Here is a 121896-nt window from a genome sequence, read left to right on the forward strand (position 1 = left end):
CACTGGCCCTGCCTGGGGCACAGGACTGGCTGAAAAAGAGAAACTTTCCTTTCTGAACAATGAAACTGCGTTCTGTTGTTTGTTCCTACCGTGTCCAGGGAAACAGCACTTTGTTTACATGTTTTGTAAATAAAACAGTGTTGCACAACAGAAATACCTGATTATCATCAATTTCTCCTCCTAACAGAGATAGCCTGGCAAAGCAACAGATAGTGCCTAATCACTCAGGCCAAGGGTCAACAATGTAGCCTGGATTTGCATGGATCCTACTGTCACAAGATTACTTGCTCCTCCAGGCCCTCTGAGGCAAGAGGGGCTTTTGGCAGTTCAGGGAGGGAGTTCATTTCTTTCTTAATTATTTTCACTCATATCTTAGGCAATTGTTCCCATGGTCACAGTGCTCCTTCCTACGGATAGAGCTCTCAGGCTTCCTGCTCTGGCTAGCTATGTTCATGGAATCACTTATATGTACCGCTAACATTTTGTATTATACATTGCACCATGTATTCATTTTGCTGTTGTTACGAATTACACCTGGTAGGACAAAAAGAAAAGGAGTACTTATGGCACCTTAGAGACTAACCAATTTATTTGAGCATGAGCTTTCGTGAGCTACAGCTCACTTCATCGGATGCATACCGTGGAAACTGCAGCAGACATTATATACACACAGAGATCATGAAACAATACCTCCTCCCACCCCACTGTCCTGCTGGTAATAGCTTATCGAAAGTGATCACCAAGTTGGGCCATTTCCAGCACAAATCCAGGTTTTCTCACCCTCCGCCCCCCCCCCCCCCAAACTCACTCTCCTGCTGGTAATAGCCCATCCAAAGTGACAACTCTCTTCACAATGTGTATGATAATCAAGGTGGGCCATTTTCTGCACAAATCCAGGTTCTCTCACCCCCCTCCAAAAACCACACACACAAACTCACTCTCCTGTAACCAGCAGGAGAGTGAGTTTGTGTGTGTGGTTTTTGGAGGGGGGTGAGAGAACCTGGATTTGTGCAGGAAATGGCCCACCTTGATTATCATACACATTGTAAAGAGAGTTGTCACTTTGGATGGGCTATTACCAGCAGGAGAGTGAGTTTGTGGGGGCGGGGGGCGGAGGGTGAGAAAACCTGGATTTGTGCTGGAAATGGCCCAACTTGATGATCACTTTAGATAAGCTATTACCAGCAGGACAGTGAGGTGGGAGGAGGTATTGTTTCATGATCTCTGTGTGTATATAATGTCTGCTGCAGTTTCCACGGTATGCATCCGATGAAGTGAGCTGTAGCTCACGAAAGCTCATGCTCAAATAAATTGGTTAGTCTCTAAGGTGCCACAAGTACTCCTTTTCTTTTTGCGAATACAGACTAACACGGCTGTTACTCTGAAACCTGGTAGGACACGCACACAACTGCTGCGAATTACACCTGGTAGGACACACACACAACTGCTGTGAATTACACCTGGTAGGACACGCACACAACTGCTGCGAATTACACCTGGTAGGACACGCACACCAATGCTGCGAATTATTCCTGATAGGTCACGCACAGTTTGAATCTAGGCTGAGGCACAGAAACAAAGTCCACAACTGCAGAGTTCCCAAAAGACACTAAGTTTATTACGCTCAAGCGTGGTGCCCCCCTGCTAGCTGGGGGGGACCCTGAATACAAATTATACAAAGGTTATATACTTTTTAGCAAAGCATGTTGCCCTCGTGCATCGGAAACCTTAGTCAATAAACAAACCCTTGTCTTATCTACCACCTATCCCTGCTTGGTGCATTCCTCGTGCTATACCAGTATGTTAATTACACAGCACGGTCCTAAAGCCATGCATCAGTAACTTTTATTATCAGAATGGGAGGCCTCACATCAAGGCCAAGAGACAGGGAGTTAGAAACTGACAAAAACCAGATACTGGGAGTCAAGGCAGGCTGGAGACCAGGAGGAGGATTTTCACAAGGATTCAGTATCTAAGGATCACTCCTCCTGGTGTATGATGTGCTGGCATTTAAACAATGGTGGGCCCCAAACCAAAATGGAGTCACATGTACTAACTTTTCCTTAACACTGTATTGATCTGAGGGGAAAGTAATTATATATTTAAAAAATGGTGAGATTGGCAAGGCCCAGAGAAGGCCAAGGAAGCTGGCTAGAGGTATAATGTGGTTTGCATACAAGGAGAAATTGTAAACTCAGGATTTATTTAGTCTTATAAAGGGAAGAATCATAAAGGAGTCAACTGAGAGATTTTTAGATCCTGAAGGGTACAACAAAACCAGATCATCTTTACACTGCTCCATACTACTACAGCAAGGAGACGTTGAATGCAGCTAATGGCAAGTGGGTTTAAAAGACATAAAAGACTATCCAGCTTCATGCTGTGGTGTGTCTCATGCTGTAGACGAATCATGATTCCAGTTGAGTCTTCATTGAAACTGCTGGACACTCACAAACACTAGCTCACAGACCCTGAAACCCAGCTTGCACTGCCCACAATTTCCACACAAGATCCATCTAAATCTCAGCCTGGATTAACAATCATGGAACAAGAAAAGGAGTACTTGTGGCACCTTAGAGACTAACCAATTTATTTGAGCATAAGCTTTCATGAGTCTCTAAGGTGCCACAAGTACTCCTTTTCTTTTTGCGAATTCAGACCAACACGGTTGCTACTCTGAAACCAATCATGGAACAGACTGCTGATTGCATTGCACCCTCAGGGCTGGATCCTCAGTTTAAGTACATCGGCACAGTTCCGATCGCTTCAGAGAAGCAACACCCATTGACACCAGCTGAGTGTATGGTCCATTGCCTTAAACTTGCGGAAGTCTGTGAGGCAGGAGACCAGATTCCAGAATACAGGGGAGCCAGATCTTAAAAGAGATTGGATAATTTTATAACCAACGAACATTTATAATATAGTTGTACAGGGCAAGAAGTCATGGGCTCAAATTGCAGGAAGGGAGATTTAGGTTAGACTTGAGGAAAACATTGGTTAGTCTCTAAGGTGCCACAAGTCCTCCTTTTCTTTTTGCGAATACAGACTAACACAGCTGCTACTCTGACACCTAATTTTAAGGGTAGTTAAACACTGGAACAAATTACCTAGAGGGTTGTGGAATCTGTCATTGGAGGTTTTTAAGAACAAGTCAGTCAAACATTTGCCACGGATGGTCTAGATCAGGGTTTCTCAACGATTGGTCAGAGGACTGCCTCCAGTCTCTGAGATCTCCCTGAGTTTAGGAAGGCAGCAAGCCAGTCCCTGGTATCAAAAAGGTTGAGCAACACTGGTCTAGAGAGATAATACTAAGGGCTTGTCTACACTGGCAATTTACAGCGCTGCAACTTTCTCGCTCAGGGGTGTGAAAACACACACACTGAGCGCAGCAAGTTTCAGCGCTGTAAAGTGCCGGTGTAGACAGTGCACCAGCGCTGGGAGCTACGCCCCTTGTGGAGGTGGCTTTTTAGAGTCCTGGGAGAGCTCTCTCCCAGCGCTGTGCCGTGACCACACAAGCCATGTTAAAGTGCTGCCATGGCAGCGCTTTAGCGTTGCCAGTGTAGACTAGCCCTTAGTCCTGCCTCAGTGTGGAGGACATTTCTATGACTCTGTGCTAAAGGCCTGATCCAACTCCCATAAAATCAATGGAAAGGTTTGCACTGACTTCAGTAGAGATGCACTGGGTTTTACAAAAAGAAATATTAAAATTGCATACTTCAAGTTATCAACTGAACTATTCAGGGGGCACAAAAAATCAGCTCTTTCCTAGATACTACACAGCTGTCCAGAGGAATTCTGAAACATCACGCCTAAGCCACCACCAGCGACCATTGGTCCGATTAGGGACAACAGAAATGTAGGTACAAATCCTACATAGAACTCAAAGTATTTTTTGTAGAGAACATTTTGCAAAGGGAATTTTGATTAATAGATTCAAAAGGCACAAAAATAGACTGGTTCTGCTTCATACATACCAATAACTAGCTACCTACACAAAAGGAATTAAAAGACAACAGCAATTAAAAAATAGCTGTAACCCTTCTGCCCGTCAGAATTGGCAGCAACAAGGGCCGGGTTCAGTATCTAGGGGGTTCAGTCCAATAACACAATGCAAAGCTGGCTCAAGCCCCCACCCAGTGACCTGGGACAAATATATATGGCCCCCGCTGGGCGCCTCCAAGGGGCAATACTTCCCATCTCACAAGCACATAGTCTGAGTGTAGCAAAAGCCTTTTAATAACAGAGAGAAACAATGTGGCATTATGTTGGGGAAACACCACTAACAGGATTCATAACACAACCCATGAGCAAAAAACCCACCCCAAGCAAATTGGGGTGTGCCCTTTCGCTTTGGTTCTTGAGTCCAGCAACCCAAAGTCACTCAAAGTCCCAAAAGTCCAACAACCCAAAAGTCTCTGTCCCTGGTCAGTGCAGCGCCAGAGTTTGAAAGTTTATCTGCAGAGTTTTACCTCCCAACCTGGGTGGAGATAGGGTGGGGGGGGGCACAAGTGTTAAGGGGCACCTTCTGTGGTCCAAAACAGATTGCTCCACCTCTCCATGGGGCTCCGCTCCACCAGCCATCCCACAAATCACTCTGCCCTGCCAGCCGCCCCCATGAGCCACTCCACAAACTGCTCCACCAGCTGTCCCGCAAACTGCTCCGCAACATATCTTCAGCCCCCCCAACACAATACTCAGTGATTTCAGCTCTTAGTAAGCTCAGCTCTTTTGTGATTTCAGCTTGTAGGAGGGGAGCCTCAGTGCTGGTACACCATTGGCCCAAAGTGAATTGAGCTCAGCAGTCTGTAACTAGACTCCTAATAGAATCAAAATTAACTCTGATATTTCAGTGGAGAGAGAAGGAAGTGCAATTAACATGTAAGGCCCTCACCAGGGGGGCCCATACCATCAGGTATTAATATCTATCCCCAGCCTCTCTCAACTCACTGAGTTTTAGAACCCATGTCCCTTGCCTAGCAAATGCTACTTAGTTGATGGCGAGTCCCTCCATCATAACAAAAGGCGAAGTACAGTTCCACTGTCCTTGATTCACATAATCAGGATAATAACAATTTATTCTTCCTGCCCCAATAACCGAAAAACTGGGGATCCCACAGCAGCCAAAGTGACCATTTGGGCAGCTATGGGCTCATGCTAGGTGGGGTGGGTGTGCCGATGCAAATGAGATCAGCCCCTGAAGTTCTTTTCCACAACTTGTCACAACTCACTACCAGATATCAGGGTGGAGCTCATCCTGACTCTGCTTACATAAAATTTAGCAATCACATTGCATTATTTACAGCCATTAGAAAAGCAATAGGAGTGACTAAGCCAGTTTTCCCTACCAGATGTATTATTTCCGCTCATTTGAGTTTGGAGTTCTCGCACATCGTCCAAATTTTTAGATCCTCACTCCGTCATTAAAGGTTTCTATTGGGCATGTTACACATGCATTGTAGTTAAACCTTCAACCCAGACAGCATGAAGGACGTTTGAAGTGTGTTTGCACTGACTTATCTGAATAAAGGGAGAACTGTTGCTTTAAATTATGTTTGCAGTGACTCTAGAAACTAAAGCAAACAAAGTCCTAGGGAAAACTTTTGCTTTCCAACATGCTGTGATTGGTTACAGAAAGTGCTGGGGCTGAAGGTCATAGATATTGCCAGCAGGGATTTCCCACTCCAAGAATCAGATCTTTGCCGTAAGTCCCTTTAAAAACTTTTGGGAATATAGTACAGAGTCAGTGGATAAACGTCCACTAGTAAATGGATGGTAAATGACCACATGGAGACAATGGACCAGCCATGACAGATTCTCATTAGCAGGTGAGTGAAATTCTATTGGGGGGAGGAGGGGTGTTGATTGATGATGTTGACGGAGCACAATTGTGAGGAAGGAATTTCAGCCAACAAACAAGGACATAAATGAAGAGTCCCAACTGGCACAGGCAGGGTGCCATTGTGTATAGCTTATACTGTTGGAATGATAGTGGACAGAGAGGAAGGAAACACACAATTGGCACAGCACAGCACAGCACAGCAGTCACAAACAGGTCACACAGGGCATGACTTACTCTGCTGTGGGGCCCTTTGCACAAAACAGGCATTAACAATTTAGAAGAGAAAATGTAAAGATATAAGCAGCAAACATTCCAGGCACCACCCACCCAATTGACATCTCTTCTTCCAGGCCCATGACACAGGCTGTGATTTTGTTCCTGACAGCTATTCATCTGCAATCTCTTGCTAAAAAACTATTTTCCTTCTATTATCACCAGAACAAGCTTTCCCATTAGACTGCCAATAGTTCAGCAGCCAAATCCTTGTGAAATTGCTCAGCACACAATACAGTAATCCAGCAGTTCTCAAACATCATTGCACCGCAACCCCCTTCTGACAACAAAAATTACTTCATGACCCCAGGAGGGGGGCACCAAAGCCTGAGCCCCACCACTCTAGGCGGGAGGACCAATGTTGAAGCCCCCGGGCTTCAGCCCCAGGCAGGGGGGCCTGTAACCTGAGCCCTGCCGCCTAGGGCTGAAGCTGAAGCCTAAGCCCCACTGCCCAGGGCTGAAACCTGTGGGCTTGGGCTTTGGCCCCAGCAAGTCTAATACCAGCCCTGGTAACCCCATTAAAACTGGGTCATGACCCACTTTGGTGTCCCAACCCACAGTCTGAGAACCTCTGATTTAATCTACTCTTTCCCATCAGTGAAAAGTTTTGTTTGTCTGTTTTGTTTAAAATGCAAAGTCCACAGGAGCTCAAAATCCCATAAGAACAAGCTTTTTCCTGAGATTTCAAGCTATTGATGGGCTCAGCTGTGTCAGAGGCGCTATGATATATTATCTCCTCGACTGTCTCGTCCAGTCCTGGCTAAAAGCAGGAAATTGCACTAAAATTAAAAAAAAAGATTAAAAAATTACAGGAGCCTAACACTTTTGAACCTGCAAAAAGGCCAGGTTCACTTTGAGAGATGGGTGAAGGTTCAAGTCAGTTCTGATTTTCTCCAGACTGAGAAGTATTGATAAGTCCAGTTAAGACTGAATGTAAATATAGGAGCATATGCAGAACAATACTGTCAGTGAGCAGAAAAGTCCTGCCCAGAGATACACAGAGTACATATTGCTATCCGCTGCCATGGTTAGGGGGACATTTTCAGTGCTGGTGAAGGGATTAGCTATACAACCTCCATAAACTTTCACAGAATTACTCGGCTCCAGCAGTTCTGTACTGAAAATTTACATTTTGAAATTACTTATTCAAAAATTTCTACAAGCAGTTGTTACCCATTGTGTGTATTACGGTAGTGCCTAGCAGCAATATTTTCAGACTTCGGAGTGACTCTAATCCTTTCACAGGGCAACGGCCCTCTGAGGCCTGAAGTAATGAAAATTGACAGAAGCCATGTCATAAACATAAAGGGAAGGGTAAACACCTTTAAAATCCCTCCTGGCCAGAGGGAAAACCCTTTCACCTGTAAAGGGTTAAGAAGCTAGGATAACCTCGCTGGCACCTGACCAAAATGATCAATGAGGAGACAATATACTTTAAAAGCTGGAGGGGGGAGAAACAAAGGTTCTCTCTGTCTGTGTGTTGTTCTTGCTGGGAACAGAAAAGGAATGTAGTCTTAGAACTTAGTAAGTAATCTAGCTAGATATGCGTTAGATTCTGTTTTGTTTAAATGGCTGATAAAATAAGCTGTGCTGAATGGAATGTATGTTTCTGTTTTTGTGTCTTTTTGTAACTTAAGGTTTTGCCTAGAGGGATTCTCTATGTTTTGTATCTGATTACTCTGTAAGGTATTTACCATCCTGATTTTACAGAGGTGATTCTTTTACTTTTTCTTCTATTAAAATTCTTTGTTTAAGAACCTGATTGCTTTTTCATTGTTCTTAAGATCGAAGGGTTTGGGTCTGTGTTCACCTATGCAAATTGGTGAGGATTTTTATCAAGCCTTCCCCAGGAAAGGGGGTGTAGGGTTTGGGGAGGATTTTGGGGGGAAAGACGTTTCCAAGCGGGCTCTTTCTCTGTTATGTATTTGTTAGATGCTTGGTGGTGGCAGCAATAAAGTCCAAGGGAAAAAGGTAAAATAGTTTATACCTTGGGGAAGTTTTAACCTAAGCTGGTAAAAATAAGCTTAGGGGGTTTTCAGGCAGGTCCCCACATCTGTACCCTAGAGTTCAGAGTGGGGAAGGAACCTTGACATGGTGGCAGAGTGGTGGGATTAACCTGAAATCATTTTGAGATCAATTTGAGATTTTTTTTTTGAACAAGAAGCATAGATTTTAAAAAGGGAATTTTTTTTTTCCTTTGGGCTGCTGGAAAGCAGGTTTTCAGCTGAAAGCAGTTAAAGGGTTTTTTGTCTCTGCTTGGGGGCCAGAGCAGAGACAAAAGGAAATTGTCTTTTGTGAGCTAGAGTTTTCTCTACGTAAAGGCAGGGTAGTTAACCTCCTGCAGGGAACTTCGCAAGTCTTCACACACCGGAAGAAGTTTTTTTGTTTTTTTTTTGTTGTTTTTTACCTAAGAGCAACTAGAGGGGTTTTCTGTCTATTTGCCTGGAGACAAAGGTGTTAGGTGTTTTTTTGTTTATATTTTTTTAAGGATTTTTCTGTAGGTTGACCATCACTATCAGAGAACATAGGTATCTGATTACAGCACAGCAAAATTTTACAAGCCAAGTTTTTTGTTTGTTTTATTTCTAACTCTCGGGTGTAAAGTTAGTTAAAAACAGAGAGGCAAACATGACAGAGCCCAAAACAGAAACAGCCAAAGAGGCTGCCAACAGGAGAGCTATGGAGGCAAGGGGGGAAAAAAATGAAGCATACACTGGAGATGGAGAAGGCAAAGGCTCAGCAAAATAGCAATCCTTCTCCAGGTACTACTTCACATCCCAGGAAGTTCCCCACCTACAAGGCAGGCGGTGATACTGAGGCCTTCTTAGAAAACTTCAAAAGGGTCTGCCTTGGGTACAGCATCTCTACAGACCAATACATGGTAGAGCTGAGGCCGCAGCTCAATGGACCCTTAGCTGAGGTGGTGGCTGAAATGCCTAAGGAACACATGAACAAGTATGAACTGTTTAAAACCAAGGTGAGAGTCAGAATGGGGCTAACACCCAAGCATTCCCGTTGGCAGTTCAGAGCCCTAAGGTGAAAACCAGACGTGTCATTTACCCGACATGCCTACCACATTATAAAACATTGGGATGCCTGGATATCAGGAGCAAGTGTTAAATCTCCAAAAGATTTGCCCTTCCTAATGCAAATGGAGCCGTTCTTAAAGGGTGTTCCTGAGGAAATAGAAAGATTCTTCCTAGATGGGAAGCCCAAAACTGTAATTGAGGTGGGGGAGATTGGAGCCAAATGGGTAGAGGTGGCAGAAAAGAAAAAAACTGCTCGCAGTTGGAGCAAATACCAGAAGGGACAACCTCAGACCACACCCTACTACCAGGGGCAGCCCAAGGCCCCAACTACCCCTAAGGAACCCTCCAGACAGCTTATCGTCCCACCACACCATTCTCCAGCAACCCACCTCACCCCAGTGATCCATCAGCTGGACGATGTTTTAAATGTAACGAGCTGGGGCATGTGAAGGCCAGCTGCCCCAAGAACCCCAACAGATTACAGTTCATTGCACCGGAATCACACCAGAGGTCTTCAGGCCCAGATACCCTTGGAGCAGAGGGAAACTGTGAGTTGTGGGTGGGAAGAAGGTCACCGCGTGGAGGGACACTGGCGCACAAGTGTCTGCTATCCATGCTTCCTTAGTAGACCCAAATTTAATCGACCCAGAGATCCAAGTGACAATTCAACCCTTCAAGTCCAACTCTTTCAATTTGTCCACAGCCAAGTTGCCTGTCCAGTACAAGGGCTGGTAAGGAAAGTGGACTTTTGCAGTCTATGATGATTATCCCATCCCCATGCTGTTGTGGGAAGACTTGGCCAATCATGTGAAGCTAGCCAAGAGGTTGGGAATGGTCACCCACAGCCAGGCTAAACAAGCCGTCATGCCTAGCTCTGTTCTGAAAACTTCTACCAGGACCCGGTCAGAGGTGATGGATCCAGACCCCAGGCCAATGTTTGCAACAGCAGTAGTGGATCCAGTCCCAGAGACCCAGACAGAGCCAGTCCCAGAACTGGAACCGGCGGAACAACCAGCACCAGATCCATTGCCAGCACTGAATCCAGTACTTGCAACCCCAACACCAGAGGGCCCCACCAAACCTGAACCGGCAGCAGCCGATAACCCTACACCAGAGACTCAGCTGGAGCCTGAACCCCAACATAGTGCACCAGCGGAGAGCGGTTCACAGTCAACGGAAACAGCCCCATCCCCTACATTGCTTCCAGAGGGACCGAGCCTAGGTCCACAATCCAATAGGAACTGATGTCTCCAGCATCAAGGGAACAGTTCCAGACCGAACAGGAAGCAGATGAAAGCCTCCAAAGTGCTTGGACGGCGGCATGGAGCAACCCACTGCATCTCAGCTCTTCTAATTGATCCAGGTTTGTTGTAGAAAGAGGACTTTTATACAAGAAAACTCTTTCTGGTGGACACCAGGAAAACTGGCATCCTCAGAGACAGTTGGTAGTTCCAACTAAGTACTGGGTCAAGCTCTTGAGCTTAGCCCATGATCATCCTAGTGGCCATGCTGGGGTGAACAGGACCAAAGACCATTTGGGGAAGTCATTCCACTGAGAGGGAATGGGCAAGGGTGTTTCTACCTATGTCCGGTCTTGTGAAGTATGTCAAAGAGTGGGAAAACCCGAAGACCAGGTCAAAGCCCCTCTCCAGCCACCCCCCATCATTAAAGTTCCATTTCAGCGAGTAGCTGTGGATATTCTGGTCCTTTTCCGAAAAAGACACCCGGAGGGAAGCAGTACATACTGACTTTCATGGATTTTGCCACCCGATGGCCGGAAGCAGTAGCTCTAAGCAACACCAGGGCTAAAAGTGTGTGCCAGGCACTAGCAGACATTTTTGCCAAGGTAGGTTGCCCCTCTGACATCCTCACAGATGCAGAAACTAATTTCCTGGCAGGAACTATGGAAAGCCTTTGGGAAGCTCATGGGGTAAATCACTTGGTTGCCACTCCTTACCACCATCAAACAAATGGCATGGTGGAGAAGTTAATGGAACTTTGGGGGCCATGATACGTAAATTCACAAATAAGCACTCCAATGATTGGGACCTAGTGTTGCAGCAGTTGATCTTTGCCTACAGAGCTGTACCACATCCCAGTTTAGGGTTTTCACCATTTGAACTTGTATATGGCCACAAGGTTAAGGGGCCATTACAGTTGGTGAAGCAGCAATGGGAGGGGTTTACACCTTCTCCAGGAACTAACAGTCTGGACTTTGTAACCAACCTACAAAACACCCTCTGAGCCTCTTTAGCCCTTGCTAAAAAACCTAAAGGATGCTCAAAAAGAGCAAAAAGCCTGGTATGATAAACATGCCAGAGAGCGTTCCTTCAAAGTAGAAGACCAAGTCATGGTCTTAAAGGTGCTCCACGCCCATAAAATGGAAGCGTTGTGGGAAGGGCCATTCACGGTCCAGGAGCGCCTAGGAGCTGTTAATTATCTCATAGCATTCCCCACCTCCAACCAAAAGCCTAAGGTGTACCATATTAATTCTCTAAAGCCCTTTTATTCCAAAGAATTAAAGGTTTGTCAGTTTACAGCCCAGGGAGGAGATGACACTGAGTGGCCTGAAGGTGTCTACTACGAAGGGAAAAGTGCTGGTGGCGAGAAAGAGGTAAACCTCTCCATGACCCTTGGGCATATGCAGCGCCAGCAGATCAAGAAGCTGTGCACTAGCTATGCGCCGACATTCTCAGCCACCCCAGGACTGACTGAACGGGCATACCACCCCATTGACACAGGTAGTGCTCACCCAATTAAAGTCCAACCTTACCGGGTGTCTCCTCAAGCTAAAACTGCTATAGAACGGGAGATCCAGGATATGCTACAGATGGGGCTAATCCGCCCCTCTGGCAGTGCATGGGCATCTCCAGTGGTTCTAGTTTCCAAACCAGATGGGGAGATACCTTTTTGTGTGGACTACCATAAGCTAAATGCTGTAACTCGCCCAGACAACTATTCAATGCCAAGCATAGATGAACTATTAGAGAAACTGGGACGGGTCCAGTTCATCTCTACCTTGGACTTAACCAAGGGTACTGGCAGGTACCGCTAGATGAATCCGCCAAGAAAAAGTCAGCTTTCACCACACATGTCGGGCTATATAAATTTAATGTATTCCCTATCAGGCTGCGGAATGCACCCGCCACCTTCCAAAGACTTGTAGATGGTCTCCTAGCGGGATTAGGAGAATATTCAGTCACCTACCTTGACGATGTGGCCATATTTTTGGATTCCTGCGCAGAACACCTGGAACATCTACAAAAAGTCTTCAAGCACATAAGGGAGGCAGAACTAACTGTTAAGGCTAAGATGTGTCAAATAGGCCTAAACAGAGTGACTTACCTTGGACATCAGGTGTGTCAAGGAACTATCAACCCCCTACAGGCCAAAGTGGATGCTATCCAAAAGTGGTCCGTCCCAAAGTCAAAGAAACAGGTCCAATCCTTCTTAGGCTTGGCCGGATATTACAGGCGATTTGTACCGCAATACAGCCAAATCGCCGCCCCACTGACAGACCTAACCAAAAAGAAACAGCCAAATGCCGTTCAGTGGACCAAAAAGGTTCAGAAGGCCTTTAACCAGCTTAAAGCGACACTCATGTCTGACCCTGTGCTAAGGGCCCCCGAACTTTAACAAACCGTTCCCAGTAACCACAGATGCGTCCGAGCATGGTGTGGGAGCAGTTTTAATGCAGGAAGGACCGGATCAAGAATTCCACCCTGTAGTGTTTCTCAGCAAGAAGCTGTCTGAGAGGGAAAGCAACTGGTCAGTCAGTGAAAAAGAATGTTACGCCATTGTCTACACTCTGGAAAAGCTATGCCCATATGTTTGGGGACGACGTTTCCACCTGCAAACCGACCATGCTGCGCTACAGTGGCTTCATACTGCCATGGGAAATAACAAAAAACTTATTTGGTGGAGTTTAGCTCTCCAAGATTTTGATTTAGACATCCAACATATCTCAGAAGCTTCTAACAAAGTGGCTGATGCACTCTCCCGTGAAAGTTTCCCAGAATCAACTGATTAAAATCGTCCTTGAGATGTGGAAAATATTGTTAGTCTTTATATACTTGGTAGTATATTTAGAGGTGCATGTGTCTTTTCTCCTAGAGCTCCAGGAAGAAATCACAGCCAGCATTTCACCCGATCTGTGATCTGGGGGGCGTGTCATAAATATAAAGGGAAGGGTAAACACCTTTAAAATCCCTCCTGGCCAGAGGGAAAACCCTTTCACCTGTAAAGGGTTAAGAAGCTAGGATAACCTCGCTGGCACCTGACCAAAATGATCAATGAGGAGACAATATACTTTAAAAGCTGGAGGGGGGAGAAACAAAGGTTCTCTCTGTCTGTGTGTTGTTCTTGCTGGGAACAGAAAAGGAATGTAGTCTTAGAACTTAGTAAGTAATCTAGCTAGATATGCGTTAGATTCTGTTTTGTTTAAATGGCTGATAAAATAAGCTGTGCTGAATGGAATGTATGTTTCTGTTTTTGTGTCTTTTTGTAACTTAAGGTTTTGTCTAGAGGGATTCTCTGTGTTTTGTATCTGATTACCCTGTAAGGTATTTACCATCCTGATTTTACAGAGGTGATTCTTTTACTTTTTCTTCTATTAAAATTCTTCATTTAAGAACCTGATTGCTTTTTCATTGTTCTTAAGATCCAAGGGTTTGGGTCTGTGTTCACCTATGCAAATTAGTGAGGATTTTTATCAATCCTTCCCCAGGAAAGGGGGTGTAGGGTTTGGGGAGGATTTTGGGGGGAAAGATGTTTCCAAGCGGGCTCTTTCTCTGTTATGTATTTGTTAGATGCTTGGTGGTAGCAGCAATAAAGTCCAAGGGAAAAAGGTAAAATAGTTTGTACCTTGGGGAAGTTTTAACCTAAGCTAGTAAAAATAAGCTTAGGGGGTTTTCAGGCAGGTCCCCACATCTGTACCCTAGAGTTCAGAGTGGGGAAGGAACCTTGACAAGCCAGTAAAAAATGAAACTGGACTCAGCTCATAGAAGAAACTCCCCCCACTGAAGCCATCCACCAAGGAAATGCATGAGTACAAATAGGCCTAGGAGTGCACCCAGAAGATCAACAAACTTGGGCTTTGCCTATCCAATAGGGAAGCAAATTCCAGAATCAAGGTCATGCTCCAAGAGCTTATCTGTACAAACACTTAGTGTGCAGCAGGCTAGGGTGTCAATCCACCCTGCACTGGCCTGTGGCACACTGAACGTCCATGTGGGCCCTGCTGCTGTGCACTAAACATTCCCCGGGTCGCTTTAATCTACTCCTGGTTCAATGCAGAGTGGATCAAAGTGCACCGCAGAACTTTTAGTGCACAGCAGCAGAGGCCACGTGGCTAGTTAGCATGCAGCAGGCTAGCACAGGATAGATTCACACCTCAGCTTGCAGGGACTCAGTTCTTATAGACAAGCCCTAAGAACATTCTGCAACTGGCCCAGAGTAAAAGTCATGAAGACCAACAGGAACAGTGAAAAGCTAGAATTCCATCAAAAAGACCTGGCAACCGGCATTGTGTGAAGTGCACAGGGATCTAACCCCTGCTCTTTCAGGCTATTACAGTAGCGTCTAGAGGCCGCAGCCCGGATCGGGACCCCCATCAAGTTATGTGCTGTGCATACACATAGCTGTTGAGGGACAGTCTCCTGCTAACAATCTAAACAGACCAGACAAAGGGTAGGAAAAAATAAGGGTTCATTACTGAGGTCCCGGAAGATTAACTGACTTGCCCAAGGTTCCACAGGGAGTCTGTAGCAGAGCTGGGAACTGAACCCACATCTCTTGCCTCCCAGTCCATTGCTTGAAACAAAACTCTCTAGGGTCATCCTACCATTGCCCAGTTCACCCACACGCTTCCTAAAACAAGGCATTAGGGGAGTTGTTAGAAGAGCCCTGTGCCATCCTCTGCAAGCAGAGGCCATTACTGCTACTGTATTAGGCTGGAAGGATAAAAAAAAAATAAGTCAAAGGGAGAGAGCTGTGGAGTCAGTTTCATGTCATGCTGCTGTCAGCGGAAAAGGTTTGAACCTAGGACACATCAGCCAACTATTCATGGCAGTCTGTCAAATTAATGCTTTGCTCCAGTTCCATTTCAACCATGTCTGCTTGCACTGTCAGTGCGAGCAAGCAGATTCCCCTCCTAGCCTCATTAAGCAATGGAGCAGGGATCAGGCATGAGGCTGGTGAGCCTTCAATCTGCAATACGCTTGGACAGGACACTGGCTGACAAGCTGGCGAAGGAGGATTTGACTGTGCTGTCTTTTTATTTGTCAGACTAATACAGACAAGTGTTGTGCTCTGAGCCAATAATAGAAGTAGCCTTCTGATAAGGTACAGGCTAAATGTTGACGCATACAGGTCAAGTCAAATTTACTTTGGACTGTTACGCTTGGAAGGGAAAAATTCTCCTGCCTGTAACTATACAGCTCTGGTTTTAAGCCCATGTCTGGGAGTGAGGGGAAGTGCATGTGCACAGGATACTAGATGATTGGAGGGTAACATCCAACCTTATGAGTTAGCCCCTTGAGGTAGGGTCTGTGACTGACCCCCCAGCCTTGCTTAGGGGGTGGCGCCGTGTCACGCCCATGGAGGGCTGGTTGTATCTCAGGCTGCACTCTCGGTCCCAGAGCAGCCTGGCACACACACTGGGCCAGCGAGGAAGACAGTGCAAGATTGATCTTCAGGCCCCTCTCCACAAGTCTGCACTTGGCCCTGCCTCCTCCTTCCCTTCTCCCTAATCACACGACTAATCATAATCTAGCCCTTCATATGACTTTTGGGCTTGGCATGGAGGAGACTGCCTAAAGAAGAGTCTGGTTCTCATGACAGTTCTTTGATGTGGAGAAAGCACGAGCTGCAGTGACAAGTAAGGAGAGATTTATAAAACTCCATTAGGAGTAAGCAGTATGGCAAAGCCCTGCAGCAGGACTGGGCTCCCACAGGACCCACTGCCATAATAGGGTAGTGGTAAAATGTACTTTGTTGTGGGCGGGATGGGTTGGGCAAAAAAAACTGGTGGTAATTTGCCCACTAAAACACTAAATTTCTCGTCAGTTTGTCATAAATAGAATTTCAGCAATGTAAAGTTCGGATTTTTTTTAAATAAAGGTTTTAATACTTCAATTTATTCAAGGAGTAGAAAGATTTGATGTCTATTATAACAGGAGTTAAAGTATTTTTACATGGTTTAAAACTATATATTAACTGACCAGGTTTTTTGTTTTTAGTAGCATGGTGGGAGGAGGGGGAAATCTGTCTCTCTTATGGGATTTGCAGGATCTAAAGTTTTTGCAGGTGGGAGCGGGACAAAAATGCAAGAGGCAGTGTGGGAGTGGGCATGGGAATTGCAGCCCGGGACGAGAGTGGGATTAAAAAAAACAGTCCCACACAGGGCTCTACAGTACGGGTTCCTTTTCATACCCACCTCATATAGTTTACTGCCAGAAGCAAGCCTACAGTTCAGGGGGGAAAGCCACAGTACACAGCTTAGACTTTGCCCATAAATGTTTCAGCCTTCAAGAATCAAAGGTGACTGATTTAGAAGCGACAGTTTAGGGCCATGATGACGTGACCTGGGTTTTAATCAGGAACAAAGACATGAGATGTGAGAGTTAATGGCAGGCTGGCTTGTCAGGGTCCATGAAAACACTGCAGTAGGAGGTGTATCTGGTTTGGAGGTTTTTAACCAGGCTACTTAGTAGACAGTCAGGCCTATTGCCCTTGGGACAGACAGCACTTGCATTGCCCAGGAAGAAAACTATAGCTGTGCCCATTTCTATTTCTAGATTTGCCCTGGTTACATGAGAGACACTCATTATGGAAAAAACAAGCACTGAAGGTTATTTCAACTACAGAGGAATAAGAACTCACTGGAAGTTGTACTGGAAACTATCCAGACTGTAGCAGTGAAAGAAGAGAGCTATAGTTGACCGAGCACTGAATAACTGAGGCCACGTCTACACTATGTGGACTACGGTGGCATAGCTATGGCATAATCCCATAGCATGCAGCCTGCAGTGACAGAACAGGAGTTCTTCTGTCCACCTCCAGGAGCGACGACAGTTAGGCCAATGGAAGCATTCTTCTGGTGACCTAGCTGCATCTAACCTGGGATTTGTGGAGGCAAAACTATGGCACTCAGGGGCATAGATTTTTCACATCCCTGAGCGCTGTAGCTATGTCAACCTAAGTTTTAAGTGTAGACAGAGCTGGAGAACTCTGCGGTCACTGAGTGGAGTATGCAGGCGAACACACTGGCAGAAAAGGTGCTAGGAAAGACGCTAAGAATCTTATTGGGCTGGATTCTACTTAAACTGGGTTTTGAATGACAGGGAGATCTGGACTGCTATTACTGCTATGGTGGGCTAATCTCGTAAAAGCATTGGGCTACATTCAGTCCTGGTATAAACTGATACAATTCTCTTGCTGACCTGTTTTCTGTGCATGTGTCTTTAGTGCTCATGAAAGGTACCAGACTGACAGCTCTGGACAATGAAATCCTTACATTTATGCACATAAAGAGTAGGGATATGCAACTCCCATGCAAGCAACCCGGCCAATTTACCTCTGCCCACATGAGTCACCCTGTGGAGGGCCCAGGGGGCACGTTGTATGCAGAAGCCTTACAGCATTCCTTTGGAATGTGTAACGCTGACTTGCTGTTTCTGCTCTCTATGGTTAACAATGCCATGTGGACTGTTATGGGGGAGAACCTTACAAGAGTTGAGGCCTTGGGTGTTGCTCTTCCCAGAAGCAGTGAAGTATTGTCTACCCTTTTTGTATATCACCAGCATATGGTAGTAGTTGTGCTCTGATACCTGTGTTACCAATGAATTCACACTCAGGGGCCCTGCACGCACATATCCCGCTGGCCAGCTATAGCACAACACCCTATTTATTACACTTTATAACACGGCTCCTGCCCATGCGCATTCACTACCAACAGCAATTGAAACCGATTGCCAATCGACTTCTCACAGGTAAGTTAACACCACCATCCCTTTGCCCAAGGAAGAGCAGGGGACCTTGAATCCTGCTTTCTCTAGTGACTTCTAAGTGGAGATGGGCAGCACCGGAGGCAAAAAGCAGGAGGAGAAAGAGAAGGGGGTGACTGAGAGGCAGAAAGTGGCTAGGAAGTTGTCAATATGCAGAGGTAAGGCAACAGGGCAGGAGGGAGCAGGACAGGGTTTGCACAGAGTTTCACAGAAACACCGAACCCAGGAATGTACTTTTGCTATGACATATGCAATAATTTAAGGAAATTAATAAAATAAAGTTAGGCTTTTGTTTAATTAATTTTAAAGTCTTATAATGAAAACCAGAAAGGCCTGTAAATTTCCACTCATGCTTCTCAATATACTTTAAGAATTAGGTTGACTCTCCCTACATAGTCGCAGTGTATATGGCATGGCCCCACAGGGGGAATGCTTTCATGTCTAAGAGAGAGCTCTCAGCTACTTCCACGCAGTGAGACCCAGGGGATGAAGCATAGATATCTGTTGGACAGGATTGGAGACCTGGGAAGTTAACAAATGTGTCTTTGAAGCACTGACTACGTTTGTAAGCTGTATTATGAGCTTGATATGCGATTTTAGTCTTTGTTTTTGCCATATAAAGAATCAACGAACAAAGTATAAACAAAAATAAAAGATGAGTCATTCTACTGGCAAGAAATATATCATGGGTGGCCAAACTGTGGGGCCCGAGCCACATGCAACTCTTTTACCATTAAAGTGCAGCTCATGGAGCCCCACTCCCCCCGTCCTCCCCATTCTCCACCTACTAGACTGGGGTAGGGGGAGCTCAGGACCTCTGCCTTGCACTGGGGTGGTGCGGTAGGGGCTTCTGCCCAGTGGGGAGGGGGGGTCTCGGGGCTTCTGGCTGAAGTCCAGAGTCCCATCAAGCACTTCTCATGGGGCCGAAGCCCTGAGCCCCGGCAGGTGTGCCCTGCCTCTCGAACTTCTGAAGATTGTCGTATGCAGCTCTGAGGGCCTGTAAGTTTGGCCACCCTGAAATATACATATTTATTAATGTTATTCATACACACATTCTGCATATATGTCAATATAGGAGTTGCTACAACTACCCCTATAATTATCTATGGATCCCCCTTTGCTAGGGCACTTAGGGGTGGTGAGCAGGGGTGGCAGGTTTGTATAATTTTTGGTGGTGTCCAGAACGGGTACAAGTCCTGTCCCCCGACACCTGCCTAAGGCTCTGGGAGGGAGTTTGGGTGTGGCTCTGGGCTGGGGCAGAGGGTTGGGATTCAGGGTGTGTGTGGGAGGAGTCAGGCTCTGGGAGGGAGTTTGAGTGCAGGGTGTGGGCTCTGGGTTGGGGCACAGGAGGGGGTGCGGGGTGTAGGCTCTGGGAGGGAGTTTGGGTGCAGGAGGGGTGAGGAATTGGACTCTGGGAAGGAGTTTGGGTGCAGGGTGCAGGCTCTGGGCTGGGGCAGGGGGTTGGGGTACAGGAGTGGGAGAGGGGTGCAGGTGCTGGGAGGGATTTTGGGTGCAGCAGGAGAGGGATACATTAAACAGAGGGGCAGGGAACAGGCAAAGCTCTCAGGGATGATCGCTAAATGAGGCCCCATCCCGTAACGGCCCACAACTAAATCAATGTCATAAGAAAACCCGCATGCCACCCCAGCATCCCCCACAGGCCTAATCAGGCCAGTGGGGCTGGAGTTCAACAAATAGGGTTGGTATCCTTCTCTGCGCAGCTGATTGCCCTACTTGTGGATGGATGGTGTCCAGCCCTGGCTGGCTCCGGGTATGGTGGTGGGGGAGGGGTGGTTATGGAGTTATGGTCACTGCTTGTTTTCAGCCCCCATGTGTGCCACAGCTTTTTGGGCTTGACTCTCTGCTGTGCAATGATGAATGGGGGGCTCCAGGCTTTCCAACTGCGAGAGTCGGAACAGCTGGTCCTCCAGATGCTGTGGGGAGCAACAACCAGCCTCTTTCCCTGCTCATGCTGTCAGTCTCTCTGACTCGACTCACGGGGGCCAGGTCACTTGGGTCATCTGAGCAAGCCAGTCAAAGCCCTGGTCCCGCTGTCACTGCCAAGGCAGGCAGCTGCCTCTGTGCTGCTCTCTGTGCCCTGAAGTCCCCATGCTGGCAGAGGCTGCATCTATAGATAAAATTAGGGAGACACTTTTTATGTGATCTATACCTTAGGGGGGTGTGTGTGTATAGTTGTATGAGTGTATGCAAATACAAATACACACACACACATCACTTGCTTCTAGCCCTGAAAGATCCCGAGAGACCAGACTTTAAAGTTAGGACATTTTTATATCTAGAGAATCCATTTTAGGTCATTTTTTGAAGGGCTTTCAACGAATGAGTTTTACTCTCTCCCCCTCCAAGCTGCGTATAGTTGGTCTCATGGTGACTACAGCATATGGCTTTGCAGAATGCATAAAATGGTGCCAATCCCCAAACATTTTTTAAATCTCTAAAGTGTTTCTAGAACAGGTTCTCTGTTCCACTGTGTGGCCCACACAGAATAGTGGGGCAAGATAAAAAGGCTTTGTTAGCACTAGTTTGCAGTGAGCTGCACAGCGCACTAAAGGCTTTGCCTCCTGTAAATAAGGCACCAGCCCAAAAGTCGCTCCAATAAAACTGTTCTGTACCACACTGTTATGTAGTCCACAAAACCACCAATATCTTTCTATAAAATCACAAGCAGTAACTATCTTTTTACTTAGATTCCTGCACCTGGGCAGAGCCCCACTGACTTCAGTAGGGGCCCACCTGCCTGTGGAGCTCTTTAAAGGATCGGGGCCCATCTGAGTAACAGCTACAGCTGAATGAGTGAGGGCTGCAGCTGGATTTTGACCCATATTTGCCAAGCAGTCTTAGGGTGCATATTAAGCAGACAGTTTACAGCATGAGCTGTATTAGCTTCAATTCTGTGAAACACGAGGGAGGAAATCAATGTTTACTAAATGAAGGCTGTAAAGAAGGGGTGAGGCTTGTTTTCAGGTGCAAGTACCAGAGTTACAAAATAATTGAAACCATTAACAAAGAAGCTGAGAGGGTCTAGCAAACATGCATTTGTTTGTGTATTCAGATCATGCTATAAAAAAAAAAAGCCACACACTCTCTGAAAGGTTGTTAGGTCAAAATATTGTCCGAACAATGGCCTCATCTGGTTTATTTTGTTTATTTTTAGAATGACAGAAATGCACAAGGCATGGTTTTTATGTTGGTGTTTTACATTTTCAGATAGAACATGAGAACTCATTGCTTTCAGATGGGTAAAACCTTCCAGATGAGGCCACTGCTAAGAGGCTAATACTTTTTAAAAGCAAATTAATAGATTTTTAAGGCCAGAAGGGACCATAATGATCATCTAGTCTGACCCATGGCATAACAAAGGCCACAGAGCCTCACCCAGTAATTTGTGCATTAAACCCACCACTTCTAATTGAGCTACACCATTTCTTTTAGAAAGACGTTCAGTCTTGATTTAAAGGCTTCAAGTGACAGAGAATTCACTATGGCCCTAGGTAATTTATTCCAATAAGCTCACGAAGGTTTATGCTCAAATAAATTTGTTAGTCTCTAAGGTGCCACAAGTACTCCTTTTCTTTTTGCGAATACAGACTAACACGGCTGTTACTCTGAAATCTAACAAAACAGAGTCCCTGCAGAAAGTGGTGTTGGTGGTTACGGCGGGGGGAGGGGGGCACTCTTTCCCAAATGTCAGTACTAAACTAATGGTCCAGCATGGTGTTAGGCCAGAGGGACCGTAGTCTTAGAGGTGACATCTTTTGGGTGAGAGACAGAGGCAAGATCCTCACCATCTACAGACACTGAAACATGCTGTGTGATTTGCAAGAGTATCAAAGGAAGGAGGGAGTTAGAATTTCCCCAGGAGATTGTGGCCAACTGGTAAATTCATTCACAACAGGTCTAGACACACACTACAGCAGTGAAAAGGCTGGCAGCTACCAGCACTTGGTTTACACTAGCACTCCCATCTGCTCCCCACCATTGTTATCACCAGCGGTAGAATATAAAAGTAAAATCCCCTTATAATGTAGCTGCCACTACCTAAGATGACTGATCGTTCATGGGATAACACAAATGCCCGAGCAAACGGGGTGAAGTGATCCACCATCACTGAAATACTCCTGCTGCCTCAGGTTTGAGGATCAAAAAGTCCACGCAGACTATTTCAATTGAAAATATACACAAAAACTGCTCAGGCCAGCTGCAGTTTCACGTTTCATGTCCTGATGCTGGTATTATGCTTATTTCTTGTATATAGCTTCAACATCTTTGGCTTGATGTAGCAGATAAAAAAGTACTATGCTTGGAACAAATCCAATTCCCATAACGAGTCTGATCATGCAGCCCCACAGTCTGCTCCCATTGTGCACTGAGTACTAGCTGTTAATTACATTCACCACCACAGAGGGTCCTGGCTTTCAAATATAAACAGTTCCATTCCCTTAGAAGCAAACGCAGCTTCCTCCTTCCCACACACATCCATACGACTGACTTTTCTTCCAGGAATCTTAGCAATTTTTAAGGTTACGACCAGTTTCTGGAGCTCTGTCTAACACACCAAGTTCAGCCAACTCTCGTACAACAGCATCTCCATCACAGAATTAAGCTTCTGCCCAAGCAAATTCTTCACGCTCTAAATTTTCTCTCGAGTCACAAGGAAAATCTTTAGTACTGCTTTACAAGCAGCGTTTGGCATCATCATCTTTATTTGCTCTGCCTTTTTTTTTTTTTTTTTTAAATATCCTCCTATTCTCCCAGAGCTTGCCATTTGGGCCTGTAAACCAGCATATCTGTCTATAAGATAAACTCAAGTATTTCAGCAAAAACAACAAGGAGTCCTTGTGGCACCTTAGAGAATAACACATTTATTTGGGCATAAGCTTTCGTGGGCTAGAACCCACTTCATCAGATGCATGGAGTGAAAAATACAGTAGGCAGGTATAAATATACAGCACATGAAAAGATGGGAGTTGTCTTACCAAGTGGTCAGTGCTAATGAGGTCTAGGGTGACCAGATGTCCTGTTTTTATAGTGACAGTCCCGTTTTTGGGGACTTTTTCTTATATAGGCGCCTATTACCTCCCACCCCGTCCTGTTTTTTCACAGTTGCTATCTGGTCACCCTAACAAGGCCAATTCAATCAGGGTGGATGTGGCCCATTCCCAACAGTTGACAAGAAGACGTGAGTATCAACAGAGGGAAAATTACTTTTTGTAGTGACCCATCCACTCTCAGTCTTTATTCAGGCCTAATTTGATGGTGTCAAGTTTGTAAATTAATTCCAGCTTTGCAGTTTCTCATTTCATCATCTGTTTTTGAAGTTTTTTTGTTGAAGAATGGCCACTTTTAAATCTGTTATTGAGTGTCCAAGGAGATTGAAGTGCTCTCCTACTGGTTTTTGAATGTTACAATTCTTGATGTCTGATTTGTGTCCATCTATTCTTTTGCGTAGAGACCGTCCAGTTTGGCCAATGTACATGGCAGAGGGGCATCACTGGCACATGATGGCATATAGCACATTGGTAGATATGCAGGTGAACTAGTCCCTGATGGTGTGGCTGGTGTGGTTAGGTCCTATGATGGTGTCCCTTGAATAGATATGTGGACAGAGTTCGTAATGGGGTTTGTTGCTGGGATTGGTTCCTGGGTTAAGTGTTTCTGTTTCCTTGTTGTTTTTGCTGATACAGACTAACACAGCTACCCCTCTGAAACCTGCCAAGTATTTCAGTGACAATGCACCTAGGTAGTGATTTGTACTGGCACCCAATTTCAGTATGGTCCATAGTTGGGTGGGTAATGGATCTTAAGAACAGACCCTCAATATATTGCTTTTCAGGGATGAATCACCAGAGTCTAAGACAAATTCTTGAATTCGCTGGAGACATTCAGAGTTTGCCTTGGTTCACAGCATTAGCTTGACTGCTCTACTAGCAATAAGGTTGTTGGATGGCAAGCCAATACCATGTTTAAACATATTATTTAAGCTATTCCTCTTTATCAAATGAGGAAAATATTGTTGCAAATTGAGTACACACTGTTTATACTCCAGCAAATAACATCTGTTAATGCTCTTTGGGTTAGAATATCTACATGGGAATTGAAAGTATCACCTCCATATTTAATGGCCCTTCTTGAACTCATCACAGGAGACTGTTATAAAACTCTACTAGAATTTTCTGAGGGTATTAACAAACATGTGGACAAGGGGGAATCCAGGGGATATAATGTACTTGGACTTTCAAAAAGTCTTTTACAAGGTCCTTCACCAAAGGCTCTTAAGCAAAGTAGGCACTTATGAGATAAGAGGGAAGGTCCTTTCATGGACCAGTAACTGGTTAAAAGATAGAAAAAAAAGGGTAGGAATAAATGGTCAGTTTTCACAGTGCAGAGAGGTAAATAGGGTGTCCCCCAAGGATCTGTACTGGGATCACTGCTGTTCAACATATTCATAAACGATCTGGAAAAGCGGGTAAGCAGTGAGGTCACAAAGTTTGCAGATGATACAAAATTACTCAAGATACTTAAGTCCAAAACTGACTGTGAAGATTTACAAAGGGATATCACAAAACTGGGTGACTGGGCAACAAAATGGCAGATTAAATGGAATATTGATAAATGCAAAGTAATGCATATTGGAAAACATAATACCAACTATACATACAAAGTGATGAGGTTTAAATTAGCTGTTACCACTCAAGAAAGAGATCTTAGAGTCATTGTGGATAGTTCTCCAAAAACATCTGTTCAGCATGCAGCAGCAGTCAAAAAAGGTAACAGAATTTTAGGATCCATTAAGAAAAGGATAAATAAGACAGAAAACATCATAACGCAACTATATAAATCCATGATACACGCATACCTCAACATAGCATACAATCCTGTCACCCCATCTCAAAAAAGATATACTGAATTGGAAAAGGTACGGAGAAAGGCAACAGAAATGATGACAGGTCTGGACCAGCTTCTGTATGAGGAGAGATTAAAGAGACTGGGACTGTTCAGCCTGGAAGAGAGACAACTAAGGGGGGATAAAATTAAGGTCAATAAAACCATGAATGACATGGAGAAAATGCATAAGGAACGGTGATTTACCCTTTCACATAAAACACAAAAACCAGGGATCACAAAATGGAAAAAATAGGCAGCAGGTTTAAAACAAGCATAAGGAAGTACTTCTTCATACAACGCACAGTCAATCGGTGGAACTCGTTGCCAGGGGATGTTGTGAAGGCCAAAAGTATAAATAGGTTAAAAATAATTAGATAAGTTCATGGAGGACAAGTCCATCAGTGACTATTAGCCAAGACAGTCAGAGACAAAACCCCATGTTTTGGGGGGCCCTAAACCTCTGGCTGCCAGAAGCTGGGAATGGATGATAGTAGATGGATCAGTGGGCACCAACCACTGTCAGAAGATAGGATATTGTGCTAGATGGACCATTGGTCTGACCCAGTATGGCCATACTTATGTTCTAATGGTTACAGCTATCCAGATGGTTAAATTTTCCCCAGTCATGAAAATCCTACTCTCCTCCACTGTGCTTATTTCTGTTCAGACACCATTGGTGGGTAAGGGCAGCTGTTAGCCTATCAGTGACTCATCTGTTCAGTCTGGACACCATTAACTTCCATGGAGGGGGAGGGGGGAAAGAGTGTCTCTTGCAGAAATAACATTAATCATTTTGTTTCTTTTTTCCAACATCGCACACGTTTAATAAGAACGTAGCTGCATCTTTGAACAATCTATGTCAGTAAGATTCACCTTGTCATGCAACATCTTATTCTGTACAAGGCTTCTTTCTTTAAGCTCAAGAAGGACATTTGTGTGCTTTCACAGTCATTCGGCAGGTAACTGAAAGGAATGAGAAATCACACACACGAAGGCTTCAGTTCTGTAAGTGTTTCCTCTGGAGACTTGGATGCAGTGGAAATTATCCCACTGTGGCTAATGACTCCTCTGAAGACCTCAACCCATTGTTTATGAAGAAACAATCCAGTTATCATTTGTTACACACTGACAATGATTTCAGCACCGGTATAGGACACGAGAGATTCTCTGCCCCAAGGTGCTCACAATCTAGGCAGGAGAGACAAAGGGCAAAGCACAGAGGGATTTTGGTTTAAATGATATTGTTACTCACTTACTTGTGGGACATTGTGGCAAAAGCAAGTCGATGGGGGGAGATGCGAATGAGGAGTGGGTGGCAGTTTGGAGAGCACGGTTGTGAGGGCAGGCTAAGCTTGATCCGTCTCCCATTCAAGTCAATGAAAAAAAATTTCCAGTAACTTTAATAATGCAGGATCAAGCCCTCTGTACTGGTTTGGGGAGGAAACATGGGAAAAGGGGGCAGTTATAGCATCTCCCTTCTTTGTGCTCTCCCCCTTGACAGCAGCTCTTCCTCCTATTTCGTTCTACTGAGCCATGGAAAGTCATACACTCAGTGAGTCTCTTTACCTCAGAGTCATTTAAATACCCTCAAATTAACATAATAATCAACATATTTATCTTCAATACATTTTCTATTTAAATGTTAACACCCCAGAACAGTCCAAACCACATCCCAGCTCCAAATGCCCCTGAACTTCAGGGAAGTTTGGATCAGAATCAAACTTTGTCACTGGCCCGTATATCTGTAATGGGCTGAACACTTTTTCTGCTCCTGATCCAAACCTTATGGCTCACAGTAAGAGAGCAAAAGTGAACCTTCTCACCTGCACACACTAACAAAACCCTGCGAGAACTGTCCCAGAAGCCAGCTGTTAAGTATTTATAGTTCAGTGGTACAGAACTTAACCTGACCTTTTGGGGTCACAAGTTGTTGTGCCTATTTCTGAGTAAGCCCACAGTTATGCCACCTGTCTCTTTCCCTTGGCAGCAGCTCATAAAGGGAACAGCTCTTCCTAATATCCTTATTAGCTCCACTGGGCCACAGAAAACTGCATGTGCTTAGAGAGCCCCTGTCAGCAGTAAGGAGGATTTAGAGAGACAGGGACACAACACTGAACAGTTAAACAGTCCACTCAATCTTGACCCAATTTTTGCTGGGGAAAATGGAAGAGCTGACCCGGCCTCTCCTCCTGTCACCGTGCCTCAGTGGGTCACAGCTGAGGATGCCAGATTCAGGACAAACTGCTGAGAAATAGGACAGACTCACCCCAAACTGATGGTTATTCTGCCATTAGATATACTGAGCCAGCAACAAAAGTAAACTTCTGTCTCATCACACTGGTTAACTGGAAGTAAAAAATGCAGTCTCCTTAGGCATTCCAGCCCTTGGCTCACCATGCAGACACTAGACTTGATGATGAGTGGTTGCTGAAAATGAATTTAATCAAACAAAGGGTTCTTCTGATCTCAAAAGATCAGCCACATAGGCAGGTCACTATATAACTCAGATCTTACCCAATAATCAGCCTATTGTCAATCCTTTAGTAGCTAAAATCTAAAGGTTTATTTTTAAGAGGAAAGAAGCAGAAAAGAGTTAAAATGGTTAATTGATTATATACATACAATCACAGCAAGGTATGTAGCAGTGATGGAATAAACTGCTGGTTTGCAAATGTCTCTCTGGAAATTACCCAAACAGCTTGGGGGTCATCAGTCCTTGTTGATAGCTTCCTTGTTAGAATCTAGTCCAGAGAAATGAAGCAGGATATGAAGACAAAATGGAGATGTTTCCAGGGTCTTGTATACCCTCTCCCATGTGGTATACCCTCTCCCCCTCTCACAGCTCACGAAAGCTCATGCTCAAATAAATTGGTTAGTCTCTAAGGTGCCACAAGTACTCCTTTTCTTTTTGCGAATACAGACTAACAGGGCTGTTACTCTGATACTTTGTATAAGATTTGTTGCAATTGTATAACAGTGGTAGCAACATTGATATACATGGTCATAGTTCAATCATACAGCGTCACACTCCCAAATAATCCATAGCCCTTCCTCCTCTCCAGCAAAGCACCCCTGAAACCCATAGGAATCATTTAGAGCAGAAGGCTTAAAAGCTGTTCAGGATCAGCCAGCCTCCTAAGAGTTACAGAGCCCAAGGCACCTTTTGCAAGAGTAGGGGTTGCGCCCCATTTCTGTGGCCCAGCAAATTATCAGAGTGATGAGGGGTAAGAACTACCTGTGATGCTCCATGACTTATCTATGTGATGCTCCATGACTTGACAGTCATCCTGGGCAATCCCTAGATAGTACCAGGTGTTTGGCTGCTAGAGAGGCTGGTCTGCTTGAGATGCTTCAGAATACTGTCATGTCCATATACAAATACCATAGCACAGGGTTGCCAGAGTCCTCTGTGGCAGAATGCTCATGTTTCACTAAAGGAGCATATAAGGAAGCCTTTGGGAAATAAAATCATATTGCATTTGCAATCCCAGTTGTCAAATAAGCTTGGCTAGTAATTTCTCCTCAACACAAGTAGTTAGGGACTCTGCGCGTGTCTGCATCACAGGAAGGTATGTGTTGTGAGTAAGCGATTGGGAAATAACATGTCTCACAGGACACAAGAAAGGGATCAATTTCTTACATTAAAGGAACCCTATAGAGAGGTAAACAGTTATTATAAAGAGGAGGGTGATAAATTTTTCTCCTTAACCACCAAGGACAGGACAAGAAGTAATGGGCTTAAATTACAGCAAGGGAGACTTAGGGCATGGCTACACCTGCAGATGTGGAGTGCTGTGAGTTAAACCAGCCCTCAGAGACCGCAGCAGGGAAAGCGCTGCAGTGTGTTCACACTGTCAGCTGCAAGCGCACTGGCGTGGCCACATTTGTGGTACTTGCAGCGGCATTGGGAGCGGTGCATTATGAGCAGCTATCCCACAGAGCACCTCTTCCCATTCTGGCGCTGTGGCTTGTGGGAAGGGGTGGGGAGTGCAGGGCATTCTGGATCCTGCCCCAATGTCCCGTGATGCATCAGTTCGCATCCCAGCAATCCCTATGCTTCCCTCCACATTTGGTGACATCTTTCAATGTTTTTTGTCCTGCACACTCTGTCTTCTCTTTCGGTCTGCGGGAATGGATTCTGAACTGCTGAGGACTATGCTGATGGGTCTTGCCAGCACGTCATGAATTGCAATTGAGTTACTCCTTAAGCTACAAACTGACAGTGAGGAGTCCGATGATGATGTCGACTCACATAACGCATATGACATGAGTTTGCTTGTGGCATTCACGGACATGCTCACCATTGTGGAGCGCCGCTTTTGGGCTCGGGAAACAAGCAGTGAGTGGTGGGATCACATCGTCATGCAAATCTGGGATGACAAGCAGTGGCAGCAGAACTTTCAGATGAGAAAAGCCACTTTCATGGGACTGTGTGAGGAGCTCGCCCCAACCCTGTGGCGCAAGGACACAAGATTGAGAGCTGCCCTGCCAGTGAGAAGCAGGTGGCTATTGCAATCTGGAAAGTGGCAACTCCAGACAGCTACCGATCGATTGCTAACTAGTTTGGAGTGGGAAAGTCGACCGTTGGAATCGTGTTGATGCAAGTTTGCAGGGCCATTAATCGCATCCTGCTCAGAAGAATCGTGACTCTGGGTAACGTGCATGACATTGTGGCTGGCTTTGCACAAATGGGTTTCCCTAACTGCGGAGGGGTGATAGATTGCACGCATATTCCAATTCTGACACCAGCCCACCTAGCCTCCGAGTACATTAATCGGAAGGGGTATTTCTCTATGGTTCTTCAGGCGCTTGTGGGTCACTGTGGGCATTTCATTGACATTAACGCAGGCTGGCCGGGAAAGGTGCATGATGCATGCATCTTTCGGAACACTGACCTGTTCAGGAAGCTGCAAGCTGGGACTTTTTTCCCAGACCAGAAGATCATGGTAGGGGAAGTCGAAATGCCCATTGTGATCCTTAGAGACACCGCTTTCCCTTTAATGCTGTGGATCATGAAACCCTACACAGGGAGCTTTGACAGCAGCAAAGAGCAGTTCAACAGGCTGAGTCGGTGCAGAATGACTGTGGAGTGTGCTTTTGACCGTTTAAAGGGCCGCTGGCGCTCTCTGTATGGGAAGCTGGACCTGGCCGATGACAACATCCCCATGGTTATATCCGCGTGCTGTACCCTCCATAACATTTGTGAAGGAAAGGGTGAAAGATCCACTTAGGCATGGACCTCAGAGGTTCAACAGCTGGAGGCTGAATTTGAACAGCCAGAGAGCAGAGCTATTAGAGGGGCCCAGCGTGGGGCTGCAAGGATTAGGGTTGCCTTGAGGGACCAATTTGAGGCTGAAAGCCACCACTAATGTTTGGTGCCCTGCACGGGAGTGAAGTGCAGTGGTTCCAATGTTAGTAGGAATCTCTGTTTGCTACGTGTGATGCACTGACTTGCAGTGCCTGTTGCTTTCCTGGGCTATGGTATCTTTTACTTAATGCAATAATAAAGAATGTTTTCAAAGCCAAAAAATTCATTTATTGAAAAGAAACAGAACTGCTTGGGAAACAGAAAGGGCATGAGACATCTCTGCAGTGTGGGATGAGGGAAGTGGGTGGGGTGGGGTGGGGAATGGGACAATCACAGATTTGAGTATGTCCTGTTATCATACTCAGCCTTCCTGTCTGGAGTGCTGTGCAATGAGTGCTGCACTTCAGACTGGCTAAAATGCATGGTGATGGGGGTTGAGTGCAGTGAGTAAGGGTCGTAGTTTGCAGGGCTGGGTGGTGAAGCTACAAGTGTTGGAGGCAACTGGTGGCAATAAGAACCCAGATGTTGGGGAAAGTGGGTTGGCGGTGACATGGGGGCACAAGGGAAAGAGTTTTGGGACACGGGCTGCAAGCAGGGGTGGGCATGGAGGTGCTCCGCCTGCATTGCTACGAGCACCTGTATCGAGTCTGCTTGGCGCTCCATGATGCTTAGCAGCTGCTCTGTGCTTTGGTGCCGGCCATCCACATTCTGCTGGCAGACCCTCCTTTCACTCTCCCGCCACTCCTGCGCTTTTTGATTTTCATTAAGGGTCTGGTGCATGACCTCATGCAGCATGTCCTCTTTGCTTCTCTTTGTGGATGCTTACTGATTCTTTGGAGTCTTTCAGCCATTAATAACAAGGATGGCTGGGATCTCAAGGTTGCATCTATAAAGCCAAAATGCAACACTTACCAGAGGCAGCATTGTTTACACCAGACAGAGCAATGATTCCCCCGTACTTAAAGACAAGCACAGTGTACACAGTAGAAGAAATTGCCCATTCCAAAACGAGCACACATAACCCACAGGAGCCCCAAAATGGTGAGTAAGCATAGGGTCAAACGTAACTGATTGTTTCACAGCCATATTGTCCTCTGGGGTTCTGTGCCTTGGGGATAGCCAACAGCAGCAGGGGGCCCCTATACTGAACACTGTCCCCACATTTTCCACAGGAGTTTGTCCTGGAAGATATCTCGCTGCTGAGGGTGACCTGGGAAGCAAGGGAGGGTCTTTTACTGCAATGTGGCTTCTGCCCTGGCCCACATACAGCTTGCCTGTGTGCAGCAATGGTCTCCCCGCCCCTCACGGCACAGTGGCGCGGACATGTTAGCCTTACTGGGACAAGGAGCACAGTAGCTCTGCCAAGGAACCAGTACAAGCGGATTGCCTAGCTTCTGCATGAGACCTTTGAAGAGATCACTGAGGCCGATTACAGTGATGTGAGATAGTCCGCATCTAGGCATGCATGCAGCCCTAACCCTGCTTGCCCCAAGAGTCCACACCGAACAACTTCCTTCCCAAAATAAAAGCTGCTTACTGGGCCCCTCCTCTGGTGTTTGTTCTTCCCCAAGCACCGTCTGCTACAACTGGCTACCTTCCTCCTGGCTTGAAATCAGCTTCTGGCTGCATGCATCTAGGGATACCCGGCTGTCCCCCTCCTCCTCAGCACCCTCTCTACTGCTTTCCTCCTCCTTCTGCCTTGTTGAACTGGGCTCTGAAGTGTCCATGGTGGTACTCGGAGTGGAGGTGGGGTTGCCCCCAAGTATTGCATCCAGCTCTTTGTGGAATCGGCAGCTCATGGGGGAAGCGCCGGAGTGGCGGTTTGCCTCACGGGCTTTGCGGTAGGCATTCTGCAGCTCCTTCACTTTACTCCGGCACTGTAGTGCGTCCCGGTCATGGCCCCTTTCCATCATGTCCCTTGATATCTGCCCAAGGTATTGTAATTCCTACGGCTGGAGCACAGCTGGGACTGGACAGCTTCCTCCTCCCAAACACTGATGAGGTCTAGCACCTCGCCATTGCTCCATAGTGGGGATCGCCTGGCACGTGGAGGCATGGTCACCTGGAAAGATTCGCTGAGAGCTCTCCACGCCTGGCTGAGCAAACAGGAAGGGGATTTTCAAAATTCCCAGAGAATTTAAAAGGCGGGTCTGATGGTTGGTCACCTCAGGGAAGGGCAGTAGAGTTCAAAGTGATGACCAGAGTGACTAGAACAGGCATTGTGGGACACCTCTGGAGGCTGATCAGAGGGTATTAATAGACTAGGGCATCCACACTGGTGCTGCAGCACTCCATCCAGGGTGTGTCAAGTGTTATGCTTCTCATGGAGGTAGATTACCAGGAGCGGAGTCCGGGCGCTCTACGTGTCTTGCCAGTGTGGACCCATCATGAGTTAGGGCGCCCGGGGCTGCTTTAATGTGCGCTAGACATTTCCTAACGATCAGGGTAGTTAAGCACCGGAATAAGTTCCCTAGGGAGGTTGTGGAATCCCTGTCATTGGAGGTTTTTAAGAACAGGTTAGACAGACACCTGTCAGGGATGGGCTAGATCAGTGGTTCTCAAACTTATTTGATCGTGCCCCCTTCTTTGTGTTTGTAGTTATTTATGCTCCCTTCCCTACCCACCAGGCACCCAGTCAACAGCGACTGCTCTCTGGCCACCCAGCTCTGAAGGCAGAGCAGAAAGCAGCAGCTGCTGGCTGGGCAATACCGTGCCACCCTTACTTCTCCGCTGCTGCTGGTGGCAGTACTGCCTTCAGAGCTGGGCACCTGGCCAGCAGCTGCTGCTCTCCGGCCAGCTCTGAATGTGCACAGTAAGTTTCCCCTAAAGCTTCTCACACACACCCCAGAATATACTCCATGACCCTCCAAGGGGGTGCGTCCCCCAGTTTGAGAGCCTCTGGTCTAACTAATACTTAGTCCTGACTCAGTGCAGGGGACTGGACTACATGACCTACTGAGGTCCGTTCCAGTTCTACATTTATATTATTCTAGGACACTACCCAGTAGAGTTCCCATTTTTAAATAATTTGTTCTGAATAACAAACTCATCATTGTTGTGATGTTTGTTTCATATGGGATGATGATGTGCTAGTCCAAATTAATGTTCAAGACACATCAATAAGGCTTGGAAGATGTGGGATGGCCCCCATAATCACAATGAACCAAAAAAATCAAGGCAGGTGGCAAATTCTGTATCATTGTAGATGGATGGCGCACTCTGATTTCTGAATTAAGTGGAACTTTCTCTGTTTTTTTTGTTTTGTTTCTGATTCTAAAGCAGAGAGATCTGATGAAGTCTATGGAGGTTACAGGTCTGAAGCCGTTCTGTTCCTAAACAATCATATCTGTTGTCATGGAGACAGAAGAACTGGAAGAGGTGGAAAGGCATTGCAGAAAAGCAGCCAGTGGTGTCAAGAAGGGCAGTTCTCAGCAGACAGCCTCACAGCCAGGTGTGAATTCTGAGGATGAGGAGAAGGCAGAGAGTACTGATCATGTGACCCAGGATAGTGAGTCACAGACTCACTACATTGCCATTCAAAGAAATTCCAAGTATTATCAGTCCATGAGGCTACGGAGCAGGCAGAAAGAGAGGAATAACAGAGAGGGGATGAATGCTAGGCATGCTGTAGGTGAGTACCAGACCCAGAAGTCACTTCTCTTCCTTTTTCCACTGCAATTGGGAATGATGGGAAAAGAGGGAGCAGGCCAGTGCAGAGGGAGCTCCTGGCAGATCAACACTAGAGAAAGTGGGGGATTCCAGAACTCTTGTTTGAGGACCAGTCCTTGCCCTTCTTCCACAACAGGAATTTTAGTGCCAATAGATTACTAGTAGTTAGACTGGAACTGCCAAATAGCCGATTCTTTAAACACGTTCTCATTGCAGAGAACCTGAGCAGATTTGGAACCTATGTTCTGCCTCTCTCTGAGAGAAAAAATAGTGTAAGCAGGGAAAGCCATGCGGCAAGCAAGGAGGGAGCCAGTTTGCAGGAGCACACAGCGAGGATGGAGTGGAGAAAGCGAGACCTGTACAAAAGAAGAAGAACTGCGCAGAGCGTTGGGGAAATCAACAGAGAGAACAGAAAGGCAGAGTTGCCAGGGATACGTGCTCCAACATATACATTATATTATAGATGGGCTGAGTGTGAGACAGGCCACAGAAGCCTTCTACTCTGTCATCCAGCTGAAGAGCACACTCCCCCATCCCCAGCAAATGAGCCATGCTTCTCCTGCCAGCATAACGGGCATTTCCCACACCCCCAAACAGAGGCCTGGGAGATTCTCTCCAGAAAGTGGGCATTCAGTATCAAGTGGAGTGCCCCAGGGGTTGGTCCTGGGCTGGTTTTGTTCAACATCTTTATCAATGATCTGGACGATGGGATAGATTGCACCCTCAACAAGTTTGCAGATGACACTAAACTGAGGGGAGAGGTAGATATGCTGGAGGGTAGGGATAGGGTCCAGAGGGACCTAGACAAATTGGAGGATTGGGCCAAAAGAAATCTGATGAGGTTCAACAAGGACAAGTGCAGAGTTCTGCACTTAAGAAGGAAGAATCCCATGCACTGCTATAGGCTGGGGATCAACTGGCTAAGCAGCAGTTCTGCAAAAAAGGACCTGGGGATTACAGTGGACAAGAAGCTGGATATGAGTCAGCAGTGTGCCCTTGTTTCCAAGAAGGCCAATGGCATATTGGGCTGTATTAATAGGAGCATTGCCAGCAGATCGAGGGAAGTGTTTATTCACCTCTATTTGGCACTGGTGAGGCCACACCTGGAGTATTGCGTCCAGTTTTGGGCCCACCACTACAGAAGGGATGTGGACAAACTGGAGACAGTCCAACGGAGGGCAATGAAAATGATTAGGGGGCTGGGGCACATGACTTACGAGGAGAGGCTGAGGGAACTGGGGTTATTTAATCTGCAGAAGAGAAGAGTGAGGGGGGATTTGATAGCTGCTTTCAACTACCTGAGAGGTGGTTCCAGAGAGGATGGTTCTAGACTATTCTCAGTGGTGGAAGAGGACAGAACAAGAAGCAATGGTCTCAAGTTGCAGTGGGAGAGATCTAGACTGGATACTAGGAAACAGTATTTCAGTAGGAGGGGGTGAAGCACTGGAATGGGTTACCTAGGGAAGTGGTGGAATCTCCATCCTTAGAGGTTTTTAAGGCCTGGCTTGAAAAAGCCTTGGCTGGGATGATTTAGTTGGTGTTGGTCCTGCTTTGAGCAGGGGATTGGACTAAATGACCTCCTGAGGTCTCTTCCAACCCTAATATTATATGATTCTATGATCTTCTGCTTTCCCAGCCAAGGGGCTCACCTGACTCCATCAGTGAAAGGGCTCATTTTGCCCTGCGGACTGTGTTCAAGGAAAGTTCCTTCCCTTCTCCAAGCCAGCTTATGAGCAGACAGTGCAAGAGCAAGGAGCTGCTGCTTAATATTCTGCTACTGTTCTCAGTGAGGTTCCTGGACAGACTGTCTGTATCCAACGCAGACCTCACCTCCACCCTGTCAGCACAGCAGCATAACGAGCTCAGAGCAGTTCTCTCTGCATCTCCTGCTTACCCACCACCACAACGCTGCAGCAGAACCAGCTCAGAGGAGGACATTGCTCCTGCACACCCATAACATCATTGCACCGGACCAGTGTATAGAATGGCATCTCTTCTGTTTCGCCACAGCACCACTGCAGAAGGACCAGCTTAGAGCAATGCTGCTGCATTACATGCCCACTACAGCATCAGTGCAGTCTGATCTGCTCAGAGCACTGCTTCTCTCCTGCATGCCCACTCTGTCATTCCATTGCTGCAGTAGGATCCGCTTAGAACGGGGCTTTTCTCTTGCACATCTGCAGCAATAGTTCAAGAGGGTCATTCAGAGCAATGTCTCTCTCCACCAGGCAACGCAGCAGGATTCACTAGGAGCAATACTTCTCTGCCCTGCATCACTGTAGCAAGCCCAGCCCTGAGCTATAGTTTCTCCTACTTCTCCCTCACCAAGACGGATCTGCTATTCTCTCTCACAGCAACAGGGCAGCGTATGCTTTGACACAAGTCTTAGTCTCATAACAGGAACCTCTTCTCACAGCATTTGCTGAAGTACCTGGAAACAAGGAATGGGTGAGCTCTTTTGTCTTAACTTCAAACCCGTTTGAATATCATGAGTCCAAAAGTTTGACTCAAATGTTAATCTGTTCACATTCCACTAAGGAAAGACTCTGGAACAAAGAAGAAGAGAAAGGAAGAAAAAACCAGTGAAAACAGTGGGATGGAATACAGAACAGGAAGAAAAATCCAAATTGAAAAGCAAGAAGTGAGAGCAGAGAATGGGAATGAGAGAAAAACAAACCTAAAGGAAACTATACCCAGCATAAACAAGGGTCTAGTTTTGGGGGTGGAGAAAGATTTCCTTTAGCTAGCAAAAGAGGTTGGATTTTGTAACCAAGCTCCTCTGGCAGAGAAAGAGCATTTAAATGAGAGGAAAGAAAGGTATGAGAACTCAAGCTAGTTTTGTGAACCCTCAGAAACTGTCCCACAGGTTAGCAAAACCTTGGACTTCAGCCATTCCTTATGGAGACCCCGTGGCATCAACCAGGAGGGCATCTCTGAAACATGCTTCATTTAGGGCCTGGACCTGCACTCACTGAAGAGTGAGAGTTTTGCTACTGATTTAAAGTGGGAGCAGAGTTAGGATTTAGTGCAGAGTAAATCTAATAGAAAACATCCAGCCCCCAAAAGTGAGATGCACCCTTCCATTTCTGTGATTGCTATAGCGAGCCATGAACTTGATTGGGATTTCTACCACAGCTTTCGTTCGCTGTAAAAGCCACTCCAGCTCCTTTGAGGGAAAGAGGAGGAGCAATTAAAAGTAAAGCTCCTCCTCCTCCTCCTACTGAAAGTTTACTTCATTTATCTTTCTATAAACTGAACTCTTTTACTGTGTGCCTGGAAGGGAGAGAGCTACTAAAGTCCTGGCATGGCAAAACAGATACCAGCACACGAGAGAAGTCCACAGGTAACCCTATCTCCCTAAATAGTGGAGATGAAAGTCACTGGCTGCTGGGGGCCAAGTTTTCAGCAGTTAGAAGTCCATTTACATGCACAAAAATGCATTTGTATGTCTACATTCATTTTCTCATTTGATTGCATATGTAATTGGAGTAAATGCACGCGTAATCATCTGCAGGCAAGTGTATGCATATGGACCTCAAGCCTGCTTGTTTGAAAAGTTGAGTCTTAGGAATCAAAATGCAGCCCAGTCTGTGTAAGTCCCTGCTTTCTCCCACCTCCTTCAGTGCAAACCAGTTGTTACCCGAAGTACATGTAAAGATTGTCCCTCTTTTCTGTCATAGCTTCACTCAAAAATCGAGACAGCAGAAGCAAACCTCTGAATGTGAATGTATTATCTCGCAAGGGACCCCCAGTATCAGTAAAATCTGAAGTGAAAACCTTGGAAGAACAATGGATACAAAGGTAAGGAGGAAAAGCAAGAGGGTGGTGAGGATTGCCTAAGCTGAACAACAGGGAAGCAATGTCAGAGCTACCAGGCAGAGAGAATACTGAGCAAAATTATATCCACTAATTCATCTCATCTCACCTTAAACTGCAATGCTGTTTTCATCTCTAAAAATTATACCCATCTAGCACCTAAAACTTTTATGCCAAAACTTTATCAGTATGAGTTTGGAGGCAAAGGGTGAAGGACAGGAGGGGCAGAGAGAGAGAGGAAGGGAGTGAGGAAGATGGAAAGGAAGAAGGGGAGAGCTCCTGTCGAGTGGCATTAATTTTGCCTTTGAAGAAGCTGGAAAGCTATTTTTAAGCGTTGCAGTTTTCTTTTGAGGTACAACATGGTATCATCAGGAGCTGGTAATAGAGGTTTGTACTAAGGTACACCTATTTGCCCTAAATCCCTCACCTATGGAGGTAACATAAAGGTCTTGATCCTGCAAATCTTTCTTCAGTGCACTGTAGAGAGGTGAAGGTTGACAGATTCTGTAGATAGTGTGAGCAGACACTATGTGTGGGCACAAGTAAGGCTGAAGAATAGGTGCAAGTCCTCTACAGAGAGTGAAACCTCCACTCCGAGTCCACTCCCTTACTGTGTGTGCGTGTGTGTTGACTTAAGTGGGATCCTTAGCACGCAGATGAAGAGCTTAGCTGTGCATACTCCTCTTTTGCCTCAGTTCTGCTGCTAGGCAGGAAGAAGGGGTGGTTGCAGAGCAGGACACTCTCAAATACAGGATCATGTCCCCTGCAGCTTTTACATTATGTTTATATGCACGATACTGAGTCCAAGCCTACACTGTCAAGAATCAAGCCCTGAGACTTAAATACCAGGTGCATTACACCGGGTTGTGTGGTGCCACTTATGGGCAAATGAGTATCAATGAAAGATGTTTTCCAACAACATTACCTAGGACAAGGACTCCAATAGAGAGTTTTAATGCCTAACAAATAAATCAGTGAAATCATATTTAAATAAAGTAAAATGTCCTGGCTGGCACTGGGTGTTCTTTGGTATTAAACTGAGCACTTGAAATCAGACAGCTGCAGTATGCTGGAGTGTTAAACCCATCTGCCTTCCTTTTCCTTTCCCACTGGCGTAATCCTGGCTGTCAGCCTCTGACGTCCTGACACTGCCAGTTATGCAACTATAAAGCATGCAAATTATGATCCTAACTCGGGAGTCAAGAACAATGAGCTGCTTGCTGTGAACCATATTTCATATGCTGAGGCTTGCAGAACCTGACAGGTCAGTACAGGTTACAAGTCATGTGTCTACAGAAAGCAGGCAGTGTGACGGTGCTGAGGAAGGATCATATCTACTGCAATTGGGCAGAGAGATTTGGCATAGAGAATAAGACCAGAGTTTAAGCTCCTAAACTGAGCCCCTGTCCTTAGCTTCCCTTCCATAAAAACAGGTGTAATTTACAGGAGCACCACTGGAAATATTCATGGTGGAATAACTACAAGAATCTGGGGCTATCATTGTTATCTCCAAGCATCACTATTCTTACCATTTTACTTTGGAAAAGAGCTAGCTAAGAAGCCTAATATCATGTACAGTCTAGGGAAGTGTAGGACATCTCATACCTAATATGAAGTTGGTGCCCGTCAGCTAAGGTTTATCTGAGAGAAGGAGGCTGTGGGCCTGGATAGCAGGGACGCTTCCCACTGGAGCAGTTACATAGCCCCATAAGGTGCCTCTGGGGATGCAGCACCAGATGCAGGGGGCTGCTTTCTTGTCACTTTAAGCAGTGACATCAACACTGCAGCATCTGTGTCAGCAGTGAGGCTGGGCAGGCACAAGGGTGGGGTTTTTTTTAAACATAGATTAAAATAACCAAAGTCTGCAGATTTATCAAGGAATGTGTGTGGAATTTACAACCATGGCAGCTATTTCACAGCACACAGAAACACAACATTATTATTTGGGAAAGGACGTGAGCAGGAATCCTATAGCCAATTGAAATCACAGGGGAAAATTTGATACAGGTACAGTACAAAGAACCTATTTATCTGACCTTATTTGGACAGGACATTGGCCTTAACACCCTGTTCTGGGATTCTTAATAACCACAAGTAGCAAAGACCTTGCTATTATATCTCATTCAAAGCATAGCAAATTGTGCTACAAAAATGGTTAATAAAAAGTAAAATAATAAGAATGGTTTACTGTTCACAAACACTGACAGTGATGGTTTGCGGGGTACCCAGAACTGAGAGTTACCTTGTTACCCCCTACCTCCAGCATGAGGGAGTCTTGCTTGTGCTCAGCTGGGTATCAGCTCCCTTATATCACCAGTCTGTTAGCCACTCAAACACTCCTCCGGGCTATGCTAGCGCTTTGCCTTGCAGTTTAATAATAGGTGCACCCCAATCCCTTTGAAGCATTCCCTTGTGATATGCAGCCCCGACACTGACTGCTTACAGAAATACCAGGCCTTCTGTCCCCAAAGGAACAGTATGCACACCAACTTGTAAGATTCAAATCAGGATCAGCACTGTACTTAACTCCACGGCACTGAAATATATTTATAGTGAAAACCAGAGTAAGTTTATTGTCAAAGATTCAAGTGATAGTGACTAAGAATATTAGAAACAAACAAAAAAAATGGTTACATACAAAACAAAACCATAACATGCTTTCTAAACACTAAACTAACAGGTTAACCTCAAAGTTCTCTGCAGCTTTCAAGCAAGGTTGGCTGAGATCCTGTTTTCATGAATCAAATATACTGTCCATTGACTCCGTAAGTGCAGGATGAGGGGGTGTCTTATTTCCCCTCTTAGATATACCCCCAAAGTTTATTGTCTTTGTACACAGCCAGAATACCTCCCTCCACCCCTCTAGCTTGTTTTTTCCTGTGTGCTCCTTTCTTGTTGAATATGTATGTAACTAGGCATCCATTTTGTTAGCTTACAATGCTTAATTTACATCCCGACACAGAGCTACACATTCCTTCCCATCTATTTTTCATCTTTGCTGGTGACTACTACCTTGATACAGACTTTAAAATATATTTTCAGTTTACATACATAACTCCTTACATAGTATCCGTATATACATTTCACAAGGATATTAAGGTCCAGTTTGACATTGGCTTTCATTTAAGAGCCCATATGACATTCTTTGGTGAACTCGAATGTACATACCAGAACCTGGATATTCCTGTAACCCCTTTGCCAGTCAGCATTCAGGGGTTCTTGTGTCACGCTGACTTTTGGAAACATTAAATTACATAAATCCTACGATGTTTCAAGTTTCCTCAGATATATTTAGTGTTACACTGAGGTAGGGTGACCATATAGCAAGTGTGAAAAATCAGGGTAAGGGGTAATAGGAGCCTATATAAGAAAAATCCCCAAATATTGGGACTGTCCCTATAAAATCGGGACATCTGGTCACCCTACACTGGGGGTTTCTTCTATTCCAGTGTACTTAACACATAGAGGAGGGAGACTACACAGAAACATGAGTTACCATACTGAACTAGAAGAGGCTCACAAAACAAGAGCAGTCCTCACAGAAGGACCAAGGTTTGCCATCTGGCCCTCCCATTCGGATCATTAACCTCCTCAGCTACCCCATTCTGCGCCCTTCTCAAGTGCTCAGGAAGAATTATAGGTAGACGAGAGCTTACTAGCTCCCCCTAGTTCTCCCCAGCCTCCCCTCAGTACTCTCCTACCCACAGTCCCTGCCAAACTCTCTTTGCTTCCTCTCAATCACTAGCCTTGTAAGGAGTAGAACTTCAGGCCCTTTTGCTATAAGCCCCATACTATCCACTCTTTTGGCTTTCCCCTGGACATTACAGAGCTCAGCTCCTTCTGGTACTGCTTCCTGTTCTCTTTGGTACCCACTGCCATGGTACCAGAGGGAGCTGTACTAAACAAAAGCACCAGATGCTTCTCTCCTCCCCATAGTTTGCTGTTGTGGACACTAGCACAGCTCTTTAGCTGGAGATAGTTGTGGTGCTGATCAAACAGCATTGCCTGAAGCTACCTCCATCTGGGTTCCCCTTCACACAATCTTTTCAAATATCAGCCTCTACATGAGCATCCCATAAGTAGACTGGCAGATAGAGCAGTTATTTGAAGATGAGAGCCATCTAGTTTGCATCTTTCCTTTATCATCAGCTAATAAGATGCTGACCAGATACTAAACAGAATTAATAGTAACAACAAGGGGGAAGGAACACAAAGCAAAATAGGGAAAGAATTGGTTAATGAATATTTAGATAACTTAGATGTATTCAAGTCAGCAGGACCTAATGAAATTCATCCTAGGGTTCTTAAGGAACTAGCTGAAGCAATATTGGAATAGTTAGCTCTTAGCTTTGAGAACTCCTGGAGGACAATTGAGGTCCCAGAGGACTGGAGAAGGATAAACATAGCATCTATCTTTAAAAGGGGGAACTAAGAGGATCCAGGGAATTATAGACTAGTCAACCTAGTCTTTCAATACCTTTCAATACCTGGAAAGACACTAGACCAAATTAAACAATCAGTTCAAAAGCATCTAGAGGATAATAGGGTTATACGGAATAGCCATTATTGATTTGTCAAGAACAAACAAATCATGCCAGACCAACCTAATTTCCTTCTTTCACAGTGTTACTGGCCTAGTGGATGGGGGGAAACTGTAAACATGATCTGTCTTGATTTTAGTAAGTGTTTTGACAGTGTCCCACATGACAGTCTCATAAGCAAATTAGGGAAATGTGGTCTATATGAAATTACTATAAGGTGGGTGCACGACTGTTTGAAAGACTGTACTCAAAAAGTAGTTATCAATGGTCTACTGTAAAACTGGGAAAATGTATCTGGTGGGCTCCAACAGAAGTCAGTCCTGGGTCTATTACTATCCAATATTTTCATTAATGACTTGGATAATGGAGTGGAGAAAGTGCTTATAAAATTTGTAGATGACACCAAGCTGGAAAGGGTTGCAAGAACTTTGGAGGACAGGATTAGAATTCAAAATGACTGTAACTGCCCTCCCTCTTGGGGTTAAGGCATCCTCTCTTAGCAGCATCAGGGAGTTATGTCTGTCAGCCATTCTACCTTGAGGCCACACAATCACCCAGATATCAGTTCAGGTCTGCAAAAAAGAGGAATCGACACACCATCAGTCAGCTTGTAACCCCAGCCTCCTGGCTAGGGTACACAGCAGAGACTAGGGCTCCAGCCCTCTGGGTGCAGGCAAAGCACTTCATCACTCTATGGCCCTCTGCCTCCTGGCTGGGGCAGACAGCAAGAATTAGACAGGTTTCAGAGTAACAGCCGTGTTAGTCTGTATTCGCAAAAAGAAAAGGAGTACTTGTGGCACCTTAGAGACTAACCAATTTATTTGAGCATGAGCTTTCGTGAGCTACAGATCACTTCATCAGATGCATACCGTGGAAACTGCAGCAGACTTTATATATACACAGAGAATATGAAACAATACCTCCTCCCACCCCACTGTTACCAGGACAGTGGGGTGGGAGGAGGTATTGTTTCATATTCTCTGTGTATATATAAAGTCTGCTGCAGTTTCCACGGTATGCATCTGATGAAGTGAGCTGTAGCTCACGAAAGCTCATGCTCAAATAAATTGGTTAGTCTCTAAGGTGCCACAAGTACTCCTTTTCTTTTTAAGAATTAGACAGTCAATGTCGCTGGCCTACTGACCTAAACGTTAGTGTGCTGCCAGCCCCGTGCATGCGGCTGGGGTTAGGAGGATCCAGGCTCCAGCGGGTCTCAGCCCAGGGACCTAGCAGTGGCAGGTGATCACGCCACTGGGCTGGTGGGGAAACATGTGGTTGTTGCCTCATGTCCCAGCAGCACAACTGGACCAAAATCTGGTTTTGCTGAGCTACTTCTTACCAGTTCCTGCTGTCACTGCTCTGTCACTGCTGGGATCTGGCTCTCAGTCTCTTAGTCAGGCAGTGGTCTGGTCTCTCCCCAGGTTCTGCTGTCTCCTGGGGCAGTGGGTTTCCTTTTCTCCACATGGCAAGTCGTGAGCTTTGTTGAGGGCTCAGCTCCCTGGATGGCTTTCTGCCTCCTTCCCTGGTCTGGGCTCAACTGAGCTGCAGGGCCCTATTCTTATACTTCCTGTCCCGCCCCCGCACTTGGTTGGCAGCACTCAGTAATACCCCACTCTGCCTCACTACACAGTCCTTAACAAGTTGGAGAATTGGGTCTGAAATCAACAAGGTAAAATTCAGTAAAAACAAATGGAAAGTACTACACTTAGGTGGAAAAATCAAATACACAAATGCAAAATGGCAATAACTGGTTAGGCGGCAGTACTGCTGAAAAGGATCCAGGAGTTACAGTGGATCACAAATTGACTAGGAGTCAAAAATGTAATGCAGTTATGAAAAAAGCTAATATAATTCTGGGGTGTATTAACAACAGTGTTGTATGTGAGACACGGGAGGTAATTGTCCTGCTCCTATTTAGCACTGGTGAGGCCTCAGATGGAGTACTGTCCAGTTCTGGGCACCACACTTTAAGAAAGACGTGGACAACCTGGAGTGAGTCCAGAGGATAGCTACAAAAATTATAAGAGGTTTAGGAAACTTGACCTCTGAGGAAAGGATAAAAAATAACTGGGCATATATATTCTTAAGAAAAGAAGACTGAGCGGGGACCTGATAGACTTCAAATATGTTAAGGGCTGCTATACAGAGGATGATGATCAATGGACATGGAGAACAATTGAAGGTAGGATAAGAAGCAATGGGCTTAATCTGCAGTAAAGGAGTTTTAAGTTAGATATTAGGAAAAGCTTTCCAGTTATAAGCACTAGAATAGGCTTCCAAGGGAGGTTGTGAAATCCCTGTCATTGGAGGTTTTCAAGAACACGTTAAACACCTGTCAAGGGTGGTCTAGACTCTAGGTACACTTGGTCCTTCCTCAGCACAGGAGGCTGAACTAGTTGACTTCCTGAGGTCCCTTCCAGCCCTAGATATCAATAGAATCATAAAAATGTAATTTAATAGATTCTTGTAATGGTGTAATGATACTACTACCTTCCATTTTCCCATTGAGCTTGAATCTAGAAATTTGATACACATTAGGAGCCACCAACTACATGGGAAAAGTAACAAAATGTGAAATTTCACCTTGATATATCTCATCACAAGGTTACCAGTCTAACAAGATACTTAAACTAGATTATTTCTTTGTTCATGCTGGATATGAAGCCTCCAATTTGGAGAGAGAAAGGTTAGCTGAGGTAATCAGTTATGTTTGTTGGTCCTCAGCCAACAGAATAGTCAAAGGCACTGCAGTAGCTAACGAGGAGAGAGCCACCTCTGTCTGAAAGATGGAGTACTATCAGCTCATTTGTTTGTGTGCACAGGCACACACACAACAAAGAATATATATGATAATGTAGATGATATAAAGTGTGTTGGGGCGTGATTCTGGGTGGGCCACATCGCTCACGCATGGTGACTCTATGAGAGACTGACGCAAGTCATCCCAAACACATGTTGCTAAAACATTTATAACTGCACCACCCTGATTTATGTATGTATCCCATATTTTTACAGAAAAAATATACAATTTTTTAAAAATGTTTTAAAACATATATTTTTCATATCCCTCCATCTGTACATCCTCAGTGCCTAGCAAGTTTAACTGGACATACTTGCAGGGAATGGAAAATTAAAACTAATAAATTTTAAATATCTAAAAGTAGCTTTTCTAGACATAAAAAGGCCATAACTTTAAAATCTAATATTTCAGGATCTGACAGAGCTAGAAGCAAGTGGAAAGCTTCCTTTGAATAGAATAAAACTCCTGTTTGTAGCACGCTGCATAATCACACAATATCGGACCTTAAACTTACAACTGGGGAAGGACTGAATATTGCCCATACTCAACCTTGGGCCAATGTAACTTTTGTAGAAGCTGCAGGGAGGACGGAGGAAGGGAATTCCTTATTTGGGGGAAAAGGAGGAAACATTTCTGAGGCATTTTTTTTAAATGGTGTGACTTTGAGCTTGATAAGTTTATGGAGGGGATGGTATGGTGAGGTTGCCTACAATGACATGATAGGGGCATTAGATGGGGAGGGCTCTGAGCTACTACAGAGAATTCTTTCCCAGGTGTTTGGCTGGTGAGTCTTGCTGACATGGTCAGGGTTCAACTGACAGCCATATTTGGTGTCGGGAAGGAATTTTCCCCCAGGTCAGATTGGCAGAGACCCTGGGGTTGGTTTTTTTTGCCTTCCTCTGCAGCATGGGGCACGGGTCACTTGCTGGTTTAAACTAAAGTAAATGGTGGATTCTCTGTAACTTGAAGTCTTTAAATCATAATTTGAGGACGTCAGTAACTCAGCCAGAGGTTATGGGTCAATTACAGGAGAAGGTGGGTGAGATTCTGAGGCCTGCAAGTGTGCAGGAGGTCAGACTAGATGATCACAATGGTCCCTTCTGGCCTGAAAGTCTATGAGTCTATTTAGCTGCTCAGAAATGTGGGATGCTACATGCTAGATCAATCCTTGGAGAAACTGGTTACTCGACAGAGTGCAGGCGAGTCAAAGGAACATTATAAGCAATGTTCCCTCTAATTTTTTATATCCATGTACGGAATGAATTTTGTTATGTGCACCAATATGGAGGTGATGTGCAGTGGGGGTGGAGCCAAGGGGTTCGGAGTGTGGGAGAGAGCTCAGGGCTGGGGCAGAGGGTTAGGGTGCAGGGGGTGAGGGCTGTGGCTGAGGATGCAGGCTCTGGGGTGGCGCCGGGGATGAGGGGTTCAGGGTGTGAGGGCTCCAGCTGGGGATGTGGGTTTTGGGGTGGGGCTGGGGATGAGAAGTTTGGGGTGCAGACTGCCCTGGAACTGGGGCCAGAGGACTCCCCCCAGCCCTTTCCCCACCAGCAGCAGCTCTGGGAGAGAGGTGCTTCTCTCCGCTGGCAGCAGCTCCAGGGCCTGAGGAGAGGCGCGCAGTAGCCCTTCATGCCCCCAACTTGCTCCCCTCCTCAGGCCCCTGTGGCTGTGTGCCTGCGCAGCTCTTTGTATCCTACTGGCAGCTTAGAGGGAACTTAGATTATAAGTATAGTTCATCACATGGTTATGTCTATATGGCAGATGTAGAACTTGTCTAGACAAGCAGTGAGTTTGTGGTAAGCTGGGGTGTAAATCTACCCTGCACTAGACTATCACAGACTAACTGTCCACATGGACCATGCTGCCATGAACTAAGAGTTACCCAGCGCACTTTAATCTACTCTTGTTTCGAAGCAGGGTAGATCAAAGTGCACTATGGAACTTTTAGTATGGACTAGCAGGCTCCACATGGACACTGAGTGGCCAGCAGGCTAGTGCTAGGTGGATTTTCGCACTAAGTGTTCATAGAAACAAGCCCAGACTGACTAGACAAAGAAACCTATATAAACAGAATCATTTCACCTGCTACTGACATGTGGCCATCTCCGAGTGCACAACAACAATTTTTAAAGCACTTTAAAATCATAGGGACACAGATCTGGAAAGGACCTTGTGGCTTATTGAGTCCGTTGCCCTGCTAACACAAGCGACCCTGTCATATAATCGCATTCATAACTATATCAAGCTCCATCTTAAAATTAGTTCAATTTTTGACCCCACTACTCCTACTGAGAGGCGCTCTCCCTCCCAGAGTCATGAGGCTGCCCTTGTCCTCAGAGTGGCGAGGCCTAGCAGCCAGAGTCCTTGGTCTCAGGCAGTAGTGCCTAACGTTCACAGTCTCAGGCAATGGTGCCTAGTATCTTGGGCAGTTGCTACACCCCGCAGCAGGCACAGCAGCAGGTAAGGAGATCTGGGTCCACCCTATTCCACTGAGTCCCACCTCCGGGGCCCTATGCAAACAGTAGTTCTGGTCATAGGTGCTGGAACTAGGGGTGCTGGGGATGCTCCCGCACTCTTTGGCTTGAAGTGATTTTAATCATATACAGGCTTTAGAGTTTGGTTCAATGGCTCTCAGCATCCCCACTATACAAATTGTTTCAGCATCCAAGTCCTGGTTTCAGGTTCAGTTTCCAACCTCCACAAACAAGTTCCCTGGGCCACTTCCTGTGATTCCAGTTCCAGCAGCTCTGCCATCTTTCTCCCTCTGTCTCTGCGGCCAACTGCGGGTCCTCAGTGGACTCGGCATCTTTAGCCTCCGCAGTCTGGTGCTCAAGTAGCTTCCTGGCTGGAACCTGCAGCGTGTGTCTGCTTTCTTCCTCAGTCAGTCCAGATTGAGCTGAGCTGCTTCCTTTTATATCCTGGTTTCAGCTGGAGCATTCCCAGCAAGGGTGAGAAGGCGTGACCCCCTGAGCCCACAGTGAATGCTTAACCCTTGCTGAGCTAGTGAAGGGTAGATACAACCCATCACAGTAAGATTTGCTGGATCAACAGAGAAAATTAGGTTCAGAAATGAGGGCTCACAACAGAAAATGTCCTGTGTTACCATGCCCCCACAATACCCAGTATCCACATCTGAGGGCTGCTGGCAAAAGTATTCCTGCTAATCTCGATTTTTAGGATAACATGTAAAGAGGGAGGACTATCACAAAGATAACTGCAACCCAGATCATATAGCAGCTATCAAACTGATGAAGCGCCCAAGATTATTGAAAATGATAGTATATTTGAGTTTGGCAAGAGCAAAGAAAGTAGAACCCATTTCAGTAAATAAAGAAAAAACTAGATTGTGAGAGCAAGACATTTTGGCAGGATAATGTGCAGTTATGGCTATTCAGAGCAATGGGAATGTCAGTGTTGCATATGGATACAGTCCAAAATCTCCCCAGAGAAAACTTTTGTGGAATTTGTTTTCTTAACTTGCAGGCCCCTATTCCATTTTTTCTGGGTGCCTTGAGTAGAGCAGAATGCCTGGAGTAAATCTAAGTGGGAGTTCCTTGTTCCTGTAGTCTTCTGGTCTCTGATTTGGTTATTTCACTAGGTTCAGACAATGGACAGAGAGCCTATGATGCCCATTACTATAGTAGCTGACTGCTCATGAATATTAAAAAGAAAAGGAGTACTTATGGTACCTTAGAGACTAACCAATTTATTTGAGCATAAGCTTTCGTGAGCTACAGCTCACTTCATCGGATGTAGCTCACGAAAGCTTATGCTCAAATAAATTGGTTAGTCTCTAAGGTGCCACAAGTACTCCTTTTCTTTTTGCGAATACAGACTAACACGGCTGTTACTCTGAAACCTGTCATAAATATTAATTAATTTGTTTTCACAACACCCCGTGAGATGAGAGGATATTATTATCCCAATGTCACAGGTGGGAAACATACACAAAGAAATTCAGGTCAAAGTATCCACTTCTTTTAGATTCCCGATTTGGGTGCCTAGCACCTGATTTATCAGAGTAGTTAGAATTTTATAGGTTCAAAGCACAGCTCCCATTGACTTCAGTTGTGGCTGTGAGTGAGCAGCACTTCTGTAAATCAGGCCCCAGGGCATCCAGTCAGTCACCCAGAAAATGAGGACGATGCAATCAGTGAAAAGTTTGGTTTAAGTGACTTGCCCAACATCAGATAGGAACTGTGGCACAGGCAAGTACAGAAACCAATTCTCCATGGCAGAATTCAATGGCAGTAACCTTGACATCATCCCTTCTCTTCCTGCTATATTCACTACACACCTTCCAACTTCAGCAGCAAATGAAGCAGGGGTCCTACAGACAAGTCTCCTTTACTACTCAACCCTGCCTCATCCCCAGGGCAGGTCCAGGGGGTATGGAAAAATTAGCATGTGATCATGTTATTTAAACACTATCAGAATGCATATGCACAAACGGGCCAAATTAAAGTTGCACAGGCAACCTTAATTCTGGCATTTCCTAACTGTTGAGTGCTTGACTTTTGCATCCTTAATACTGTTCTTATTGTTTGCAGGTAATTTCCAAGGTTTTAAAGAAAGCAAACTGAAAAGTCAGAAATTCTATGACTAGAGCTGTGTAAATAACCTATTTTCAGATTTGGCAACTGAACTGAAATTTTTTTGTTTTGGAATGACCCAAAACAAATTTTTTTAAAAATTTTCCTCAAATGATTCATTTCAAGGTTTTGTTTTTGTTTTTTAAATCTTTTAAATAAAATGTAGTAAAATTCAAAACAAAATGTCATTTCAAATAAAAAAGTTGAAATGTTTTAACTTTTTTGGAAATTTTTTCCGCTGACAAACAATTTGGCGAATTTGACGCAAATTTGCAGAAGGTTGTTGTTGACCCAAATCTGCATTTTTTTGGCAACAAAAGTTTCATCCAAAAAATTTCTTCCAGGTCTATATTATTGCATCACAGAGACATGTCCTACCCCCACCTGGCTCTTTCTCTTACTCCCATTCACTTCACCTAGCCAGTCCCAGTATCTACCTTTCAGGCTTCTCATCCCAGTCTCCTTCCTCAGCAATTCATAGTCTGACCTCTTGGGACTCCCCATCCCAGTTTCTGCCACCCCCCTTAACTATCACTCTCGTTGCCAGGCAACTCCCAATCCCCTTCTCCGCATAACCCTGTAGCTGTTTGTCCCCAGTTTCCTTGCTTAGCCAGTTCCAGTCCCACCCCCTGGCTCCTCATCCAATCTCTCTCTCTTCTCCACCTTGGTTTCCAGTCACATCCCACACCCACTCACATTCCCAGGGCTTGGCTACACTTGCGAGTTAGAGCACATTAAAGGCACGTAGAGCTCTCTAACTCCGCAGCTAGAGTGCTCCTGGAACTCCACCTCGGCAAGTGGAATAACGTTTTGTGCACCCCCGCTGGAGCGCCGCGGCACCAGTGTGGACGCCCTGGTCTGTTAGTGTGCTCTGATCGGCCTCTAGAAGTGTCCCTCAATGCCTGTTCTAGCCACTCTGGTCATCACTTTGAACTCTACTGCCCTGCCCTCAGGTGACCAACCATCAGACCCACCCTTAAAATTTTCTGGGAATTTTGAAAATCCCCTTCCTGTTTGCTCAGCCAGGCGTGGAGTGCTCTCAGCAAACCTTTCCAGGTGACCATGCCTCCACGTGCCAGGCAATCCCCGGTATGGAGCAATGGCGAGGTGCTGGACCTCATTAGTGTTTGGGAGGAGGAAGCTGTCCAGTCCCAGCTGCGCTCCAGCCGTAGGAATTACGATACCTTCGGGCAGATATCAAGGGACATGATGGAAAGGGGCCATGACCGGAACGCACTGCAGTGCAGGAGTAATGTGAAGAAGCTGCAGAATGCCTACCGCAAAGCCCGTGAGGCAAACCGCCACTCCGGTGCTGCCCCCACGAGCTGCCAGTTCTACAAAGAGCTGGATGCAATACTTGGGGGAGACCCCACCTCCATTCCGAGGATCACCATGGACACTTCAGAGCCCAGTGCAACAAGGCAGGAGGACCAAAGCAGGAGCAAGGGTGCTGAGGCGGAGGAAGACACCCCGGCATCCCTAGATGCATGCAGCCAGGAGCTGTTCTCAAGCCAGGAGGAAGGTAGCCAGTCACGGCAGCTGGTTCTTGGAGAAGGACAAACACCAGAGGAGGTTCCCAGTAAGCAGCTTTTATTTTGGGAAGGAAGTTGTTCGGTGTGGGCTCTTGGGGCGAGGAGGGTTAGGGCTGCATGCATGCCTAGATGCGGAATAGGGCGTTGATGTGCTCTCTCACATAGCGGTAATTGGCCTCAGTTATCTCTTCAAAAGTCTCATCCAGAACTTGGGCAATGTGCTTGCGCAGGTTTTTTGGGAGAGCCACTGTGGTCCTTGTTCCACTAAGGCTAACTTGTCCACGTCACTGTGTGTGAGGGGCGGGAGGACCATTGCTGCACACAGGGAAGCTGCATATGGGCCAGGGCGGAAGCCGCATTGCAGCAGAAGACCCTCCCTTGCTTCCCAGGTCACCCGCAGCAGCGAGATATCTTCCAGGATGAACTCCTGTGGAAAATGTGGGGACAGTGTTCAGTACATGGGCCCCCTGCCACTGTTGGCTCTTCCCACGGCACAGAAACCCAGAGGACAGTACAGCCGTGAAACAATCAGTTACGTTTGACCCTGTGCTTACTCACCATTTTGGGGCTCCTGTGGGTTATGTGCGCTTGCTTTGGGACAGGCAAATTATCCTATTGTGTAGACTGTGCTTGCCCTTAAGTACGGGGAAATCATTGCTCTGTCTGATGTGAACAATGCTGCCTCTGTTAAGTGTTGCATTTTGCCTTTACAGATGCAACCTTGAGATCTCAGCCATCTGTGTTATCACTGACTGAAAGACTCCAAAGAATCAGAAAGAAGTAATGCAGCATTCAGGTAATGAAAATCAAAAAGTGCAGGAGCGGCGGGACAGCGAAAGAAGGGTCCGCTAGCAGAATGAGGAGCACCGGCACAAAAGCGCAGTGCTCCAGCAGCAAAGCATGGATCGGCTGATAAGCATAATGGAGAACCAAGTGGACTCTATCCAGGCGCTCATAGCCATGAGGCGGAGCATTACCAAGCCCGCACCCCCTGCAGCCCTTTTCCAAAAACTCTTTCCCTTGTGCCCCCATGTTACCTCCAATCCACTTTCCCCAACATCCGGGTTCTTACCGCCACCAGCTGTCTCCAACACCTGTAGTTTCACCACCCAGCCCTGAAAACTACGACCCTTACCCACTGCACTCAAACCCCATCACCATGCAGTATAGCCATCCTGAAGTGCAGCACTCAATGCACAGCACTCCAGACAGGAAGGCCGAGTATGATAACAGGACATAGACAAATCTGTGATTGTACCGTTCTCCACCCCACGCCCTTGCCCTTTCTGTTTCCCAAGCAGTTGTGTTTCTTTTCAATAAATGAATTTTTTGGCTTTTAAAACATTCTTTATTATTGCATAAAGTAAAAGATACCTTAGCCCAGGAAAGAAACAGGCACTGCAAGTCAGCGTAGCAAACACAGATTCCTACTAACATTAGAACCCCTGCACTTCACTCCCGTGCAGGGCACCAGACATTACTGGTGGCTTTCAGTCTCAAATTGCTCCCTCAAGGCATCTCTAATCCTTGCAGCCCTGCGCTGGGCCCCTCTAATAGTCCTGCTCTCTGGCTGTTCAAATTCAGCCTCCAGGTGTTGTTGACCCTCAGAGTTCCATGCCTGAGTGAATCGTTCACCCTTCCCTTCACAAATGTTATGGAGGGTACAGCACGCGGATATAACCACGGGGATACTGTCATCAGCCAGGTCCAGCTTCCCATACAGAGAGCGCCAGCAACCCTTTAAATGGCCAAAAGCACACTCCAGTATCATTCTGCACCAGCTCAGCCTCTTGTTGAACCGCTCCTTGCTGCTGTCAAGGCTCCCTCTGTAGGGTTTCATGATCCACAGCATTAAAGGGTAAGCGATGTCTCCAAGGATCACAATGGGCATTTCGACTTCCCCTACCATGATCTTCTGGTCTGGGAAAAAAGTCCCAGCTTGCAGCTTCCTGAACAGGTCAGTGTTCCGAAAGATGCGTGCATCATGCACCTTTCAGGGGCAGCCTGCGTTAATGTCAATGAAACACCTACAGTGATCCACAAGCGCCTGGAGAACCATAGAGAAATACCCCTTCTGATTAACGCACTCGGAGGCTAGGTGTGCTGATGCCAGAATTGGAATATGCGTGCCATCTATCGCCCCTCCGCAGTTAGGGAAACCCATTTGTGCAAAACCAGTCACAATGTCATGCACGTTACCCAGAGTCACGGTTCTTCTGAGCAGGATGTGATTAATAGCCCTGCAAACTTGCATCAACACGATTCCAGTGATAGACTTTCCCACTCCAAACTGATTAGCGACCGATCAGCAGCTGTCTGGAGTTGCCAGCTTCCAGATTCCAATAGCCACCCGCTTCTCCATTGTCAGGGCAACTCTCGATCTCATGTCCTTGTGCTGCAGGGTGGGGGCAAGTACATCACACAGTCCCATGAAAGTGGCTTTTCTCATCCGAAAGTTCTGCAGCCACTGCTTGTCATTCCAGATTTACATGACGATGTGATCCTACCACTCAGTGCTTGTTTCCCGAGCCCAAAAGCGGCGCTCCATGATGGTGAGCATGTCCGAATATGCGTTACTCGAGTCGATATCGTCGGAGCCCTCACTGTCACTTCGGATTATAAGGAATAACTCGACTGCCAAAGATGATGTGCTGGTGAGACTCGTCAGCATACTCCTGAGCAATTTGGGCTCCATTCCCGCAGACTGAAAGGGAAGACAGAGCGCGCAGTACAAAAAAATGTTGAAAGATGGTACCAAATGTGGACGGAAGCACAGGGATTGCTGGGATGCGAACTGATGCATCACGGGGCGTTGGGACAGGACCCAGAATGTCCCATCTCCCCCACCCCCTTCCCACAAGCCACAGCGCCATAATGGGAAGAGGTGCTCTGTGGTATAGCTGCCCATAATGCACTGCTCCCAATGCCGCTGCAAGTGCTGCAAATGTGGCCACGCCAGTGCGCTTGCAGCTGTCAGTGTGGACAGACTGCAGTGCTTTCCCTACTGCACTCTCCGAAGGCGGGTTTAACTCAAAGCTCTCTACATCTGTAAATGTAGCCATGCCCCCAATCTCGCTCCTCATTCAATCTGTGTCCTCTATTATCCCCTGCTCCTGGTCCCAGTCTCTTTGCCCAGCCAATCCCAATTCTCGCCCTGGACACTGGATCCTTGTCATTTCTATCTCTCCTTTCCTCACCTCCTTCCCCCCACCTCACTGGTTCTCAGTCCCAGCTCCCACACAGCTTCTCATCCAATCTCAATCTCCCCCCGACCTACTAGCTCCCAGTCCCTGTGTCCATCGAGTCCCGGTCTCTGTCCCCGTTCCCAATCCCAGTCTATTTCCCTTCCCAACCATCTGACCAACATCCAAGTCCCCAGTCTCCACCCCCATAAACTCTTGCCCCAATCTTCTTCCCCTGCCAATCCAGTTCTTGTCCCCTCTGCATTCTTATTAGGCAACTCTCTCCTCCAAATTCCCTGGGTCTGGCAGGGGTGTAATTGAGAACAAAGGACAGAACAATCTCCTTATTCTCAGTCAGATGCCTATAGGCAGCACAGCCCACAACCCCAGACAGCTGCAATTACAGGGGAAATCCTGCTCTGCCCTGGGCTGGAACCTGCTCGCTGTGGACCACGTTATCAGGGAGTTTAGCTATCAGGCTTGAACAAGTCTCTACTGAGCATGTACAAAATGGATTTTTCAAAGGGTTATAAATTGGCCAAAGTTGGGTGGATTTTCAGGGGACAGCAAAAGGCACATCACTGACACAAAGGTATATCTCCCTGCCAAATTTCAAATCCCTGCTCGAAAGCATGGGGGCACAAGGATTTTTCAAAGAAAAGGTAACCAGAATTTTTTAACATGGGCAAAACAATTCTTTTTTCCCCTAGACTCATCCTGAGAAACAGCTGAAACATTTTGGCTGAAATTTGCCACAAAAATTCAGCCCAAGGCAGACAACAGAATGGAAAATTTCAGCCCAAATGGTTAAAGTTTGGAAAAGTTATTATAAGCAACTGAAAACAGCATTTTATAAAAGGAAATGTCAGACAACCTTAATAATGGGTGGTGCAAAGGACACACAGAATCAAAGATTGCTAATTTTAAAATAATAATCAGACCTAACTGGAAGACAGAGACACCATACAAAGGATACCCGAGGCAATACAGAACTGAAATGGGACAGTCCTGGGGGCTTGGCATGTCGAGTGGGGGGCCGCCCCTATTTGTCCAGTGCAGGGTTGGTAAACCCGTCACACGTTTGTCAGGATTCCCTGTTGCAATCATGATCAAGGGGCTCAGGACCCCTGGCGGTCAGAGCAAACAAGTAGTCTGTAGCCTTTGGGCCTACTGGCCAGAGCAAACAATGGCAGTTGGGGCTCTGACCCTCAGGGCAGGGCAGGGTAGAGCAAACAATCAGTCTGCAGCCCCTGTGGCGGGACAGAGCAAACACTCAGTCTATATCCAGAGTCCCCAGTAGTCACACCTAGTGGCAATTGCAGACAAGGGTGGGAAGGTTGGGGAACCTGGGCCCACCCTACCACACCAGGTTCTTAAACTGCCTATTAAGGGTTCAGGCATTGGCTCCTAACGCATTCCCTGGGTCACTTACTACCGTAAAGCCCATCTCGGGCGTCTCCTCAGCTGACAGTGGCTCGGCATCTCCATCAGTCTCTGTGGTTTGCTAGTCATCCACAGCGTAGTCAGGGTCCACAGTCCCAACAGCCTAGAGAGTCAATGGTTCCGCTGCAGGAGCCTGCAGCACACATCCTTCCTCCACCAGCCCTGACTGAGCTGGGATGCCTCCTTTTATCTGTCCCCTCCATCTGGAGTACGCACAGCAGGGGAAAGGGGGTATGGTCTCCTGGGCTCATGAGTGGTCACCCCCGTTGACCCAGTGCAGGGTTGGTACCTCACAGGGACACAGAGCCAAAGCAGAGTCAGAAGAGATAGAACTCCTTTGGTGAAGAATGAACCAAAGGACTCAATGTTCAAAGAATAGTGGTTGGAAGTGGCGGCCAAAAAACTTCAGGGACTGGGGAGTTCCATTGATCCCACACTAGAAAGACAAGGCCCAGGAGTGAAAATTGTTCACAGATGGTATCTTTAGAGACTGTGATTAACAAAGTGAAAAATAGAAACTGATGCCTGAATTCCTGTGCAAAAATAACATATAGGACCTGATGTAACACCCAAAACACTCTACCAAAATATAGAAGTTATGCTTGTACTACTCATCATTGCAGAAAACACTGCTCAGCAGACGCATGCTGTCTAACTGAATCATGAAACATACTTGACTAGGTATAGCCTTAGTGGAAGTTATAACTGACCCCACATTTCTCCTGTGAGTCAGCTGGCCTTGGTTGAACAGGGCTGTTTGTGTGAACCCCATTTGTACCCTTTACCTATGCAATACTCCCATTGACTGGAAATCAGTGGGGGGGGGGTCCCCCCCGCCAAGTAAGGTCTGCTGGTCTGGGTGCTCTGTGTTTCTTCTTTTTAGTTTCTGTAGGAGGAAGATTAATGCAAAAAAATTAATACAAATACATATAAAAACCTCTTTTTTCCATCTTCAGGAACAGCCAAGTGAGGTTTTTGTCAAGCTTTCCAATAAAATTCACCTTTGTGCTTAAAATATACATGAGCAATGTTAGTCCAATGGGTTAATTACTTTGAAAAACTATTAGCACCTCAAAATAGGGGTTTAGAATAAAAATCCAGCCATAACTATACTATTGAAATAGGCAAATTATGAACTCCAGTAAACTATCACATTTTTAATATAGCCATGGGCCAGGTCAGCCAAATTTAAAATCTTCTCTATGCTAAAGCTAAGGACACTATGCTAAAGCTAAGGACATTTGGCAACCACTCCACTCCCTACATCCTTGAAGAAATACACACAAACTCACGTTCCCTCTCCTTAGCACAGCCACACTGAACATTCCCAGTGCCAAGAGGGCTAATGAAAGGAGGAGAGGCACACATGGAGATAATTCCCAGTGTCTGGGTGCTTCAGAAAACCCTATAATTCCTAAAGAGAAACTGTGTTGGTTTTTTTAAATTTAGAGCCCAGTCTTCAAGTTGCTTTGTGTCCGCTGTGACATCAGTGAGAGCAGAAAGCACCCAGCACCTAACAGGAGGTGCTCACCAGCTTGCAGGATTGATGCATCATTTTTAAAATGCACGTCATGCCAGTAGTTAGATTCTCTTTTTCCCACTCCTCTCCCCTGCTGGGTGTGAGGAGCCCTTTCTTCTGGTGTGCTTCTTAAGCACTTGTGCTGATTACAAGGAGCTCTTCAGTTATAGATCTAGAGACTGAAGTAGGAGTAGGTGGTGTGTATTTGGCAAGGAAGAAAGGGCAACACTTTTCAAAGATTAAAGTTTAAAAATAAAAATATTCTTCCTAGGGGAAGAAAAATGAGCCTGTCACTGCTTAAAAATGGAACAGGTTTATATGGGACTAAAATGTGGGATGTTCCTTATTATCACAGTAGTGACCTCCCATGGTCACAGAAAGCATTCCATTCTCTAAACTCCTGTTTTCACCTCCTCATAGCTTTCAATTAAAAAAAATTTTGGATGCATATTTTTCATGCTTTCATCTCAGCCCAAAGGTGAGTTTTTTGTGGAAAGTTTGAAGAAAAAACATGCAGGCTGTCTTAATTAACAGGCAGTTATAGGATTATGCAAAAAAATATGTTTTCTATTTTTGCATATAACCCAAAATGCTTACGTTTCTAAAAAGTTCAGATTTGTCTTAGACTTACCCCCTGAGAGGGTGGCCCAGCAAAATAGGGGTCAGGATATCTAGGTTCTTCTCCTGACTCTGCCACTGACTTGCTGCAATTTTGAGCATTTTATATTATACTTCTCAGTAGTAACTCAATCTCCTCATCTGTAAAATGGAGATAATACTTTCCAACCTTTGTACAAAGTTTTCAGATCTACAGAGAAAAAATGCAATATAAGAACTAACTGTTAAAATATTTGGTTTAGAAATACTAGCACAAAAGTTATTAAAGTTAAATTCATTAACCTTTTAACATGCATCAGTTTCTTGTGAGATGTATCTAAATAGGTGCCCATGAAAGTTATATTTCATATATTTTCAAAGTGGCACTGAATGCATCCGATGAAGTGAGCTGTAGCTCACGAAAGCTTATGCTCGAATAAATTTATTAGTTTCTAAGGTGCCACAAGTACTCCTTTTCTTTTTGCAAATACAGACTAACACGGCTGCTACTCTGAAACCCATATTTAAAACTGTGTTCATTTTAGCACAATTGGTAAAACTTCATGCATTTTGCTGCTCTGGTAGATAGCAGATAGCTGCTCTGGTAGATAGATTGGTAGATATGGGTTTAGGAAGAACTACCTCACTCTTGGCCCTTCTCTTGAGGCAGGAGTGAAGAATAGGCAGCCCCTCTATGTGCCCCTCTACCAGGAACAGGCTCATTAAAGTGATTGCCCTCCCATGTAAGTATCAATTCTCTGACTCCTCCCCCCCCCCCCCCCCACACAGCTATCAACTCTTCCAATACTCTTACCTCGATGACAAGGGCTCAGCTTTCAATCACTATCCACTGATCAGATAAACAAGCCTCATTGCAACCAGTGCTCTTGACCACTTTACCCCATTTCCAAGCCTTTGGCCCTCCTCACAGTTGTCTGTCCCCCAGATCCCTCTATGACTGGTAAGTGCTGTATCACCCAGCTTTCCTATCATATTGACCCTCTAACTCGTAACAAATGCCTGACCCCCACTTCTGGTCTCAAACACTCCTCACTCCATCATATTCACAGATGTGACAAAACACAGACCCCCCTTCCAATTCTCAAACTTCCCATTGTGATAAGCCCCGGACTTTTCCTTTTAGCTGTCAAATGCAATGACTACCCCATGATCCCCGTTCGAGTTATCAAAACCCTCTGTGACCACTAGCAGCTGTTAACCTCTCCCAGCAAACCCTCACAAAAGGCCAAATTCTTCAGTAACACTGATTGTGATGATTTAGGAAATCCGTGTATGTACAATTTATGAGTTCTGACTGGTATTATGAAATTGCTGTATCATGGATGTGGAGTTAGCCAGGTGCTGTCAGGTCTGTGTTACATAAGGCCCAGACTAGGGACAAAGGAGAGCAGTTAACTTTAACCACTGAGCTCTGCCCAAACAATGTGTATGCTAAGAAAGGTTACCTGAGGGAGGATTGGAAACCAGTTCAACCAAGTTTGCCTACAGAGCTAGGATTTTCTGGGTGGAATATTTCACCCAAACAGGAGGAAAAAGAACTAGCCTTTAAAACTACAGAGACTGGGTAAGTAGGGTGACGCCCTGAGTCACACAGAAAGCTTGCGCAGGAGAGAAACATGCTTAAGGCTTTCATAGCAGTGTGGGCTTGTTTAATTGAGGGATCAGCCAGAAAGAAAGAAACTGGGGCACAGGTGAGAGAGACACCATGGTTGAGAGAAACTGTGTGCAAGAAGGGGGCATCCTGAAGCCCAAAGAATGCTCAAGACTGGTGAGGAAACTGGGGTAGGGAAATACACATAGGTGTTTTATTGTTTGTCTACATCTTTACTTAAATATTGCAAGAGAGATAAAGAGTAATTGTGTTTGGAAAACTTTCTGAAGTCTATCTGTGTGTTGATTTGCTTCACCAATATGTGCCCCTCAAGAGTTAAACTAAACATAGAGCGACCATGGATGGAACTCTGGGAAAGGGTGTACTTAAGCTACTCGGGAGTCTGGGAGTGGGTCACTGTTGGTCCTGGGGGCTGAGGGCAGCTAGGCTTTGTAATCCCATTTCCATAAAGTGGTAACAGCCCACCTGTGCTCAGGAAATGTGCTAAAAATGCCAAGGGCTATAACCTTTTCTGCCCAAGGGAAGTTTAAGAGCACATGAATCTAGTGTTTTGGGTCCCCTCCTCAACACAGCAGCCTGGAGTTTCCAGCCAAAAGGGGCTCTACCAGGGATGTGTGTGACAACCATTGTAAACCCAGATGGTGTCCATTAAAATCAGTTGAGTTTCTCTGGATTTATACCAGTGTAACTGAAAGAGGTTGGGCCAAATTATCCTGTTGCATTATTTAGCAAATAATACAGTATAATAGAGAAAAAAAAGCTGCTTTTGTCTATACCTTGAGACCCACATACGGATTTCATTATTATTGCCTAAATTGTATGATTATATATTGAAAAAAGCCATATTTATATATGCAAAAGGGTAAATTAAGGTTTGTCTGGGAAATTTAGCTGAGAATTTCCTGTTTAAATCCTCAGATTTTATTTGGCATGAATTACCTTTTTTTCCTGGGAGTTAGCAAATTGTAGCAGAGCAGCACCCAGCCTGTCCACAAGTTTTCAGACTGATCAGAGGGGTGTGACTGGATGCCAAAGTTCAAGCGGAGTCATCCCTGAGGCAGCATAAAGATTACCTGAATGAAGACAGATTTTAGAGTGCTGAAAATATTGATATTTATTGTATGAGCACAAAAAAAAAAAATCCCTGTAGAGCTGACAATTCTTAGGTAGAGAGGGGGGTGGAAGGATGAAGGTGCAAAATCCCCTGTATTGGGGAGGAAGGTAATTGTTCTGTCTGTGTAGTAATTTGGATTTGAGAGAAAGTCCCTCTGAGGGGAGACTGGAGGAGGGAATTATTCCGAGTCCCAGTTGTCCTCCATCTCAGAATTTGCTTTCAGTAGAAGAAATGCACAATATGCACCAAATCCGGGAGTAATCCAAAAACGCCACACTTCCCCTCCAAAACACACACTCTGCTCCAGGGCAGTGACGTGCAGACGAAGTGGGAGAGGGGGGTTCTGTGCCCCAAACTGAAGGAGGCAAGGGGTAGGGGACACCTCTGTGTGTGTGGGGGGGGGGGGGGGGGAGAAGACCTGTGCTCTGGGTTTAAGGGGCTAGGGAGAGGTCCTCTGTGTGTGTGCTGGGCTGGAGGCAGTAAGGGGTGGCTGGGTGCACATGTCTCTGAGCTCTGGCTGGGGATAGGGGTGGTGGCTGCTGGAATGTGTGTGTGTGGCGGGGGGGCATGTCTGCCTCTGGGTGATGTACCCAGGGCAGTGGGCTCTGAGGAGAGCTCTCTCAAGGGTGCTTCTGTGAAAGGGGTGCAGCTGTGGGAGTCTCTATCTGGACAGGTGCCACCTATCAGGGGGGTGTAGGTCTCTAGCTGGGGAGGGGCTGTTGGGGGAGTGTAGCTCTCTCCTGGATGGTCCATCTCCTGGGGGCTCTAGTTAGGCCATGGGGCATCTGGGGGCCCAGTCCATCTCCCGGGGTTTCTAGCCAGACCGTGGGGTGAGGGGCTCTGGGGAGAGCCAGGTTATCTTCCGGTGGCTCAGGACGGGCCGGTCCATCTCCCGGGGACTCTAGCTAGGCCAGGGAGCTCTGGGGGGCTGGTTGGTCTCCCAGGGTCTCTGGGGTTGGTGTCCAGGAGGCTCAGGGGGAGGGGGGCGGTCTGTCTCCTGGGGGTTCGGGGAGGGCAGTCGGTGTCCTGGGGGTCTGAGGGGGGCGGTCGGTGTCCCGGGGGCTCTAGCCGGGCCGGGGGTCCCTCCCCCGCGCACGCTGCAGGTCTCTATCACCCTCCCGCGCAGGCTGCTGCCTTCCTACCCCCGTTGCCGTGGCAACCGCCCGGCCTCCCCCAGCCCCGCTCCGCCTGCGGAGTCGCTCGGCAGCCGCCGCTCGGAGCCGGACTCGCCGCCGCTGTCACAGCCTCACATGGAGCTGCTGGCTGCGGCGCTCAGCGCCGCCTGCGCCCTGGACCGCGACGGCTCGGCGGAGAGCGCGGCCGGAGCCCGCCCGGCCGGCAGGTGAGGGGCGAGGGTTGACGGCGAGCCGGGGAGGGGACGCCCCGCCGCAGGACCCGCTCACCCCTTCCCACCTGCAGGCGGACCCACCGCCGGGCTCGCGTCCCTCCTCTGCCCCCTGACTCTGAGCCAGAGCGCGGTGACCCGCAGGCTCGGACCCTGCCCCGCCAGGGGCTGCTCTCCACCCCCCGACCCCCAATCCCCCGGCCCCGCCCGGGGTTGCTCTCCTACCCCACCCCTCATCGTCCTGCCCTGCTGGGGGCTACAATCCCCCCTCCCCCCCAACACGCCAATCCCCCTCCCCGGCCGGGGCTGCTCTCCAACCCCCCCGCCCCCAACACGCCAACCCTCCTGCCCCGCCCGGGGTTGTTCTCCAACCTCCCCCCCATCGTCCTGCCCTGCTGGGGGCTACAATGCCCCCTCCCCCCCAACACGCCAATCCCTCTCCCCGGCCGGGGCTGCTCTCCAGCCCCTCCGCCCCCAACACGCCAACCCTCCTGCCCCGCCAGGGGTTGCTCTCCAACCCCCCCCCATCCTCCTGCCCTGCTGGGGGCTACAATTCCCCCTCCCCCCCAACACGCCAATCCCTCTGCCCCACCCAGGGCTGCTCTGCACCCCCCCCCCCACAACACACCAATCCCCCTGTCCTGCCTGGGGCTGTTCTCCAAACCTCCCCTGCCCCAACCTGGACTGATCTCCACTCTCCACACCTTTTCCCCTCCAACACCCCCCCGTATAACCCTCCTCCACCCCCTTACTGACATGGTGTTGACCTCCATTCCAACACACACACACCCCACAACCAGAACTCATCTCCGTCACATTCCCCCACCCCATACCTATGTATCAACCGGGGCTGTTTTTCATCACACTCCTTTCTCCCCCCGCCACCATCTCTCTCACCAACGAGGCTGATCCCCATTTCTCTCCACTTTCAGTCCTCCCCATCTCCCTGTTCCAATCCAGGCTGAACTCCAGCAAGAACCTAGATTCAAGTTCCCTCTCCCTAAACCAGGGTATGTGACTGAACTCTCAGCATCCCTTCCCCCTGCCCCCTTCCATGTACTGGAACTGAGATGCATTCATCCTCTTTTCTCCCTACTCTATACGGACCTGAGCCCCAGCCAGAATCCCTTGGTTACACACACAAACACACACCTACTCTGAGCCTGGCTCTATCACCTCCTTGCACAGGGCTATGCTCGATCCGTGATGGGATCCCATACCCCAGCTCCGGGTGGAATCAGGAGAGGTTACTGCTCTCCTGCAGGGCCAAAGCCTCCACTCCCAGTGCTCAAAGACAGCCCCTGTGGCACATAGGGGTTTTTTGGAGAGGAAGGAGTGTGCTTGCCCTATGGTGGTGAATCATAGGGTAGTTCTGAAAGATACACACTCAGGGTCCCTAAATAGTGTGTCTTGCTGGCCACTGATGCTGGTAAGTGCCAGAGCCCATTGGTGTATGTGGAAGCTGGGGTTGTCAAATGCTTGGGCTGAGGGCAGCTCGATTGACAATGCCTGACTGTATATTTCTCTCCCAAAGAGAATCCCCTTCCACGGCTGGACCAGTGCTTATCCCTGATGAGAGCCCCGTGCTCCCAGAGTGCCCAGCTGCTCTCCCTGAAACTCTGCAAATGATTCACCCTATGACAACTGACTCCTGGAAAACGCTCATTGAACAAATAGGTAAGGGCCATGTTTGTTGTGCCATAAACTTATGGGCTGCCCAAGGCATTGTGCCGTCTGACAGAAATACTGCCCCTGTTAACCCAGGCAGTGTTCCTAGATTTCTAGAGTGCGAAGACTTCACTCGTGCATTTCTGATGAGTGAAGACGCTGAATATACATGAGAGAGAAAATAGTTCAAACATTTACATATAACCCATTAGAACTAAACTTGGCCTGAAATTTGTAAGAAGTGGTTCAAGTAGGTTACTTTCTAGCCTTTTAATCTTGGGGCAGAATTTATATTAGTTAAAGATACCATCTATATAAGATTCTCCTGGATTTTAGCTCCTTAGTGTGAAATTGGTAGTTCTTAAGGTTGCTTGAACCTTGAAAGCAGCAATAATTGGAGAGCAAGAACTAACCCCCCTAATAGCAGGCATGTGCCACCTTCCACTGCTCTCAAGGTGTGAGGACACGGGAAGTGGAAAAAGCTCCCCACAAGAGAGCTCCTCCTCAGCCATCAATCCAGATCTTCACTGGTCTATTATCATCAATCATTTATGATACAGTAGCACCAAGAGGCCTTATTAGGACCCTGCTGTGCAGGGAGAGCAAGAAACAGTCCCTGCCCCAAAGAGCTTACATTTAAATAAATTAGACAGATAAATAGACAAACATAAAAACAAAAAATGAAAAAACAAGACATCTTTGCTACTTTTTTAAAAATGAAATTGGGGTATCCCCCCCCACTCCCATTTTCCAGATGCTCCAGCCATTGCTGATCTAGTGTGCTTTTCTTCCACCCTGGCTACGCCACAGAGGTAGATAAGGTAAAGCCCAAATAAAAAGCAATCAAAAGGTGCCTACAAGTCAAAGATATCTAAAGGCAAACCCTTTCAGTACATGCAATCCAGTCACTCCTCTCTACAGGAAGCAGTGGGAGATTCCTGTCTCCTCCCGGGCTTCCTGGGAATGGGAGCATGGACCAGGGTTGCAACACAGCCACTTTTACACTAAGTCTAAATAAATATGGTTCTTTCAACAAAAATCTCAAAATACAAATTCAACATAAAACCCTTTTGAAAAAAGCAACAAGTTATGTATATACACATTCAACCTCAAACACATATCCACATATTTACTTAAATTTATTATAAGTACACTTCCCTATTAAGCATATTATTTGGATTACAGAATCAGTACCTCATTGTGCTGGGTCTGAACAAACATACTATAAGAGAGAGAGTCCCTGCCTGAAAGAGACTGTAAACTAAAGATCTGATCCTGTAATCTGATCCATGTGGATGGATTACTGCACCTGTGTGGAACCCCAGTGGCTTTGTCAGGCTGTGCGTGTCCACTCACATAAATCAGTTTTCAGGATTGGGGCCTAACTAGGGAGAAAATGCAACACAGATAGGGGTGTGGACAGAAGGAGGAAGGCAAGTATGAGAATAACAGGAACACAAGATTGCATATATCAGGGGTGGCCAAGAGCCATATGTAGCTCTTTTACAGTTAAAGTGGGGCTCACAGAGCCCCACAAGCCCTTCCATTCTCTGCCTACCAGATTGGGGGGCAGAGCTCAGGGCTTCTGCCCTGCAGCAGAATGGTGGGGCTAGGGGCTTCTGCCAGTGGCGACTGCTACCTGATGAGGTTTGCCCCCCTCTAACAGCTTGAGTCTTGCTCCCCCTTACCCTGAACAGTCCTCCCTGCAGATCCCAGCTGTTTGCCATTGCCTCTCCTCACAACTGCAGCACTCAGCTCGCCAGCTCCAGCAGCTGCCATGCAGGGAGGGGGCCTAGTGGTACCAAGTGACTGAGCAAGGTCATCAAATCCTGGCAAAATCTGGGATGTGGTATGTGACTCCATGGGCCCTCCCGGGTGTCACCTCTGGCTTCTGCCCAGCAGGGAGGTGGGTCTCCCAGCTTCAACCCTGCAGGATGTGCCTGCTGGGGCTTGGGGCTTGGGGCTTCAGCAGGAGAAGAGCTGAAGCCCCGAGCACAGACAGGCGCCTCCTGCGGGGCTGAAGCCCTGAGCCCCTCCTCCCCGCAGGGCTGAACCCTGAGCCCAGACAAGCACCTCCTGTGGAGCTGAAGCCCTGAGACCCCCCCCTCCCTGCAGGGCTGAACCCCAAGCCCAGACAGGCTTCTCCTGCAGGGCTGAAGCCCCAAGATCCCTCTCCCCATAGGGCAAAAGCCTCTAGCCCCACCACTCCACCGCAGGGTTGAAGCCCCAAGCCCCAGCAGGTGCGCCTCACTTCTTGAATTTTTGAAGATTGTTGTATGTGGCTCAGAAGGTCAGTAAGTTTGGCCAGCCCGGGTATATATTCTTAGCTGAATGTATAATCTGGAGACTTCAGTGGCTTTTATATTTGTTTGATATTTTAAATAAGTGGACACTATCAGGCCACTTGCTCCGCATATCCAACTTAACTCTCCAAAAAAAAACACCAAATAAATACATTGTCAAAGCATTAGATTGTCTATTGTTAAGTGAAAAACATCAGTGAATATATTTATTGGTATCTCTTTATAAGGTAATAGTTCCTGAAATGTAGATAACAAAAATATGTAAAATATAACCCCAAAATCCATAGGTCAGAGTTATGGTTGTGTTATGATAAAATGCACATCTTTGTACTTGATGAGAGTAACATATGTGGTCAGTGTAAAATATATGATATATTTAGCTGTTGATCTCCTTGTCTTTAGGTGCTTGAGTTTTTTAAATTATGTGGTAGGTAATTTAACTGTGGTCACTTAGCAACCTTAACTGGTTTCATAAATGATGTTTTTGTCTTTAATTATGGAGCAGCTGATAGCTATACAGCCTTAACTGTAGAGCAGCTAAGTTTCTATGTAAAGCTTAATTTAACATCCTCTCTAAAATTCACACACACACACAAAAAAAGATGAATATTGCTGGGCCAACGGAAATATACAGACCACACTGAAAGACTTATGGGATTATACAAATCAGAGTCTTATTGTGTACTGTGTTAGATGCAGATCTGTACTGGCTACACATGTTATGAAGGGATAAGGTACGCTGATATTTTGACAGGTTTGGTCTCCATAATGAGCAGAGTTAAGATTGTTGGGGTTTCTTGTGTGGGAAGTGTTACCTTAACTGTTTCTCTCAAGGTTGTGGGGTTTTGTTTTTTAAGCATAACATGTTCTTTTAAGGAATACATGGCGTGGGGAGGGGAGTGTAAATGAGCATTTCCTGATTTTCCCATGTTTGGGTTTTGGAGTTCCATGTTCTGGAGGCATGAAAGGATAAGGTGGCTCTGCTGTAGAGCAGCAGCCTTAACTCCACTTTAACAAAGCTTTGTTATGTGGGAATCCAGTATAAAGTCCAAATAGTGACTCAGAAAGCCATGTTGTTGAACAGTCCAGGCTTTGATATCTTGGCAGCCTGGAAGAGATGCTCCAGGACACGAGTGGGGAGAGAAGGCTGAAGCCTGTCATGGGCCAAAATGTGAAATCTCCTAGAGATTCTGGTAAGCTGTCAGGCAAAACCCTACAGTTGGGAATGAGGAGACTACTTGGACCACTGAGGACATTTACCAGGAACAGGAGAAGTCTGCAGTTAGGTGTAGGGTTATTGATGAGGAGAGGCTGAGCCTTGGAGGATGCTATGGGAAGCTTGGACCAAGGAAGAAATGGAAGGCATTGAGAAAGCTTGAGTAAGTTAGATGCCAGAAGAAGCCAGACAATATTTGTCAGCCAAAACAGCAGAATTTTGGGAATAGTTCAGGGATGTAGTGAACAGTTTTAAATTTGTATACTCGCTGCCTGATCTGTTGTCTCCTTCCTGCTGCATTTCTACTAATCTCCCAAGGCAGATGTGTTATTATAGTCTTAATTTAGTGGCAATGTGTTAATGAAAGGCTTGATAAAGATGTAAAAACAGCGCTAGACACCAAAACAACCTAATTGCCAAATATCGATCTAGTTACTTATAAGGCCCTCATCATTTTAGTGTCTGAGCATCTCAAATCATTAATGGATTTTATTTTCACAACACCTCTGTGAGGAAGAGTATTACATTTTTACAGATGGGGAATTGAGGCACAGGGTGAAGATTAAGTGATTTGTGCAAGGTACTACAGGGAGTCTCTGGCTGAGCCAAGAATCCAGTGGGACTTCCCAAGTTCCAGTCCACAGCCTTAGGCACTGGACCATCCTTCTTACCCTGCTACAAGAAATGCTGCTCCCAGGAAGCTAAAAATCTGCAAACTGATGTGTGTAAGATGTACTTGCGTACACCCATGTTGTACTCTTTAGGAGAAAGATTGCCATCAGTCACAGACTGCACAAGGGTCAGCTGCAGTAGGTTAATTATTCCTATATCCCTATTAGTGGGCTTTTTGTTGTATAGGCATAGAAGAGGACGAGGTCCTTGCCCATGGGAGTCTACAGTCTAAATTGGATAACATAAGTTAAACTGACAACACATTGTGGTAAAGGGGGAAAGGAAACAGTAACCAGTGGAGAGACATATTATGAGCTGAATCTCCGAGAACCATCTTCTGTTGTAGATCCTTGCAACGTAACCCAACAGGACCTGACTACGAGTGTTGGGTTCAGGTTGAGTCTGAAAACAACCCAACCACTTCGTCTTGGGTCATGTTGTCTCTTATCCCTCCTCCTGTCTCACTGTGCTCTGTATGTGCTGTGAGTGAATGTGCTGAGGAGTCTCAGTATCTGTCATGTTGTTCTGTACTAGATATGGACTGGTTATAGAGCTTGCTTATACACACCAGCTGTGTTCATCATAAGAGCATTTAATGTTCTGCCAGATATGCCTGAGGTTCGTTTAAAATCAGGTTTTTATAGACAGTGCCACCTAGTGGCTGAACAGTTTAGCATTCTATTACATCTTCCCCGGCACGTGAGCTGATTTTCAGTGGCACTCACACTGCCCAGGTCCTGGCCACCAGTCCGGGGGGCTCTGCATTTTAATTTAATTTTACATGAAGCTTCTTAAACATTTTTAAAATCTTATTTACTTTACATACAACAATAGTTTAGTGTAAGATGTACTTGCATGTATTATATATTAAAGACTTATAGAAAGACTTATAGAAAGAGGCCATCTAAAAATATTAAAATGTATTCTGGCACGCGAAACCTTAAATTAGAGTTAATAAATGAAGACTCGGCACACCACTTCTGAAAGGTTGCTGACCCCTGTTCTACATTCTTACCATTTACAGTATTTACACGGTCATACTGTCTTTGAAGTTCATTATTTTTGTATACCTGAAAACACAGGCCATGATGACTAGGTAATGATGTCCTCTGACTTTGAATAAATCTGCAGCTAGTCTCTTCCAAGGTCTGTCTGGTAGAGGTGTTTATATTCAAGGTTCTTTGTGTTTTGTTTGTCTATTAGTTCTACAGTGTTCACATGCAGATACTTTATTCTTTATGTCTGTGCTGATGCCTGGCCACCACACTGACTTGTTAGCCTGTTCATGGCATTCAATTAATTCTTGATGTTCTTCGTGGTTGAGGTTTAGGATGTCTCCTCTCATTTCATTAGGAATGACAATGAAGTTGCCTTTAATCATGAGTCCATTGACTTGCTGAAGTCTTTTGTCACTTCCTTAGTATCCTTTAGATACTTGGTCCAGCTGCTCCAATGTAACTTAGAAACTTCCTGAAGTTGCATGTCTGTCGAGGTTGCTTTCTGTAGCAGGAATAGTCTCTTTTCTCACACTGGTTTGAATGTGTCCACAATATCCACATATGCCTTTACGTCATCTTCAAACTCTCAAGTAGTGAAGTGCAATGCTGGGCTCCGTGACAGAACATCTGCTGCTACCAGATTTTTCCCAGGAATATATCTAGCAATTGAGTTAAATTACATTAATCTTAGCAATAGACATTGGCATCTCAGAGGTGCTTGATCAGGGTCTTTTCCATTGATGCGGGTTACAAGCAGTTTATGATCTGTTATCACTGTGGGTTTGTGGACGTCATAGTAATTGAGAACTGGAGCTGTTGAGATAATTTTTAACCTTTTTGAAGACAGTTTTTTGATTTGGCCCCCACAGGCAAGATGTGTTGGACTTTAACAATTCATTCAGTGGTTTTGTCACTGTAGAAAGGTCTTGTAGGTATTGACCAAGATAATTTATCATCCTTGGTGTACATCTCAGTTCTGGTACATTCACTGGTGCATTCAATTCTTGAATTGCTTTCACTTTCTCAGGGCTAGGATTGATTCCATTTTTGTTTGTCTGTCCCAGAAACTTTATTTGGGGCATGCAGAAAATGCACTTTTCCTTGTTTATCTTCAGTCTAGACTAACTGCTTAGGTTTAGGACTTCATTGAGGGTTTTGTTGTACAGTATTCTTCCATTGAAGATCCATATATTGGAATATCATCCATGAAACCTACAACTCCATTTGTGTTCGTTAACAGTTCTGCCATCTTTCTTTGGAAAATTTCAGGTGCACTGGTAATTCCAAAAGATAATCTTTGAAAACAGAATCTCCCAAAGGATGTGATAAATGTAGTAAGTTTAGCACTTTCTTTGGCTAATTTGGCAGAATCTGCTTTGAGAATACTTTCAGAGTAACAGCCGTATTAGCCTGTATTCGCAAAAAGAAAAGGAGTACTTGTGGCACCTTAGAGACTAACCAATTTATTTGAGCAAATAAATTGGTTAGTCTCTAAGGTGCCACAAGTACTCCTTTTCTTTTTGAGAATACTGTACCTCCTTTCACTTTTGGGAGGAAGTCATGCAATGTTGGGACTGCTTCATTAAGTCCTTTAAGATCCACACATTCATATTTTTCCATTTTTCTTTATTACTGGTACCATTGTGGCACACCATGCTGTTGGCTAAGCACTTTCCTTAATTATGCCATTCTCTCTAACTCGTTTTCCACTTTATGAAGTAATGGATGAGAATCCTGCAAGGGATATGTACACTATATGGTTCAGCGTTGTCTCAAATTTATTTGGATCGCCTTTCTAAAGCTCAATATCACCAAATATTCCATTGAGTTCATCTACCTTTCTCATTAAATCCATCATGGCTGCCACACTGTGGCTGAGAAAGGTGTTGGTCTGTGGTCCTTTGATCACATCCACTTGAATGCAAAGGTTTTGTCTTTGTAAACTATTTCTGTGATGAACTGGTTCATGCAATTAAGAATACCTCCATGGCTACCCAGATGCATGTCAAGTGACTTCAGCTCTGGAAGGGGTTAAAGGTGATTGTGAGTCTCTTCTGAGATGACTGGTGAAGTCAATTCCTAAGTGAATTGTCTTGCTATGAATATTCAATTTCACTCTCCAGACAGGCTCTATGTGAATACAAGAAATAGAGCCTGGAAAAAATGGCTCTTGATTCTCTGGAATATGAGTCAACTCCCTGACTGCTTTGGTGAAGCAAACACATGCAAAATTTGCACATTTCATGCATTTATTACATGGTGTACCTCTAGCTGGACATGCATCATCTCTTGGTACATGACTTTTTTCACACCTTGTGTGTGTAGGCTGGAATTTGTCCCTCTTAGCCTCAGAGTTCTCTCTCCTTGCCTCAGGGGTTTTATGATAATAACTTAACACTCAAATGTCTGTTTATAGTTTCTAAGCTAGTTTCAGATTTTTCAGTGTGCTCCTGTCTTTTGTACTGTTTGACTAATTTTGACTGCTTTGCCATCTGTATAGCTGTGCTTAGGGTTAAATCTCTCGAGTTGTAGCTGCTGTGAAAGATTTTTATCTGTTAACCCAATAACCAGCCTGTATTTGGTATTTTCATGTTTTTCATTTCCAAAATTACAGTTTTCAGCCAACATTTGCAGAGTTCTTATAAAACGGTCAACATTTTCCCTTGGTTCTTGAATTCTCTGGTGAAAACATCCTCTTTCATAAACCACATTTTTCTGGGATATAAAGTATGCATCAAATATAGCCAGAACCCTTTCATAATCATTTGTGACTGTCTTCAGTAAAGTCAAAAGATTTAAGGATATGGTTTGCTCACTTCCCCATAGCATAAATTTAAAAAGATACCTATACATCTTCAGTTTCTTTGAGGAGTTTGCAATTTGAAATCTTGCAAAACACTGCTTCCAGTCTGTTCGTTGTGAAGGTTTTTCAAAGTTGAAATTCTCTGGGGCACTGAAGAATGGCATGGCAATGAGATCCTGCGTCCTTTATTGCTGTTCCTTCTGTCTCTATTCTTAGTTTACTCCTGTCAACATGTCACATTCTTCTGTACCCGATATGGACTGGTCATAGAGCTTGCTTATACATACCAGATGTGTTCATCATAAGTAGAGCCCTGCAAATCCTGAGGTATCTGCTTTATATCCATGGACCATTTTTGTGGATAGCAGCTCAGATGCAGATACAAATTTTGTATCTGTGCAGGGCTCTGGAGCTGTAGCACAGACTCACCAGAGCAGGTGGAGGGACCTAGGCTTTCGACAGCTGCCAACGCGTCTCTCCCTCACCAGGCTCCAGCCGGGGGTGGGGGTGCCTCGGAGCCGCAGCCTAGCCATGATAAGAGCTGAGAGAGGGCAGCTGTGGGGACCTGCGGTGGACCCTCCACCTGCCCTGGGCAGGGGGCCCAAGAAGCCCCCAGTTCGTGTCCCTGCCCCCCAGACCTCCCGCCCAGGACAGGCAGAGGGACTGCACCATGGTTCCTCACAGCTGCCCACCCGGCTCTTACCGTGGCCGGGTTGAGGCTCTGAGGCACATGCCCCCCCCCAGCCTGAGAGCCACACGGGCAGCTGTAGGGAGCTGGTGCAAAGTTGCTGAACCTCCACCTTCCCTCAGCCAGGCAGGGACATGGCTGAGGGCTGCTCTCAGCCCCCTCCCCTCCACCATGCACCACGGGCAGGTGCAGGGTCCGCTGTGGTTCCCCAGAGCTGTCTGGGCTCCCCGGCTAGGCTCCATGCTGGCCTGGCCGGGGAGGAGAGGGAGTGGGGGCTTGGGAAGGAAGAAGAGGGTAAGGGGGAGGGGTCTGCCCCTGTGAAAAGTGGATGGACGAGGCTCCCCGTTTCCCCACCCTCCGTTCCGGCTCCACTGGTCACTGCTGCACAGTGCTGTTTAGAGCCCTGCAAATCCATGGATATCTACAGATATCCATATCCATGGATGCAGATACCTTCAGACAATTTTTGCGGATCGCAGATCAGATGCGGATACACGTTCCTGTATCCACGCAGGGCTCTAATCATAAGTGTCTTAATGTTCTGCCAGGTATGGCTGAGGTTTCCAACAACCACATACCACACAACAGAACCACTAACCCAGGAACTTATCCTTGCACCAAAGCCCGTTGCCAATTGTGCCCACATATCTATTCAGGGGACACCATCACAGGGCCTAATAACATCAGCCACACTATCAGAGGCTCGTTCACCTGCACATCCACCAATGTGATATATGCCATCATGTGCCAGCAATGCCCCTCTGCCATGTACATTGGTCAAACTGGACAGTCTCTACGTAAAAGAATAAATGGACACAAATCAGATGTCAAGAATTATAACATTCATAAACCAGTCGGAGAACACTTCAATCTCTCTGGTCACGCAATCACAGACATGAAGGTCGCTATCTTAAAACAAAAAAACTTCAAATCCAGACTCCAGCGAGAAACTGCTGAATTGGAATTCATTTGCAAATTGGATACTATTAATTTAGGCTTAAATAGAGACTGGGAGTGGCTAAGTCATTATGCAAGGTAGCCTATTTCCTCTTGTTTTTTCCTACCCCCCCCCCCCCCGATGTTCTGGTTTAACTTGGATTTAAACTTGGAGAGTGGTCAGTTTGGATGAGCTATTACCAGCAGGAGAGTGAGTTTGTGTGTGTATGGGGGTGGGTTTTTGGAGGGGGGTGAGGGAGTGAGAGAACCTGGATTTGTGCAGGAAATGGCCTAACTTGATTATCATGCACATTGTGTAAAGAGTTGTCACTTTGGATGGGCTATCACCAGCAGGAGAGTGAATTTGTGTGGGGGGGTGGAGGGTGAGAAAACCTGGATTTGTGCTGGAAATGGCCTAACCTGATGATCACTTTAGATAAGCTATTACCAGCAGGACAGTGGGGTGGGAGGAGGTATTGTTTCATATTCTCTGTGTATATATAAAGTCTGCTGCAGTTTCCACGGTATGCATCCGATGAAGTGAGCTGTAGCTCACGAAAGCTCATGCTCAAATAAATTGGTTAGTCTCTAAGGTGCCACAAGTACTCCTTTTCTTTTTGCGAATACAGACTAACACGGCTGTTACTCTGAAACCTGTCAAAATGGGGTATGTTACACACAGCGCCATCTAGTGGCTGAGCAGTACAATACGGTTTAACATTCGATTACAGTGCCTCTTACTTGGCAGCACACACAGCTCAGTGAAGCTGTGGAGGCTGGCAGTAGTGGGACACGCAGCTATCACTAGGCCGACCCACCGGGCAGGAGGTGGCTGCAGTTGGATAGCAAGCATGGGGCGTGGTGAGCAGGAAGTTCCCCCAGGCCAAGCCCCAAGGATAAGGTGGTGGTGCTGACACAGGTTCGGGAGGAAGTGTTGGGTTTGGGTCAGGCTGGTTCTGAAAACAACTCAACACTCTCCGGTCAGGTTCAGATTTAACCACCTGATTTAACCACCATAGCCTCCTGCTTAAGTTTCCTGATTCTCACTTTGATTCCCTTCAGTCTGTCCCAAAATATTGCAGATAAAATCATTTTCACATGCTGCTCTAGTCACATTAACTCCCCTCAACTTCCATATAGAATTCATGCTTCCCATCCTTATCACCAACACCCTTCCCAAGTCCTTCACAGCCTATATCTCTGTTTTCATATTTTAGTATTTGGTTTTTTGCTGTCTTTGCTCTGCCCAAAGGTCTTCCTACTCATCCTCCTTTCTGTCCTTCTCCCACTATCATCTTCATGCTTTCATACTTTCTCTATGTCTGGAACACCCACTAGGTAGGCTTCCCTCTACCTTCAAATCCTTCTTTAAAATGTGTTTCTCTCTCTAACCCTACCTAAGCTGACACTTTTGGGCTGAAGGCTCCTTGGGAAAGGGATGTTGTCTTCCATCTTTGGCAGATCAAAGGAAAGGTGGATCAGATAGGGAACATATTAACAAAACAAGAATTTCATTGACTAGAGTTTTATTTCATGTTCTCCAAAAACAGAAGGAAAGAATCTGCCCAACAGATCCTTATTAAAGGGATCTGCCTCTAAATGTTTACAAAGAGAATAAACCACAATTCCACAAAACAAAAACAAAGTGGGGTTATTTGCCTATAACTTTCAGGACAAGACCCATCAGCGCAACTTCCTTCCTTCCACATGTCTCCTCTACTGTGGAAAAGGTAGTCTTTTTTATATAGTCCCCTTATTCCCCAGCATGCCCCAGGGACTGCATTTCCCAGCCTTCCCTGCTCTCCTAAGGCTTGATCCTCTAAACCAGTGAACACTCTGGGCCCCAGTGCAGCAGAGCATTCAAGCACGTGCTTAAGTTTAAGTACATGAGAAGTCTCACTAAGGTCAATGCTGATTCAGGAGGGTTTCCTTCACAAGCTTTAAATGTTCTGTACATCCCAATTCATGCCCTGTGTTATGTACAGGACTGAGCACACTATTGACGATTAACAGATAACATGTATGAAACCATATAAGCATAGTAGACTATGAGGAATTATGTAAGTAGCATCGTGATAAACTTCAAGGAAAGTCTCTTTTCTTCATTTATAGTGTAGGAAGCTAACAGAAATGTGTATGGTTTCCAAGGTACAGCTAATCCTATTGCTATTTTAATCCAGTTTTGAATATCTTTCCAGAAAGAACAGTTTACAAGAATTACCACATTCTGTGAGTGTATGTGTTTATGTACACGTTTTCCCATCATAACTCTGTCTAGAAATATAGGTTCAACATTAATTGGTACTGAGTTTCAAAAAAAATTGAAATACCTGGTACACAAACTCCTGACCTGTCTCTCACATTGTTATATATGAAAACTGTTTATGAGATACAATATCATTTATACATTTTGCCAGATAGATTTTAACCCTTATTGAGTAAAGCAAAATAAAGTATTTATGGAATGGCTGACACCAGCATTGTTGTTCATTTAACAATCACAACACTTAGAATCATAGAAGATTAGGGTTGGAAGGGACCTCAGGAGGTCATCTAGTCCAACCCCCTGCTCAAAGCAGGAGCAGCCCCAACTAAATCATCTCAGCCAGGGCTTTGTCAAGCCGGGCCTTAAAAACCTCTAAGGATGGAGATTCTCCCACTTCACTAGGTAACCCATTCCAGTGCTTCACCACCCTTCTAGTGAAATAGTGTTTCCAAATATTCAACCTAGACCTCCCCCCCCTGCAACTTGAGATCATTTCTCCTTGTTCTGTCATTTTCCACCACTGAGAACAGCCTAGCTCCATCCTCTTTGGAACCCCCCATCAGGTAGTTGAAGGCTGCTATCAAATCCCCCCTCACTCTTCCCTTCTGCAGACTAAACAAGCCCAGTTCCCTCAGCCTCTCCTCGTAAGTCATGTGCCCCAGCCCCCTGATCATTTTTGTTGCCCTCCGCTGGACTCTCTCCAATTTGTCCACATCCTTTCTGTAGTGGGGGGCCCAAAACTGGATGCAGTACTCCAGATGTGGCCTCACCAGTGCTGAATAGAGAATAAGGAATAATCACTTCCCTCAGTCTGCTGGTAATGCTCCTACTAATGCAGCCCGATATGCTGTTAGCCTTCTTGGCAACAAGGGCACACTGCTGACTCATATCCAGCTTCTTGTCCACTGTAATCCCCAGGTCCTTTTCTGCAGAACTGCTGCTTTGCCAGTCGGTCCCCAGCCTGTAGCGGTGCATGGGATTCTTCCTTCCTAAGTGCAGAACTCTGCACTTGTCCTTGCTGAACCTCATCAGATTTCTTTTGGCCCAATCCTCCAATTTGTCTAGATCACTCTGGACCCTATCCCTTCCCTCCAGTGTATCTACCTCTCCCCCCAGCTCAGTGTCATCCACGAACTTGCTGAGGGTGCGGTCTATCCCATCGTCCAGATCATTAATGAAGACTTTGAACAAAACTGGCCCCAGGACTGAACCCTGGGGCACTGCACTTGATACCAGCTGCCAACTAAACATCAAGCCGTTGATCATTACCAGTTGAGCCCAACAATCTAGCTAGCTTTCTATCCACCTTATAGTCCATTAATCCAGTCCATATTTTTTGAACTTGCTGGTAAGAATACTGTGGGAGACCGTATCAAAAGCTTTGCTAAAGTCAAGATATATCACGTCCACCGCTTTCCCCATATTCACAGAGCCAGTTATCTCATCATAGAAGGCAATCAGCATGACTTGGTCAGGCATGACTTGCTCTTGGTGAATCCATGTTGACTTTTCCTGATCACCTTCCTCTCCTCCAAGTGCTTCAAAATGGTTTCCTTGAGGACCTGTTCCACAATTTTTCCAGGGACTGAGGTGAGGCTGACTGGTCTATAGTTCCCCAGGTTCTCCTCCTTCCCTCTTAAAAAGATGGGCAATATATTTGCCTTTTTCCAATCATCCGGGACCTCCCCCGATTGCCATGCGTTTTCAGAGATAATGGCCAATGGCTCTGCAATCACATCAGCCAATTCCGTCAGTACCCTCGGATGCATTAGATCTGGACCCATGAACTTGTGTATGTCCAGCTTTTCTAAATAGTCGTTAACCTGTTCTTTCACCACCTGAGGTCTGCTCACCACCTCCCCATACTGTATTGTCCAGGATAGCAGTGTGGGAGCTGACCTTGTCTGTGAAGACCCAAGCAAAAAAAGTATTGAGTACTTCAGCTTTTTCCACATCGTCTGTCACCAGGTTGCCTCCCCCATTCATTAAGGGTCCCACACTTCCCCTGACCTTTTTCTTGTTGCTAACATACCTGTAGAAACCCTTCTTTTTCTTTTACCCGTCATCCCTTGCTAGCTGCAACTCCAGTTGTGTTTTGGCCTTACTGATTACAGCCCTGCATGCCCAAGCAATATTTTTATACTCCTCCCTAGTCATCTGACCAAGTTTCCACTTCTTGTAAGCTTCCTTTTTGTGTTTAAGCGCACCGAAGATTTCACTGTTAAGCTAAGCTGGTCGCCTGCCATATTTGCTATTCTTTCTGCACATCGGGATGGTTTGTTCCTGCACCTTCAATAAGATTTCTTTAAAATACAGCCAACTTTCCTGGACTCCTTTCCCCATCATATTAGCCTCCCAGGGGATCCTGTCCATCAGTTCCCTAAGGGAGTTAAAGTCTGCTTTTCTGAAGTACAGGGTCCGTATTTTGCTACTCTCCTTTCTTCCTTTTGTGAGGATCCTGAACTCAACCATCTCATGGTACCTGCTGCCCAGGTTGCCATCCACTTCTGCTTCCCCTAGTAATTCTTCCCGGTTTGTAAGCAGCCGGTCAAGAGGAGAACGGAACCCTGTTTGGTTCCTCCAGTAGCTGCACTAGGAAGTTGTCCCCAACACTCTCCATAAACTCCTGGATTGTCTGTGCACCACTGTATTGCTCTCCTAGCAGATGTCCTATTCAAGTATAAACCAAACCAAGGGAGATAAATTAAAAGAATGCAATTTATATTAAATAAATGGAGTGAATGACTAACGGAAGACTAATTGGCATTCCTATGTTGTCAAATCTAGTAATTCATATTCTAGATCCAAGGAATTGGTTTTCTGGTTCCACCGGATGACTGGAAAGGGCAACATGGGACAACTAACAGCAGCCTTATGAGAAATACTAGATCTTAAAACTTCCAAAGTACAAGATTGTTTTGTAGTTTTCTTTTGTTAGGGGTAGGACCCTGAAAATCAGAAGGAAGTTTTGCCTAATTCAGTGGAACTCCCTCTGCCCCAGATTCTGAAGGAATTTTGGGAAAATCAATGGGAACTTAAGAGTGAATGCTCTCAAAATATATAAATGACAAGACCAATACATTTAGATATTATTTAGGGCTTTGAACAGTTTTAAATATAACTGATTTTATTTCATTTCATTCAGTTGGGGGATATTTATTTTGGTTTCCCCCATTAAGAGCTTCCTGTTCTGATAGATATTCCACCTGGCACTAGAAATCTCATAACTTGTCATAGAGCAAAATCCAATGGTTGGTAGAGCTAAGAATAAAACTCAGGAACCCTGATTCCCAGTTCTCTGTTCCTAACACTAAACCCCAACCCACTTTTCTGTATTTAAACATAACATTGAGGATGAGAGAGCAGATTACCAGATTCATTGAATTAAATGAATAAGTCTACCACTGTCATCTGAAGAGTTTTCCCTAGCTGTAAGATCAGAAATATTAATTGTAATTACATATTGTTGTCAATCATTTAGTAGTTTAAATATAGTGAGGTGGCCTTTAAGACTGCTGGACTGAACAAAATGGTTGCAGTTTTCCCTTAAAGTTTTATCTATTTTTCTATGGCTGACACTTGTCACTGACATATTCAAGCATCTCATGAACATTAAATAATTTATCCTCTTACATCTCTTTGAAGTATTACAGAGAACAGAGGTGCAGAGAGATTAAGTGATATGCTCAAATTCACCCAGGAAGTTAGCGGCAAAGCCAGGAACAGAACCCAGGTCTCCTGAGCCCTGGTCTATCTGGGTCGGCAACCTTTCAGAAGTAGTGTGCCGAGTCTTCATTTATTCACTCTAATTTAAGGTTTCATGTGCCAGCAATACATTTTAACTTTTTTAGAAGGTCTCTTTCTATAAGTCTTTAATATATAACTAAACTATTGTTGTATGTAAAGTAAATAAGGTTTTTAAAATGTTTAAGAAGCTTCATTTAAAATTAAATTAAAATGCAGAGACCGCAGGACTGGTGGCCAGGACCCCAGCAGTGTGAGTGCCACTGAAAATCAGCTCACGTGCTGCCTTTGGCATGCGTGCAATAGGATGCCTACCCCAGATCTAGTACTTTAATGACCTGATTACCCTTCCTCTCTAAGGACCTGATCCTATCCCCATTGAAGTCAATGGAAGATGCTCCCTTGACTTTAACAGGGATTAAAGTAAAACAGATTTATATAATGCCATCTCCCTAGCAGATATGTAGATCCTTAATAGTATAGTAGCATCATACAAAGATAAGGGAAGAGCCTTTTCTTACAGACCTTTCTAAAGACGCCACTGAGAAATGAGACAGTTCCATTTTCACATATAGAAACTGATAATGGATTCATCGGATTCTGCATGTACTTCCACAGTTTTGTAATTTTATTCTTTCCGCTTTTGGTTGAGGCTGGGAAATCAACATTTGGCTTTTTCTTTCACTCTGGAATGGATGCTTTCTACCTCTTTGCTTCGATGAACTGAAGTAAAATATTCACGCCAAAATAAATCCATATTCTTTTCCCTATATTGTTCAATAATAGCTCTCTAACCATCATGTTGGCTTCTAGGGCTCTTGTATCAGGAATATCGAGATAAATCTACACTTCGGGAGATTGAAACCAGACGACTGCAAGATGCACAGACAGACCCCGAGGAGTGCTCAGCCAATGAGGAGACGCCATTAGAGGCAGAACCCACAAATACTGCAGAAAGCAGGACTCCTCCCCAAATCAGCTTGCTCAGGAACTCCACCTCCAGGTTTAACTTGTGGCAGGATCTTCCAGAGATCAGGAGCAGCGGTGTCCTGAATATCCTTCAGCCAGATGAGATCAAACTGCAGGAGGTAATGGAAGGCATGAGAGGGAATAAAGAGTTTATCTGTTGGATTTTTCCTTAAAGTCAGTGTGACTAGAGTCACTTAAGTCAAAATATCAACATTCAAAAATAAGGAAGTTCCACCACAGCCAGTGACAAATTGTGGTCTATTAAATACCCCCATATGTAATGCTAATGAACTTCACTTTCCAAAGAGCATGAGGAAGTCCTATACCTAGGGCTTAAATTCAGCCAGAGTCCCGGCACCTCTTGTGGAGGCGGAAGCCCTGGCGCCCCCTGACCTTTATGGGGCTGAAGCCTCTGAGACCCCCCCACCCCTCAGCTGAAGCCCAGAGCCCCGAACATGGCTTAGGGTTATGGGAAACTCCTGGAAATAATCTCTGAGAATTTAAGGCCTGCCTGTACCCTACCCCAATCACCAGAAGAGAATCTTGCTGCTGGCAACTTCAATAGCAACAATCGAGAACTTAGCTTCTCATTACTACTACTACTGATTTACAAGGAGGTAAAGGAGTAATGAAGTACTAATAATAGTACCCTCTTTGGCCTCCCTCCATGCCAGATGATCCTCTTCTGTTGTCAGAGGCAGGAATCATACTTTCTATTATTCCTAGGAAGAATTACTTTGTTTAATATAATTAAAAATGAATTGGAATAAAAGGAATTAAATGGTTGGTCACCAGTCCCAGTGGAGTTTCCTTATTTCGCAGTGTTGATTCTTTGATTCTGTCCTTACTTTAAAACAGAATGACAATTGCAGTACGCAAAACTGGGTCAATAAGGATGCACGAGCACTTTAACTGCACAGACTAGGCTATCTCTGGACATTGTTTTTGTACTGTTAATTTATACGGCTGTGTCAAATAATGTGTTGAGTGGGTTGTTGACTGTACACTCAGGGCTGTCGCAGTGGTGCACACATGAGTGAAAACGTTTATTATGGCTTCCCTGCTCCTGAGACATAGCAGTTGGCACCACCTTTCAGCAGCCCAAGGGGGGCCACTGTTATAAGCTACTATCTAAAGGCTTTGCACCTCAGGCAGCCTCTCTGGGATACTTTTCCTCTCAGGTCAGTGAAGGGATTTAACTCCTTCATGCTTCAGCCAGGATGGTGTACAGACACCCCTTCAGCAGCACTTACTCCTGGGGGAATTCTGCGCCAAAAAATTTAAAATTCTGCACACAATATTTTAAAATTCTGCAGAATTCTGTGTATTTTATTTGTCAAAATAACACAATATAATCATGCCATTTTCAATTATTTTGGTAATTTATTTCAAAATACCTGTCAACAAGAATGTCCATAACAATACAGACAACAAAAAAGATTCAGGAAATGTTTTTTGACAAATAGATTCCTTACCAGGCATAATAATACAGAGCTTTGAGTAATAATTCATTTAAACTACTATACAGAACTGTATTTTCCACACCCCTCAGAAGCAGTGGAAAGGCTTTGGAGAGCCAGGGGTAACAGAGGATCTGAGGGAGAGGGAAGTAATTGCTGGAAGTAATTGCGAGTGAACCAGGAGTGTTGTTGGGTGTGGGTGGGAGAAGTATGGAACAGGTTTTTTAGGGGGTGGAGGGGATTGTTCAGGAGTTGGGGAACCTCCCCCATACAGATGCTGGCTGACCCCAGCCTCTCCCATTCGGTCAGGCATATCTGCCCCTGTTCCCTTGTGTCCCTGCACCCCCACTTGCCCCCCCCCCCTTCCCTCCATTCCCATGTGTTCCTTCACCACTCTCCCCCCGCATGTGTCCCTGGCAGCCCCACCCCACTAACCCAATGTGGCCCTGCACCCCTACTCCCATTCAGCCCCCACCACAGTCTATTCCCTCTCACTAGCCCTTCTCAGTCCCAGTCTATGTGACATCCCCCAGCAGTCCCATGAGCCCAGCTCTGTCTGTCTGCCCTCCCACCCATATCCTGTGCCGCCTCCTCACCTGGCCTCAGGGCAGGGTGTTGTGAAGAGTGCAGTCTCTCTTCCTCCCTATCCACTGCTGACTGCTACTGCCAGTGAGCCGGCTCCCTCTGTTTTGGTGCCACAGCAGCCCCTGGTGGGAGAAAGGCATAACTGTAGCACCTCACTGTATTTTCTGTGAAGAAAAAATATCTGTGGAGGACATGGATTCTGCATGTGCGCAGTGACGCAGAATTCCCTCAGAACTATCTTATAAGTAAGGCTGCATGTCTGTCATGGAGCTCAGGCAGCCCCTGGGCCAGCCGCATCAGCTACTGCTGAGGCAGTCTCAGGCCACCACATCCCTCCCCTCCTCCCCCCCAGCAACAGTAGTTTGGGTGTGGGAAAGTGCTCAAGGCTGGGGTGTGGGGCAGTGCTTACCTTGGGGGATCCCTGGAAGCAGTCGGCATGTCCCTGCAGCTCCTAGGCAGAGGGGCAAAGGGGCTCTTCCCGGCCAATGGGAACTGTGAGCCGGTGCTCATGGCAGTGGCAGCGTGCAGAGCCCCCGCTGGCCTTCCCTCCCCGTAGGAGCTGCAGAGACATGCTGGCTGCTTCCGGGAGCCTGCCAGTCCTGCCAACCCTCACCCCCAGCACCAGTGGGGATCCTGGGCCGCACACCGCTGCTGCCCTCCCCCCCCAGCACCTGCGGTGCCCCCTCCCCCAGCCCACACCCCCAGAGCACCCGCGGCCCCCCGGTCCAAGTTTTAGTCAGGGGTATATAGTACAAGTCATGGATAGGTCATGGGCCATGAATTTTTGTTTACTGCCAGTGACCTGTCCATGACTTTTACTAAAAATACCCGTGACTAAAACATAGCGTTACTTATAACACTGGAGTGTCTTTTGCAGAGAGTGAAGACTAGACAATGGTTTTTGTTTGAGCGTATGGGGTATCAGCTGTCTTCATTCTAAGCTAGCAGGGTTGATTTAGGTAGGTTTTAAAATAGGAAAGATGGGGTAAGACGTTTTGTTCACCCAGCTAACACTTTAAGCAGAGAAGGCTTGAATAAAAGATATGATGGAGTTAGCAATGACCAATAAAAGGAGCAATAGAATTCACTCTTTTTAAAAATACAGAATGTAAGAAATTTGGTTAATAGGTAGGAAAAGTAGGAAGTAGTACTTCATGAAACCAATTATGACCTTGTTCACACTACCAAAATATGGTGGAAGGAGTGAGTTACTGATTAGAATATTAATACAGCTATGACCCTGGATAGGCAAGACATAAAGAGGAAAGAAGGATGAGGTGAATACAAGGTGAGGTGAGATGAAGGATCAGAAGTGAATACAAGAGCAGAAAAATATAAAATAATAACAGGAGGTGTGACTATAAGATAACATGGGCTGAAACATAGGAATGGGAAAAACAAAAGAAATCGTGATGGACATGTGTTGTAGACTACAGGGGTCAGGAGGCAATCAGAAAAAGTAACATGCTATTGGAATAATGATCAGAAATGACTAAATCACCCATGGGTAGCTTTAATTATCCAGACATCTGCTGAGCATTAAGCCCAGCAAAACATGAATCATCAAGGGCATTCTTGAACTCAACTCTATGGAAGATATTTTAATGATGCAAAAAATAGAAGAACAAGCCAGAAGAGACATTACTCAGGTTCTCACAGTGAACTGCCCTGGAGGAAGTGACAGAATGTGAATGTAATGGGGGATGGCTTGGAACAAGTGACCATAAATTTAAATTACTTGAGTGTATTAGTAGTACCAGGGGCGGCAGGTTTGTATGATTTTTAGTGATGCTCAGAACAGGTCCAAGTCCCACCCCCCCACACACGCACCTGCCTTGTAAGCCGATATATATTTCTAAAAATAATGGAAAAATGTGAGAGCTCTGGGGTGGGGCCAGTGATGAGGGACTTGGGGTGTGGGAGTGGCTCAGGCAGAGGGTTGGAGTGCGGGGTGAGGGCTGTGGGGTGACCCAGGGATGAGGGGTTTATGATGCAGGAGGGGGCTCAGGGCTGGGGCAGAGGGTTAGGGTGCAGGGGGATGAGGGCTTTGGCTGGGGATGAGGGAGGGGCTCAGAGGTGTGGTGGGGCTGGGGATGAGGCGTTTGGGGTGCAGGCAGGCTGCCCCAGGGCTGGGGCCAGAGAGAAGGACTCCCCCCAACCCTCTCCCCACCGGCAGCAGCAAGCTCTGGGGGAGGGGCCCCCATTTCTCCCCTGGCAGCACACTCACCTTGCACCACTGTCACTGCATGTGATCCTAGGGCCCCTCAAGTCCAGGAAGCGCCCTCGCCTCCCCTGCCATCACATGTACCCCTTCTTCCCTGCTGCTGCCGCCCTTCACTGTAGCCTCACTGGGGGTGGGGGATGGGGCTGCCCTTTGCCCTGTGTGGGGCAGGAGCGGTGACTGCGGGCGGGGGGCATAGGCACAGACATCTGCTGGTGCCAGGGGGTGCTCGACTCCCCCACCCAATGTCTCTGGCCCCGCCCTGTCTCCACTCCTGCCCCGCCCCTGCCCCAAAGGCCCCGCCCCAACTCCGGCCCCACCTCTTCCCTGCTTCCTCCCTTGTGTGCGCCGCGTTCCCAGTCCTCTCCCCTCCCTCCCACAGCTTGTTACATTACGAAATAGCTGTTTTGTGGCGGCAAGCCCTGGGAGTAGAAGCGGGGACATGGCGCACTCAGGGGAGGAGGCGGAGGTGAGGTGAGCTGGGGCAGGACATGGAGCTTGGCTGCCGGTGGGTGCTCCGGACCTGGAGCACCCACAGAGTCAGTGCCTATGGCAGGGCCCCCTGTGCTGGTGGCGAGTCCCTCCAGAAAAGGGCACCAGCCTAGGAGTGTGAGACCAGTTTCAAGTCCCTGCTCTGCTTGTTTCCGAGTGATCTGGAATAAAAAACTCTGCTCTTAAAGAGTGTGAGAGTCTGTCCCTCTCTCTCTCCCTCGCCCCCCCCCACCCCACCCCAATTCCATGTTTGTAAACACTTCCAAAAGATTTTGTTTTTATTTCAGTGTGGAACGAAAAAATTAAAAACCTCAAATGTTGCTACAAAGCAAAATTGTTGTCCTCTGGAAAGCTCAAATACTGAGCTAACCTTTCTTCTTCCCGATCTGTTACAGGGGAGTCACTCTTATTCGGTGGAGGTGACCAAATTTGGTTGTTATTTATTGCCTGTTTGATGAGTATAAATTTAGAGCTACTCTAAATCCACAGTATAACTTTCACCAATATCAGATAGAGATGTGCTCAGAAATTAGGGCTAGAATGTGATTTATTTACTAACTAATCTTCTAGTTATTGTTTGTTAAATATCTTATTGTCTCATTTAGGCTTTATGCAGTGGGAAAATAAGCTTAACCTTCAGGATTACTTACTTTTTTCCTTTTGCATTTCTTTCCCTTTAGCAACTCCTAACTTCCTCATGGTCTTCACTTTCACTCCCTGTCTCATCCCATTTGCTAAAATGATCAGCAATGACATAGTTAATGCCTCATTTAAAGTGTCATCATTAGTTAACATCCCATGAGATTGATAGGGTAGTGTAGTCCATACTTCTAAGCCATTGTTTCTGGCTGTCTGCAGACTCAGGAAGATAACACTGCATCAGTTTACATTTGGTTTTAAATTTTCTATGGTTATCTTTGCAACTCTGAGGATAGAATCTTTTTTCTTTAAAAAAATATATATTTTTGAGCTATCAAATATTCCATGAAGGCCATGTACATACATCAAATGGGATGGATGTTTGAGACCACTGATCTACTAGGTGCCTGGTCAGTGCTTTCCAGAAGAGAGGAGGGAGCCACATCATGCACTAAGCTGCGTCTGCCATTCCTCTTTTCCTGGTCCCAGCTCCATCATGGTCTAGAATTGGATTTGGGGTCTACAACAGTGGAATTGGTATTTTGTTGTTTCAGGAATTCAGAAAACAGGTTTGACTTCAAAGAAGTGACTCAGAGGGAAATTCCTAACATATACCTGTATGAATCCTTATGGAGGTTTGCCTCATTCAGAGAAGGCTCCAGCAAAGGCACAGCCCTCAACCTGAATAATTCTATTGTGGGTCCCAGTTATTTGTTTGGCACAGCTCACTTCTTGTACATGACTGAGTAAACTTACAGCACTAAACTACAATAGACATCTGAAGGGTTCCCTATCACTGTAGTATTTGAACACCTAATAGGCAATGAGTTAATTGTTGCAACACCCCGCAGAGGTAGTGGTGTTTTCCCTAGTTTGCAGATGGGGAAACAAGCCACATAGACGTTAAGTGAATTGCTCAAGTGAATTAGCACAAAAGAAGAGTGATGAAGTTGCAAATAGATTCCAGATCTCCTGAGTCTCAGTCCAATCTCTTAATTGTAAGGCTCACCATTGCTTAAGTCCCAACACGAAGCATCTGAAAAGCTGCTTATGGCGAGCACTGCAGGTATGAAGTCAAGATGTATGTGAAAGGGACACACACTCCCAACTACCAGAACTGTTCCTGTGAGCTGCGAAAGCAAATCTGTCTTGTGAGAGGATGTGCAGCCTTCCATCTGCAAACCTACTTGGTCTACTGCTCCTGGGGATTGGTTCAGAGGCCAGTAAACCCAAAAATGGTCAAGCAGGCGTCTGAAAAGTAACATGCTGGAACTTTTTGACTCAGTTCTGCTGATAAGCCTGAAGTGGGCCAGACAGTTTGGTATTTGGATCCTCTGGATCTGGTAAAAGAGCCAATCCTTGCTTCTGCCACCCCATCTGGATCATCTGCTGCAACAGAATCAGATACAATCACACAGGTGTCAAGTCTTTGCAATTAGTAGCTTGGATCGCTCTTCCATGACTTTTAGAGACAGTTTTTTTCAGGAAAAGTCAAAAAAGTTATGTGGGAGAGTTTAGAACTGGCTAGAAAATCTTTGTCAGCTGAACAGGAGAGATTTTCTTGAGGCTCCTTCCCTGTAGCTGAGCAGATCAGTGACGTGAGATCTTGGGGAATTGTGGCATCCAGGAAGTTCTGGGGCTTACGAATGCATAGGGACTTCATGTGGGGAGGCTCTTGGCTCGTGAGATGCTCCCCTTTTTGGGACAAGGCATCAGCTGTCTCGTTCTGGGCTCCTGGGTGGTATGTGAGGGTGAAATTGAAGTGTGTGAAGAACAGGACCCAGCGAAGCTGCCTCTAGTTCAACACTCTGACTCAGCAGAGTTGCTCCAATATTTTATGATCTATGTATTCCTTTACTGGGTATGGTGCACCCTCCAGATAGTGGTGCCATTCTTCAAAAGGCTGATTTGATGGCTAGAAGCTCTTTATCCAGAATTCCGTAGTTCTGTTCGACCACAGTTAGCTTCCATGAATAGTAGGCTCAAGGGTGGAGGTGCTGTTGGGGACTATGTCTTTGGGAGAGAGTGGCCCTAATTGCCACATTGGAGGCATCGGTCGCAACAACAAAGGGTGTGCTGGGTCGGGATGGACCAGGATTGGGGCACTGGTAGAGGTTGTCTTTAGCAGGTTGAATGCTTGTTGGGCCTCCGGAGACCAAGTGAAGGTGGTGTCCTTGCAAAGAAGAGCTGTCAATGGAGCTGTTTGGCCTGAAACCCCAGAGATAAAGCACCTATAAAAGTTAGTGAACCCCTGGAAGCATTGTAGCTCCTTGAAGTTTTTGGAGGGCACCAAGGTTAGTTCTGCCTCCACTTTCTGGAGGTTCATTTGGAGGCCATTGTGGGACAGGAAGAGGCCAGACCCTGCCCCTGCTGAAGTTTGCAGAGGGCCACCTCTGCCAAGCGGGCCTGGTGGGGATTGTCAAATATGGTGGAAATTTCTTGGAGGAAGGCATCCCAGTTTGATAGCATTGGGCTCGCTCATTTGAGTAGGGGTGAGGCCCAAGCCAATGCATCTCACGTCAGGAGACAAATAATGAGTCCTACTTTCACTTGGTCATTTGCTTAGGACTGGGGGCGGAGCAGAAACAGCAGCAGCATTGGTAAACAACCCCCTGAATTTTTGCAGTCCCCATTGAAAAGTTCTGGGAAGGAGACTGGGTCCGGATACAGCCACAGTGCATGTCCATCGTGTGGCGTTTTCATCCTGCAGCTGGGCCACCTGCTCTTGTAGCATCTGGTTACCTGCAGAGTGCTGTGCCAGCTTGGCCCGCAGTGCCATGTTTTCCTCATGGAGCTGGGTGGACTGCCTGCACAGAGCTTGGTTCTCTGTTGTGAGCTGTAGTAATTGGGCTGAGAGTAGCAGAGAAGTTCGTAATCGGGTCCAGGCCAGGGTCCATACCAAGGGCCAGAGTCCGAATGAGGTTTCATGGTTCAAGTCAAGAGGAGAAGTTCAAATCAAGCAGAAGTCAAGTCAGGAATTCAAGGGCAAGGAGCAGGAATGGTCATGGTAGCTACAGAAGATCTGGGCTGTTGCCTGAATACTTCCTGGAATGCACATTGGCTCCCCACCCTATATAAACTCAATCAGGAGCCATGGGGCTGCTGTTTGTCAAACCCTTGAGGCGAAGCTTCCCAGAGTGTGTGTCCACAGTGGGTCATGGGAAGTGGAGTGCAGATTGGTTACAGCAGCAGCTGAATGATGGCCTGGAGCTGTCAGCTGCCTGGTAGCTCTACAGGACTGGGTTCTAGACCCATGGGGCCTTATTTGAAGAGCAATTCTGCAGTCATTGTTTAGCAGATACCTTCTTCAGTACCACCTCCTTGGAGGTCCTCATTGCTTGCCAGTCTCCCAAGAGGGGATCTGTATTGAACCTAGTAAAAAGAGAAAAGTTATTGACCCGTAACTTGAGTTCATCAAGTAGATCATCAGTATCGTTTCCCATCCTCCATCTTCAGAGTTTGTAAGACTGTGAGGAAGTGGAAGGAACTGAAAGTGTGCCAGAGCTCTGCCTCATTATATAGTCTTGCATGGAGTGTTCCATGGCTTGAGGCAGGGTCTTTCCCTCCCCCTCCCCCTCAAACAATCAAAGCTTTCTAGTCCAGTCGCTCTCAACCTTTCAAGACTACTGTACCCCTTTCAGGAGTCTGCTTTGTCTTAGATACCTCAAGTTTCACCTCCATTAAAAACTCCTTGCTTACAAAATTAGACATAAAAATACAAGTGTCACAGCATATTAGTACTGAAAATTGCTTAATTTCTAATTTTTACCATATTATAAAATAAATCAATTGGAATATAAATATTGTAGCCCTAGAAGACCTCTGTGTACCCCCAGGGTACGCGTACCCCTGTCTGAGAACCACTGGTCTAGAGGAGTTCAGGCTCGTATGGTACGCACAGGCATATTCTAAGAGTGTGGATCTGTATATTCTTAAGGAACTCCAGTTATAGGTGAGTAATTTGTTTTTGATGCTATATTGCTTTTCTACAACTATGGTACAGTAGGTTGGCTCTGCAATGCAGTGTACACAGCAGTACAGCTGTGTTTTGTCAGTAAATTAATCATGCAGGACTCAGAAGAAGAGGCAGAGGCAGAAGTTGTGTGCCATACCAAGATACCATTTCAGAGTCACTTTCCTAGCCATAATCATATATAGTACATAAGGGGATGCTACTGTTGTACAATTTGAGCTTTCATTGCATTTTGGAGCCAAACTGACTGATTCAGGAATGGATGGTTAACCGTACAGGACTGTGTCAGTAGCATGCAGTATGAATGCTTTCATTATCACTAAGCAATCCTATGAGCTTTCAGAGTGTCTTTTTACAGGTAGAGTGCACAATGAATGGTATGAACTCTCAACCTATTATTATGTTGTTGGTGTTTCTTTTTTGGGATTTTCCTCAAGGCCATGTTTGAACTGGTCACTTCTGAAGCCTCATACTACAAGAGTCTGAATCTGCTGGTGTCTCACTTCATGGAGAATGAACGTCTGAAAAAGATCTTACATCCATCCGAGGCTCACATCCTCTTCTCCAATGTCCTGGATGTTATGGCTGTCAGTGAACGGTAAGACAACTGCTATTAGCCTTTTGGCTCTGCTGAGTTGAGAACAGTGTCTTGCTACTAGCTCAGATGACTTCTGTGCTGGAGGGATAGAGGAGCTGGCTGGGTGAAGACTTAACCACTTTTAAAGACTCTGCAGTGGTACTAATTGGTTTCCCCTCCAAATGGTTTGGGTCCGAGACTTTAATTACAGGTCATGATTAATATGAATTCTGGGTTTCTCATCTAGTTTCCTCTTGGACCTTGAGCAACGGGTGGAAGAAAACATTGTGATATCAGATGTGTGCGACATTGTCTACCAGCACACAGTTAATCACTTCTCGGTATACGTAACCTACGTCTCCAACCAGACCTACCAGGAGAGAGCTTACAAGCAACTTCTGTGAGTGCTATTATCTGACCTTGAATTATTTGCAAAAAATCCAACAACCAAATTGTGTAGTCAAGATGACAGCGTTTTATTTTTAACTTGGCATTTGCAGGGGATTGGTAAACAGGTTTGGAAAACATAAGTTCTACCCTTTCCCTGAACTGGAGCTGAATCTATTTAAACAAAACATACAAATAGTTTAAATTTATTTGAAGGATCAGATGACAAGGTTTAAAACTAGCATCCCAAATACATTCAGAGTTGTCATTTACAAAGTGCAAAGAATGTATAGTGTATACAACAGAGCACAAAGCTGTAAAATCTGCATGTGTGTGAAGAGCAGGTAGAGGCAAAAGTTATGAAGATAAAGATAGCTGTATGATTTCAGCTTTGTGATCCTGAGTCTAGTTCAGCTGTCTTGAGATTCTCAGAAAGGCATGTGCCCTATGGATAGCTGATAAATTCTCTTCTTGAAAACTATAAAGCCACTTTCCCCATCTTGCCCTGGTCTTACACTATGTGTAGGTCACCTGCATCAGAGCATTTTGTCCTAAGTGTTCACTCAAGTATATTCAAATCCAGCAAATTTCTGTTAGCCAGCTGGGAATTTTCTTTTACCAGATCAAAATAAGGAGACCCTAGCAATTTGTCTTTGAGCAAATGAATTCATTTCTCCTTAGTAATAATGCCCTGGATTTTTTTCAAGCCAACCAGGCACAGATTTTGCCCTGTACATTTCCACATTTTAGCAACAATCATTTTAGCTAGATTCAGATGAGTATGGAAGAGTACTGCCCCTTTCCTTTCTCTGCTCTCCAGCTCCCTCTCTTAGACCCCAAAAGAAGACACTATAGACCTACCAGATCCTCTGCTACAAGGGAACTCTCTGCTGATTTGGTATACTGCTCTTTTCAAATGTCATGCACCCCAGTGTTTCCTGGGACAGAGGTGAGCAGTGCCTTGTGGGGCACCAGTAACACAAAGAAGTCTCAGAATATGAACAATTTGACGAGAGCAGCTGGCTGAGCCCAGAAGATAAATAGAAGATTGGCTGGATTATGTGATATCACTAAAGGGGCCTGTTTGGATCTGGTGTGGTTTCTGGAGAAGGAGTTTGAAGTGCAGAGTCTTTTGGGTCTGGGAAAAAATGATCAGTTTAAAAAACGGGATGATTTAGTCAAACTTTAAGCAAGCAGGAATACTTTGCAGTGCTTATCTGCTGCTGTATGTTGTAGTTTCTCCCTACATTTAGTTCTACACTCTCTCAGGCACACAATTATAGCCTATCTTGGATTTGATCATTCAAGCAGTCATGCAAACGTAAGAATACCTGCCTGCCTTATGAATAATTCTTTTGTTTAACTTTTGTTAAACTTCTACTGGGCATTTCCAAGTACATGCATTAAAGACCGATTTCAAACAAAATTAATAGTATCCTGACATCTGTGCTGTTTTTGTCAGCTAGGACTCCAGTAGCGTAAGCTTCCTCATAGCAAGTTCTTGCAAGTGTCAGGAAACATCAGTTAGAGGGAGCTTTCTTAGAGTAATGTTTTGTTTATACCAGTTGGGACTTGTGAGATTTCTGACTGCAGCACTGTATTCATATTGGCAATACTTCCACCACTGTGAACTTCAAATGGCAGAACCCTGGCAATGCCCCAGGTGGAACTGCAGCAGTACAAACTGCTTCGCTGCAGTGCCAGATGAGAAGCCTGATAAGATTTTTCATCCTGTCAATTACAGCTAAGACTATCTAAGCTTGAGTTGCTTTATGGCATGGCTTGTTCCTATGACTGTGTGGATTTTACCTTGCCACAATGATTCAACTGTGTAAAAATGTATAATTATGCTTCTGATTCATCTACTTGGACACACACCCCATTCACGCACTCCTACACACTCAGCATCTGCTGCTAAATCTATATGTGCTACACATGTGAACCCACTACAGTGACTTGTACATTGTCTATTTTTCCATCTCCTAATGCTATAAATAAACCCAAATTTAAACCAAAATACACCTAGAAGTGTTCAGTGAATTTATTTTCCCCTTTGTTGAAGAGAGGGCCAAGCAGATGCTGTCTCTGGGAAAGGGAGTAGTATGGAAAGCAGCACCACACACAGACATGCCCATTACAAACACAGGTCTGATACACAAGGAAGTGAGCAAAGCAGTCTCAATCTGTCTGTCTATTCTCAGCCAAGACAAGACAGCTTTCCGGGAGGTGATATCACAGTTGGAGATGGATCCCAAGTGCAAAGGCCTGCCCTTCTCATCCTTTTTGATTTTGCCATTTCAGAGGATCACTCGCCTCAAGCTACTGGTGCAGGTACAGCTCCTCTCTGCTCTGTCTTCTGACAGTCCCCCATGTTCCCTCCAAGACTCCCCTAGCTAGCTGTCATGGAGCGTCAGCCTTTTCATGTTCTCACATACACCGATTCAGACACACTCTCTCTCTCTCTCCCCCCCTCCCCCCACAGCTTCCCATGTCTTATCCAGAGTCAGTATTAAAACTAGGAGAAGCAGCATGGCATCAGGTACTGGAGGAGGGGAGAGGAGGGAAATGAGGTGGCAGTAGTTCAGGAAAGTGGTGCCATGCAGAGCCAGGCATGAGGAGGGGCAATGCTGGTTCAGGAGAGGAGGAAGCATAGGCCTGCTGGATGAAAGGGCAGGAAGGCAGAGTGCTGTAGTCAGAGGAGTGTGCACAGGTATGGTCATGGTGCAGAATAGACAGATTCATGTATAATCAGGGTTGGTGCAGAGTCAGGTCTATGGGACACAGGAAGTGGGAGGACAAGAGCTGAAGGGATTAATGGAGAAAAGCCACTTAAGACTCAACTCAGTATTTTCTTCTAGAGGAAACTGCCCTGAAATTACTAAATAGCCAAGGACCCTCTTCCCAAAATATAAGTGATGCAACAGTCCCCTTCCTCTCTCTCACATACATCTGAAACCTCTGCACAGCAGCGTCCCCCTACCCTAAGAGTCAGGCAATTATTTGTGAGCACCAAATGTCTCTTCACACTGTTTTGCTGGTGCTTCCCCAGTACTAACCTGAAGAGATCACCTTGTCCTGGGCTGAGTGTGTGTATATGTGTTTGTGACAATATAGTGCTTGAGAGGAGTTGTAGTGATGACCAGCCTTGGAAATCTCTATCCACAGAACAAGTCCAACAGTGGTTGTCATCCCCTCACTGCCTTCCAGTGTACCTCAACCCTGCCCTGGAGGGCTCCCTTCTAATGATGAGAAGATAGTTCAGTCTCAGTGACATGCTGTCTACTGAGATTACCAACAGCGTTACCAATTGTTGCCAGGTCGAGTGGCTTTTAGTAAAATATGCGTTTGTCCACTAGCTACTGGTCTGAGACCATGGCACTCATTTTACATAGGTTTATTCAATACCCATTTGATGGAAACAGCTTTCAGTTACTGGCAACGTGGGATTAGATCTGACTCAGTGACCTACTTGGGAAAGACTTCATATTCCATTACCTATCCAATATTTATTACTGTTGATAGTCAAATTTGGCCAAAAGGATGGTAGTGTCTGAAAAATGTTGTGTGCTATCAAGCAGGGAGAGAAATTAACTTCACCTTTGCTTCCTGTGCAGAATATTCTTAAGAAAGTAGAAGAGAAATCCGAGAAGGAAACCACTGCCCTTGAAGCACACAAAGAGCTGGAAACAGTAAGTCTGGTGGCAAATTTCAGAAGATTGAGAATTAGCCAGCATCCTCAGTGTCTTTAAAAAGGTATTGGGCCATATGCATTCCTGGTGCAATTCCACTGATCTCAGTGGAGTTACGACAGAGATCCATTTGTTTCAGTGTAATTATTTCCCCTTATTCTCCCCTGAGGGCAGACCATGCTAGCAAATAATAGACAGAGGAATTGCTCTTATTAACAGACTGTGTATTTGCTCTGTAGGAGATTCTAGAGAGAAGAGTTGCCCCCATGTCTGAGAGATTATGAATTGTTTTTGTAGGTATCTGAAGGTAATGGAGTTCATGGGGAGATTGATTTAATTAGCTGCAGCCAGTAGTGGACTGTATGGGGGTTGGATTTCATCCTGTGGTGCAACTTACTTTTCTGACCTAGAACAGTAGTTTCTTTAATGAGGTGCTTTCTATGAGTGTTTAAGATTGTGTGTAGTCCGGTTCCCAAGAGGCCTATAGGGAGGTGTGATAGAGAGGGGAAATTCAATTATGTTAGTTATTTCCAGCACACTACCTGCCAGAGTACACATTTTGGGGTAGTCTCAGAACATGGAGAAGGCCTTGTGGTGTCTTCCACTGGGATATTCTGATGGTGGGTCATGGTCCTCTTTCTTTGTCTATATAGGGCAGTATATGTGAGCTCTGCCAAATACTCTGTCTATATGCAGCTCTGTTTGCTGGGGATACAATTTTCCAGGGTCTTTGAGACATTTGAGAGGTACCACTCCCTTCTTTATTCTATTATTGTTTAACAGTGCAATTAATCATGCAAATAATCGCAGTTAATTTTTTTAATCATGCGATTAATCATGATTAATTTTTTTAATTGCTTGACAGCCCTGGTAAAAACCAACAAGAAAAGCCTGTGTAAGGCTTTCAGATTTGGCCTGGAATGGTCCAGGAAGCATACTGGCTGAAAATCATTCAAGATAAATCAAAGGCAAAGATCTCTAAAACTGACACTGATGTACTGGAATACTTCATATGACTATATTTTTGCATGCTGCCTTCCAATGAGTGCGATGGCCAGTTGTTTTTAGATCACACCTTGAGGCTGTTGCTCAGAAGTCTGAGGAGGCCTGCTACTGTAGTTGGCCAAAAGGATGGCTAAGTTTACCTTGAAAACAGATGATCGTTGCTGTACTTGTCTGTCAATGACTGCCTGGCTTGGTCCATTTTAAAGAGCACGATGGCTCACTTGTACATTTTTAAGTTGGGGTGTAAGGCTAAACCTCATTTATCTGTAATTAGTATATATTGTTATGACAGAGCTCACCCGGTGGCATTGTTTATATGTAATCTTACAAGTTCTTTTTCTTAGCATGTGAGCAAGTTTTTAGTTGTTGATTTTCTGATGAATTTTCTGTGGGGGAGCTGTGACAAGCTACAAGAGAGTTTGCTCTCCACCTTAATCTCTCTATTCTTGAAATAGACTTGCTCCTGGTGAACTGGGTACTGGTGTTTGGGCTGAGATCCCCAAAAGAGGTTATTGCCTGCAAGCTGTTTTGTGACCACATCAATTCTAGTGTAAACAAACAAGTTGCTCTAAGAATATACAGACTTCTGCGTTACTGATTTCTCTTCCAATGGGGAGTTTCAGCCTCCCCCCTCCCCCTTACACACCTGCTATTTCTTGACAGAGGGCTGACAATATCTTATTGAAGTTAATATTTGCCTTCCTTCTCCTCGATATGAAGCTGGTACTGCATGTGTACTTTCTGGATTGAATGTACAGGAAGAAGAGAGGTGATTTGTAGCATTGTAGGATTTGGGGAAATATAGTTTGATTATAGCTTTTGTACCTCCTAAAGACCAGAATATTGGCATAACAATGGAGTCAATATCTGAATATAGTTTAGATAGGTGCCATATGACCCCTAAATATAAATCCTTCCTAATATTATATCGTTTTTGTTAATCTTTAAGTGAATTTTTAATGATGGTGAAAAGAACTAACTTGACAGTACCAAAGTTGGATCAGTATTTATTAGTTAGTTCAGTTACAGTCAATTTACACCAAAAATTCTCTTAGTGTCAACTATTGCTATAGAATCTGCATACAAGATGATCCTTTTCTATGTATGTATCATTTGTTGTCTAATTCCCACAACCAATGGACATTCAGCTAAGAACAGAGATTTCTACAAAAAAAGCTCTATGTTAACTGCACTTCTCAGCATTATGCATTTAAAGAAACCTATATAGAGGAGGAATTTTATCATAGTCTTTTGTATTCTTTTAAGGCCCAGTCCAACTCCCATTGAGCTCAATGGAAAAACTTTCACTATGAAAGCTGGATTGGGTCTTTAATGTTACTTTTCCACTTTTGTAATATGTAAAAATTTTGTTGTTCTACATGAAAGTTTTCTGAAATTAAAAAACCCTGCTAACGAGATGGCCAGTTAATATCTCCTTTTCTCCATTATTATAATGCCTACACTGTGGTGTTCGCCTACATAGAAAGAACATGTTATACACCAACACTTGCTAAGCAACCCATGGGAGGAGAGTACTGCAGCATGGAGAAGACCTCAATTATAATCAGACTTTTGGATTGTTCTCTTTTCCCAGGTGGTGAAGGCATGTAATGAAGGTGTCCGGAAAATGAGCCGAACAGAGCAGATGATTAGCATCCAGAAGAAATTAGAGTTTAAGATCAAGGTATAAGTACAGACTGATAACCCCTGCAGAGATAGAACAGATATCATCTGGGTATTGCAGACACCCAGAATATTAGGAACATAGTGACCAATTGTGAACATTCTGGTTTGTGACTTGCCCAGCATCACATAATGGCTCTGTGGCAGAGGCAGGGATAGAATCCAGGTCTCCAGTGCAGCATTCCACTGTCTTAACCATGAGACCATCTACTCTCTTCCTACTGTCCCCTGCCTCATCCACTACACACTTTCCAAGTTCTGCAACAAATGAGGCAGGGGTCCTACAGACAACAGGCTCATTTGCTACACAACCCTAAGGCAGGTCGATCCTGTGCACTGACTAAGGCAGGGGTCCTGTGCAAAAACTAGTATGTGATCATGTAATTAAAGACTGTATCATAATGCATACACATACAGGGAATGAATCAGAATTGCACAGGCAACCTTAATTCTGGCATTTTCTGACTATTTAGCGTTTCACTTTGTAACCATAGTGTCTTTTAATGTAATTTTTTTGGATGTAATGTCTTAAATCTTTTTTTAAAAAATACCAAAAGGGAAATTCCATCTCATGGAACCATATTGACCCCCAACTTGGGACATCAGCAGGGTCTGAACTTTCACATCCACAGCACAGACCTTTACTGCTTGAGTTAATGGAATAGCTGGAAGTAGTCATCAGCAGTTATTCTCTATTTGGACAGGTCACTGGCGGGAGTAGGGGAAGGAGATACTTTGCCTTGAGATACAGAGAAATGTAGGTTTCAGAGTAGCAGTTGTGTTAGTCTGTATCTGCAAAAAGAAAAAGGAGTACTTGTGGCACCTTAGAGACTAACAAATTTATTTGAGCATAAGCTTTTGTGAGCTACAGCTCACTTCATTGGATGCATGCAGTGGAAAATACAGTAAGGGGATTTTATATACACAGAGAACATGAAACAATGGGTGTTACCATACACACTGTAACAAGAGTGATCCGGTAAGGTAAGTTATTACCAGCAGGAGAGAAAAAAACCCTTTTGTAGTGATAATCAAGGTGGGCCATTTCCAGCAGTTGACAAGAACGTGTGAGGAACAGTAGGGGGGGAAATAAACGTCTCCAAGTGGTCTCTTTCCCTGTTCTTTGTTTAAAATGCTTGGTGGTGGCAGCATACTGTTCAAGGACAAGGCAAAGTTTGTACCTTGGGGAAGTTTTTTAACCTAAGCTGGTAAGAATAAGCTTAGGGGGTCTTTCATGTGGGTCCCCACATCTGTACCCAATCTCTCTGGTCACTCGATTACAGACCTAAAAGTGGCAATATTACAACAAAAAAAATTTCAAAAACAGACTCCAACGAGAGACTGCTGAATTGGAATTAATTTGCAAACTGGACACCATTAAATTAGGCTTGAATAAAGACTGGGAGTGAATGTGTCATTACACAAAGTAAAACTATTTCCCCATGTTTATTTTTTCCCCCTATTGTTCCTCACACGTTCTTGTCAACTGCTGGAAATGGCCCACCTTGATTATCACTACAAAAGGCTTTTTTTTCTCTCCTGCTGGTAATAGCTCACCTTACCGGATCACTCTTGTTACAGTGTGTATGGTAAGACCCATTTTTTCATGTTCTCTGTGTATATAAAATCCCCCTACTGTATTTTCCACTGCATACATCCAATGAAGTGAGCTGTAGCTCATGAAAGCTTATGCTCAAATAAATTTGTTGGTCTCTAAGGTGCCACAAGTACTCCTTTTCTTTTTGCAAAGAAATGTAGAGACTCAGGACCCATGGGCTTAATTCCAGGTTCTGTAGCACAGTGTACTCTAGTGGTTAGACCCTACTGCCCCTGTGTCTATAGCCTATCACCCTCTGCTCCTATCTATTCCACCCCAGTTCCTGCTCCCCTCCCCTTCTGCTTCTATCCCCCCTTCCCCTTCTTCAATCCTCAGGCTCCTATCCCACACTGCTGCCCCCTGGTTCCTGTGCCTCCTCCCCGCTTCATGTGAATGCATCCGATGAAGTGAGCTGTAGCTCACGAAAGCTTATGATCTAATAAATTTGTTCGTCTCTAAGGTGCCACAAGTACTCCTTTTCTTTTTGCGAATACAGACTAACACAGCTGCTACTTTGAAACCTCCCCGCTCTGACTCCTGCGTTCCTCACTTCCCCATCCCCCCACTTTATCTCTGCATTCCATGATAGCTGCTGCCTCTCTCTCTCCACACTCCTGGTTGCCAGCACTTTAAGTACTAAGGCTGCATCCCCTGTTACTGGAGCCATGTGTACCTCTCCTCACAGCATAGGTCTTGTTTCTCCTCACTACTCTGAGGTTTATCTGCATTTCTAGTGTTGTGAGAGTGAAGTAAGGAGTGTGCGTTACTTATCCTGTAAGGGTTACATAGGACTAGAAGGGATCTCCTGAGTTGTCGAGTCCAGTCCTCTGCTATCGCAGCCAACCCCATCATGTAATACTGTTCATAAACTTATCAAGATGCATCTTAAAACCAGTTAGGTTGTTTGCAGATCCTGCTCTTCTGATCTTTGCTGTCTCTCTCTTCCATGTAGTCTGTGCCCATCATCTCTCACTCCCGTTGGCTGTTAAAGCAAGGGGAACTGCAGCAAATGAATGGCCCAAAGACATCACGCACGCTCCGCACCAAGAAACTCTTTAGAGAAATCTACTTGTTTCTTTTCAATGACCTGCTGGTACTCTGCAGGCAGATTCCTGGGTGAGTTTGGGATGTGGCCAACACCTGGATGTGTGTTATAAGCACACCTCCCCCCTTGGTTCATCCAACCAATTCTTGCTTAAGTTGTGCATAGATTCTTGTCCTATAGTTGACGAGATTATGTCTGAAATATGGCAGTACAGAGTCCTGTATCAGAGACACCATTTCCAGAGGGGCTGTCTGAATATTTACACTGCCTCTTCTGTGAACTGTGGATGTTGATGGACTGCATGCCCATACACAGTTTGACCTTTGTGTTACTTAAAATTTCAGGCCAGATCTCTGCTGATGTAAATCAGCATAGCTCCATTGACTTCAGTGGTGCTACACTGAGCTACAGCAGCTAAAGATCTGACTCTAGGATGTTTGGCTTACTACTATAAAGTAACTCCTGGCTGAATACGAGTATGAAGAATACCGTAGTTTAAGCAAGTTAAACCTCTAGTAAAATAAGTTCTGTCTGATGGGCTGGGAGTGTCTGATCAACAGGGAGGTGTGCAAACCAGTGTGTGAGGCAAGGGATTGTATCTGTTACGGTGCACACCATCTGGGGAGAGAAAGCTGCCTCAGCTAGGAGTATAGAGTTTATGACAGGAGAAATATTACAACACAAAATAGATGCCAGAGAACAAAAAGTTTGACATTAAAAAGACTTACTGGTAAGGAGTCTATCTGTCCAGTAGGGCATTTCTAATATGCATGTTGTCATAGTGTCAGCCAGGTGCCCAGTACTACTTGCGTAGCACTTTCCAACCAAGAACATAGAAACATTTTACAAACATTAATGTTATAAACCTCTCATCTCAGCCCTCCTGGGAGAAAACATTATCTCCATTTTACAGATGGGAACTGGGACACAGATTAGGTGTCTTGCTCAAGGTCATACAAAGTTTGTGGCAAAGCCAGGAATAGAATCTAGGTCTCTTGATTTTTAGTCTTGTGCTTTAGCCCTCAGACCATCCATCCTCATTCTATCTTGGTGGCGTCTCTTCCCCTCACCAGCCAAGAATTTACTCTGTATCATGCCTTTCTCAAAACTTTGTATTGTTAAAGCCAGACTGCTCCCAACTGACTGACTGAGCTTTCCTGACCCCTTTGCTTACCTCTCTCAGCGACAAGTACCAGGTGTTTGACTCAGCACCGCGAGGGCTTCTCCGGGTAGAGGAATTAGAAGATCAGGGACAGAGTTTGGCCAATGTCTTCATCCTGAGGCTTCTGGAGAACACAGATGATCGGGAGGTCAGCTACATGCTCAAGGCATCATCCCAGTGAGTATGAAACACTGTCATCCCATTAGCAACCTGCATTGCTATTCCCCTGCCTCCTCAAAAGTGTGGTGTCCAATCTGCCACAGTCACCAGTCTGGCATCTACCTCCTCACCAGCTGGTCTCATTGAATTCCTATCTGTGGGGATACCCTGCTATACCAAGTTGGGCTGAGTCCACCCACTGAGACAGCCCTTCCTCCTCCTCCTGATGTAACTTCTCAACACAAGACAGAGCCTTCTGTGGGGATCGGATATAAAGCTAGATGAGTTTCCTTCCTGTACAGGTGTATTTACGGCATCCTTGTGTAACACACTGATTTCTAGGTAGGTCGAGACTTAATTAAGATTCTAAAGGAAATTATATGTCTGGTTTGCAAATCTCTCAGCATAGATATCCAGATGGTAATTTAAATTAGCAGTACACATGCAGTACATTTATACAAGCACAGCTTGATGTGGATCACTAGGATTCAAACCACTTGAAAAATGTAGCATTTTGCCTGTGACTTATCCCCCTAGCTGACCACAGTCCCTGGGGTATGGAGCAGTTACTGTAAAGATAAAGGCAGGAGTCCCAGTTCTGTTCACGAGTATCAAACTCTCTTCTATGGCTGGCCCCAATCCTGATGGCAGCCCTCGCGCTGCTCAGTAGTCTTGAATTCCACTATGCTAAAGTCTGCCTGGATACCGTTTTCTGTCTGACTCTGTGCTTTTTACTTCAAGATCCAACAAGCTCAGACTGGGCAAATGATTCAACACCACTAACACTGGGCCGATTGTTTCAGATGCCCGGGGTCTGGTTTCCAGACTCGCCTCAATGTAGTCTCTCATTGTACCCACAGTTTTGCAGGCCCAGGTAATTATAGGTGTGTCCCCATAGCCAATATTTACATGTCTACATGACATTTGCACCCTGAAATTGGTGTAGCAGAAGAGGAGACTGGAGTTCAAAAAGCCTTGCCATTGAACATTAATTGGAACAGATTTCCAACCATGGCCTCAGTCCTGCAGCGAGCCACCCACACACTCATTGCAGGATCAGCGTGAGGAGAGAGTAACATGCGATGTGACTGCTCCCACCCCCTGCAAACTCTGCTACTCTAGGGTGATTAACAGATTTGCTGTACCTGAAAATGGGGATGTTGGGCATCTGAAAGCTATACACCACAAATAAGCACTTAGGGCAAAGGCAGCCCTTGCTTATCACAGCTAGCGTTGTGCTGATTACAGTATGCTTTGGCAGAGAAGCACTAGCATACTGAGCTCCTATTTTCAGTCACTTATACCTCTGTGGAAAAGGCCATTCTCAGCATTATTTCAGTTACCATAATTGAATATGTGGCCCCTTCTGACTTCTAAGTTCCCAGTCAATGCACTTCACGATATTACCTAAGCTCATTCGGTCACACATTCAAACACTGACCTACAGATAGAAGTGATCACACTTTCCAATCAGCACCTCTCTTTTTTGTTTTTGTCAGTGTTTTTTCCCAGAGAAACTTCAGTGTAATTAAATGCAAGGTTTTAGATTAATGGTAAGCTATAGTGCAGATTTCAAATCCATAGAAGCCAGGAAATTTAAATTTCTGGCCTCTCCCAGTACCTGTAGCTTTTATGCAAGGCATAAAGTTAAAACCATACCGTTTTGATCTTAGTACAGAATTTTGAAGATCCAAAATGTAACTAGTTAGTCTCCAAGCAGAGCTGCCAAGTTCCATGTAGCTCTTTCAGTGGCAAGTGTCCTGAATGATTTCAGTGGAACTCAACAGGTTTGTGTGGAATTTGCCACTGTCTCCTCCAGCTGGCTGGCTGTGGCTCAGTGGGACAGGGCACTCCTTGGCTGGAGTTGGGGTTGGGAGGTAAGTCAGGTGTGAGGGAAGAACTCAGCAGTGGAAGAGATGCAGAAGGAAGGCAGGCCCCAGCAGGTTGTGAGGGGTGGAAGGGGATGGGCAGTCACTGATGGGGAGGGCGAGGAGGGCACTGATCAGGGGAGGGAATGGCTGATGCAGGCAGCCGGAAGAGCCATGAAAGCCAGTGTGAGATGGCTGGATTGCGCGGTGCCGCCGCTGCAGGAGAGAGGCGGTAGATGGAGGCCTCCTGCACACAAGGCCCCTGCAGCATGGATTATCCCAGAAAGTCACCAGTTCAGCTTGTGCGTGACGTTCTAACCCGTGTGTGGGAGCTGACGACTCAGGGAAAATGCCAGAGTGTCACACAGATGAGTGATGCTTGACAGACATGGCTAAGACCTGACATGCAGAGATTGGCTAGCATGCTAATTTCAGGTTGCTGCTTGCACATGGAGAGGATGTGTATGCGTGTGTGTGTGCAGGCAGCTGGAGAGGCAGCCACAGAAAAGGGGCAGGGAAACTACTCTAATAGGGGAACAGAGGAGTCAGAGTAACAGAGCTAAGAGATAAAGGGAAGGACTCAAGGGAGGTGCAGAGAAGAAGCAGAGTTGGAGAGGGAACCACACAATACAGAGTGAGAATGCAGGGAGGCAGGGAAGAGCATGCCAGGGAAGGAAGGGCTCTGACAACTGGCAGGGAGGAAAGAAATCCCAGAGGCGATCCTTTCTGCTCACCGGCTGGAAGTGAGGAAGAGAAGAGGGAACAAACCTGCCTAGTGAGTTTGAGAAGGGCTGAATGGGAAGCCAAAGGTTCCTCACACAATCTGAGCCCTTGGGGAAAGGGTGTGCACCTTCGCTCTCTCAACAGCAGATCGAGCAAGGAGTGATGGAAAGCCCATCCTCAAAGCTCCAGGAAGACACCCTGTAGGGAGAGAAGAAATGGCTGGAAAGGGAAGTAGAGGGCTGAGTATGTTACACCTGTTGTGACCCCAGCTCAGCAGCCTGGGAAGAGAACTGTACTAGCTCTAACTTGCCAATTAGGTTACCGTCCACGTAGTTGCCCATAGCTATTGCTACTGCAGCAAGTCATCTGTGTAGGGACCCATATAGATTCTACATTATCCTAGGAGAAACAGAGTCTAGTAAAATGCAGGGACAGAGATGGGAATCATTCAGATCTCCCCCAATTTATTAATATTGACCAGGCTAACCTTCAAATGGCTGCTTGTCCAGCTACCAATGAGACATTCTCACTGTGTCCCAGCTGCCCAGAGCAGGGGTCTCTGTTTCTAGCAGAGAAAGGAAAAAAGTTGGAGCTGGCAAATAGAGAAAGCTGGGAGTGTGGGCCAGGCAAGCAAAGCTGGTTGGGAGAGTAACACTGTGCCGCAACCAGACAATTGCGCCCTCATAGCTGTGTTCTGTATGTCTCTCGTCACAGAAGCGAGATGAAGCGCTGGATGATCTCGCTGGCCCCAAATCGGAGAACCAAGTTTGTTTCATTCACATCCAGGCTCCTGGGTAAGAGATGCAGCAGAGATGGAGGGAGGGAGGAGAGATGGTTATTTAACTTGCGGTGTGTCATGCTCTTCTTCAGAGATCCCTGCCTGGGCCATCTGACTGCTGGTTGCGTAGCAAATGCTGCAACTGAGGTTGCATCCCTCAAGGCCTCCCCCCTCCACAGGGTCTTGCCAGCACTCTGAGAGAGAGATTGACAAGATCAGCCTCTTGCCTCTCTGTGCCTGGCATTGAGGTTTCTCCCCTGTTCTCCACTTCCAACTCTTCCTCCTGCCCCAGTGACCCTTTTCCTTTCTCCTGCCCCCCTTCACTCCACCAAATCATTCTCACCAGATCACACTAGACATTAAAAACAATGTACAATCTCAAACTACCGCCTTCCCGCCCACTGCCTCCCATTTGCTCAGTGTATCTACACTTACGTTTTAGCCAGAAGCATTAACACAACTGTAAATTCTACTGTAGACAGGGCACCAAAACTTCTGTTCCAGTGCACAGTCTGTTCCTCGCTGGATTTCCAGCTCTACTTTCACCCTTCCCACCTTGCTGCCGTGTTTGGCACTGTTGTTCACACTCTCCTCTTTGACATCTTGTCCACCCAGGGCTTCCGTGACAGCATCCGCTCCTGGTTCTTCTGTCTAGGTCCTCCTTCCTCTCACTTTGTGGGGTTTCTGTAGTGGTTCTGTGGTCGTGTGTCCCCCCACCCCATTAGGCTTGGAGGGAGGCCACTCTGCCTCACTACATCACACAGTAAGCAGTCAATTAGCAGGCTAGGCCTCTGGCCTATGGTCAGGGCAGACCAGCACACAGCCTGTTGTCCAGCTTCCTGGCTGAGACAGGCAGCAATTTACAGTGGATAGTTCTGGCCCTCTGGATGGGCCAGAGCAACGAGCAGTCTTTAGCCCAAAGCCTCCTGGCTTGGGCAGAGAGCATAACGCTGTCTGGGGCTCTGACTCTCTGGGTGGGGCAGAGCAACAAGCCACAGGCAAGGCACAAACCGTCTGGCCTAGGGTGAGTAGGCTGCCACCCCAGGGGTGGGGTTGGCGGCAGGGGATAGGGGGACCCGAGCCCACCCTACTCCACAGGGCCCTGGCCTGGGACCCAAACAGTGGCGAGTGGTCCCATCACTGGGTCAGCAGGGAAGTCACCAAAACATGCTGACTCATTTTCTGATCACACAACTGGACTAATGTCTGGTTTCCCTGGGCTACTTCCTCCCCCCACCCCCTCCTTGGCATAGCTCTGTAGTCCATAGGTCCTCAGTCTACTCGAGGTGAATGGCAGATGGCAGTCCCAGCAACTCCTTTCCACAGTCAGGGCGCCACACAGCTCAGTCTTTGGTCAGAGTCCTGCAATGGGGTACAGATATGTCTGCCTCCTTCCCTGGCTCTGGCCCAACTGAGCTGGAGGGCCTCCTCTTACACTTCCTGTCCTGTCCCACCACTTCCAGCATGAGGGTGGGGCTGGCTTGGCTCCACCCATCAGGCTCAGAGGGAGGCCACTCTGCCTCACTACAGTTTCACAGAACAGTGTACTGAGCTCCCCTCTCTTCAGCTAATCTCCACTCAGCAGCTCAGCAATCATCTCTGCACAATGACCCTGCATCTTAGTCTGTCTCTCTGACTTCCTTTCCTGGATGTCTGTCAACATAAGCTTACTGTGTCTAAAACAGAGCCCTTCATCTTCACTCCCAAGTCCTCACCTTTCCGCTCAGTTACTGCCAACACCATCAGCAGCTCCATCTCTCAAGCCTGTAACCAGGGGTTTGTCTGCAAATCTTCCCTTGCCCCACAACTCCAAGCAGCTTCCAAATCTTCTTGTGGCTGCCGCCTCCTCACCAATATCTAAGACCTGACCATTTCTTTCTGTCTCTGCGGCTAATTCTGCCTGTGCTCAGCCCAACCCTCTGCACGTTCAGTCCTTCCCGAAGGCTCCCCTCTGCCATGACACCAAAGGGAACTCGCTGACTGAGAGGGGCCATCTCGATCAGTCCCATGGGAACAGAGTGTACAACCTCCCTGGCCATTGTGCGTCAGACTCATTCCCTAGCCACTGTCTTTCAGCCATGAGCAAATTGAGGCAGGGATTATGTTGCCTTTGTGGTTGGGAAACACTGGGCACACTGTGAGCGCTACCCAAAACGAGGACTAACGATAGTTTGGGGAAGCATCCGAGAGCAGCCCAACCCATGACGCTGTAAGGTGCTTTTTTCCCCCCCAGCCTGCCCGTGCACTTGAAGCACTTCTCAGGCTGCTCTGATATGGCTCCTTCTCCCCTCCACCTGAACTTCACTCCAGAGACCTGGGGGTTAAGACAGTCCCTTCCCTCTGTAAGCAGTTTGTCAGGCCTTGCGTCAGCTCCCCCTTGGCCTTGCTCACCATTTTGCCTCTTCAGAGCTCGCTCCTATCCTAGCTGGGTCCACTGCCCTGACAAACTGGCACACACACCCCATGAGCAGAGCAAGAGTAAATACAGGGAGGCTAGCCCATGTCTGGGCAGAGCAGGCTGCCACAACAGAAGCCCTTTACGACAAGTGTGCATGCTCCAAGGCTGTAAAAAAGCACACACCAAAAAGGTGTCCACTCTGGCCATAGCCAGAGTGGTCTTTTGCAGGTAGGCCAAGAGCCTCATCCTGACTGCCATGGAGCTGTTCACAGAGCTGTGGGCCACATGATTGGGCCTCGTGGGGCAGCCTCCTAGGGTTACCCCAGCCTTCCTCACACTGGAGTTAACACTCAGCCAGGGCCTCTGCACCTTCTCATTGAGCCCTTTATAGCACTGGAGCCAGCCCACTTCCAGCAGCCTACTTCAGCATTCCCAGCTCAAAGGACTGTCCAGCATAGGCATAACCCTGTAAATCCAGGCAGCAGGCATGCCACCCACCTCTCATTGTGTGGGTTAACACCCTGGGAGCATAAGGGAGCCAGGGATAGTATGATACAGCAATACCTGTTCCTAAGTTTACATGCTCCATTTCTCATGCCATATTTTGTGCTGGTACCTTAGAAGCCTCTTCCCCCATCTTGCTCTGACCAAGGGCTTGTCTACATGTAAAAGGCTGCACCAAGAGGGCTTCTCCCGTTGGTATAGGTAAGCCACCTCCCTGAGAGTGCTGGATTTTCCACACCCCAAGTGATGTAGTTATAGAAAAGTTGCTCGTGCAGACCAAGCCTATGCCATTTTATACTGTACAGTAGTCACAGGACTCTGGGGCAGCTGGATTACTTTGTCCCTCTCCTTTCCTTCCCATTGTCAGACTGCCCCCAGGTTCAGTGTGTCCATCCATACGTGGCTCAGCAACCAGACGAGCTGTCCCTGGAGCTGGCAGATGTTCTTAACATCCTGGACAAGACAGATGACGGTAAGGGCGATGGGGCTCCAGGCATCCCTAAAATCATTCATCACAAGGGCGACAGAGCTTTCGCCTGTACAGGCTGCTTTTGAACACACACGGAGGTTCCTCCAGATAAAAAAGTGCCCTTGTTGGACAACCTGGGGTTCCCTGACTGTTTGTTACTCCCTGTCTCTCTTGGGACATCAGCATCAGAGGACAGACTCCTAGGGACAGTGACCTTGTAGGCAGTAGCAGAGTTTAGTTGTCATTGGGACTAAACATCCGCTAAGGCCCTCGTTCTTGTACCTTGAACTCCCTCTTCTGGCTGAGAAGTGCAGCTATGTCCTGTCCCTGCTCGGGTTTTCTGTACTGATGTGGCCAGGAACACTTAGCTAAGAGGTGGCATCTGCTTTTCACTCAGTTCTGCTTTTTAGCCAGTTATGCAACTAGGATACAACATCAGGTGACTTGTGAGTCAGTGGCTCAGAAGGGATTAGACACCAGGCTTTTCCTGGTTTCCTAATCCTTACCTATATCCGCTAAGCATGTCTCAAGGGCAGTAATTGAACCCAGGCCAGAGGTGGGCAAACTACAGCCTGCAGGCCACATCTGGCCCCTGGGACCCTCCTGCCTGGCCCCTGAGCTCCTGGCCGGGGAGGTTAGCCCTCAGCCCCTCCCCTGCTGGTCCCCCTCCCCCACAGTCTCAGCTCACTGCGCTGCCCGCACAATGCTCTGGGTGGCATGGCTGTAGCACCGCCAGCCACTGGTGCTCCAGGCAGCGCGGTAAGGGGGCAGGGAGGGTTGGCTAGGGGGCAGGGGAGTGGGTGTGGTCAGAGGGGGCATGGGCAGTCAGGAATGAGAAGAGGGGTTGGATGGGGCAGCGGGGGGCAGTGGTCCCAGGAGGGCTGTCAGGGGGCGAGAAGCGGGGGGGGTTGGGTAGGGGGCAGGGGCCGGGCCGGGCCTGGCTGTTTGGGGAGGCACAGCCTTCCCTAACCGGCCATCCATACAATTTCAGAAACCCAAAGTGGCCCTCAGGCCAAAAAGTTTGCCCGCCCCAACCCAGGCCCTCCAAAGCATAGCCCTGGTGGCTCACTCTCACTCATACTCATTCCTGCACTTGGACATTCTAGTCCTGTTGACTTGTCCCGCTATATGTTTTCCTTGCCCCTCAGGTTGGATTTTTGGGGAGCGTCTTCATGACCAGGAAAGGGGCTGGTTCCCTACCTCTATGGGGGAGGAGATTCTGAACCCCAAGATCCGATCACAGAACCTAAAAGAGTGTTTCCGGGTCCACAAGTCGGATGACAGTCAGCGGAGGAAGCTGGGCAGCAGGAATCGTCAATGACCCCTGGTCTCCCCAAGCCCTGGAGCACAAAGAATACCTAATGGCTTATGGAGAGGGATGGAGGGCAGATGCTGCAGGCTGAGAGAATGAGGTGGTGGTGCAGGTACTATGTGCCAGGACACAGGGCCTGGTCTTAACATGCTGCTCACATCCACACCTACAAAAATAGACTTTTCTCGATTTATTAAGTTCTTCCCTCCACATTTTGTATTCCTCTGGAGACCAACCCACGGAAGAGGAGAGGCCACTTGTCTAAAGCTCAAGGAACTATTCAGTGTAATGGATTGCCAGTGTTTGGGGTTGGCAGCACAAGTGCTCCCCTGTGCACCGAGGAGCTGCTGGCCAAGACCGCACCAGAGCCACCCAGGAGGTTCACCACAGCTGTAACATACCAGCTGGTCATATATATATATATAAGGGTTGCTTCAGTTGCTTTTCTAGTATAAATGGATAGAATCAACTGGGCTGGGGAACAGTTCTACCTTACGTACCATAGAAAACGGTCTCCTAGTTACCCCCCTTGCTGAGAGATTCCATTGTAGGAATGGGTTTGGGCCGCTCCCACAACATAGTTCTGTGCACACACACTACAGCTGAAGCCATTTATCTCTTCCAGGAGGCACGTGGCAATTAACACAATGGCAGTAGGGGCTTTTTGTGGAGCACATGGTGCTTTTCTGGGTCAGAGCACTTAGCAAAACCTCTAAGCTTGGCAGCACCCCTGTGAGTTACGTTACTTTATGTCCCCATTTTATAGGTGGGGAAATTGAGGCAGAGAAGTTGTCTCACCTGAGATCACAAAGGGAAACAGGGCCAGAGCTGGGACTAGAATTCAGGACTTCTGAGGCCTGATTCCCAGTCCTGCTGTTCAGCTATTGAGCCCACTCCTCTCCCCATACTGGTCTTTGAACCCAGTTCTAGGCAAATGCACTACCCCACCCTGCCTTTCAGCAGCCCTAACTCTTTACCCACTCTAGTCCTGCACTTAACCCAGTGTCTAGGGCTCAACCCCCAGGGGGTACCAAATGCAAGGTTCTCTATGCACAGAACAGCAGCAGAGGGTGCCATCCACCTGCTGCCACAAACAGACTCTGAGAGGAACACATGATGGCTTTCATAGGAGATGAAAGCACAGGCAAGACAGTAGCACCTCCGGGACATGGATGTTGCTTTGCCAGAGTGCACTGCCCCCATTCAGATAGGGTAAAAGGAACTATGGGGCTGCTGAGTTTACACATCAGCTGCCAAACCATTACACAAGGATGATATTCTAGCGGAGCCAGAGGCTTCAAATGTAGGCCATGGCCCAGCATGTTTGTAAATCTGCAGGACTTTACTCAATCCAGTGTCAGGTCCTATTTGGAATGTAATGTAAACTGACCATTTCCACAAGTCTCTACCACATTCCCAGACAGCTCTGTGGGCTGTGGAATGTGTTTCCAAAGGGAGGGGCTGCACTCAGACACCCAGCTCATGCAAGGGCAGCCCAGCAGCAGTAGTTGGCCCATCCCTAACAAGGAGAACTCAAGCAAAATAGCTGGAGTTGGCCAGGAAGGTAGGGGACATTTTATTAAAGGTATGTGAGGGCCTGCACGTCCTCTGTATACCCAGCTAACCAGCTGTGTGCATGAACTGTGTGTACAGTGTTGATGCCTCTGTCTATATAAGAAAGTCCTCAGTAGCCAGAAGGACAAGGGAATCATTTCCTTATATGATGCAGTTCAACATTGCATGAAACACAGGGCAAGGGATCAAGAGCTTCAGCAGGGAACTGAGAACAGACAGTGGTTGGAAACTGACCATGAATAAGCATCCTAACAACGACTGGCTATTTGGCCTGCTCTGCTGTTAGCAGTTCCAGAGCAGCCCCTTCTCTGAGTGACCCTTTGTTAGCTACAACAAGGGCAACTGACCCAGAGAATTTATTTGCATGAACATAAAATCAGGGAATTTAAGTTATTCAGCATCTTTCTGTGATGCAGTAAAGCAGAGTCTTCCAGGCATTTCTTGACACTCAGTGCTGCTTCTGATCTCTGCGCCTTCCCCTGGCAGCCTTGCTTAACACCCCTCTCAGACTGGGCAGTATCAGGTCAGTGTGGTTGTGGTAAAAAAGATGAGTGTAAAGCCAGCACCTTTTTATTCAGCTAAGAGATGAGTCACCACCATGTGCTTTAGACACTGTCTACATTAAGCATATTTGCATTGGTGTCACACAACAGTTGATGCAGTCTTGAGGCATAAACCTCACTGCTGCATGCCTGGATCAGAAGCTCATGCCAGTGTGACTACATCGAGGTATTTTAGCATAACTGTCTCTGCTGCAGAGAGGCTCTTTGTACAATGCAGTCATTAGTATTGCAGTGCTAACACAGCGATGGGAGAGTGAGTGGGATTCAGTTGTGGCTTGCCTATGAACAGAATTGTTGATGTTCAAGTGCATGCAAATCTTAATGCTATATTCAACTCCTAGATACGGCGGTGAGGAGCACATCAGAAACTGCTGACAAATTCAGTTCCTGCTCTCTTACTCCTGAGCACATTTAGAATGACTTAAGTTAGACAAGTGCCAATGGGTACGTTTACACAGCAATTCAACACCTGTGGCTGGCCTGAGTCAGCTGACTCAGGCTTGGGCTGCGGGGCTGTAATATTGCTGTGTACATGTTTCGGCTCTGGCTGGAGCCTGGATTCTAGGACCCCTCGAGGTGGGATGGTCCCAAAACCCAGACGCCAGCCCGAGCCCAATTGTCTACACAGCAATTTTTAGCCCTGCAGCTCAAGCCAGCTGATCTGGGCCAGTCACGGGTATGCCAAAGGTCTTGTGTTCCCGTGTATTCCAATAAGGGCAAAGCTGACCTCTCAGGATGGTGAGCCAGAAGGGCCTCAGCTTGCCTGACAGACTCCAGCTTGGGTGTGTGGGGCTGGCAGTTAGAAAAACTATTGCCATTTGACTTGTAAATTGAGCATATTTCATCCAGAGATGCTATAAATACAAAGACCACAAATAAATTGTACAGTCATTTTTCTAAGTACAACCAGACTTTAAGCTCAGGGTCCAAGACTCATAACAGCAGCTGTTTACAGGTAATTAGTTTAAAGCCAAAACATGGAAGCTCTAGCTATGAAAAGTATTTAAGACAAATAGATACAAGCATATTAAAGATCATTCAGCCTTGTCCAAATTGTCATGAACATTTCCTAACCCTGGCACTTGCCTGGGACAAAAAATGATTTTTACAATGAAAAAGAAGATACTGTAGTCACTACCTAGGCTAGGGGCAATGAATTTTACCTGGCTGAGATCATTCAATGGCCAACTTCGGAGGAGTGGCGTTTCCAGTCTTTCACTGGCCTTTGCCCTCTAGCTCAGAACCCTTGGACTTACGCCAACACCTAAGTAACTTTGTAGTGGTTTTGGGGCCTAACTGTCACACATGGTACATTATATTCAGCCACTGAATCGGGTTTGTTCTATGTACACTTTTAACCTCCTCCATTCCAGACACACAGTCCAACATGTGTCAGTTTCAGGTGGTCTAATGCTGTCGATGGGCTCAGTCTGTGAAACATGAGTACAGGTTTGAGATCCCAGGTCATTATCAGGCTGCCTGAGTGAACTGAAAAGAACTCTTGTTGTTGTTGTTTTTCTTGTGGTGAAAATACAGCTGACTGCGCCAGCAACTTCCAAAGCCTGGCCCTCTTTGCGTTTTCATTGTCTCATCCAGAGCGTAACCATCACCACGGTTTTCCTCCTGCATCACGCTCATGTAACAACGCATAGCCAGAACGGAGTCAGTTCCGTTCCCCTTCCTAGTTCTGTCCCAGACTCATGAGCATGTCAGTGAGTGGAAGCAGTAAAGACCTAAAGCAATACTGAACCTTTCAGCTCAAGCATTGGTTCACATCTGGATCCAGGCACCAGGGACAGAGTTAATACCAGTTGACAGTTGTTTGGTGGCCTAGGTTTAAGAAGTTAGAATGCCTAGCTCAGCTGACAGATGGCCACTAACAAGAGACACCATTCACATGCGACATCAAAACCTGAAGAGACCTGTAGATCAGGGGTAACAAGAGTGTCTGCGGGTTGGCGTTGGTGCATGCAAGAGGCTACTCGCACTGACCATCCCGTGCCATTTTTGTGGAGTGAGGATTTCAGTTCTTACTGTTAGCAACTCAACACCTTTCCCAGTAAATAGCACCTGCTGCTTATCTGACATTTATACAGCACTACAGTCTGCCCCAGCAATCACTACCCTGGGGGGCATGCACCGCCCATTCAAAAACACCTCACTAAGGGTATGTTTATACTACAGCAGCAGTGCTATGGCATCACAGTTGTTGCATAGATGCTTCCTACAACAAAAGGGATTTTTCCATCAACGTCATTAATGGACCTCTCTGAGAGGTGGTATTCTTCTGTCAGCCCAGTTGCACCTACACTGGAGGTTAGAACAACCTACTTGTGTGACACAGGGTGCAAAATTTTCCAGAGCCCTGAGCGATGTAACTAGGTGGGAATAAATGTTCCTATTTAAGTGATGGGCAGTGAGAGCGGTTGCTGGTGGGACAGTCTCAGAGTTCAGCTTCTAACAGAGACATCCATTGTCTCTGGCAATTGTCCACCTAGTCTCACGGTGCTATCGTCACCCTCTCTTGTACCTTTGGATGCGAGAGCCCTTTTGATATGGTCTCACACCGAGAACGAAGGTCCTGTTCAGATCTTTGACAGGGAGCAGCTGCTGCTGCCACCACCTGTGAATGCTTACCACTATGCATCAGAGCTCTCCAGTAGCATCTCAAATATGGCACCATCTCTCAGGGGCACTAAATTGCAAGAGTCCCTATGGCGCTGGAGGGCAATATTGAAAACAGGAGGAAATATGACAAGAGCAAGAGAGCAGTCAGTTACTTCAGCATATGAAGGTATCACAGCCCAGGGATGCAACCATATATGAAAAGTTCGGGGGGACCAGGAGTGGGAATGCAACAATCCTGTAGCTGTATTGAAACATCTCCAGAATAGTTAGAATGGCAATGGCATCTCTCTAATCCTAGCAGTGGTTGTGACTGCATCACAGGCCACTGAGTATTGATCAGGAGCAAGTAAAGTGTGTGCATCAGGAAGAGTATCTGAAAGTTTGTACCCCATGAAAGGGAGTGGCTCGTAGGGGTGAGTGTAACAGGTGTGTTGGTGGATCAGAAAGCCATTAAGCAAAACCCACAATAGCATGGTGGAGTCAGTTCCCTTGACTCAGTCCCTCCCATTCCTGCCCTCGATGTGCTCCTGCCAGGATCAGGGGGATACTGAAGCTCATGCTGTGAATGCTTTGCTGCTGGTGGCTGTTTGCAGGAAGCAAGGGCAGCAGCTGTGCATAAGTGCCACAGAGTCACGAACCTCACAGCTTCCAGCAAAGGACCAGAATAATTCTGTGGCTCGGAACAGCACGAGCAACCCAGAGATGCTCCTGCAGCATCAGCCCACGTGGCTCTAACTTACCACTGAGGTGGGAGTAAAATGTACACGGAGGGCAGTGGTGGTGTTAAAGTCTGTTAAAAGGCCCTCAGACTCCTCATTGAGGTCCTTCCTCAATGGGGCCCTTTGCAGTCACACTCAGATGGAGCAGGCCAGAGCCCAGACACACAGACAAGCAGAAGACACTTGTATTAAGAAAAAGCTTTTATTGAGTTCAGGAGGCAGAGAATTTTCGCAGGGTGATGACGATCAGGGCCACAATCACAGACGTGCCCAGGAGAGCAGCAATTACGATGGCACTGATAGCTCCAGGACCCAGAGACCCTACGAGAGAAAAGAAAGGCTCAGAACAGCACAAAGAGCTGGAGGTCACTCAGAGCTAAAGGCATGTGGAAGAAACTGTACCCACAAATCCCTGGGCACATGGAGCACACCAGACGGCCCAGCTCCAGGACCAGGAAGGCTGAGGCAGGAATGTCCAGTGTGGTCCCCAATAATCTCTAGGCAGCTGCAGGAAATAGTATTTAGTGAGGACACGCTCCGCCCTTCCCCTCCACCTGGGTGGGCTGAATCTTCCACTCCTGCAATACTCAGCCCCCACTGCCCTTGGGCACAATCCCGCATGCCTGGGAAATACACAGTGCTGAGTGTACTATGGAAATGACAGGCGCAGTCGTTACACAGAGCTGCCCCCACACTGTGCATTAGCAACAAGTGCTTGCACTGCAGGCCCCAGCACCTGTACGCGGAGGGCCGGGGCTACTGGGATTTTATGGTGGTTGATTGAAGAAAGCCAGTTTCAAACATGAATGTTCCTCCACCAAATCCCAGCAAACTCCAAGGAAAAATGGGATAAAACCAAACCACCTACACTAATAATTAACATTCATTTAAAACCCCTTCCCCATTCCTCCCTCCCCCCTGCAACACCCTGAGTGACAAGCACCATGCAGACACTACAGTTGCTGGCTTCCGTCCCCATGCCCTGCAACAGCCCTCCCTCGGATGGTAGCAAGGCTGCCAAGGAGCAGTGGTGCTGCTGCTGACTTCCCTTTGGAAACCTCATGAAAGCCACCCCCCGCAACCCCGGCGGCTCTGGGCCTGTGACAAAGTAGGGTTGGAAGCCTTGGGGCGGGGTGAAAATGAGCAAGGGAGGGAAGCAGGGAGGGGGAGGAAGACAAGAGGGAAGCACATTTTAAAGTCATGCCTGGATCTGAGTGTTTGCTATAGACTTGAAGGCAGTGCAGTAACCTGGGTGGGGAAGGGACTGTGTAGCCCCAGGGGTGCGTATTCACTAGGAGATAATTGCCTGTGGCCAGATTGCACATGATGGTTGGAGCAGCAGGCAGGGTCTCCGGGACGGTCCTGCCCTTTGGGAGAGTTCAGGAGACAGAAAATTTTCTCAGGGCCACAATCACAGAGGTGCCCAGGAGAGCAGTGATCATGGTGGCACCAATAGGTCCAGGACCTTGTGGTCTCCTTACATCATTACCTCCCTTGGCCCATCATGAGACACAATGTATCGACATAGCTTTGTCCCAACTGTCTTTCCAGTGAAGCCTTCTCTCAGTTCGCCTGCCAGCTGCGCTTGTTTCATTCCAACAGGGGAACGCTCATTGGCATTGCGGGGTGGGTTGCGGGTGGAGGGGTTTCTGGTTGAGTGGTTCTCCTTGTCTCTCTGCCGTTTATCCTGACAAAGCTTTCAGAGGAGAGATGTTGTGACACCACCCAGCCACTGAATTATACCCAGGGGTCACACGGCTGCTTAGGTGCCCATCTCTCCCAGTCAGGAGGTTCAGATGGCAGCAATGCTGTCACCTCAACACAATCACTGAATGCAACTTCCTTGTGTCACATGACAGCAACTCAGGGAACTGTCACTATCGAGCAGGTCTCTGATCAGCTAACTGACCTTCTGACAGCACAGGTCTTTAGCACAGTGACAGAGGACACTGCTAGCCAATTGACCCTTCCTGGGATCATTCACCAGGACACGTGTCGTATTTTAACCCTCCCTCCACCTTCCAAGTTAACTCACTACAGACTTTAGAAGCCAGTTGGGAAAGTGGCATTTCAGTGCCCTGCCCTGGTCTTTAAAATCTTTGAGGAAGAAGTTTGATTATTCTTGTGGGCTAATGGGGAAACAGTCTCAGCATGGCCCCATGTTACAGCTGTGTTGTGGAAAGAGTCACTCAGACAAATGAGCCCAGAATTACTTACAGAGGGAAACAATAGGGACACAGAGCAAAAGGACAAGAGAACAACAACGAGAGACAGGCAGTGGAGGAAAAGAACTTTACAGACACTATTTGAACATAGCTAGAGCATGGAGCTGGAGCAAGACAGCACAGCTTTCCGGAGGCCAGGAGCTGCACAGCAGAAAGCTCTTGCACCAAAAGCAGGAACACCATGGGGAGGGGCAGAGAAGGTAGTACAGGACACACAGAGGGAGTAGGGATAGGAATAAACAAATTCCATTAGGTTCCTATCTCGCGCAGTATCAGAGGAGCGCAGCCCCAAGGAAATAACGTTAAAGGTGGAAGTGTAGGAGGCAATGCATGCGGTTTGCACATGATGAAGGCAGACTCATTTGCATTTTCCATTACTGCAGACATCGTTCTTGTTACACAGGGGACCAAAGAAGATTCAGCAAGACACAATATAATCCCAGGGGACTTTGTAAGGGTCAAACATCTGAGCTCCTTGGAACTCCTGGATCGGGTTCCAAACATGAGGAACTGAGGGCTAGATTATTGGAGAGCGCAGCCTGTGGGGACAGGAAGTGCTGTGATGAGACACAATGACCCTGCAGGATGCCAGAGTCTGGTTGATTTCCTTCTCTAGGCCATCTCACTGCTAACCCTAGTAGGTTAAATAGATTTGGGGGCAGGGAATCCATCTTTGTTTTGGATAGTTCCTACGGTTGCCAGGTGTCCAGTTTTTGACCGGAGCACCCGGTCGAAAAGGGACCCTGGTGACTCCAGTCAGCACCACTGACCAGGCTGTTAAACATCCAGTCGGCTGTGCTGCAGGGCTAAGGCAGGCTCCTTACCTGTCCTGGCTCTGTGCTGCACCCGGAAGTGGCCAGCAGGTCCGACTCCTAGGTGGAAGGGCAATGCCTGCAGGCAAGAGCAGCGTGCAGAGCCTCCTGACCCCCCTGCCTAGGAGCCAGACCTGCTGACTGCTTCTGGGGTGCAGCGCAGTGCCAGGACATGTAGGGAGACTGCCTTAGCCCCACTGCGCTGCTGACCGGGAGCTGCCCAAGGTACGCCCGTGCCCCAACCGTGAGCCCCAACTCCCTGCCCCAGCCCTGAGCCCCCCCAAACCTGGAGCCCCCTCCTGTACCCCCAAATTCCACATCCCTGGACCCACCCAACAGCCTGCACTCCCAGCCCAGAGCCTGTACCCCCTCCTGCACCTCAACCTGCAGCCCCCTCCCATATTCTGAATCCCTTGGCCCCACCCCCCCACATCCTGGAACCCCCTCCTACAACCAAACCCCTCATCCTCAAGCCCAGAGCCCATACCCCCTCTCACACCCCAACCACCTGTCTCAACCTGCAGCCCCATCCCATATTCTGAATCTCTTGGCCCCAAGCCCCAGCCTGGAGCTCCCTCCTGCACTCCAAACCCCTCATCCCCAGCCCCACCCCAGAGCCCTCACTCCCTCCCGCACCCCAATCCCCTGCCCCAGCCCAGTGAAAGTGAGGGAGGGTGAGGGAGAACGAGCCACCAAGGAAGGGGGGACCCTGGACTTCAGAAAAGCAGACTGACTCCCTCAGGGAACTGATGTGCAGGATCCCCTGGGAGAACAACATGAGGGGGAAAGGAGTCCAGGAGAGCTGGCTGTATTTTAAAGAATCCTTATTGAGGTTACAGGGACAAACCATCCCAATGTGTAGAAAGAATAGTAAATATGGCAGGCAACCAGCTTGGCTTAACAGTGAAATCCTTGCTGATCTTGAACACAAAAAAGAAGCTTACAAGAAGTGGAAGATTGGACAAATGACCAGGGAAGAGTATAAAGATATTGCTCGGGCATGCAGGAGTGAAATCAGGAAGGCCAAATCACACCTGGAGTTGCAGCTAGCAAGAGATGTTCAGAGTAACAAGAAGGGTTTCTTCAGGTATGTTAGCAACAAGAAGAAAGTCAAGGAAAGTGTGGGCCCCGTACTGAATGAGGGAGGCAACCTAGTGACAGAGGATGTGGAAAAAGCTAATGTACTCAATGCTTTTTTTGCCTCTGTCTTCACGAACAAGGTCAGCTCCCAGACTACTGCACTGGGCAGCACAGCATGGGGAGGAGGTGGCCAGCCCTCTGTGGAGAAAGAAGTGCTTCGGGACTATTTAGAAAAGTTGGACAAGCACAAGTCCATGGGGCCAGATGCGCTGCATCCAAGAGTGCTAAAGGAGTTGGTGGATGCGATTGCAGAGCCATTGGCAGAGGTGAAGTAAGCTGGTACGCCCCAGTACGGCATACTGGTAAGAGCTGGTGCGCCGTCCCAGGACCGGCTTTCCCAGACGGCAATTTAAAGCCCTAGGGTAGCGGTGGCGGGGCTCTGGCGGGGATTTAAAGGGCCCCAGAGCTCCAGCTGCCACTACTGCAGCTGGAGCCCTGGCCCTTTAAATCAAGATTTAAAGGGCCCGGAGATTTAAGGTCCTGCCTCTTCCGGTTAAGGCCACGCCCCCTGCTCAGGACTCTGACTTACCGGTAAGTTCTCTAACTTATTTTCACCCCTGGCCATTGGCCATTATCTTTGAAAACTCCTGGCGATCGGGGGAGGTCCCAGACGACTGGAAAAAGGCTAGTGTAGTGCCCATCTTTAAAAAAGGGAAGGAGGAGGATCCGGGGAACTACAGCAGTCAGCCTCATCTCAGTCCCTGGAAAAATCATGGAGCAGGTCCTCAAGGAATCAATTCTGAAGCACTTAGAGGAGAGAAAAGTGATCAGGAACAGTCAGCATGGATTCACCAAGGGCAGGTCATGCCTGACTAATTGCCTTCTATGACGAGATAACTGGCTCTGTGGATGAGGGGAAAGCAGTGGACATGTTATTCCTTGACTTTAGCAAAGCTTTTCACACAGTCTCCCACAGTATTCTTGCCAGCAAGTTAAAGAAGTATGGGCTGGACGAATGCACTGTAAGGTGCATAGAAAGCTGGCTAGATTGTCGGGCTCAACGGGTAGTGATTAATGGCTCCATATCTAGTTGGCAGCCGGTATCAAGTGGAGTGCCCCAAGGGTCAGTTTTGTTCTGGAGGATGGTGTGGATTGCACCCTCAGCAAGTTTACAGATGACACTAAACTGGGAGGAGAGGTAGATACACTGGAGGGTAGGGATAGGATACAGAGGTACTTAGACAAATTAGAGGATTGGGCCAAAAGAAAGCTGATGAGGTTCAACAAGGACAAGTGCAGAGTCCTGCACTTAGGAAAGAAGAATCCCATGCACCGCTACAGACTAGGGACCGAATGGCTAGGCAGCAGTTCTGCAGAAAAGGACCTGGGGATTACAGTGGATGAGAAGCTGGATATGAGTCAACAGTGTGCCCTTGTTGCCAAGAAGGCCAATGGCATTTTGGACTGTATAAGTAGGGGCATTGCCAGCAGATTGAGGGACGTGATCGTTCCCCTCTATTCGACATTGGTGAGGCCTCATCTGGAGTACTGTGTCCAGTTTTGGGCCCCATGCTACAAGAAGGATGTGGAAAAATTGGAAAGCGTCCAGCGGACGGCAACAAAAATGATTATGAGACTGGAACACATGACTTATGAGGAGAGGCTGAGGGAACTGGAATTGTTTAGTCTACAGAAGAGAAGAATGAGGGGTGATTTGATAGCTGCTTTCAACTACCTGAAAGGGGGTTCCAAAGAGGACGGATCTAGACTGTTCTCAGTGGTAGTAGATGGCAGAACAAGGAGTAAGGTCTCAAGTTGCACTGGGGAAGGTTTAGGTTGGATATTAGGAAAAACTTTTTCACTAGGAGGGTGGTGAAGCACTGGAATGCATTACCTAGGGAGGTGGTGGAATCTTCTTCCTTTGAGGTTTTTTAAGGTCAGGCTTGACAAAGCCCTGGCTGGGATGATTTAGTTGGGGATTGGACTAGATGACCTCCTGAGGTCCCTTCCAACCCTGATATTCTATGAAAGTAGTGCGCATGGGTGGGGCCTTGGGACAGGGGCGGGGCAGGGTGTTCGGTTTTGTGCAATTAGAAATTTGGCAACCCTTGGAGTGCCATGTATATCTATGGTGCTAAACAAGCGATAAAGAACAGGATGGCTTATATTGCCAGTGTTCATTTCCCCTTTCCCTGAGATCACAGAAAACAGGACACAGATAACGGAGTTCTCAGCAATACCTTATGGATTTTCTCCTAAACCACAGTAACATTTGCTCCAAACAGAAGGGCTCGGGTGTGCAGATGATGGCTGTGTAACCGCCTGACCTGCCATGGGCTGCACAGTTCTAACAGAAGATGGTGCCGGGTGCTGCCTGGGAGGCTCCTACATACCGTTATCATCCAGATGGTGCAGGTCTGTGGTGTCCTCAGGCTCATACTCTGAGGTGTACGGGGGGAAGCCTGTAGAGTCCGAGAAGTGGCTTGTGGTGGTGGCAGCATCAAAGGGGCCCCCTCCCGACGGCAGCTCCGGCGGCTCATTCCACAGCGTGGGGGCAGGTCCTTGGGGATACTCTGCTGGAACAAGCATAAATCCCAATTACTCCCCGATCAACCACTGATGCCGCTACAGCACTGGGCTACTGGCAATTGTTCACTGGGATTCCTGCCTGCAGGGACCAGTCACAACTTGCAGCCTGTACTGGCCAGCCTGTCTCACCACTGCCCTCTGCTCCGCAACATGTTAGAGCCGCTCACAATTGCCAGTGTTTACTTGGGGGTGGGGGGCGCTGAGCCTTAATCCGCCCCTCCCCCCCCCAATGGCTCTCAGCTCTGGCCTTTCTGCAGCTAAAGATTCCCTCCTCTATGGCATGGGCATGGCTGAGGCACTGATACTGATGTCGTATGTAAATGACCTCAGCTGAGTTATACTACATGGCAATCTAGCTTGCATATGGACCCAGGGCCTCCAGGATCCCAGAACAGAAAAATACCCCTTCCAAATGTCTAATTAAACCACATACACAAGAGATGTAAGGAAAGCCCCATTTAATGAGGGCACTTTCTTTGCCGCTCTCCGGGCTGCATCAGGCAGACCATCATACTGGGAAGGGGTTGCAAGCACTTTGTAGACCAGGGTTAGAATTCAAGACAAGTATGACAAATT

The 121896-nt window shown here is 46.6% G+C and overlaps 2 protein-coding genes across 2 annotated transcripts; one reads left to right on the forward strand and one right to left on the reverse strand.

Moving 5' to 3' along the window:
- The first annotated feature begins 33714 nt into the window (after window positions 1-33714).
- Window positions 33715-109138, forward strand: NGEF (neuronal guanine nucleotide exchange factor). Its single transcript, XM_077826581.1, has 15 exons — window positions 33715-33991; window positions 37710-37830; window positions 61922-62137; window positions 63675-63817; window positions 80248-80522; window positions 90211-90371; window positions 90598-90750; window positions 92939-93068; window positions 94352-94426; window positions 97026-97115; window positions 99664-99827; window positions 100940-101095; window positions 104383-104462; window positions 107716-107820; window positions 108966-109138. Exons 1-15 carry the CDS (start codon window positions 33715-33717, stop codon window positions 109136-109138), a joined length of 2319 nt encoding a protein of 772 aa, XP_077682707.1.
- A 5687-nt stretch (window positions 109139-114825) lies between these two features.
- On the reverse strand, window positions 114826-121441 carry SNORC (secondary ossification center associated regulator of chondrocyte maturation). Its single transcript, XM_077826951.1, has 2 exons — window positions 121125-121441; window positions 114826-114935 (listed from the first exon to the last, which is right to left on the reverse strand). The coding sequence occupies exons 1-2, from the start codon at window positions 121318-121320 to the stop codon at window positions 114826-114828; spliced, it is 306 nt and encodes a 101-aa protein (XP_077683077.1). The 5' UTR covers window positions 121321-121441.
- Between the last annotated feature and the right edge of the window lie 455 nt (window positions 121442-121896).

This window comes from Eretmochelys imbricata, chromosome 9, assembly GCF_965152235.1.
Source record: "Eretmochelys imbricata isolate rEreImb1 chromosome 9, rEreImb1.hap1, whole genome shotgun sequence".
NCBI lineage: Eukaryota > Metazoa > Chordata > Testudines > Cheloniidae > Eretmochelys > Eretmochelys imbricata.

What these genes read in the sequence shown, in the direction of transcription:
- NGEF (XM_077826581.1), top strand. Translation starts at nt 33,715, where the DNA reads ATGGAGACAGAAGAACTGGAAGAGGTGGAAAGGCATTGCAGAAAAGCA. An exon ending in GTTATGGCTGTCAGTGAACG is followed by an intron (nt 90,372 to 90,597) that starts GTAAGACAACTG and finishes TTTCTCATCTAG; the next exon opens with TTTCCTCTTGGACCTTGAGC. An exon ending in GCCTCAAGCTACTGGTGCAG is followed by an intron (nt 93,069 to 94,351) that starts GTACAGCTCCTC and finishes CTTCCTGTGCAG; the next exon opens with AATATTCTTAAGAAAGTAGA.
- SNORC (XM_077826951.1), bottom strand. Translation starts at nt 121,320, where the DNA reads ATGCTTGTTCCAGCAGAGTATCCCCAAGGACCTGCCCCCACGCTGTGG. An exon ending in GCACCATCTGGATGATAACG is followed by an intron (nt 114,936 to 121,124) that starts GTATGTAGGAGC and finishes TTTCTCTCGTAG; the next exon opens with GGTCTCTGGGTCCTGGAGCT.